The sequence below is a fragment of the Oncorhynchus clarkii genome, chromosome 4 (assembly GCF_045791955.1).
Source record: "Oncorhynchus clarkii lewisi isolate Uvic-CL-2024 chromosome 4, UVic_Ocla_1.0, whole genome shotgun sequence".
NCBI classification, from domain to species: Eukaryota; Metazoa; Chordata; class Actinopteri; order Salmoniformes; family Salmonidae; genus Oncorhynchus; species Oncorhynchus clarkii.
Window position 1 is genome coordinate 28,020,403 of NC_092150.1, and position 144,179 is coordinate 28,164,581.

At 43.0% G+C, this 144,179-nt stretch overlaps 5 protein-coding genes and 3 pseudogenes across 5 annotated transcripts; 3 read left to right on the forward strand and 5 right to left on the reverse strand.

Moving 5' to 3' along the window:
- The first annotated feature begins 3,335 nt into the window (after nt 1–3,335).
- LOC139407646 (collectrin-like) lies at nt 3,336–6,830 on the forward strand. The gene is made up of 6 exons (XM_071151484.1): nt 3,336–3,506; nt 4,167–4,225; nt 4,343–4,428; nt 4,660–4,776; nt 5,208–5,402; nt 5,487–6,830. The coding sequence occupies exons 1-6, from the start codon at nt 3,434–3,436 to the stop codon at nt 5,617–5,619; spliced, it is 663 nt and encodes a 220-aa protein (XP_071007585.1). The 5' UTR covers nt 3,336–3,433; the 3' UTR covers nt 5,620–6,830.
- Nucleotides 6,831–6,929: 99 nt separating this feature from the next.
- Nucleotides 6,930–19,595, forward strand: LOC139407962 (magnesium-dependent phosphatase 1-like; annotated as a pseudogene).
- Nucleotides 19,596–20,502: 907 nt separating this feature from the next.
- On the reverse strand, nt 20,503–43,616 carry LOC139406678 (cadherin-24-like). Its single transcript, XM_071149553.1, has 14 exons — nt 43,475–43,616; nt 36,332–37,166; nt 28,485–28,779; nt 28,243–28,362; nt 27,559–27,726; nt 25,973–26,154; nt 24,978–25,234; nt 24,746–24,882; nt 24,447–24,568; nt 23,980–24,097; nt 23,414–23,722; nt 23,002–23,194; nt 22,445–22,895; nt 20,503–22,340 (listed from the first exon to the last, which is right to left on the reverse strand). Exons 2-14 carry the CDS (start codon nt 36,947–36,949, stop codon nt 21,462–21,464), a joined length of 3,849 nt encoding a protein of 1,282 aa, XP_071005654.1. The 5' UTR covers nt 36,950–37,166; nt 43,475–43,616; the 3' UTR covers nt 20,503–21,461.
- Nucleotides 43,617–49,757: 6,141 nt separating this feature from the next.
- On the reverse strand, nt 49,758–60,470 carry LOC139406679 (proteasome subunit beta type-5-like). The gene is made up of 3 exons (XM_071149554.1): nt 60,219–60,470; nt 58,940–59,246; nt 49,758–50,313 (listed from the first exon to the last, which is right to left on the reverse strand). Exons 1-3 carry the CDS (start codon nt 60,435–60,437, stop codon nt 50,024–50,026), a joined length of 816 nt encoding a protein of 271 aa, XP_071005655.1. The 5' UTR covers nt 60,438–60,470; the 3' UTR covers nt 49,758–50,023.
- A 1,683-nt stretch (nt 60,471–62,153) lies between these two features.
- LOC139407963 (proteasome subunit beta type-11-like) lies at nt 62,154–63,200 on the reverse strand (annotated as a pseudogene).
- Nucleotides 63,201–64,686: 1,486 nt separating this feature from the next.
- Nucleotides 64,687–78,029, forward strand: LOC139407964 (uncharacterized; annotated as a pseudogene).
- A 17,260-nt stretch (nt 78,030–95,289) lies between these two features.
- LOC139407647 (sodium-dependent phosphate transport protein 2B-like) lies at nt 95,290–104,922 on the reverse strand. The gene is made up of 12 exons (XM_071151485.1): nt 104,877–104,922; nt 104,651–104,770; nt 104,353–104,481; nt 103,805–103,948; nt 103,576–103,687; nt 102,696–102,891; nt 102,347–102,442; nt 100,783–100,903; nt 97,484–97,651; nt 97,092–97,208; nt 96,828–96,952; nt 95,290–96,710 (listed from the first exon to the last, which is right to left on the reverse strand). The coding sequence occupies exons 1-12, from the start codon at nt 104,920–104,922 to the stop codon at nt 96,159–96,161; spliced, it is 1,926 nt and encodes a 641-aa protein (XP_071007586.1). The 3' UTR covers nt 95,290–96,158.
- Nucleotides 104,923–119,946: 15,024 nt separating this feature from the next.
- On the reverse strand, nt 119,947–122,766 carry LOC139407648 (proproteinase E-like). Its single transcript, XM_071151486.1, has 8 exons — nt 122,640–122,766; nt 122,357–122,445; nt 122,160–122,257; nt 121,873–122,001; nt 121,565–121,701; nt 120,528–120,670; nt 120,204–120,356; nt 119,947–120,063 (listed from the first exon to the last, which is right to left on the reverse strand). Exons 1-8 carry the CDS (start codon nt 122,680–122,682, stop codon nt 120,046–120,048), a joined length of 810 nt encoding a protein of 269 aa, XP_071007587.1. The 5' UTR covers nt 122,683–122,766; the 3' UTR covers nt 119,947–120,045.
- Nucleotides 122,767–144,179: the final 21,413 nt, after the last annotated feature.

Below are 144,179 nucleotides of genomic sequence, written 5' to 3' on the forward strand. Positions count from 1 at the left end.
CTTTCTCTCTCTCAGAGGACTTGAGCCCTAGGACCATGCCTCAGGACTACCTGACATGATGACTCCTTGCTGTCCCCAGTCCACCTGGCCGTGCTGCTGCTCCAGTTTCAACTGTTCTGCCTTATTATTATTTGACCATGCTGGTCATTTATGAACATTTGAACATCTTGGCCATGTTCTGTTATAATCTCCACACGGCACAGCCAGAAGAGGACTGGCCAACCCACATAGCCTGGTTCCTCTCCAGGTTTCTTCCTAGGTTTTGGCTTTTCTAGGGAGTTTTTCCTAGCCACCGTGCTTCTACACCTGCATTGCTTGCTGTTTGGGGTTTTAGGCTGGGTTTCTGTACAGCACTTTGAGATATCAGCTGATGTACGAAGGGCTATATAAATAAATTTGATTTGATTTGATTTTTATTTGATTCGTGGCCATATTGCTGCAAAGAAACCACTATTAAAGGACACCAATAAAAATAAGAGGCTTGCTTGGGCCAGAAAACACCAGTAATGGACATTAGACCGGTGGAAATCTGTCCTTTGGTCTGATGAGTCCAAATTTTAGATTTTTCGTTCCAACCGCTATGTCTTTGTGAGATGCAGAGTAGGTGAACGGATGATCTCTGCATGTGTTGTTTACACCATGAAGCATGGAGGAGGAGGTGTGATGGTGTGGGGGTGCTTTGCTTGTGACACTGTCAGTGATTTATTTAGAATTCAAGGCACACTTAACCAGCATGGCTACCACAGCATTCTGCAACAATACACCATCCCATCTGGTTTCGCTTAGTGGGACTATCATTTGTTTTTCAACAGGACAATGATCCAACACACCTCCAGGCTGTGTAAGGGCTATTTGACCAAGAAGGAGAGTGGAGTGTGGCATCAGATGACTTGGCCTCCACAATCAACCGACCTCAACCCAATTGAGATGATTTGGGATGAGTTGGACCGCAGAGTGAAGGAAAAGCAGCCAACAAGTGCTCAGCATATGTGGGAATTCCTTAAAGATGGTTGGAAAAGCATTCCAGGTGAAGCTGGTTGAGAGAATGCCAAGAGTGTGCAAAGCTGTCATCAAGGCAAAGGGTGGCTACTTTGAAGAATCTAAAATCTAAAATATATTTTGATATGTTTAACACTTTTTTGGTTACTACATGATTCCATTTGTGTTATTTTATAGTTTTGATGTCTTCAGTATTATTCTACAATGTAGAAAATAGTAAAAATCAAGAAAAACCCTTGAATGAGTAGGTGTTTTCAAACTTTTGACTGCAAAGGGGTTTTAAGTTCCTTTCAGGAATTCTGTCTTATTTACCCTGGTCTCTCCCCCCACACAAGCCTTTAGATGTTGTTACACACTGTGGAGATTGGGCCTTGTTACTCTGTAAACTTGTTATTGTGTGATTGGTCAATGGTGGTTGGTTTTGGGTTGAAGAGTTACACCTTCAGATGTTATAAATGGAATTAAATGCCTTTGTTGTCTCTCTTATCCTCTATCCCATCCATGGAGGAAGGTTGTATGATCAATCTCATTTCCTAGGCCAGAGGCCTAGGCATCTCTTTGTTCATGCGTTGTCTTGTAAGTTAACTTTAGACTCTATATGCTTTGAATAATGCCTTGTAATGCTTGTTAATGCTTGTAACTTAAGCTTTATGCCTTGTATGTGAATTCATTCATTGTACAATATGAATTAAATATCTGCCTTTGATATAGACAATTCTCAGACCAATTCTTGCTAGACAACGTCAACTCATTGCCTATTACTTGCTTGTGTATTTGAATTATCTTTATGGAGGCAGATGAACATTTTAGTAGGCTAATTGCTTAGTCATGAGATATATAGAAATGAATGTAAAAATAATTACAGCATTTCATGATTCAACTAAAAGATGTCCACCATGAAAATATTGTCGCATTTACATTGCGTAATTTATTGACAGTCTCTAATTAGCACCAGAGATAAAACTTTGTCACAGATGCACACCAGCCGCCGGAAGCTAATTGGCGAAAGAAGTTGGCTAGCACTAGCTAGCCTAGACGACTTCAAGACACCAGCATGCTTACTGTTCCAATAGACTTCTAGTTTAGACTTCTGTGGATGCTTGTTAGCACTGGCTCATGAAACTATCTATAACTTCCTTCATACTGGACGCAGAGACATAAAAACGGTATCCACAATAATATTCTGTTGCAGCTAGCGATGTTAATAAAATATTTTTTCTCAAAAAATCCTGCAAAATATTTAACTAAATAAATAAATTGCAGGCCCCCTGCAGTACCCCAGTTTAAAGCTAATTTGTTGTTTGTAGCCGGCAATCAGTAGATCATCAACAAGAAGACCAAGTGTAATGTGTAAACCCATGTTTCTCATGAACAATCAATTATTAAACTAAAAATGGTGTTGACAAAAACCTTCACTGGTGAATAATGTACTACATTTATAGGTAATGTATCCAGGGAAGTGTGAATGCTTAATCAAGACACATTGCCTGAATCGTAAAAGTGTCATGTTACACTAGGTTTACCTTCATGGCACTGTAGAAGAATTCCTAAGACAGATACTGAGGTTGTTTCCTAAATGGTACCCTATGCCCTATAGGGCTCTGATCAAAAGCAGTGCACTATGTAGGGAATATAATGCAATTTGGGACATACACTGACTGACACTATGAAAGTTATTAACTATTAACACCCAGAAGAGAGGCGCTATCTTTCTTGACCTCTCTGTGACCTGTGGTGGAGAGTAAGTCTGAAGGTGTTAGCTCCCCTGGTTAGAAAAGGTAGTACAAATATGTTAATCGTTTCTACAAACTTCCTACTCGTGGTTTGTTAACTAGGATATATTGTTTCATTAATGTCAAATATATTCCTGTGTCTGGCCAAATACCCCTTAAACCCCAACATGGACACAAATTTAAAACAATAGAAGGAAATGATAGGAAGGGGTTGCTACTGGAACTGAAAAGCTACAAGCAAGGCAAACAGAAAGGTGGTGTATATGCTGTACAGCAGGCCCACTGGGTAAACAGAAGCAGACTGGGTCTGTGTGTTTATATTCATGACATCTGCCTCCCTCTCACTCTATCAAACCTCTTCCACTTCTCTGAGGCTTGGACAAACAGTAGCTAGTGCTTTCACTGCTGCCCACACAGCTGCCCACACATTACTGTTGCTGTATTACTCTTCTCTCTGGGCAAGCTAACTGTACTGCTGGGGATGACTATTATAGGGCTGTTCACTTTTTTAAAAGTTTGGCAGGGAGAGTTGTAGCTTGCAGCTGTGTCATCGTTTAACCATTAAACCATAGTGGCCACCCCCTGTTTGATTCCAATTCCGTTGTTGACTTTGTTCTTCTCATTAATGTCTGACCACTGGGACTTTGACTGAACCAGCAGCACAGGAGATTCTGTCTTAGTTGTGTTCTTATCCATAGAGGATGTTGGTGAGGATCCTGGTTCTGCTCTACCTGGCGGGGGCACCAGCCCTAGCACAAACCCTCTGCCAGCTTAGTAAGTTACTCAGATAGATCTAAAGAAGACGCTTATGTCCTCACAATTTCTACTTGTTTTATTGCCTTTGTGTTTGGTTGGTTGCCATTCTTTAGTTTATATTAGTGTCACAAAATGTTATGTTTACAACCTCTTATTGTGTCCCTGAATGTTTCTAGTTCGCCAAATATCTATGGTTTAATGTAGGGAGAGAGAGACTGTGCAATACTTGTCAGCTGATCATAGTTTTCTCCAGGAAGAAGTTCACGTGGATGAGTATGGTTATAATGAGTAATTTCATGATTTAAAGGGTGTTTGATGTTGTTCTGTTGTTTATGCATTGTCATGTACTACATAGAGGTTTCTAGTTCAACAGTGAATGTTTGAGTGGACACACAGTAAATACTGTATGGTTGTACAGATAGTTCTTTATCAGGACGGTTTGAGGAACACTTTGTGAGGGATGTCCTATTTACTGTTGGTTTCATTGTCCTGTTTCTTTTTTTGTTGGACTATTTTTTACCTATCAACCCATGTGATTCAAGCCCACGTGTTTGTGTCCTCTAAAAGAAAGTGTGTTCTTGTACGCTCAATGTTTCATGGTGAATCCAAAGATGATTCAAATGTGTTTAAGACGGGGGTGAGAATCACTCATCAAGATGAGTCTTATTCTGTCTGTAGATGCATCAAATGGCTACAGAGTGCGAATCAGCATCAAAACTGCTTTGGGAAATCAGGCCGTACGTACTATTCTTACAAGTGTTCTCTCACATCATGGGTCCGATAAGAAAAGTTTTAAATACAACATTTAGAACTACATTGTGCTGGGTGATGAAATGTCCTTTTTTTGTCTGCAGTATGAATGGAATGAGAATGAAATGTTCCTTTTCCGAGCAACTATGGCCTTTGCCATGAGGAGGTGCTACAAAACAGAAACTTACAAGTAAGAAAATCTACAGTTCCCTAAACTTGTGCCATATATTAAAACTGAAATCAAAGCACAGTGTTGTACAGCATAATGTTTTTTCACTTCCTGCAAAGATGAATTTCCAGCATTCCGGTGTGCATATTGTATGACTTCTGTTCAAGTCAATAAAAATGTATTCCTGGTGTGTTGGTGTAATGCTGACAACATGGCATTCATGGCATTATGTTGTTTGTGGGACTTTTCCAGTGTCGACAACATTATCGTGTGTAATCAGACTCTGAGGGTGTCCTTCTGGTTTGTGGTGACATCACCAGAAAACTCCACCATGCTTATTCCTAAGGCAGATGTGGAGAAAGCTGTGAGGTAATTTCTTGGTCTACTTTAAAAGGAAAATATCCTGGTATACACCTGTAGATTACTGAACTCTGAAGTAAAAAGGTGAACGTAAACAGCCACCTGAGTATCTGATAGATAAAACAGAAAATAGATATTATGCTTATAATCTGAACCACAAGGCATGTGGTATTTACACAGATTCAGAGACCTGTAAAAGGTGAGATTTACCAATTGGACTTAAAGTAACCCATTCCATGTTTTTTTTATTTTCCAGGCAAGTCAGTTAAGAACAAATTCTTATTTTCAATGACGGCCTAGGAACAGTGGGTTAACTGCCTTGTTCAAGGGCAGAGTGACAGATTTGTACCTTGTCAGGTCGGGGATTTGAACTTGCAACCTTTCTGTTACTAGCCCAACGCTCTAACCACCACGCTACCCTGCCGCCCCATGTCTAATAGCATGTCAAGGCATCGCATCAACAACGCCTTCCTCCTGACAGATAGGACTCTGGAGTTTCTGGGCATCTACCCCACACTGGCAGAGCCAGTCAACCCTGACACCCCTCCCTGGCTCATCGTGTTTGGAGTGGTCATAGGGGCTGTGTTTGCTGGAATCATCGCCCTGCTCGTATCCTCTCTGCTTCAAAAGAGACGGTGAGTCCACCCTTTGACAACACTTCTGTCTCTCTGTTGATAATGCTGTGTTTTGCTATTGAACTGTGGCTCATTCTAACCCAGGAAAGAGAAAGGGATGATGGAGGATGGGCAGGATGAAGAGGACATGCAGGTGAAAGGAGTGGAGAATGGCAACGTCCTGGACGGCATCTACAACAGAGGATTCACAGATGACGATCGCTTCACAAAGCTGTAAAGGCTTCCCCTGTAAAATGCTACCAAGCAAGCACAGGATGGGCCAAGAGACATTAAAAACCATTACAAATAGACTTTTATGCACTGTGTCTACAGTTTAAAACTGCATTTGCTGTTTATTTTGGTTGTGTTTAAAACGATTTTGTGCCCAATAGAAATAAATGGTAAATAATGTATTGTGTCATTTTGGAGTCACTTTTATTGTAAATAAGAATATAATATCTTTTTAAACACTTCTACATTATTGTGGATGCTACCATTTATATTGGGCACAAAATAATATGAAAGACAACTAAAACAAACAGCAAATGCATTCAACAAGTTTGTAAAGTCACAAGCTTGATGTAATCATTGCATGCTAGGAATATGGGACCAAAAACTAAACTTTGGACTATTTTTAATAATACACATACGTATAGGTGAATTTGTCCCAATACTTTTGGTCCCCTAAAATGGGGGCGACTATGTACAAAAAGTGCTGTAATTTCTAAACGGATCACCCAAAAGTGATGTAAATACCCACAAATTAAAGCTGACATTCTGCACTTTAACCTCATAGTTATTGTATCATTTAAAATCCAAAGTGCTGGAGTAAAGAGCCAAAACAACCACACATGTGTCACTGTCCCAATACCTTTGGAGCTCACTGTAAGTTAAAAAAAACTGCTTTTGAGATAGGCTATAGCGAACACAACACCTTTCAGTTCTGTTTTATCCATGGCTTTAGTTAAGCATTTCTGCAAACCGAGTAGGTGGCATCTGGTCAACAATTTTAATGTATATTTCAAAATAATGGTCAAATAATAGAATCCCTTAATAAACAGTGATCTTGTTCATTTAGAAATCACGAGTACTTCTTATCAATCACAAATCTGAAAATAATGAAAACGTAGCAACAGAGAGGCACAAATATATCCGAGAGGGAGGAGAACCACCATGATAATTGATTTACATGTAACTAAGAAATTATTGATGTAATGTCTTCGCTAGCTCCAGCATCTAGTTAAGCGTTAACCACCTATTGAAGTTGTTTACTGCTTTGTTTTGCACAATGTGATCAAATGAAGAAGAACACCAGAACAGATGGGTTTAAATGTCGAATATGTACATTTCCAGTCATTGTTTTAAAGAGCACCCATTTTGATTTTATATTGTTTGTTATGAAAATCTATTGTGTGAATCAGAGGAAATACAAATAAACTGTCATTTAGATATGTCTCTTCCTTGGCTATTGCGGAATCTCTCTTTTAACCTCTCTAGTCTGTTGAGTCATTAAGGACTACCTCTTTATTCAGCTACAGCACATGGAGAATGATTAAAGGCAAAGGGGGATACCTCGTCCGTTGTAAAACGGAATGCCTTCAACTGAAATGTGTCTTCCAAAAGTTAACTCAACCCCTCTGAATCAGAGAGGTGCTGGGGGCTGCCATAAATCGACATCCACGTCTTCGGTGCCCGGGGAACAGTGGGTTAACTGCCTTGCTCAGTGGCAGAACCACAGATTTTTACCTTGTCATGGACACACGATGGAACACAGAAACACATTCAGTCAGTGGCTGCAATTACACATGCATATGTGGTATATGAGGTGTCAAATGTAACACGATTTGAATTTTACACGCTGTTCTAAACCAGTTCCTCAGCAATAATTAAATGGCTAAATGGGTGGCTCTTATCTTCCTTAATTAAATATCTCTGATGGGTAGGTCTTCTACCAGTTCCAGCTCTGGGTCCTTTTATTTATTTTGATCAAATGTAGCATCAGCATCAGCAACTCTAATGCAGCTGGCAACAAACTCAAGTGTGCTGTTCAAGTACCTTTGATCCCTCACCAGAAAGGACAACATGTTACAAAGGGAAAGCTTCTGTGATGAATTGATTTGAGAACACCAAAACAACCACATTAGAAAGCGACAGTGTAAGCTAGCTAGTCCTACAATTTTGATGATTCAATACATTTGAGGATCGTTATTAGCGTTTGACTAATATATAATTGAAAATGTAACTTCTTAACTCAGGAAATAGCTAACAATAGCTTTGTTGTTTTTGACCTGGGTAAATTGAAAAGCTAGCTGACTAGATATATACTGTATCTAACTGTAGCTAGCTAGCTAACATTAGATAGCCACGTAGCTAACTAGCTATGTTCGTTAAAGAGAAAGAACACTGACAAATATCATACCTAGCTAAAACCAGAGCAGAAAAAGAAGACTGTCACAGCTAAAGTAGTGTCTAGCTAACTGTCATGTGTTTCGGTCTGTTTCTGTACCCTTCATCCTCCATCTCATCTGCTTTGTTTTTGTTTTCTCCCTATCTCAGATTATACTCTTTGGCCCTTCTGGGTAGATACCCATGTGGACCCACCACTTCAAAGGCAATGTGTGAGTTTCCTGATCAAAAATCGTGAAATTGATTGATGAGTTGCAAGCTAGTGATGGCTTTAGGCTATGTTCTTCTCTAAATCCTCTCCAATTCTTACACAAATTACATTTCAGCCATGTCTTTTCAGATTTATAATAATATCACGTCTTTCCCTACAGGGGAGTGGTGTTGGATGCAAGAGGAGAGAAAATCTAACTGTCCCAAGAAACAATGGACATACTCACTTCTCTACATGACCAGGGGATCCAGTTTGGAGTGGCATCACGGTTAGTTCACACAGGGATCAACTGCATGCTATTTTATTTTATAATCTGATTAAATATCTATGTAAAACTTGTTTAGACAATGGCAATTTATGTTATTAGCCTCCAGATGGGCAATTCTTTGAAATTATTTAAATGTTCCTTCTATTCCCCAGCACAGGGGAGGTGGATGGAGCCAATCAGCTGTTGTCTCTCTTCAATTTCAACCAATTTCAACCAATACATATCCTTCAAGGAAATATACCCATGGTCAAAAGTCCCTTACTTCAAAAAGTACGCATCTAAATGTGAGATTATACGACCACTGCCACCGGTCCTGAACGATTCTTCTGTCTTCAACACAAATACTGTTAGTTGGAGAATGGAAGTGTGTGTTTGTGTGTTTCAAATCAAATCACATTTTATTAGGCACATTCTTCATAATCAACAGGTGTAGACTAACAGTGAAATCCTTACTTACGGCAATGCAGAGAGAGAGAAAATAGAGAAAAGTCATAACACGTCATAATAAAAGTAATAATAAATACCCAATGAGTAACAATAACGTGGCCATATAGACACAGGGTACTAGTACCGGGTCGATGTGCAGGGGTACATGGTAACTGAGGTAGATATGTACATAGAACTATGAATAAAGGCAACAGGATAGATAATAAACAGTAGCAGCAGGGTATGTGATGAGTCAAGAGTTAGTGCAGAAAGGTTGACTATCTGGTCAATGCAGATAGTCCGGTTAGCTATTTGGTTAACTATTTAGCTAACTATTTAGCAGTCTTATGGCTTGGGGGTAGAAGCTGCTCAAGGTCTTGTTGGTTCCAGACTTGGTGCATCGGTACTGCTTGCCGTACGGTAGCAGAGAGAACCGCCTATGACTTGGGTGGCTGGAGACTTTGACCATTTTTAAGGCCTTCCTCTGACATTGCCTAGCATACAGGTCCTGGGTGGCAGGGTGCTCGACTCCAGTGATGTACGCATTACCCTCCATAGGGCCTTGAGGTCAGATGCCAAGCAGTTGCCATACCAAGCGGTGATGCAGCCAGACAAGATGCTCTCAATGGTGCAGCTGTAAAACGTTTTGAGGATCTGAGGACCCAATGCCAATTACTTTCAGCCTCCTGAGGGGGAAGAGGCGTTGTCGTGCCCTCTTCACGACTGTGTTGGTGTGTGTGGACCATGATAGATCCTTAGTGATGTGGACACCAAGGAACTTGAAGCTCTCGACCCGCTCCACTACCGCCCTGTCAATGTGAATGGGCTGTGCTTTTCCCTCTGTTTCCTGTAGTCCACGATCATCTCCTTTGTCTTGCTGACGTTGAGGGAGAGGTTGTTGTCCTGGCACCACACTACCAGGTATCTTACCTCCTCCCTATATGCTGTCTTATCATCGTCGGTGGTCAGGCCTACCACCGCCGTGTCGTCAGCAAACTTGATGTTGTTGGAGTCGTGGGGGCAACGCAGTCGTGGGTGAACAGGGAGTACAGGAAGGGACTAAGCACGCACCCCTGAGGGGTCCCTGTGTTGAGGGTCAGCGTGGCTGATATGTTGTTGCCTACCCTCACCACTTGGAGGCGGCTCGTCAGGAAGTCCAGGATCCAGTTGCAGAGGGAGATGTTCAGTCCCAGGATCCTTAGGTTAGTGATGAGCTTAGATGGTACTAGGGTGTTGAATGCTGAGCTCTCGTCAATGAACAACATTCTCATATATGTGTTACCTTGGTGTTCTTGGGCACAGGGACTATGGTGGTCAGCTTAAAACATGTAGGTATAACAGACTGGGTCAGGGAGAGGTTGAAAAATGGCAGTGTAGACACTTGCCATTGGTCAGTGCATGCTCTGACTATGCCGCCTGGTAATCCGTCTGTTCTTGTGAATGTTGACCTGTTTAAAAGGTCTTACTCACATCGACTCTATTATCATGCTTGCTTCAAAGCTGCCGTACAAAGCAATTAGCTCGTCTGGTAGGCTCAGGTTACTGGTAAGCTCACAGCTGGGTTTCCCTTTGTAATCTGTGATAGTTTGCAAGCCCTGCCACATCCGAGGAGCATCAGAGCCAGGGTAGTAGGATTCGTTTTTAGTCCTGTATTTTTTGCTTTGCCTGTTTGATGGCTCGTCGGAGGTCGTAGTGGGAGGATAGAGTTACGGTCAGATTTGCCAAATGGAGGGCGAAAGAGCTTTGTAACCGTTTGTGTGTGTGGAGTAAATGTGATCTAGAGTTTAGTCTCCTCTAGTTGCACATGTGACATGCTTGCAGAAATGAGGTAAAAACCAATTTCAGTTTCCTTGCAGTAAAATCACCGGCCACTAGGAGCCCCTCCTCTGGAAGAGCATGTTATTGTTTTGTTTGTGTCCTTATGTTCTATACAGTTTGTTGAGTGCTGTCTTAGTGCCAGCAACAATTTGTGGTGATAAATAGATATATAATATAGATGAAAACTCTCTTGTGAAATACACTGAACAAAAATATAAAGGCAACATGTAAAGTGTTGGTCCCATGTTTCAGCTAAAATAAAATATCCCAGAAATTGTCCATACTGCACAAAAAGCATATTTCTCAAATTTTGTGCACACATTTGTTTACACCCCTCTTAGTGAGCATTTTTCCTTCACTAAGATAATCCACCTGACAGGTGTGGCATATCAAGAAGCTAATTAAACAGCATGATCATTACACAGGTGCACTTTGAGCTGGGGACAATAAAACACCACTAAAATGTGCAGTTTTGTCACACAACACAATGTCACAGATGTCTCAAGTTGAGGTAGCATGCAATTGGCATGTTGACTGCAGGAATGTCCACCAGAGCTGTTGCCAGATAATTTAATGTTCATTTCTCTACCATAAGCTGCCTCCAACATAATTTAAAATAATTTGGCAGTATGTCCAACTGGCAGACCAGTATGATGTCATGTGGGCGAGCGGTTTGCTAATGTCAACGTTGTGAACAGAGTGCCACATGATGGCGGTGGGGTTATGGTATGGGCAGGAATAAGCTACAGACAACGAACACAATTGCATTTTATCTATGGCAATTTGAATTCACAGAGATACCGTGATGAGATCCTGAGGCCCATTGTCGTGCCTGTCATCTGCCGCGATCAACTCATGTTTTAGCATGATAATGCACAGCCCCATGTCGCAAGGATCTATACACAATTTCTGGAAGCTAAAAATGTCCCAGTTCTTCCATGGTCTGCATACTCACCAAACATGTCACCCATTGAGCATGTTTGGGATGTTCTGGATCAACGTTTATGACAGCATGTTCCAGTTTCAAACGATATCCAACAACTTCATACAGCCATTGAAGAGGAGTGGGACAACATTCCATAGCCCACAATCAACAGCCTGATCCACACTTTGCGAAGGAGATGTGGGGTGGTCACATCAGATACTGACTGGTTTTCTGATCCACACCCTTACATTTTTTAAAAGGTATCTGTGACCAATAGATGCATATCTCCATTCCCAGTCATGTGAAATCCAAAGATTAGGGACTAATTAATGTATTTAAATTGACTGATTTCCTTATATGAACTGTAACTCACTAAAATCTTTAACATTTTGTCATTTATATTTTTGTCCAGTATATTATGGTCTACAGCTTATCGTGACGGAATCTAACTAATGCGAGCAGAACCATGAGACTTCCTTATTAGATATCGAGCACTAGCTGAAAGACATACCCCTCCCCCCCCTAACCTTACCCGACGCTGCCGTACGGTCTTGACGATGCATAGAAACAGGATCAGAGAAACAGGATATTACAGTTCAGGTCCCATTGATAGAATAGTCTCAAACAGAGCTTGTCCAATTTGTTCTCCAGTGATTATACTGTACGTTCGCCAATAGAACGGAGGATAGAGGCAGATTATTTATACGCCAACATATTTTCGATAGGGTGCCCACACGCTGGCCTCTCTTGCGCCGCCTTTTCCGAGTCTCGAGGTTTAGTTCCTGGTCCGGGGTGTGCAGTATTTCCTGTGTCACCGACTCAAGAAGAAATCTTCATTCAAATCGAGGTTAGTGACAACTGTCCAGAAGCGGTTTTGGGTCATAGGAAACGATGGCAGAAACTTTATGTACAAAAAAAAGTTAGGATTAACGCAAAAAAAACCCACACACAATAGCAGAAACGGCAGCTACCCTTTTCGGCGACATTCTTTCATGTTTGTGTTTATGCTTGGGTAACTGGTCGTCAAAGTGTGTTTGTAGTGGAACTCACTGTCATTGTGTCTTTGTTCAGGCTCCAGGCAGACAGTGGATTCAAGTTTCAGTGAGATGACTTTCTTTGATGCTGAACATAGGAACATCAAAGACGTCATTCGACTAGGTGCTTTACACCTACATAAAGTATATAATCTCAAACCAATTTATAACTTCATGAAGTCCACTCTAACTTCCAAAGTCATTCAAATACATACACAACAGAGAAAAGATATCGATGATTTCAAAATTATTCTATACCATGAGAGTGTCATGACATCTGTTTTGGAGTATAGCAACTTAGCAACTGTTTCGAACTGGCTCGTAGCTTTTAACAAAAAGGGAGACAACGTGGAGATATATTTTTATTAAATAGTCAACAAAACTCAGCAAAAAAAAGAAACGTCCTCTCAAAATTAACAGTTAGTGTCTGGTGTGGCCACCAGCTGCATTAAGTACTGCAGTACATCTCCTCCTCATTGACGGCACCAGATTTGCCAGTTCTTGCTGTGAGATATTACCCCACTCTTCCACCAAGGCACCTGCAAGTTCCCGTACATTTCTGGGGGGGAATGGCCCTAGCCCTCACCCTCCGATACAACAGGTCCCAGACGTGCTCAATGGGATTGAGATCTGGGCTCTTCTCTGGCCAAGGTAGAACACTGACATTCCTGTCTTGCAGGAAATCACGCACAGAACAAGCAGAATGGCTGATGGATTGCGATGCTTGAGGGTAATGTCAGGAAGAGGACCACATGAGGGAGGATAATGTCTTCCCTGTAACACACAGCATTGAGATTGCCTGCAATGACAACAAGCTCAGTCCGATGATGCTGTGACACACCGCCCCAGACCATGACGGACCCTCCACCTCCAAATCGATCCCGCTCCAGAGTACAGGCCTCGGTCTAACGTTCATTCCTTCGACGATTAATGAGAATCCGACCATCACCCCTAGTGAGACACTTTTTGCCAGTCCTGTTTGGTCCAGTGACGGTGGGTTTGTGCCCATAGACAACGTTGTTTCCGGTGATGTCTGGTGAGGACCTGCCTTACAACAGGCCTACAAGCCCTCAGTCCAGCCTCTCTCAGTCTATTGCGGACAGTTTGAGCATTGATGGAGGGATTGTGCGTTCCTGGTGTAACTCGGGCAGCTGTTGTTGCCGTCCTGTACCTGTCCCGCAGGTGTGATGTACCAATCCTGTGCAGGTGTTGTTACACATGGTCTGCCACTGCGAGGATGATCAGCTGTCCGTCCTATCTCCCTGTAGCGCTGTCTTAGGCGTCTCACAGTACGGACATTGCAATTTATTGCCCTGGCCACATCTACTTAGTTCTGCAAAGCCACTTTTGTGAGTCAAAACATACTCATCTGCCAAAATCGCAGCTTCAGAGACAGTCTTCACTTTTCGGTCGCTAATGTACGTGGCTATTCGATCAGGGATTGTGTCCTTAAATTGCTCTAGCATAATCAGATCACACAGCCCCTGGAAAGTCGTAACCGCAGAGGCAGAACACCAGCGATTCATCTGTGAAGATAACTTTTGCACAAACTCAATATGACTCTGTTTGTCATCCCTTTTTAAAGTTCTAAATCATTCACGGTAGCCTCAGGAACCAATTCGTAAATCTGTAGCACAGCCATTTTAACCTCAGCATAGCTGAGACTGTCGGCTACACCAAGAGCTGAATATGCTTCCTGCGCTTTACCAGTCAACACACACTGCAACATTAAAGTGAGATCAGAATTAGGCCAACTCCTAGCGTAAGCAACACACTCAAAAAACGAAAATAAGTCTTAGTGTCCTCCTCATTACATTTTGTCAACAGCTGTAAGTTTCCAACAATATCATATGTGTCCGGGGCACGAACGAGCGACCCCTAGCTAAATCAGGGTCACCTTCCCTAAGCAAACTCTCCCCCAAGAGCTTTCCTTCTCTAACCAATTCTAGCCACTCTTGTTGCAGCTTGATTTTAGCACGCTCCAAATCCTGTTTAAATTTCTTTTCATGCTTAACACAATCAGCATGCTCCAAATCCTGTTTAAGTTCCAATTCCTTTCCATGCTTAACACGATCATGCTCTAGCTGTAACAGCTGAAAAAGACTACTAGGCTAACAGATGGAGCGGCCAATGTAGCGAAATGGGGAGATGGCTGGGGAGGTGGCGATTCCTCAGCAGAGTCTGCCCCAGTGATACCTACGAGTATGCCAATCTCCATCAGATTGGCCTTCAATATCCATCTAACATAATTGTTTTGATGTATATCACTAATTTCACTAATTTCTAACAGTTCCTCTGATGGAACGCGAATGAACTTGTCTACATTAGACGCCATAGTCAAATCAAATCAAATTTTATTTGTCACATACACATGGTTAGCAGATGTTAATGCGAGTGTAGCGAAATGCTTGTGCTTCTAGTTCCGACAATGCAGTAATAACAAGTAATCTAACTAACAATTCCAAAACTACTGTCTTGTACACAGTGTAAGGGGATAAAGAATATGTACATAAGGATATATGAATGAGTGATGGTACAGAGCAGCATAGGCAAGATACAGTAGATGGTATCGGGTACAGTATGTACAAATGAGATGAGTATGTAAACAAAGTGGCATAGTATAGTATAAAGTGGCTAGTGATACATGTATTACATAAGGATACCGTCGATGATATAGAGTACAGTATATACGTATGCATATGAGATGAATAATGTAGGGTAAGTAACATTTATATAAGGTAGCATTGTTTAAAGTGGCTAGTGATATATTTACATCATTTCCCATCAATTCCCATTATTAAAGTGGCTGGAGTTGAGTCAGTGTCAGTGTGTTGGCAGCAGCCACTCAGTGTTAGTGGTGGCTGTTTAACAGTCTGATGGCCTTGAGATAGAAGCTGTTTTTCAGTCTCTCGGTCCCAGCTTTGATGCACCTGTACTGACCTCGCCTTCTGGATGATAGCGGGGTGAACAGGCAGTGGCTCGGGTGGTTGATGTCCTTGATGATCTTTATGGCCTTCCTGTGACATCGGGTGGTGTAGGTGTCCTGGAGGGCAGGTAGTTTGCCCCCGGTGATGCGTTGTGCAGACCTCACTACCCTCTGGAGAGCCTTACGGTTGAGGGCGGTGCAGTTGCCATACCAGGCGGTGATACAGCCCGCCAGGATGCTCTCGATTGTGCATCTGTAGAAGTTTGTGAGTGCTTTTGGTGACAAGCCGAATTTCTTCAGCCTCCTGAGGTTGAAGAGGCGCTGCTGCGCCTTCTTCACGATGCTGTCTGTGTGAGTGGACCAATTCAGTTTGTCTGTGATGTGTATGCCGAGGAACTTAAAACTTGCTACCCTCTCCACTACTGTTCCATCGATGTGGATAGGGGGGTGTTCCCTCTGCTGTTTCCTGAAGTCCACAATCATCTCCTTAGTTTTGTTGACGTTGAGTGTGAGGTTGTTTTCCTGACACCACACTCCGAGGGCCCTCACCTCCTCCCTGTAGGCCGTCTCATCGTTGTTGGTAATCAAGCCTACCACTGTTGTGTCGTCCGCAAACTTGATGATTGAGTTGGAGGCGTGCGTGGCCACGCAGTCGTGGGTGAACAGGGAGTACAGGAGAGGGCTCAGAACGCAACCTTGTGGGGCCCCAGTGTTGAGGATCAGCGGGGAGGAGATGTTGTTGCCTACCCTCACCACCTGGGGGCGGCCCGTCAGGAAGTCCAGTACCCAGTTGCACAGGGCGGGGTCGAGACCCAGGGTCTCGAGCTTGATGACGAGCTTGGAGGGTACTATGGTGTTGAATGCCGAGCTGTAGTCGATGAACAGCATTCTCACATAGGTATTCCTCTTGTCCAGATGGGTTAGGGCAGTGTGCAGTGTGGTTGAGATTGCATCGTCTGTGGACCTATTTGGGCGGTAAGCAAATTGGAGTGGGTCTAGGGTGTCAGGTAGGGTGGAGGTGATATGGTCCTTGACTAGTCTCTCAAAGCACTTCATGATGACGGATGTGAGTGCTACGGGGCGGTAGTCATTTAGCTCAGTTACCTTAGCTTTCTTGGGAACAGGAACAATGGTGGCCCTCTTGAAGCATGTGGGAACAGCAGACTGGTATAGGGATTGATTGAATATGTCCGTAAACACACCGGCCAGCTGGTCTGCGCATGCTCTGAGGGCGCGGCTGGGGATGCCATCTGGGCCTGCAGCCTTGCGAGGGTTAACACGTTTAAATGTCTTACTCACCTCGGCTGCAGTGAAGGAGAGACCGCATGTTTTCGTTGCAGGCCGTGTCAGTGGCACTGTATTGTCCTCAAAGCGGGCAAAAAAGTTATTTAGTCTGCCTGGGAGCAAGACATCCTGGTCCGTGACTGGGCTGGGTTTCTTCCTGTAGTCCGTGATTGACTGTAGACCCTGCCACATGCCTCTTGTGTCTGAGCCGTTGAATTGAGATTCTACTTTGTCTCTGTACTGGCGCTTAGCTTGTTTGATAGCCTTGCGGAGGGAATAGCTGCACTGTTTGTATTCGGTCATGTTACCAGACACCTTGCCCTGATTAAAAGCAGTGGTTCGCGCTTTCAGTTTCACACGAATGCTGCCATCAATCCACGGTTTCTGGTTAGGGAATGTTTTAATCGTTGCTATGGGAACGACATCTTCAACGCACGTTCTAATGAACTCGCACACCGAATCAGCGTATTCGTCAATGTTGTTATCTGACGCAATACGAAACATCTCCCAGTCCACGTGATGGAAGCAGTCTTGGAGTGTGGAGTCAGCTTGGTCGGACCAGCGTTGGACAGACCTCAGCGTGGGAGCCTCTTGTTTTAGTTTCTGTCTGTAGGCAGGGATCAACAAAATGGAGTCGTGGTCAGCTTTTCCGAAAGGGGGGCGGGGCAGGGCCTTATATGCGTCGCGGAAGTTAGAGTAACAATGGTCCAAGGTCTTTCCTCCCCTGGTTGCGCAATCGATATGCTGATAAAATTTGGGGAGTCTTGTTTTCAGATTAGCCTTGTTAAAATCCCCAGCTACAATGAATGCAGCCTCCGGATAAGTTGTTTCCAGTTTGCAGAGAGTTAAATAAAGTTCGTTCAGAGCCATCGATGTGTCTGCTTGGGGGGGGATATATACGGCTGTGATTATAATCGAAGAGAATTCTCTTGGTAGATAATGCGGTCTACATTTGATTGTGAGGAATTCTAAATCAGGTGAACAGAAGGATTTGAGTTCCTGTATGTTTCTTTCATCGCACCATGTCACGTTAGTCATAAGGCATACGCCCCCGCCCCTCTTTTTACCAGAAAGATGTTTTTTCCTGTCTGCGCGATGCGTGGAGAAACCTGTTGGCTGCACCGCTTCGGATAGCGTCTCTCCAGTAAGCCACGTTTCCGTGAAGCAAAGAACGTTACAGTCTCTGATGTCCCTCTGGAATGCTACCCTTGCTCGGATTTCATCAACCTTGTTGTCAAGAGACTGGACATTGGCAAGAAGAATGCTAGGGAGTGGTGCGCGCTGTGCCCGTCTCCGGAGTCTGACCAGAAGACCGCCTCGTTTCCCTCTCTTTCGGAGTCGTTTTTTTGGGTCGCTGCATAGGATCCACTCCGTTGTCCTGTTTGTAAGGCAGAACACAGGATCCGCGTCGCGAAAAACATATTCTTGGTCGTACTGATGGTGAGTTGATGCTGATCTTATATTCAGTAGTTCTTCTCGACTGTATGTAATGAAACCTAAGATGACCTGGGGTACTAATGTAAGAAATAACACGTAAAAAAACAAAAAACTGCATAGTTTCCTAGGAACGCGAAGCGAGGCGGCCATCTCTGTCGGCGCCGGAAGTCACAAGTAACTGCAAAAAAAAATGTTGCTCTGCCCCTCTGCTGAGCACACCAGACCAAACCACAACAAGAGAAGCACCAATCAAACTGGGCACCACAGGAGAGAGATGAGCTATATCAGGAGCTTCTCCAAATCCTACAATAACGCAACCCTAGTCTTGGTGCGGATTTGCGAGGCCCTCCGTATTCCAAAATGGAACATGTCGCTAAGCCTAACAGGGGAAAAGACAGGCTATAGCTCCGGGTCGCAAATAGCACTACTCTACCCAAATCTCCCACTGAGGTACACAGGGGATTGAACTGACCTTCTCGGACCGATGTCCCAACAGCGAGTAGAGCAAGAGCCTCTCCGATGCAGCATACAACCAACTATCCACCGCAGTGGCAAGTTTACCAAACAAACAAAGGCAACCAACCCTGGGCCTACCAAACAGCGCAACTCAAAGAAAGTTCTAACAAGAGATGCAAACAAAGCACCTCCAGTGTTTATCAAACAGTGACTTCACGTTTTCTCCCCAAAAAAATACTAATATCAGTTAGCCTAACGACACTAGTAGTAATCCTACTTACATACTTTCCAAGCCTGTTTGATGACATCATCGGACAACCAAAATCACCTCGAAGGCACTATTCTGTACACTTATAAGACTAGGCAGTGAATATCAACCAAAGCGCATCCCAATTAGCATTAACCCAATTAGCATTAACCCATAATGCAACAAAATACTAAACGCCAAAATGTTTAGCATCCAATCTTATGATCCCGGACGAGCCCCCACTTGTTACACACCGGCTCGAAGCCCATAACAAAGAGGGAGACAAACATTTTAATTAAATAAAGTAAACTATATCCAAGTAATAATGGAATGTGTAGTCAGTAGTGTGAGTGGATGCATGCACAGATGGTGATAATGAGGCGTGTTGAGAGATGCCAAAACAAATGAACATAAAGAAGCCTCAAAATGCCACAACCAAAAATAACAGTGTGTCTGCATGAAGAGAGCCTCCTCAATGTATGGGGGAAAGGTGTATTTATCCCTGGGACACACCTGGGCCCAGGTGTGTCCCATTTCGCTGACGACCCTCCCGGCTCCGCCCACCAACAAGAACAAAGAGAAAGAATTTGGCAGACAGAGTGGGAGGGTCGTCACACAAGTATGTTGCATAAACCGTTCACTCCCAAAGGAGATAACAAGACGAGTAACTTTACTTTAATTTACCCTCAGGTGTGCAGTGTGTTCTGGTTCCTAAAAGAGTGACTATGAGACTAGTGGTTGAAGAGATTCTACAGTTCTCCCAGGGTGCAAAATGAGTACTTGAGGACAGAGTTGACGCATTGATGCAATACATAGACTTGACCTCTGTGGGCAGTGTTGCACTGCCACAAACCTAAATATCAGCACTTCACTGTTTTCAACATTACTACACATTTTATGTGTATAACCAACATAATGTTGGATCAGATTGGCCAGAGCCATGCAATATATGTGTTTTATACTGTATAAAACACAACTGTACAGTCATGGTAATCACTTCCCTCATATTTTGTCATTAGTTTGGTATTGATGTAAATACTCAACTCGTCCTTTCTTTCATTTACTGTTAGGACCATTCTCTAATTGGGCCCTAGACTTTTCACTCACAGTTTTCTTTTATTCCTCTTCTTCGTTGCCATCTCTGTTCTTCTTGTAAGCCCCGGGTCAATCTCCACACCTCATTTTTCACCCCAGAGAGCTATAGATTGTTTGTCAAATTTCTCAAGTTCAAATCGAATTCTCATTAAGATAGTTGGTTGATTAAGATTTAATTTCCCTTGGTTAGCCTGGTGGGACGAACAAACAGCAGTTTGGCCAAGGCCCCAGGTCTCGGCTAAATGTAGTCATCACACATTAATCGAAAAATTCTAAAAGCAATTCGTTTTTGCAATAGTAGTACAAATGAGCCGTACAGTGTTCTCAATCTCAATATCTTTTGGGGGAAATATTGACTGGTGGTCATATGAATCATTCTTTAGTTAAATTATGAATAGTAGAGTAAAACAGTACGATTGCGTGCGTAAACTTACCCAATTCCATGTCAGTGTTTAAAGAACGAGCAAGATTGTGCAGTTCGACGGATTGCAAAGATGAAATGAGTAATAGATCGGTCAATAAACAGGTTTATGGCTGAATTATCTAGGACAACTATCATGTGGGAAATAACGTGGCACAACAGACATCTTCTTTAACACCAACCATTTAATCACTACAAATGATGAAATAATGACAGTGTTTCTCAGAAAGGGACACTTTCGTGGTCTGTGTGAAATCCTACACCCAATAATCACCACATTGCAGAGGATGATATTTACAGTGTGCACATAATCATGTCGCTATAGTAGGAAACATATTCAACTTTCTACAAGGCTTCTTTCTTCAAAGACGTATTATGTCTAGTCAGTGTGCAAATTGCATAGTGTTTCATAGAACCTATTACTGTGATTATAATTACTGGGACAATACATAGCCTGGGTGTCAAAGTCTATGCAATTCTGAAGAGCTCTCTCCTGATTGTGAAATAATATCATCACCTGAACAGCTTTCATTTGACTGGATGTAATGTGTACAGATTCACCCTTATTAGCTCTATAAGTCTGTGTCTGTGTGTATGCAAGTGTAGAAGTGTGGAATTGGTATGCTTTTTAGAATTAGTTCAATTCAGTTATCCATGTTTAAATGTCGCCTTTGGGAACAACAGTGTTCTGAGTGAGAGTGCACCTAATTAACTATCAACATTAAAAATCACAATTCCCTTTAATTTTTCATGAGGCCTATTTTCCAACAATGCAGCTTTCAGGGCTGGGAATCAATATTTCAGAATGTGCATTTTTCATAACTTCAGTGTAGAAAGCCTAGGTGCATTATTCATATCAGTTACAAGGAAAGTCTAAAAGTGACATTTTTGATATACTGTTTAATAAACACAAGGGTGAGTTTATGAGATGTGCTGATGGATCCTCCGACATGTCTCAGCTATGCTGCATAGCCAACAAGCAGGAAGTTTAGTCATTGAACAGAACAGAACAATTTTCTCTCTGAAGTCGTGCATAACACCCCCCTATTGCTTTTAAATTGCATCTGTTGGAGTGTTTCTCTCTCCTCTCCAAACTCATATTCAGTCTCTTTGATTAGCAGGTTCTCTAAAAATCCCACCTTGAGACCTCTTTCTCTTCAACAACACTCTCTGTTTTGTTCATCTCGTTGACATCGAAACTCTGGCTTCTATCTTCTGCCCATGTCGTCTCCTCCACTGAACTTCTCTCACACTCCTTTTCTTGTTCCCTCTCTTCGATTATCTTCACTAGCCTATGGAACTTCTGGTCCAACTCATCTACTGCTTCCCTCCCTCTCTCCTCCTCCTTCTCGCCCTCGCTTTCCAGTGAGCTCAGTGACCCGGCCTGGGAGTCCCCCCCCTCAAACTCATAGGTTTGCAGTGAGTCGTAGGGTGGCTGGGATAGGTCAGTCACCTGGTCCAAACGGTGCTTCAGGAAGTCCTCCATCCTCAAAGGCAGGGAGGGGTTACAGTTAGCCCCACCCTTTGCCCCTGCCCTGTTAGACACCAGTTCCCGGGCACAGCCCCACCCCCTGCCGTATCCCAGCATGCCTCCAGAGAGGCTCCTACCAAGCACGTACATGTTCAGGAATTCTGCACTGCCTGGATACAAAGTAGTCCCAGTCACAGGTATCCCTCCACTGCCCTGGTTTAGTGAACCCACAATGCTGTATGTTGACTCCCCCAGTGTGTTAGTGTGGGTGTGACTGCTATTTACTTGGCCAACACCAACAGTGTCTTCATTCTTCTCTGAGCTGGGGAGAGTAGAGGAATCTGTGTCTGTGTCATCTACTGCAGAGCTGGAAGCTACAGTGGTGGTGGTGGTCTGTGAGGGAGAGGACTCTGTCTTGTTCTCCTGCTGCTCTGAGGAAGAGATGCTACTGCTGTGACTCTGGGAGCATGAGCCATTTGGGATAGAGTAGGTCAGAACCAGTGCTTCATCTGTCAGTACAGACTCAGGCTGTGTCTGGGGAGGAAATACACAATGATTTTATGAGGAATTATAAATACTTCTGAGGGAGATAATAACAACATTATTACACCCATTATATATGAAAGTGAATATCTGACCCTGATTGGTCCCTGGTCCGGATGCAGCTGCTGTTGCTGGTTGTCAGTGTTGGTCTCCCTGCCTCCCTCTCTCTCTGTGGGTCTGCTGCCAGCCATCATGCTCTCTGGTCCTTCTCTGCCGGGGAACCGTGGCTCAGCAGGATTGAGATGAACCGTTCCAGGCTCTAGCAGATCAAATGTGCCCTGGTTCTGGATGACTAGGGAATTATTAACATTACCCATCTGATGGCCAGGAAGCTCATAGGTTTCCATCAGTTTGGCCAGCTGCAGACCCGACTGGAATGGAGTGGGCCCCTCGGGAAGGTCTCTGAGGACAGGCAGGGTGTGGATGCTGTAGCAGAGGTGTCCGTACACAGGGGTTGAGCCTGGATGCCTGGGGTCCAAAGCAGAGTGTGGGGTCCGGCTCCAGCTGTACGTCCTAGCCCTGGCCTGATTCTGCTGGGTGTACCATCTGGGCGAAGAGATGAGCATAAGGCAGAGGAACACACATGCACGCAAGTACACACAACCAGACACATGCCCTCACACACACTACACAAACCAACGTCACAGCTCACATGTTCCTGCTGTCCTGCATGCGCTGTACTCTGTGCATGCTCTGGAGCGCGGTGATGTCAAAGGCAGCAGTGTCTGCCTCCCCTCCCCCTTCGTCATCATAGGTAATGATGTTCTCCCTCACATCATCCTCCTCAAATGGGGAGTGGGAGTCTCGCTTCTGATGCCGCAGAGACAGAGACAGAGTACACACCACTAGGGAGGCAGGGAGAGAGAGAGGGAGAGAGGGAGAGAGAGAGGGAGAGAGGTACATGATCGTAAATACCACACACTGCCATTTCATGGGATACAGATCTTCAGATAGAAGGACAGACAACGAATAGACAGACAGACATACAGTATAGTGCAAACAGTACAAACAGGCATGTACTATACATTGATTTGACAGTAGTCCTACTACACAGAGAGTCTTACCCAGTAGGGTGGTGACACAGGCCAGCAGGGCCAGCAAGGTGACCATACTGAAGATGAGTGATGGAGAGGCGGAGGGCAGGGGCAGACATACTGTCTGTCTCTCCCAGCCCCTGTCCCTCTGCCTGCCCCTCTCCTCGGCCTGCATGCCTCCTCTCAGACATGGACATACGGTCACGGTGACCGTCCCGGTGTTGGTGAGGCCGGATGCCCCATCCCGCAGCACGATGGGCACGTACAGGGTGAGGAGGGAGGAGGAGAAGCCAGCGAGAGGCTGCAGGGCCGACTGGAGCACCAGTCTCGCTGTGGCACCTGGGGTTAAATGAGACAGTAACACCAGAAACACAAGCCAGTCGTCAGGTCACTGGTACAGGAATGCCATTCTCCAGTTGCAATTAATATTAGAAGTTCGACAGGCTATACAGGCTATACTATGAGATGTAGGCACACTGTCATCAAGCATGTCAAAAAAAGAATCCCGTTGCAGAATTTCTGATTTGACATGCATTAGGCAGAGGGCTGAGGAGGGTGACAGTTTGACACGGAGGTTGAATATTGCTAGAGGGCACCTCCAATCTCCCTGATGGTGAGGTTTAGAGCAGAACTGGACTCTGGAGGGATGCTGAAGTGGACTGTGGCGTCCTGTCCTCCCTGGTCCCTATCCACTGCCCGCAGTACCTGAACGACCTGGGAGATAGAGCAGAGAGAGGAGGACTTCTATTGGACCTCACAGTCACAGAACTGAGCCAATGGCATTGAAGAAAAAGAACTCAGCCAATGGCATTAGAGAAAAAGAACTCAGCCAATGGCAGGCTAGAGAAACAGGACACAGTGATCTGACATCAGTTCCAATTTAATAAGAATTAGACATTAAAAGGAATAGGAAATCTTCAAAGACTTCTAAAGAGAATTGTCCTCTAAAGAGTGGAGTAAAAAAATTGCATTATGGTTATCAGCATGCGGGGCAATAGATAGATAGACTGATAAAGTGCAGTGTCAGAGTTACGTACTGTAGGTAAGTGTTAGCAGCACTGACCTGTCCAGGGGTACTGGAGTCACACACAGACGTTGTGTACTGCCTGTCCAACTCTGGTGCATTATCATTCTGGTCCAGTGTCTCTATGGCAACCACAACTCTGGTCACAAGGTTAGGATTGTCTGGAACAGGGAAGGAGTGCCTGGTGAGTTCAACATCAACTTCATTACAGCTTTTCACAGCTCTCACCCCAGGGCTACAATGAGTGATATGGGGGGAAAACATGACTGTACTAAGCCAGAGTGCGTGTATTTCCTGGGGGCGGCTGAAGCTGAGAGGAGAAGGGGGGAGCCTCATACCTCTCTGTGTGGCGATGACAGTGATATTATGCCACTGCTCGCGCTCCCGGTCCAACTCCATCACCGTGGTGATAAGGCCGCTGTCAGATGCTATACGGAACAGAGCCTCAGGGTCAGACTGAGGGTCAATAGAGTACCTGAGAGAGTGACGGGGGTGGGGGGAGAAAATGTGAGTGAGTGAAGGACAGATTGACTGACTGACGGACGGACTGACTGGCTGAGTGTAGGCTACCTGATGTTGGAGCTTTGTCCTGTGTCTGGGTCCACAGCAGATACCCGACCCACGCTGCAGACAGGAGGACAGTTCTCAGGCACATCTAGACGGTAACGTGACCGGGAGAAGCGTGGGGGCTCGTCTGCGTTGAGGACCATGACCCGTACGTTCGCCCGGTCCTTAAAGGGACCCTTCCGTAGGAACCGTGCGTCCACTATGGGATTCATAACCTCCACTGAGAACGAGTAGGAACCGCACCTCTCATAGTCGAGCAGCTGAGGAGAGAAATACAGTACAACCAATTAGATTTGGCTTATGTCCTTCCCTATAACCAGTTTTGTCTACTAATTCTCTCTTTCTCCTTTGCTCGAACACTCTTCTTCTTTTCATCGTGCCCCTTCCCCTACCCTTGTTCCATAATTCATTTGCTCCCATGTTGATTCATCATTCCCACATTCTATCTCATACTCTCACCCTCATCTCACACACTTTGTTAAATGGAGCTTGCGATGCCCCATGTACTCAACACCACACAGAGGAAAACACAGGCTCACAACCTATTTTCTGGTTGGCGATTTCCAATTCAACTGCTAGATGGAATCTTCCATTTTTCAAATAGCTGTGCATAAATTCCAGGGTATTTGGATCTCTTTTTTTGTCTATTTCCAAGCAAACCAAGGTGAGATATGTTATGTTTAAGTTAATTAAGTGTGTGACATTGCCTGCAATCACACAACAGGATTGCTAGGAAGAATGACTGAGGAAAAAAACGTTAAAATACTGTTTCCAGACCAAATACTGTTTCCAGACCAAATACTGTTATCAGACCTGATTGTTGCTGACTGAAGTCTCTGCAGGCAACACTGTCCTGCTGTTTTCTATGTCTTTCACTGAATTAACTTCCTGGTTAGAGTAGCTTGGAGGAGCAATGCTTAGTTTAGCCTCTCATTTTACACCATTGTGGATGTTTTTTGACTTGAGTCTGATTAAGAGCTATATAACTTATTGCTCACCTTGTTTAACACAATGACAGCCTCTTGGTCTCTTCCGGTGATGTTAAATGTGTCCCCCTCCTCTCCGTCCAGGATGGTATATTCCAGCATGGCATTCTCTCCCAGATCAGCATCTGTGGCCGAGAGGCGACCCACCTCCACCCCTGGTGCTGCCAGCTCAGAGATAGAGAACGACCAGGCACCTACAGCGAGGGAGAGAGAACGAGAGAAAGAGAGAGAGAGAGCAAAAGAGAAAGAGAGAGCGAGCGAGAGAAAGAGAGAGAGAACGAGAGAGAGCGAAAGAGAGAGAGAGAGACCACACAGATGAGTGACAGGGCATAGACATACCATTTAGATTCTAAAATGAGAGTAGTCATTCCAGTAGTCCTCAGGGAAAATGTTTACAGTAATGATGAAAACCAAAAGACAAACTTCTCTCCGAGTGTCCTGTATCCAAGGAAACGGCAGCCAAAGTGCAGTAGTCTGTGACAGGGTTTGGCAGTTGCCTGGCTCTCAGCGATGAGTCTGCCTGTCTCTCTTTGATTCTACACAGTAAGTGACTAACTGTGGTATTCCTACCATGGTCTCCCTCTAAACAGTATGGAAAGGACACACCTTCATCTAATGACACTTGTTAATAATTCAAAGCTTTGCGAATTCAACACACACGTCTCTATCTCCACAGATGAAACCAATACGTTTGTTTAGACTGACTCTGCATTAGTGTCAGATAGAGAATCATGAACATGCCCACAGTGAGCTACAGTAGGACAGCTATAGTGCCCAATAAATACTGTGCATTTGGAATTATGAAATTGCTTGCGAAAGAGAGCGAGCGGGGGGGGGGGGGGTGAAGTCAAGAAAGAGAGGAAGGGGAGAGTGTGACAGAGAGAGAAGGACATATATTACAGAGGAATGTATTGTATGACTGAGAATGTTACATTCTGTAGTGATTCTACTGTCTGTTGGAGCAGAAACAACTGGCAGGCAGATAAAATATGAATAGAATAGAATGCTGAAGCGCTTGGATAAGAAAAGACTTCATGATCTCTCACTGTTTTTCAGGAGGAGCTTCGTGTTGAGAAATCTCATAATATGTTATCAACTCAGATGGTGATGGAGATGACGGTGAGGAGGAGGAAGAAGAGATAAGCAGCTCATTCATGGGATTGAATCATTAGTTTGCAATGAGGAAACACGAGCCATATGCACACATCAAGGAACACTCCATAAAATGGCTTCAAAATCCACTATAAGCACAGCGCTGCTGTGTGACAATCCTGGCAGAGAAGATCCTAAAGGTGCTGTTAGTAGCAGCGAGAGATCAGTGCACCATCACAAGTGCCACATTGCAAGGCATTTCATCACTCTAATCATACACATACACACAAAATCAGACAAGCACACATGCAAAATCAAACACACAAGATCACACACACGCACACGCAAAATCACGCGCAGACACACACAGAAACACGCACACAGAGAGAGAGAGAATACAGAAATATGTCCTAAGAATGTTTCAGCTGGAGTTATAGAAGTTGAAAGCCATAACCGCAATAGCATGACAATGGCCAATAACAAAACCATAACTGTAATGTTCTCACTCTTTCTGAAGTGAGGGGGGTTGTCGTTGACGTCACTCAGCCTCACAGTGACTGTGGTCGTCCCTGACATCCCCCCCAGGTGCCCCCCCATGTCTTTGGCCTCAAGGACGACCAGATAGGTGTCCTGACTCTCCCTGTCCATGTCAGTTACAGCAGTACGCAGGACACCTGGCAGAGAGGACGATGAGAGGACAGTAAATAAGCACATGATGCATTACATTACATCACAGCTGAAGGGACAAGCAGACCTAAATGCTGTAGTGGGATGAGTCACCTGCTTTAATGTCACATATAGCTATGTCACAAGCCTTTATGTCAGGGGTAGGCGACAAGATTCAACCCCGGGCTGTTTTTGTCGGAGCGGATGTTTGGGGGAGCCAGAACATAATTATAATATTTTTAGACTACAAATTGAACACAACTAAGCCCAAAAGGAGATTGTATTTACATTAAGACATGATTACATATCTCTCTTTTTTTATTAGAACACATTTTGGACCGCAGGCTACCTGTTGCTGACCCCTGCTTTATGTAGAGTACACAGAATACACACAGACCACAGAAGTTACACCATGTGATATTTTTACACATCAAAGGGGCATACTGTAGTGTCAGTTCATCAGCATGGCTACCATATGGTTAACATGTAGCTTGATAAGAGTCTGCATTGCAGGCCCACCAGACCTGTCTGAGGATCCACAGAGAAATACTGCTGGCCCTGGGTCACAGCATACACCAGCCTGGCACTGTTACCATACGTAGGGTCGTCTGCATCCGTGGCTGTCACCTGGATTATGGATGTACCTGTTAGAGAGAGATGGATTGGTGAGACTTCAGGAATGACTAATAAGCCCTTGAGGCAGCTTGTCTAGACTGTAATGTAAATCACAGATCAAGACTGAAGCTCTGTCTGTCACATGTAATACCTATATTGGCCATCTCGGGCACGGTGGTGCTGTATGGCTCGTTCTGGAAGACAGGAGGGTTGTCATTGATGTCCTGCACTCTGATGATGAACATGGACGAGGGTTCGAGGGCGTGGCCCGTCTGGCGGTCGGTTACTGTGGCGATGAGGCGGTACTGGTCCTTCTCTTCTCGGTCCAGGGACTTGGTGACGTGGATGTTGCCCGTGTTCCCATCGATGACAAACACAGACCCCACCCCCTCTCCTTCTAAGATGTACTTGGTACGCCCATCACCTCGGTCCATATCTGTGTGCAGCTGCAGGAGATATATGTGTATAGAGAGAGAAGTATAAAGTCATAAAATATCTATGGATTCTGCATTGAGCCTTGCCTAATGAGTGGCTTCAGTTCTCTATGATCCTTTCTCTAAAAAGAGGGTTTACAGTTGAACTTATGCTTTGATGTTTGACATATTGTGTCCAAGCCACCACTGACTCAGAAAATGCATCCCTCATTAGCATAATTGATCATCTACCTAAACAATAGTTTGTGAAATCAGCGGTTGAATCAAGTCCAAGATGTGGTGTTCAGTCAGTGTGAATTGAATGGCACCAGGTGTGAAGGGGACAGAGGGGGCCAGAATGTGTACTGATGCGTACAGCTAATTAACTCATTGGACCAAATAGGCCACCGGGGGATTGTTAGGGGGTGAGAGCACATGACTGTGGACAGTGGCCCCCAAATGTCGCTCTGTCTGTCTTCTGTTTTGTCCATCTGTCTGTTTTCGTTCCCTCTCTGAATCCATCTGTTTGCCTGTCTATGTATCTCTACCTTTGTCTTTCTGTCACCCTCTCTCTATCAATTCAATTCAAGGGGCATTATTGGCATGGGAAATGTGTTTACATTGCCAAAGCAAGTGGCAATAGAAAATAAACAAAATTGAAATTAAAAATTAACATTTCAAAATGTCATATTACAGTGGGGCAAAAAAGTATTTAGTCAGCCACCAATTGTGGAAGTTCTCCCACTTAAAAAGATGAGAGAGGCCTGTAATTTCCATCATAGGTACACTTTAACTATGACAGACAAAATGAGAGAAAAAAAATCCAGAAAATCACATTGTAGGATTTTAAATGAATTTATTTGCAAATTATGGTGGAAAATAAGTATTTGGTCAATAACAAAAGTTTATCTTAATACTTTGTTATATACCTTTTGTTGGCAATGACAGAGGTCAAAAGTTTTCTGTAAGTCTTCACAAGGTTTTCACACACTGTTGCTGGTATTTTGGCCCATTCCTCCATGAAGATCTCCTATAGAGCAGTAATGTTTTGGGGCTGTTGCTGGGCAACACGGACTTTCAACTCCCTCCAAAGATTTTCTATGGGGGTTGCGATCTGGAGACTGGCTAGGCCACTCCAGGACCTTGAAATGCTTCTTACAAAGCCACTCCCGGGCGGTGTGTTTGGGATCATTGTCATGCTGAAAGACCCAGCTACGTTTCATCTTCAATGCCCTTGCTGATGGAAGGAGGTTTTCACTCAAAATCTCACGATACATGGCCCCATTCATTCTTTCCTTTACACGGATCAGTCGTCCTGGTCCCTTTTCAGAAAAACAGCCCCAAAGCATGATGTTTCCACCCCCATGCTTCACAATAGGTATGGTGTTCTTGGATGCAACTCAGCATTCTTTGTCCTCCAAACACGAAGAGTTGAGTTTTTACCAAAAAGTTCTATTTTGGTTTCATCTGACCATATGACATTCTCCCAATCTTCTTCTGGATCATCTAAATGCTCTCTAGCAAACTTCAGACGGGCCTGGACATGTACTGGCTTAAGCAGGGGGACACATCTGGCACTGCAGGATTTGAGTCCCTGGCGGCGTACTGTGTTACTGATGGTAGGCTTTGTCACTTTGGTCCCAGCTCTCTGCAGGTCATTCACTAGGTCCCCCCGTGTGGTTCTGGGATTTTTGCTCACCGTTCTTGTGATCATTTTGACCCCACGGGGTGAGATCTTGCGTGGAGCCCCAGATCGAGGGAGATTATCAGTGGTCTTGTATGTCTTCCATTTCCTAATAATTGCTCCCACAGTTGATTTCTTCAAACCAAGCTGCTTACCTATTGCAGATTCAGTCTTCCCAGACTGGTGCAGGTCTACAATTTTGTTTCTGGTGTCCTTTGACAGCTCTATGGTCTTGGCCATAGTGGAGTTTGGAGTGTGACTGTTTGAGGTTGTGGACAGGTGTCTTTTATACTGATAACAAGTTCAAACAGGTGCCATTAATACAGTTAACAAGTGGAGGACAGAGGAGCCTCTTAAAAAAAGAAGTTACAGGTCTGTGAGAGCCAGAAATCTTGCTCGTTTGTAGGTGACCAAATACTTATTTTCCACCATAATTTGCAAATAAATTCATTAAAAATCATGCAATGTGTTTTTCTGGATTTTTTTTCTAATTTTGTCTGTCATAGTTGAAGTGTACCTATGATGAAAATTACAGGCCTCTCTCATCTTTTTAAGTGGGAGAACTTGCACAATTGGTGGCTGACTAAATACTTTTTTGCCCCACTCTTAGGCCACACAACATTCCTGTGTCCTCTCAATATGGAGAACCAACCTCAGAACATTGAACATGCAATAAAGGGACTTTGGAACAATGGTTTCTGTCAGCCACAATGGTCGTCATGACGATAGATGGAATATGAAAATGTATGTCATTTTTGTTTTGTTATTAAAGGTTAATAGATGATGTTATTACGAAAACATTGTAACATTAAGAGTTTTCCTAGTATATGTTTAATGTTTATACATTGTATGTTGTGTGGAAAATGTCCAAATCAAAGAGAATGTTTTGGTAAAGATGAAATGTAAAGTTAGTTGTCTAAAATTGGATTTGAGTAAAATGCCTTGCCCTTAACTTGGTACGCCCAGAGAATTGCCCTAAAGGCGGTTACGCCCACGTCTGACCCGAGGTTATAAAACCTGTGAGTGAAGAATTAACAGATGAGACTAAGTGACCCAAGCTGCAGTCGAGGTCTAAAAAGTCAACAAACCCAAAATGCAACACAAGTTTGAAGACAAATAAATATTTTTCTACCCAAGCTACAGATGAGTAGCTGTGTCTAAGCGGGTGAATTCAAGTCGAACCACCTAGCCTCCACTCCCAATCGAATCGTGGTATCTACACGGTTTCATTCCTACGCTGTGAGCTCTGAGCTACAGAGCGGTCTGTCCTCAGAAGAGCCCTTCCAGAGCGAGGGCGAGGGAACAGACTCCTAAGCCAAAAGGACACTGACATCGTGAGGACGACCAGAGAGTTGCATCGGAGAAGTGCGTCATAGAGCAGCCTGAATGGTCCACGCGGAGAATCCACAGAGACCTTCCCCACGTAATTACATCATTATATTCTGACCCATAAGAGCGGCAGTTTGGGGCAAGGCTAGGGTTAGAATAAGCATAGCTGACAAATTCACCCAAATGTATATTTCTCTCGTGTACTTTCTTTTTTTTCTCTCTCTTTTAAATCCCCATTTTGGCCCGTTATACTAAGTTCTAAACAATAGCCTAGAATATGTTTTTGTGTATGTATGTATCTTTTATCATCATTTTAGCTTTCTAGTAAATAAATACTCAACTAAAATTGGTGTGGTAGGAACTCATTGGTGAGACCCGGGTCCGTGCAGATTCCCGGATTATGCGTCGTTCCGAACGAGACTGTAATTAGCGGCTGTTGTAAAATCGATATTCTGATATTCTTTGAGTTAATCTGGGAAATAGAAACTCAATAAAACAAATTTTCCCATGGTGCCCCAGGTTAATGAGTTAATAATTGGTTGATTCAGTTAATCACGCAATTAGAATCCTTTAATAATTAGATGAGCAACAGTCGTCACATTAACTAATACAACGTCACGACATCACTGAGTTTGTACATAGTCAAAGCTTCCCTTAAGTTTGGGTCAGTCACAGTGGTCAGGTATTCTGCCACTGTGTACTCTCTGTTTAGGGCCAAATAGCATTATAGTTTGCTCTGTTTTTTTGTAAATTCTTTCCAATGTGTCAAGTAATTATCATGATTTGTTTGAGTCTAATTGTGTTGCTATCCTGGGGCTCTGTGTCTGTTTGTGTTTGTGAACAGAGCCCCAGGACCAGCTTGCTTAGGGGACTCTTCTCCACGTTCATCTCTCTGTAGGTGACGGCTTTGTTAGGTGGTTGTAGAATTGAACGGCTCTTTTCTGGATTTTGATAATTAGCGGGTATCGGATTAATTCTCCTCTGCATGGTCTCATTTTGATGTTTGTCCCATTTAGTGAATTCTTGGTTGGTGAGCAGACCCCAGACCTCACAACCATAAAGGGCAATGAGTTCTATAACTGATTCAAGTATTTTTTGCCAGATCCTAATTGGTATATCAAATTTTATGTTCCTTTTGATGGCATAGAAGGCCCTTCTTGCCTTGTCTCTCAGATCGGTCACAGCTTTGTGGAAGTTACCTATGGTGCTGATGTTAAGGCCGAGGTATGTATAGTTTTTTGTGTGCTCTAGGGCAACGGTGTCTAGATGGAGTTTGTTTTTGTGTTCCTGGCGACTGGACCTTTTTTGGAACACCATTATTTTTGTCATCGCTGAAGATCTAGGTGCAGAAGATCTAAGTGCTGCTGTAGGCCCTCCTTGGTTGGGGACCGAAGCACCAGATCATCAGCAAATAGTAGACCTTTGACTTCATATTCTAGTTGGGTGAGGCTGGGTGCCCTCGCCAATTCGTTGATATATATGTTGAAGAGCGCGGGGCTTAAGCTGCTTCCCTGTCTCACCCCAAGGCCTTGTGGAAAGAAATGTGTGTTTTTTGATAATTTTAAGCGCACACTTATTGTTTGTGTACATGGATTTTATAATGCTGTATGTTTTTCCCCCAACACCGCTTTCCATCATTTTGTGTCAAAACTTTTTTGAAATCAAAAAGCATGAGAAGACTTTGCCTTTGTTTTGGTTTGTTTGTCAATTAGGGTGTGCAGGGTGAATACGTGGTCTGTCATAAGGTATTTTGGTAAAAAGCCAATTTGACATTTGCTCAGTACATTGTTTTCACTGTGGAAATGCACAAGTCTGCTGTTAATGATAACGCAAGGTTGCTGTTGACGCATATTATTGTTATTCTTATCTCTTCGTTTTTTGGGGGGTGGGGCATTTTTCTTAAAACTACATTGTTGGTTAAGGGCTTGTAAGTAAGCATTTCACTGTAAGGTGAAATACCTGTTGTATTTGGCACATGTGATAAATACAATTTGATTTGATATCCCACGGTAGTTATTGGGGTGAAATTTGTCTCCCCTTCTGAGAATGCACCTCTGACAGTCCATCTGCCCATCTGTTTCTCTCTTTCTGTCTGTCTACCTGTCTCTGTGTGTCTGCCCATTTTACTTTGCAGTAAAGAGTGCTAGCTTGTTCAGTATTTAATAGCAGTAGGGGGATATTACAGGGAGCTTGGTGGGTAAAAGGCCAGACACACAGAAATAGAAAGCTAAAGAGATTACTCAGCCTTCATCACACAAGGAAGGCTTTCTGACCAGGAACCTTCACATCTTGCTCCACTTAAGGCACTTCTGCACATGCTCATAATCCACTAGGCTTACTCACATCCCATCCTTTCCTGCCCTTCGCTGCAGACCCTCCATCTTAGACCAACACAATCTCTGTCTAATGAACCACAACTGATTATTTTAACTATAGTAAGTAGCATGGGTTGTTTGATATTTGCTGAGCAATATTACTGCAGGTTTTCACATCAATTAAGGTCTGTATATATACTGTAGGTTCTTTCATATGGAAACAGCTTTGTGGTCTCTGTGGTTATTATATTTTTCACATGAGAATTACGCACAAGCCAAGCCATGGGCAAGGAAAATTGTTAATATTATTATGTGACATAAGCCTGGAGAGAGCAAGCATAAGAATGTATTATGGACCCTAGGCCTTTAATCACATAGCTGTGCATTTATTCTAGCCAAGAATACCAAAATGGTGCATAAAAACATTGGTATACATGTCAACTGTAATTCATAAACCCTGGGTGTATACAGCCAAGTGTGTCTGTGTGCAACTGTGATATGTGTGTTAGAGAGAGAGAGTCAGTGTGTGTGTATGTGTGTAGTTGAGCGTGCAGTTAGGGATTAAAGAAACACACGATAACAGACAGTAAGAAATGCTATATATTCTTCCTCCTTAAATCTGCTTTGATTCGGATCCCATACATCACCACGAGAGACATCTTTGTCAGTCTCCTTCCCTATCTTACTCTCCTAACACCCTTCCCTCCTAGCCCCCACACCGTCTCTCACCAACCCCTACCATACTAGTCTCAATCTAATTGCTAGCTCAGTTCTGCTGTGCATCAGTCGCCATGGAAAAAAATGTTCCTCTGTGGGGTTGAAACTTAACCAATCCATAAAAACATGTATTTTTTTGTTGTTGAAATGATCTCTGATAGAATTCCCAGACGGCTACTTTCCCCATGCAGTTGTCTCTCTCCCCCACTCTCTTTCATCTCAATGTTCTCTTCTCCTTGCTCTTACAGTGTGGCAGGGATCTTCAGTCCATCTTCACCTTGGTGATTTTCTCTCCCAGTAAAATTCTCATTCATTGCCATGATGTATCTTACCCCCCCGCTCACCGTTTCTAGCAAACGGTCTTTCAAACGGCATAGCACACACACTCTACACATGTATGTGAATCTGGGCATTGATGTATGTATGATCTTATCAAACTCATAGCCCTAACGAGCTGGAACATGTTTGACATAACATCCAAGCAACATCCTAGCCATCTCAAGCCCTGAATCAGACTTGCGCACTTACTACAACAACAAGAAAGAGTGTCTCCACCGACCACACTGACATCCCTCCCTGACTGTATCAATAACAGGCAGAGAGGAAGATGAAACATTTACGATGTGAACACAGTGTTGGTTGGGGAGGCTCCAAACTGTGGTGTCACAATAAAGTACGCTGCCTGCTACTGTGAGTTGGCAGAGTTCCCTGTAAGCGTCACAGCTAATATAATCCACACACACACTAAAGCTGCCAACAGATGCATTAGCAGCCCAACACTTTGCCTGTGAAGTGCTACAAGTAACTTCCACAGATCTAGATGTTTCAGGTGTGCTCTGATTTAAAACCTCCAATCATCTCATCATCACACTGGCTGAACACTGACTTCCTGTCAGCTCTGTGGTGTTGTTGGTGTGGTGCGACCTACCATACTTATTGGCTAACCTTAATGAAGTAAAGTATGTCAACTGACTAGTAGTGTACTGAAGTGGTTCCCAAACTGTGGGGTGTGCGAAGGACCACCCCGCCCCCCTTACTCCTGGAAATTGTAGTAAATTGTAGTAAGCAGTTTTCCTTGTCATGTCAGTCATTGCAGGCCTTAGAGAGATAATTTCCCAATCAACTAGCCCGTGTCAGCTAATGCTTTTTAGCTCGGTTTTTTAGCCCATAGATTTTGTTGTAATGTTTGGGTCAATCAAACATCACATGAACACACATACATTAATTTAAGACATGGCAAAATGTGTAGAATTGTAGGAAATAAGCTTTAATCTGCAAAATTGTCTCTCTGCCAACAAGAGGGGTGTGAACAGTGTGTGTCATAAACAGTGCTTGTGCCTATAGAAATAGACGTGGGGGGTGCCGGATGTTCACCATGAATGCTAGAAGGGGGGCTTGAGTGAAAAAGTTTGGGAACACCTGGTGTGCTATATCCTCAGGCTGTTGTTCTAGGAATTTACCAAAGATACATTTATGGATATTTCTGATAACACTGAAATCATACTGTACTTTAATGACATTGGTTGTGAATAGGTCTTACCCGTCCGATGAGCACTGGCTCTGGTCCTCTGTACTCCTCAATGACAAAGAACTGGTTCCACTGCCAGCTCCGCTTAGGACGAGAGCGAGACCCCACCCCTGTTAGAGTTAACCCCTCCCCCTGAGAGACAAAGCCCCACCCAGAGATACTCTCTGGGAGAACTCTGAACTCTGGATGCGAGACAGTCTGGAGTTTCACATGATGCTTGGGGTCTCCATTGGCCTCTGCCTCCATGGAATGCTGGGCCTCAAGTGACTGAGTGTGAACATCCCCATTATCCACATGGTCACTCTTGGATGTAATTACATTCCATATCTTTCCAGGAGTCAAAGTGGTTTGAAGGGTAAAGTCTGGAGTTTGAGTTGATATCTGTACTATTTCATCCACGCCATTCTTTTCTTTGTCTGTTAATCCAGGAGTCAGTGGGATGTGGGTTGTCATAAGGACCTCAGCATTCTGACCATGATTCACCAGAGAGTTTTCTGCAGCCCTCAGTTCAATTAGGTCTTCCTGGCTGTTCTGAGCTGTAATCGGTAAACTAACAGTTAGTGAACTACATCCTGGCTGCTCCTCCCACATACAAACCAAAACAAGAAGAAGCACCGTTGGGGTGGTCATAGTGGAGGTGGTGTGTTAGTCAACTCTATTCAGAGATGTTTTGATCCTCTCCTTGGATTCTGTTTGTCTTCTCCCCACATTGTGATTTCCTTTGCTATCCGCAGGGTCAGTCTTTATTCTGGTTTACTTTTCACTCTCACACTAACTCATTCCCGTTCTGCTGTACACATGATGCAGGACTCCCTCCCACGGCCGCAGCAGAGCGGAGCTGGATTACCTGAGTAGAGAGATAATTAGAGTAATCTTAGCTGTTTTAATTAAAAGGAGAGCAAACAGCTCCGAGGTGCAGGAGGCATGAAGACATGCAGAGATGTTGACACTATTCTCATTAACTCCTCAAGACCTGAGGAGAACTGGCTGCCATTTTACAACTACACTTTGTGGGGAATATATTGCAATAGTCTGTACTGTCTGCACTGTGTTTTTGCATACAGTCTATGTGGAGATTTGTCCATCTTTTAGTGTTTAGTGAATTTGAAGGATTAGACACCACAGTCATCAGCTTATAGAACACAAGAGGCTATGTTCAGTCTGTTGTAAAATGTCAGCATACAAATACCTATTATCTATTTATAACATAATAAAACATTACAAGGGCTCATAGATTCTCGTAACTAGTAACAAAGCATTACATATTTTGGTTTAAAGCGTCACTGAATACTCATTGACAGAATGGGGCACATGAGACTATTGTGTTAGGTTATGAGCTCATTATAATGCATGTAAAGGAGATTTGTCTCTGGAGGCTGAGTTTGGGCCTGAAGGGCAGAGGGTGGGGCACAGCTCCACTACTTTACTGTGTCAGACACAATTGCCACTCCATCAGATGATTGATGTCGTCCTAAAGATGGCCTCCTCATGCCTCAATGCCAAGTAGTGGAAGAAGTCCCCCTTCAAAGATTAATTGGACTCATACATATTTTAATCAATTTCTGTCATCATTTCCCAAAAGTTTAACGATCCGAGTTTCGTTAGTATTAGAGTCAGACCCCGGCCATCGATCTTGCAGGCTTTGTGCAATGAAGGCTGTCACCAACTTAAGACTGAAAATGTGTAATAAATATCTATCTCTCTCTCTCTCTCTCTCTCTCTTTGTGTGTGTATGAATTCGTCACTGTCACTCTTTACATTTCCCTCTCTCTCATTTAACACACACTCATATACAATCGTACATATTTATTTCTGTCTGTAAGAACAGAATGGCTGCCAACCTACAATCCCTGACTTGGCATGCCCAAATCCTATGTTTATATTGAATAGCCTTATCTGAGCTCCATTTTACTGTGTAATTAAAACATCTGCAATTGTATTACAAAACCATTCATTTAGATGCACATGAGGGCCTAAGTTAAAACACTATTAACCCAAAATGACTGTGTAATATTTATCAGAATGTTTAATTTATTAAATGTTTTTATGTTTACGACAGGAACAGAATCCTCATTCATTCCCATTCAGCAATTGCCCTAGTTTCTTAACGCTTGATAACAAAGAACTAATTTGAGCTATATATTCGACTTTGTTCTACCCCTCCCTTCCACATGAATTCTTTCGCCGAAGAGAAAAATTAACTGTTTAAAAGGAATAATGCTCTTTTTTTGTATTTTGCACACATTAATGCCACTTCATCAATATTAATGCCAGATGTGCACTCAGTCTCTCTGAGCCGATGTGTCTGTTCCCTCATCTTTAAACCATCCCATATACTGTATCTCCACTAAAGCTTTTACAGCCATTCCCTTTCTTCTGTATAATGCTGCATCTTTGAATCCATTAATAGTACTTCCTGGCCCATTTTAAAACAGTTAGCTTTAGTGTTGTTCATATTGCTCTCATGTCTACTGCTCCACAATTACAGAAAAAACATGTCATTTAATATTATTTTTCAGCATTTGAGATGTAAGTGTTAGTGAGAAACATGTGTGAGGGGATTGCTGGAAAGAGATATAGAGTGATAGAGATAGATAGGCAATGAAAGACTGAGGGCGAATTTACTGTTGCTGGCTCGGAGGGGGATGATGAGTGTCACACAGGCCTAAATTGCAAATCGCTGTTTCAGTCTCACTTCACTCTGTGTCTCGCTTCACTGCAAGAAAGCTGTTTCATTTTTATTAAAAATAGACTGTGCATGTCAAGCCTTTACATATATAGAGAGAGAGGGGGGGGGGGGGGTAGAGAGAGAGATACAGAGAGAGAGAGAGAGAGAGATACAGAGAGAGGGGGAGGAGTGGGAGGGAGGGGAAAAGAGAGAGGGAGCGAGGGGGAGATAGAGGAAGAAGAGAAGAGAGTATGTGATGAAGGGAGAGCTTGGCTGGCTTAAGCAACGAAGACAGGCAGAGATTCTGCTCCACCCGTGCGTCTCCCTGACATTCTCTTCTTCCTTCCATTCATCTTAATGTTTTAAGACTGCTCTGCCTCTCTCTCTCTCTCTCTACCACCTTCTCTCATTCTCTCTGTGTGTAGACAGTCCTCCCATTCTGTCCAAACCAAACTGATGAGGCCTCACTGTGACTGTACTCAGCACATCACTCATCTTGCTATTGTCAACATCTGACATTCAGACAGTCAGTCAAAGCTTAAGTGGTATGACAACCTCCCAATCAAAGTGCTGTGTTGTGGCAGACGTGTGCTCGCTCTAACAATGTGTTAGTGTTTATGACTCAGCTGTACATTCACTTGACAAATTAATGAGTTCAACAAAGACTCCGGTGAATGGGGACTATCTATACTGGCCGTGTGTGTGTGTGTGTATTATGTGCTGAGTGGAAATGACTAATAATGATCTTCTCTTCTCCTTTTTGATGTCCAAAGTCAAAGTGTTGTTGACGTGCAAATGTGGTACATGGTGTCTTATTCTAAGGGTCTGTTATTTCTCTCCCTACTTCCTCTCCTCTTGTGCCACACACACGCACACTCTTCAAAGCTGTTCATTAGCATACTGTAGATAGGCCTACACTGAACAGCCTGGAGCACAACCTTGTCTTGTTAGAGAATTCTGGAGCTGTGACCCCTCTGACGCATGTTAATGTGATTTACACACTTGGTCTAACTATAATAATGAATGCAACGCTAACAATTCCGAGCTACTGGCGACGCGGAGGCGAGCTCATCATTTTCATTACGCGAGCGCAAATCCGTGCGGAACCAGCGCGGTCTGCAGGTGAGCGTTTTTTGCGCGCGCTCCACAACGCACGAGTCCAGGAAGGACAACAAGCTCTCACAGTCTCATGTTAAAATTAGACATTTATCCATGTTTCTCAAACGTTTAATTTCGAAGTTGTTCCAAACCTCAAATTTCCAAGTATTTAAGGTTAAGTTTATCCATTAACTTCAAAATCTTAAGGTTAGGCATTAACTCTGAATGGTTAAGGTAAGGGTTAAGGTTTGGGATAGGCTTATAAGAAAAATATCTTGCACCAGATGCTTACGCCCATCCACCATCTCCAAGTGCCACTAAGGCACTGTTGGCCGGTTTCCACTTCATCTGATGATGTCCTCAGACATGGATGGACATCTGTACTAAGCAAAAATATAAAACGCAACATGCAACAATTTCTAAGATTTTGCTAAGTTACAATTAGGGCTGTTACAGTGACCATATAACCGCCACACTGGCAGTCACGAGTCATGACCACAGTCAAATTCCATGTGACCATTTAGTCACGGTAACTAGGCGGTAACTGGTAGTTATTAGTAGCCTACCAAACTTGCAGGACAGTCGCTAATGGTCTTGTACTCAGCGCTCTCTAATCACTATGATATCAACGCAAATGCAATCAAAAATCAAATCAAACACTTCACGAGAGCCCTGGCATTCAGAGCTTGAGCGGGAAAGGATCACCTGTTGCTCAGTGACAGACAGCTCCTCATAGCTGATTGATGCATGGAATTAAATAAGTGTTCCTATGAACCCATGTTGCGCAACATTTCTACAGACTATGATATATGCAATTGCATGAGAAAACAGAGTTTTGATGGCCTCTATTAAAAAGAGGATCCAATCAGATTTCTATACGCTAGGCCTATTATATTTATTTCTCATCTTTCCTAATATTAAGCACATTGCTTCTCTTTACAACTAGAGTAGCCTGCCTGGCTGGCATGAAAATTAACCGTGGGAAAAGCGTCCTCCATTCGCTATTCAAGTGCATACGGATTACAATGCTTTCCTCCCCCTGCACCTGTTCCAACAGATAATAATGGCCCATTCTAAATCCAAACTAATTTCACACATATATTATTTAGTGTATGTAGTCTGATTGGAGTCAGAATACTATCACTTGTGAATGATGCCCAGAATGTGCAGCCTGTGCAAGAAACAGAGCAGAGCGCATGCCTTTTATGCAACTTTTCTTCAAATTATTATTATGTATTAGAAAATCAAAACATATAGCCTAACGTTGGTATCACAACTAAAGTTGCATTAATAACTCTAAATGAAGCATATAGGAGGACCTGTTTCTTTGTTCGCCACTGAACACAGAATAGCCGCGTGTGCGCAATCCTTCAAATCATTTGGGTAAACTATCCTTTCTATTTTATTCAGCTGTTCCATTTTATTGTTCTCACTGTAAAACAATATAAAATAATGCCACGGGAATTATAAACTATTCTTGCCTGTTAAATGAACTAGTATAGCCCACAGCTATATGGCATAGACAGATTAGGGCCTAACATAATGACAACTCAGAGTATGCTATTCTGTTCTTCTGAAATAGACTACATTTTCTTCATATCATGTTTCTTTAGACCGGCCTAAAATAAATCATTGACGTATTGTGATGGTGTAGGCTATATTAAAAGTATTTATTAGACGTTTTTATAATGTAGACGCTCCATAGGTGCGCCATAGGCTATGCGTGGAAGCTGGAGATGCTAAATGTGTTTGTTAATTAACAGTCAAATACCGTGAGATCGGCAGTTATTTGCATGACAAAATGTCATGACCGCCACAGCCCTAATTACAGCTCATATAAGGAAATCAGTCAATTGAAATAAATAAATTAGGCCCTAATCTATGGATTTCACATGACTGGGCAGGGGCGCAGCCATCGGTGGGGCTGGGAGGGCATAAACCCACCCACTTAGGAGCCAGGCCCACCCAATGGGGAGCCAGGGCCATCCAATCAGAATGAGTTTTCCCCATAAAAGGGGCTTCATTACAGAGAGAAATACTCCTTAGCACCCCGCCCCTCAGACAATCCCGCAGGTGAAGAAGCCAGATGTGGAGGTCCTGGGCTGGCTTGGTTATACGTGGTCTGCGGTTGTGAGGCCAGTTGGACGTACTGCCAAATTCTTTAAAACGCTGTTGGAGGTGGCTTATATTAGAGAAATAAACATTTAATTCTCTGGCAAAAGCTCTGGTGGACATTCCTGCAGTCATCATGACAATTGCACAAAATTTGAGACATCTGTGGCATTGTGTTGTGTGACAGAACTGCACATTTGAGTGGCCTTTTATTGTCTCCAGCACAAGGTGCACCTGTGTAATGATCATGCTGTTTAATCAACTTCTTGATATGCCATATGTCAGATGGATGGATTGATTATCTTGACAACGGCTAAAATGCTCACGAACAGGGATGTAAACAAATATGTGCACAACACTTGAGAGAAATAAGCTTTTTGTGTGTATGGAACATTTCTGGGATCTTTTATTTCAGCTCACGAAACATGGGGCGGCGGGGTAGCCTAGTGGTTAGAGCGTTGGACTAGTAACCGAAAGTTTGCAAGTTCATATCCCGAGCTGACAAGGTACAAAAACCCACTGTTCCTAGGCCGTCATTGAAAATAAGAATTTGTTCTTAACTGACTTGCCTAGTTAAATAAAGGTAAAATAAATAAATGGGACCAACAGTTTATTTTTTTTTGTTCAGCGTAATAGTGACTTGTCTGGGTAGGAAGGGAAGCTGACTATCACATTAAAACAGTCGTTACTAGTTACCACAGTCCACCTATTTCCACAATTTATCTTCTTAAAATCTGGTTTTAAACCTAACCACAGTGCTAACCTTATGCCTAACCCTAAGCTTAATTAGGACCAAAAAGCATTTTATTTGTTTCATTAATGTTTACGATATTTGTGGTTGTGGAAACCCATAGGTACCATATGTCAAATCTCCGCGCTTAGTTTAGTCAACCAGAACATCCGCAGTTTGGTCCCTTCCAACGGATCTCCTGAATAACTCTGTATTATGTCTACATTATTATGTCTGCTAAAACAGCTGACATCTGAAGACAAACATTCGTTTGCACATTGTATTTGACATAGGCGCGCGCGCCACACAATTTTGTTTTTTTGTCAGATTCACCACCATGGAACATGTATCGACACTGGAAGAAATATTTATTCGCATACATAAGACTGTCAACAGCAGCTATAATAAATTGAATAACTGATACCCCATTTATTCCGTAAAATGCATCGGCTACAGTGAAAGTAAGCTACAAATAAATCAGAATCCCATTATGAAAAAGAAAACGTTTTGTCCCGATGCATTTTTCTCATGCGAATTTCAATCTTACCTTTTAATACAGATATAATTGGGTAGCTCCTTCGTCTGCCAGCGATTTAAGTAAACGCGCTGAATGAAATACAACTAGATTCCAAAGTGGGGAAGCCGGTGTTCTTCACTGGGTGCCTTTAAGCGCGCGCTCTCACTCTGGTGCTCGTGAGACTGTTCCAGTAAATGACATATCACTCCCCCTCTATCCTCACAGACCCCTATCCTTCTCGCGCGGCTGACAGTTTGATTCTCGTTTTGGGGGATATTGTAGGCTACTATTTTTTCAGCCTTCATGCCACAATGTAATTGTGGGCATGTTTGCTTTGCATCCTGTGAATGCGTATCCTATTCTTGTACTTTCTCATCCTAACGCCTGTGATCCAGTATATATTATCACTGCAGTCCAGTGGTTGCATGCATCAGCCAAACGTAAACAATGTGGTCTTTTTTTTTGTCATGGGAAAGTTAAATAGTTTTAGAGCCAGGAAAATAGTCTGTCAGCTTGCAGCCTTGCACTCTTAAATAAGAATGCTCAGCAGTAGTCCTCTCCCCATCAGTTACTCTTCAATTGTCTCTTCAATAGCTGTTGAAAGAGGGACAAAAGAATATGCTGAGTTGAGTAAAACTGAATACATATATTAGGCCTATACTAATGTGGTAGTAAACCATGACATGTGTACACAGGGGGAAAAACTGTTTTAGCAAGACTGCACAATTTCCCAAGTGCATGGAACCCCTGGTGGCTGTAATTGTTATGTCTGGTCTGTGTACTGAACCTTACTTTTCCTGGTACATTAATTCAGCCTTGAAAAAGGGAGAGTTGCACTATGGCTGTTTTCACAGAATTAAAATAAATATACACTGCTGTTCAAAAGTTTACCGTCATTTAGAAATGTCCTTGTTTAAAAAAATGAATTTTTGTCCATTAAAATAACATACTAACTGCTAGCTTGCCTGCCCGGTCTGCTAACTGCTAGCCCTTGCTAACTGCTTGCTTGCTAACCCGGTCTGCTAACTGCTAGCTTGCCTGCCCGGTCTGCTAACTGCTAGCCCTTGCTAACTGCTAGCTTGCCCTGGTCTACTAACTGCTAGCCCATGCTAACTGCTTGCTTGCTAACCCGGGCCTGCTAACTGCTAGCTTGCCCTGGTCTACTAGCTGCTAGCTTGTTTAGCTCCGGCCTACTAACTGTTAGCTTGTTAGCCTGCTAACTGTTTGAATCGGCGTGTCCCCAGCCAGCCCAACAACTCACTGGACCCCCATGTGTTCACTTGGCCACGCATGCCTCTCTCTAATATCAATATTCCTTGTCCATTACTGTCCTGGTTAGTAATGGTACTGTCCTGGTTAGTGATTACTGTCTTATTTCACTGTAGAGCCTCTAGCCCTGCTCAATATGCCTTAACCAACCATGTTGTTCCTCCTTCTACATATGCGATGACATCACCTGGTTTAAACATATCTAGAGACTATATCTCTCTTCATTACTCAATGCCTAGGTTTACCTCCAATGTACTCACATCCTACCTTACCTTTGTCTGTACACTATGCCTTGAATCTATGCTATCGTGCCCAGAAACCTGCTCCTTTTACTCTCTGTTCTGAACGTGCTAGACGGCCAGTTCGTATAGTCTTTAGCCGTACCCTTATCCTACTTTTCCTCTGTTGATGTAGAGGTTAATCCAGGTCCTGCAGTGCCTAGCTCCACTCCCACCCCTCAGGTGCTCTCATTTGTTGACTTCTGTAAACGTAAAAGCCTTGGTTTCATGCATGTTAACATTAGAAGCCTACTCCCCAAGTTTGTTTTACTCACTGCTTTAGCACACTCTGCCAACCCAGATGTCTTAGCCGTGTCTGAATCCTGAAATCTCCTTTGCTAACTATAACGTTTTCCGCCAAGATAGAACTGCCAAAGGGAGCGGTGTTGCAATCTACTGCAAAGATAGAAAGTAATACAGAACTCTGTACCCAAACAATTTGAGCTTCTACTTCTAAAAATTCACCTTTCCAGAAACAAGTCTCTCACTGTTGCCGCTTGCTATAAACCTCCCTCTGGCTCCAGCTGTGCCTTCGATACTATATGTGAACTGATTGCCCCCAATCTATCTTATGAGCTCGTGCTGCTAGGTGATCTAAACTGGGACATGCTTAACACCCCAGCCATCCTACAAACTAAGCTTGATGCCCTCAATCTCACACAAATGATCAATGAACCTACCAGGTACAACCCCAAATTAGTAAACACGGGCACCCTCATAGATGTCATCCTAACTAATTCACCCTCCAAATACACCTCTGCTGTTTTCAATCAAGATCTCTGCGATCACTGCCTCATTGCCTGCATCCGTAATGGATCTGCGACCAAACGACCACCCCTCATCACTGTCAAACGCTCCCTGAAACATTTCTGCGAGCAGGCCTTTCTAATCGACCTGGCCGGGGTATCCTCGAATGACATTGACCTCATCCCGTCAGTAGATGATGCCTGGCTATTCTTTAAAAGTGCCTTCCTCACCATCTTAAATAAGCATGCCCCTCTCAAAAATTGTAGAACTAGGAATAGATATAGTCCTTGGTTCACGCCAGACCTGTCTGCCCTTGACCAGCACAAAAACATCCTGTGGCGTTCTGCATTAGCATCGAATAGCCCCCGTGATATGCAAATTTCAGGGAAGTTAGGAACAAATATACACAGGCAGTTAGAAAGGCCAAGCTTTTTCAAACAGAAATTTGCATCCTGTAGTACTAACACAAAAAAGTTCTGGGACACTGTAAAGTCCATGGAGAATAAGATCACCTCTTCCCAGCTGCCCACTGCTCTGAGGCTAGGAAACATTGTCACCACCGATAAATACACTATGATTGAGAATTTCAAGAAGCATTTCTCTACGGCTGGCCATGTTTTCCACATGGCTACCCCTACCCCTGTCAACTGCCCAGCACCCTCCACAGCAACCCGCCAAAGCCCCCACCATTTCTCCTTTACCCAAATCCAGATAGCCAATGTTCTGAAAGAGCTGCAAAATCTGGACCCCTATAAATCAGCCGGGCTAGACAATCTGGACCATCTCTTTCTAAAATAATCTGCTGAAATTGTTGCAACCCCTATTACTAGCCTGTTCAACCTCTCTTTCGTATCATCTGAGATCCCCAAAGATTGGAAAGCTGCTGCGGTCAACCCCCTCTTCAAAGGGGGTGACACTCTAGACCCAAACTGCTACAGACCTATATCTATCCTACCCTGTCTTTCTAAGGTCTTCGAAAGCCAAGTTAACAAACAGATTACTGACCATTTCGAATCCCACCATACCTTCTCCGCTATGCAATCCAGTTTCAGAGCTGGTCATGGGTGCACCTCAGCCACGCTCAAGGTTCTAAACGACATCATAACCGCCATCGATAAGAGACATTACTATGCAGCCATATTCATCGACCTGGCCAAGGCTTTCGACTCTGTCAATCACAACATTCTTATTGGCAGACTCGACAGCCTTGGTTTCTCAAATGATTGCCTCGCCTGGTTTACCAACTACTTATCTGATAGAGTTCAGTGTGTCAAATCGGAGGGCCTGTTGTCTGGACCTCTGACAGTCTCTATGGGTGTGCCACAGGGTTCAATTCTCGGGCCGAATCTCTTTTCTGCATACATCAATGATGTTGCTCTTGCTGCTGGTGATTCTCTGATCCACCTCTACGCAGACGACACCATTCTGTATACTTCTGGCCCCTCCTTGGACACTGCGTTAACTAACCTCCAGCTGAGCTTCAATGCCATACAACTCTCCTTCCGTGGCCTCCAATTGCTCTTAAACGCAAGTAAAACTAAATGCATGCTTTTCAATCGATCGCTGCCCGCACCTGCTCGCCCGTCCAGCATCACTACTCTGGACGGCTCTGACTTAGAATACGTGGACAACTACAAATACCTGGGTGTCTGGTTAGACTGTAAACTCTCCTTCCAGACTCACATTAAGCATCTCCAATCCAAAATTAAATCTAGAATCGGCTTCCTATATCGCAACAAAGCATCCTTCACTCATGCTGCCAAACATACCCTCGTAAAACTGACCATCCTAACGATCCTCGACTTCGGTGATGTCATCTATAAAATAGCTTCCAACACTCTACTCAACAAACTGGATGCAGTCTATCACAGTGCCATCCATTTTGTCACCAAAGCCCCATACACTACCCACCATTGCGACCTGTAAGCTCTCGTTGGTTGGCCCTCGCTTCATACTCGTCGCCAAACCCACTGGCTACAGGTTGTCTACAAGTCTCTGCTAGGTAAAGCCCCGCCTTATCTCAGCTCACTGGTCACCATAGCAGCACCCACTCGTAGCACGCGCTCCAGCAGGTATATTCAATGGTCACCCCCAAAGCTAATTCCTCCTTTGGTCGTCTTTCCTTCCAGTTCTCTGCTGCCCATGACTGGAACGAATTACAAAAATCTCTGAAGCTGGAGACTCATATCTCCCTCACTAGCTTTAAGCACCAGCTGTCAGAGCAGTTTACTGCACCTGTACTTAGCCTATCTGTAAACAGCCCATATATCTACCTACCTCATCCCCATACTGGTATTTATGTATTTATTTTGCTCCTTTGCACCCCAGTAGCTCTACCTGAACATTCATCTTCTGCCGATCTACCATTCCAGTGTTTAATTGCTATATTGTAATTACTTCGCCACCATGGCCTATTTATTTCCTTAACTTTCCTCATTTGCACTCACTGTATATAGATGTTTTGTTTTCTTTTGTTCTACTGTATTATTGACTGTATGTTTTGTTTACTCCATGTGTAACTCTGTTGTTGTATGTGTCGAATTGCTACGCTTTATCTTGGCCAGGTCGCAGTTGCAAATGAGAACTTGTTCTCAACTAGCCTACCTGGTTAAATAAAGGTGAAATAAAAATAAATAACATAAACATAAAATTGATCAGAAATACAGCTTAGACATTAACGTTGTAAATTACTATTGTAGCTGGAAACATCAGATTTCTTATGGAATACCTACATAGGGGTACAGAGGCCCATTATCAGAAACCATCACTCCTGTGTTCCAATGGCACGTTGTGTTAGCCTTTTAGAAAGATAAACTTGGATTAGCTAATTGATCATTAGAAACCCCTTTTGCAATTATGTTAGCACAGGTGAAAACTGTTGTTCTAATTAAAGGAGCAATAACACTGGCCTTCTTTAGACTAGTTGAGTATCTGGAGCATCAGCATTTGTGGGTTCAATTACAGGCTCAAAATGTTCAGAAACAAATAATTTCTTCTGAAACTCAGTCTTTTCTTGTTCTCAGAAATGAAGGCTATTCCATGTGAGAAATTGTCAAGATACTGAAGATCTCGTACAATGCTGGGTACTACTCCCTTCACAGAACAGCGCAAACTGGCATTAACCAGAATAGAAAGAGTGGGAGGCCCCGTTGCACAACTGACCAAGAGGACAAGTACATTAGTGTCTAGTTTGAGAAACAGAAGCCTCACAAGTCCTCAACTGGCAGCTTCATTAAATAGTACCCGCAAAATACCCGTCTCAACGTCAACAGTGAAGAGACGACTCTGGGATGCTTCACCATCTGGCAGTCCGACGGACGAAACTAGGTTTGGCGGATGCCAGGAGAACGCTACCTGCCCCAATGCATAGTGCCAACTGTAAAGTTTTGGTGGAGGAAGAATAATGGTCTGGGCTTGTTTTCCATGGTTCGTGATAGGCTCTTTAGTTCCAGTGAAGGGAAATCTTAACGCTACAGCATACAATGACATTCTAAACTATTCTGTGCTTCCAACCTTGTGGCAACAGTTTGGGGAAGGCCCTTTCCTGTTTCAGCATGACAATGCCCCCGCGCATAAAGTGAGCTCCATACAGAAATGGTTTGTCGATGTTCGGTGTGGAAGAACTTGACAGGCCTACACGGAGACCTGACCTCAACTCCATCGAAGACCTTTGGGATGAATTGGAACACCGACTACGAGTCAGGCCTAATCGCCCAACATCAGTGCCCGACCTCACTATTGCATGTGGCTGAATGGAACCAAGTCCCTGCAGCAATGTTCCAGCATTTAGTGGAAAGCCTTCCCAGAAGATTGGAGGCTGTTATAGCAGCAAAAGGGGGACCAACTCCATATTAATGCCCATGATTGGAATGAGATATTCGACGAGCAGGTGTCCACATACCTTTGGTCATGTAGTGCATCTCCTTTGCCTTAATCCTTCAAGGCAATAATGGGATCTGTAAATGATTACTGGTCTGTTAAATTCTCTGCTACCAATAAAAAAGCACACATTAGAAAGATGAGAATGAATGAGAACATTTATTGAAAACTTTAGAGCAGTCAAAAGGGAAAAAATATGAGTTAAGTCAGCAAAGCCACTGTTTAACAGAAGGAACACCCCTTTATCCCAGGCACAGTAAGGAACGTGTAGTGACAGCAAGGTTACTTATATTCTATAAAAGGTCATTTTTCAATAGACCAGATACTGTGCCAAGTTTGGATGTGTGTAAACACTTTTCGAAAACTGAATGGTCCCTCTGGCTATCATTCTTTACCCCTACCCCTCCTATGCCTTCTCTGCCTGGTACTGTTGGTGCAGCATTAAGACATCGGACTGGGACACCCTGTTCCAGCCCTCACTGTGTACGTGGTACAGGTTGACCTGTCCTCCACTGTAAGCGTCGCGGTAAGTGGCCTGGTAGATGGCCCTGCAACCCAGATCACAGGCCTCCTCCACAGTCAGGTCCTTCTGCTTCAGACCGCTGTCCACGATGCCATACGCGTACATGGAGCCAGAGCCCACAGCAAACAGGTCCCCGCAGACACGGTTCCCCTCAGAGTCCACGTAGTAGAGGCCTGGAAGGCGTTAGAAGGTGAAATGTTAACCCTTTACTACTACATCGGTGCCCTCAGGCAACAGAAAAACGTTTTGCCCCTCACACCCCTCCATATATTTTTGCTTGTATTCCTACACATGACAATAATGTCTGTACTAGAGGTCGACCGATTAATTAGGGCCGATTTCAAGATTTCATAACAATCGGTAATCTGTATTTTTGGACACCCATTTGCCGATTTGTTTTTTTTACACCTTTATTTAACTAGGCAAGTCAGTTAAGAACACATTCTTATTTTCAATGACGGCCTAGGAACGGTGGGTTAACTGCCTTGTTCAGGGGACAGATTTTTACCTTGTCAGCTTGGGGATTCGTTTTTGCAACCTTCCGGTTACTAGTCCAATGCTCTAACCACCTGCCTTACATTGCACTCCTCGAGGAGCCTGGATGGCACGCTGACTACCTGTTACGCGAGGGCAGCAAGAAGCCAAGGTAAGTTGCTAGCTAGCATTAAACTTATCTTATAAAAAAACAATCAATCTTAACATAATCACTAGTTAACTACACATGGTTGATGATATTACTAGTTTATCTAGCGTGTCTTGCGTTGTATATAAAAATCGATGAAGTGCCTGTTAATTTCTCATTGAATCACAGCCTACTTCGACGAACGGGTGATGATTTAACAAGCGCATTTGCGAAAAAAGCACTATCGTTGCACCAATGTACCTAACCATAAACATCAATGCCTTTTTTAAAAATCAATACACAAGTATATATTTTTAAACCTGCATATTTAGTTAATATTGCCTGCTAACATGAATTTCTTATAACAAGGGGAAATTGTCACTTCTCTTGCGTTCCGTGCAAGCAGTCAGGGTACAGTGGGGCAAAAAAGTATTTAGTCAGCCACCACCAATTGTGCAAGTTCTCCCACTTAAAAAGATGAGAGAGGCCTGTAATTTTCATCATAGGTACACTTCAACTATGACAGACAAAACGAGAGAAAAAATCCAGAAAATCACATTGTAGGATTTTTAATGAATTTATTTGCAAATTATGGTCACCTACAAACAAGCAAGATTTCTGGCTCTCACAGACCTGTAACTTCTTCTTTAAGAGGCTCCTCTGTCCTCCACTCGTTACCTGTATTAATGGCACCTGTTTGAACTTGTTATCAGTATAAAAGACACCTGTCCACAACCTCAAACAGTCACACTCCAAACTCCACTATGGCCAAGACCAAAGAGCTGTCAAAGGACACCAGAAACAAAATTGTAGACCTGCACCAGGCTGGGAAGACTGAATCTGCAATAGGTAAGCAGCTTGGTTTGAAGAAATCATCTGTGGGAGCAATTATTAGGAAATGGAAGACATACAAGACCACTGATAATCTCCCTCGATCTGGGGCTCCATGCAAGATCTGGTGGGGTCAAAATGATCACAAGAACAGTGAGCAAAAATCCCAGAACCACACGGGGGGACCTAGTGAATGACCTGCAGAGAGCTGGGACCAAAGTAACAAAGCCTAGCATCAGTAACACACTACGCCGCCAGGGACTCAAATCCTGCAGTGCCAGACGTGTCCCCCTGCTTAAGCCAGTACATGTCCAGGCCCTTCTGAAGTTTGCTAGAGAGCTTTTGGATGATCCAGAAGAAGATTGGGAGAATGTCATATGGTCAGATGAAACCAAAATAGAACTTTGGTAAAAACTCAACTCGTCGTGTTTGGAGGACAAAGAATGCTGAGTTGCATCCAAGAACACCATACCTACTGTGAAGCATGGGGGTGGAAACATCATGCTTTGGGGCTGTTTTTCTGCAAAGGGACAAGGACGACTGATCCGTGTAAAGGAAAGAATTAATGGGGCCATGTATCGTGAGATTTTGAGTGAAAACCTCCTTCCATCAGCAAGGGCATTGAAGATGAAACGTGGCTGGGTCTTTCAGCATGACAATGATCCCAAACACACCGCCCGGGCAACGAAGGACCAAATACTTATTTTCCTCCATAATTTGCAAATAAATTCATTCAAAAATTCTACAATGTGATTTTTTTTTCTAATTTTGTCTGTCATAGTTGAAGTGTACCTATGATGAAAATTACAGGCCTCTCATCTTTTTAAGTGGGAGAACTTGCACAATTGGTGGCTGACTAAATACTTTTTTGCCCCACTGTATATGCAGCAGTCTGGGCCACCTGGCACATTGCGAACTGTGTGAAGTCCATTTATTCCTAACAAAAGCCGTAATTAATTTGCCAGAATTGTACATAATTATGACATAACATTGAAGGTTGTACAATGTAACAGCAACATTTAGACTTAGGGATGCCATCCGTTAGATAAAATACAGAACGGTTCCGTATTTCACTGAAAGAATAAACATTTTATTTTCTAAATGATAGTTTCCAGATTTGACCATATTAATGACCTAAGGCTTGTATTTCTGTGTTATTATTATGCTATAAATAAGCCTATGATTTGATATTTGATAGAGCAGTCTGATTGAGCGGCAGCAGGCTCGTAAGCATTCATTCAAACAGCACTTTCATGCGTGTTGCCAGCAGCTCTTCGCAATGCTTCAAGTATTGTGCTGTTTATGACTTCAAGCCTATCAACTCCCGAGATTAGGCTGGTGTAACCAATGTGAAATGGCTAGGTAGTTAGCGGGGTGCACGCTAAAAAGCATTTCAAACGTCACTCGCTCTAAGACTTGGAGTAGCTGTTCCCCTTGCCCTGCAAGGCTTTTGTGGAGCGATGGGTAACGATGCTTCGAGGGTGGCTGTTGTCGATGTGTTCCTGGTTCGAGCCCAGGTAGGGGCGAGGAGAGGGACGGAAGCTATACTGTTACACTGGCAATACTAAAGTGCCTATAAGAACATCCAATAGTCAAAGGTATATGAAATACAAATGGTATAGAGATAAATAATCCTATAATTCCTATAATAACTACAACCTAAAACGTCTTACATGGGAATATTCAAGACTCATGTTAAAAGGAACCACCAGCTTTCAAATGTTATCATGTTCTGAGCAAGGAACTTAAACGTTAGCTTTTTTTACATGGCACATATTGCACTTTTACTTTCTTCTCCAACACTTTGTTTTTGCATTATATAAAACAAATTGAACATGTTTCATTATTTATTTGAGACTGAATTGATTTGATCGATGTATTATATTAAGTTAAAATAAAAGTGTCATTCAGTATTGTTGTAATTGTCATTATTACAAATAAATAAATACATATTTTTATTTGTTTTATTTTAAAATCGGCACCGGCTTTTTTTGGTCGTCCAAAAATCATAATCAGTCGACCTCAATACAATGAGGTGCAAAAGTTGGTATGATATCAATTGGGGGAGCGACCTTATTTTAGGAAGCAGAGCGACGTGAGCACAAGGTGTGAGCAAATGGTAAAATACATGCAAAGAATTAAATGTATGACGTGACAAAAAAATATGATATTGTGTATGAACCCCTAAAGAAGCATATTTTGTTTTTATACATATTAAAAACCTATATACACTACCGGTCAAAAGATTTAGAACACATATTTTTACTATTTTCTATATTCTAGAATAATAATAATGACATCAAAACTATGAAATAGCACATTTTTTTTATTTCACCTTTAACCAGGTAAGCTAATTGAGAACAAGTTCTCATTTACAACTGCGACCTGGCCAAGATATTGCAAAGCAGTGCGACAAAAAACAACAACACAGAGTTACACATAGAATGAACAAAAGTACAGTCAATAACAATAGATAAATCAATATACAGTGTGTGCAAATGGAGTAAGGAGGTAAGGCAATAAATAGGCCATGGTAGCGAAGTAATTACAATTTAGCAAATTAACACTGGAGTGATAGATGTTTAGATGAAGATGTGCAAGTAGAAATACTGGTGTGCTAAAGAGAAAAAAAGTAAATAGAAACAATATGGGGATGAGGTAGGTAGTTGGTTGGATGGGCTATGTACAGCTGCAGTGATCGGTTAGCTGCTCAGATAACTGATGCTTAAAGTTAGTGAAGGAGATATAAGTCTCCAACTTCAGTGATTTTTGCAATTCGTTCCAGTCATTGGCAGCATAGAACTGGAAGGAAAGGCGACCAAAGTAGGTGTTGGCTTTGGGGATGACTAGTGAGATATATCTGCTGGAGCGCGTGCTACGGGTGGGTGCTGTTATGGTGACCAGTGAGCTGAGAAAAGGCAGGGCTTTACCTAGCAAAGACTTATAGATGACCTGGAGCCAGTAGGTCTGGCGACGAATATGTAGCGAGGACTAGCCGACGAGAGCATACAGGTCGCAGTGGTGGGTGATATATGGGGCTTGGGTGACAAAACGGATGGCACTGTGATAGACTGCATCCAGTTTATTGAGTAGAGTGTTGGAGGCTATTTGGTAAATGACATCGCCGAAGTCGAGGATCGGTAGGATGGTCAGTTTTACGAGGGTATGTTTGGCAGCGTGAGTGGAGGCTTTGTTGCGAAATAGGAAGCCGATTCTAGATTTAATTTTGGATTGGAGATGCTTAATATGAGTATGGAAGGAGAGTTTAACAGTCTAGCTAGACACCTAGGTATTTGTAGTTGTCCACATAACCGTCCCAAGTAGTGATGCTAGGTCGGGTGGGCGGGTGCGGGCAGCGATCGGTTGAAGAGCATGCATTTAGTTTTATTAGCTTTTAAGAGGAGTTGAGGCCATGGAAGGAGAATTGTATGGCATTGAAGCTTGTTTGGAGGTTTGTTAACAGTGTCCAAATAAGGGCCAGATGTATACAGAATGGTGTCGTCTGCATAGAGGTGGATCAAGGAATCACCAACAGCAAGAGCGACATCATTGATACATACAGAGAAGAGAGTCGGACGATAATTGAACCCTGTGGTACCCCCATAAAGACTGCCAGAAGTCCGGACAACAGGCCCTCCGATTTGACACACTGAACTCTATCTGAGAAGTAGTTGGTGAACCAGGCGATGCAGTCATTTGAGAAACCAAGGCTGTTGAGTCTGCCGATAAGAATACGGTGATTGACAGAGTCGAAAGCCTTGGCCAGGTCTATGAAGACGGCTGCACAGTACTGTATTTTATCGATGGAGCTTATGATATCGTTTAGAACCTTGAGCGAGCTGAGGTGCACCCATGACCAGCTCGGAAACCAGATTGCACAGTGGAGACGGTACGGGGGGATTCAAAATGATCCGTTTGTTAACTTGGCTTTCGAAGACTTTAGAAAAGGCATGGCTGGATGGATATGGGTCTATAACAGTTTGGGTCTAGAGTGTCACACCCTTTGAAGAGGGGGATGACCGTGGCAGCTTTCCAATTTTTAGGAATCTCGGACGATACGAAAGAGAGGTTGAACAGACTAGTAATAGGGGTTGCGACAACGGCAGCGGATAATTTTAGAAAGAGAGTGTCCATATTGTCTAGCCCAGCTGATTTGTACAGGTCCAGGTTTTGCAGCGCTTTCAGAACATCTACTATCTGGATTTGGGTGGAGAAGCTGGGGAGGCTTGGGCAAGTAGCTGCGGGGGGTGCAGAGCTGTTGGCCGGGGTTGGGGTAGCCAGCCTGGGAGCTGGGAGGAGATGCTCTTATTCTCCATGGACTTTACAGTGTTCCAGAACTTTTTGGAGTTAGAGCTACAGGATGCAAATGTATGTTTTAAAAAGCTAACCTTTGCTTTCCTAACTGACTTGATGTATTGGTTCCTGGTTTCTACTTGGAATCATGTAGTAACCAAAAAAAGTGCTCAACAAATCCAAATATATTTTAGATTCTTCAGCCACCCTTGCACACGCTTTGCATTTTGGTTCCAACGGCTGTGTGTGTTATATCACCGGCTGAGCGTCGGTGGCAATTCAACATGTAGAATCACCAGGAAATGAAAAGACAATTTTTTTTAACTTATTTAACTATGCAAGTCAGTTAATTAAGAACACATTCTTATTTACAATGACGGCCTACCAAAGACCTCGTGCGAGGGCTAGGGTTAAAAATAAAAATATAGGACAAAACACATCGCGACGAGAGAGACATGCGGCTGATGTTCTGTGGTCGTTATGGTGTGTCCCGTCTCTTATTGTAGTCTATACTGCACTCCTTAGTCACAACAACTTTAATATGCAGCGTGATAGGGAGGAAAGGCACCTCTCCTTTTTAAGGGAAGGATGTACCATACATTCATAACTCATGGGAAATATGACATTTAGGCTACTGCAATCTTTATGTGGCTCACGTGTGCAATTCAATTGTTGAAAAAAAATTCTACTTTTAGAATGAGGGCCGTACTAGAAAAAAAAATTGCACATTTATCTATAGTGGTTCCTCCTTTAGAAAGTTGTGAGTTTACACCGCGGGACTTAGAGGTACCCAGCATCACAGCTTCATTACTCCAGACCACCACAAGGGAGAGTTAGAGCACTCATTATGCATTTGGGTCCCAAGGTTTTTATATGACCAATCATATCGAGTGGTTCCAATAATGAATTTGATGCGAGCCACCTGTCCCTGGTGGCTTTCTTCAACAAAGATGGCTGACAAAACATTACGGGGGAGCAGATGTAAGTAGTTATAACGTCAAAATGAGTCAAGCTAAAAATGTACAATTGAGAGGAATATGTTAGTTAATGTGCCAACAGTGTGCAACAATGCCTAATTTATAACCATTACAGATACAAAATATATATTTGATGCAATTACGATTTGTTTTCAGTCGATAAAAAAAACAAGTGCCATTTAAGATTAATTAATTGAAACTGTAATATCAACTGGTTATATTATATCTTCAAAAAAGGTAGTAACCTCAGCAGCGTGGCACTTGATTAGAAGCCTATGGCTGTGCAATGGCATAGCCTTGTTAATTTAGCAGACAATTTGCTTTTATTTCCCCAGCCGTTATCACAGTCAAAACACCTATTTTATGGTAAGAAAATATGATGTAATATAACAGAATAGAACAGACGAGTGTGAAGTGATTGGCTTATTGCGTCGGGAACAGTTATTCTCAAAGAGTGATCATTTGGAATGAGGCGCAATTTGGCAAATTGAAAGACATTTTTCAGGGTTACAAACTAAAATCTGTCTTTTCGATATACAGACATTCGATTTACTGTATTATGTTGGTCCTAGGAATTTTAACAATTCTACACTGAATTATGGCCATGACATAGGTTTGGTGAGTAGGCCTAGGTTTAATGATTCTGATGAAAATATGCTCTGTCTTTATCAAACTAATGTTATTGCATATTGTCCGTGTGGAAACTGTCTATGTTGGGGGGGGGGAATGTAGCTTGGGTATCCCATCAGATAGATACATTTTTTTATAGGCCTTTATTTCTGTAGGCGCACACAGCACGTATGTGTAGAGGGAGCGGTCGGAACGCAATTTAGTGAGAGCCAGTGGAAAAGGAATTTAGCGAGCAGAACTTTGTGATGCTTAGCTTGGTTTATTTTTGTTTTGTCCTGCAAATACACATGTAATATGGAACACTAGAGCCAAAACAAATTAACATAGTCTTCAAGACAACATTTCATCACATAGTTTATGGTAATCTCTGATGTAACAGCGATAACACCGTACTAGTATAGCAGCAGGAAGTAAGGGTGCTGCAGCACCCCCCCAAAAATGTTTATCATGCGATTGTCATTCTAAATGTATACAGTAAGAACAAAACCTTGTCCTCAAACATTTACATCAAAAGGTGCAAAGTTATGGTCATAGACAAAACATCCACATCAAATAAAAATAACTACATTGATCAAATAACATGGAAAACAACCCGTTTTTGTGCAGTATTAATTTACCGTCCTTACAAACCACTTAATGTAAATGTACATTACTGTATTGTACATAGGCTGGTCATTAAGGTTAGATACTTGTAGACTTTCCATTACCATGAAGAGAAATAATGCACAATACAGTTATTAAGTGGTTTGTGATGGCTCAGTTGGTAGAGCATGGCGCTTGCAACGCTAGGGTTGTGGGTTCAATTCCCATGGGGGACCAGTGCAAAAAAGTATGAGAATGTATGCACTCACTACTGTAAGTTGCTCTGGATAAGAACATCTACTAAAATGTTAAAAGGAATGAATGGACCATTTCAGTTTACACATAGAAATAAGTTGCTTTTGCAAAGTATTTCAAGAAACTGGAAAACATAAAGTATTTTTATATATCACAAGTATTATCAGATTAACGTTTTGTACAGGAAATTATCAGATTGAAGTTACAAATGCTGGTTAACACAAATTCAAATCAATTCCGTTATAAAAATGATCACAAACGTAGTGCACTGGGCCTTTACTAGTCATATATTAGCGGACTGATAAAGACATCAGCGCCGGTTAAGAAAAAATATTTCTGCATCACACACCCCCACCAACAAATCCCAGCATCCCCACCCCCAAACTACTTCCCGCAGCTACGCGTACTATAAGCTCACTCCACAGCTTCAAATATCTTCACTAGGGTCGCTGAATTGCTAGATTTTTGGCAACGCAACTGGCTAGCACGTGTTTGCAAAGCAGAGAATCACTAGTTCGAGCCCAGTAAGAGGCCAGGGACAGTGAAAGAAGCATTACTGCTAAACTAGCACATTGACACCAGTTATACAGCATCATATCACATCCATACCTGGTCCAGTCTTGTCCCAGCCACACACCATGGTTCCCATGCTGAGGCCCATGCCTTTGTACTGGTACACCATGTTGGCCAGTAGCTTGGAGGCGGCTGCCACAGAGATGCGTTCCTTGTTGCGGAGCTCGTAGACGCGGCACTGGCGGGCCAGCAGGCGCTCCCAGAAGCTGCAGTCAGCAGCCCCTCCAGCCATTGTGCCCAACAGGTAGGGGTTGATCTCTATCACCTTCTTCACTGTCTGGGAGGCGATGTAGGCGCCTGCTGTAGCCCTGGAGTCCACCGCCACGATCACACCATGCTGGAACTGTGGGGAAAAGGACATGGAGGCAGAAGTTAGACAATGGCTAGCCAAGGGGTAATAGCTAGGCCTATATAACCCTAGACTTGATTATTTCCGGTGTCATTGTTTAAAGTTATTTTCAGAATAACTAGCAACCCTTTAAAGCAACCCTTGGGGCGGCAGGGTAGCCTAGTGGTTAGAGCGTTGGACTAGTAACCGGAAGGTTGCAAGCTCCAACCCCAGAGCTGACAAGGTACAAATCTGTCATTCTGCCCCTGAACAGGCAGTTAACCCACTGTTCCTCAGCCATCATTGAAAATAAGAATTTGTTCTTAACTGACTTGCCTAGTTATTAAATAAAGGAAAATGTAAAAAAATGTTAGCTAACTAAGTTTAAACAAGAAGTAGCCTATATGACTAGCTAAAATGACCATTGGCATGAAGCAGTCATTTTTGCCTGTTTATGTGCTCATTTAATGTGTTGTTTATATCTTCAGTTGCCTAATACGTACGCAGGGTTATAGGTAACTGGTAATGTGATTGCGTACACAGTTGACCAGTAAGAGTTAGCACAGGTGAGATGCGCTTGTTATGGAATGCACATCACGTTGGTACGGCAAAGCTTTGTTTTGGAACTATGTATTTAATATTCTGCATTTTTTTTTATACATTAAACCTTTAAACCTAAATGGCTAGCCAACGGGGAATCCATTTGTAACGTTATGTGAGCGCGCGATTAATTGCTCTCAAACAATGGTTACTTATTAGCTAGCATATCGTGCAAACGGGTAAAAGGCGAAGCGAGACATCCCACTCTCTCATTCCTTCTGGTTTATGTACAGTAAACGAACTGAAATAAGCAGACCAGCCGCTAATGCGTTGGTGCCTAAAACCACCCATTAAGCAGACCGGAACTGATGTTTTCTTTTCCAATGGTAAACGGCCCGAGTGGGACATCTTCATTTATCAACCATATTTGGTAGCGAGTACACTTACTTTGAAGGCTAATGTGGTTGTGCCATGAAGGAATTGTATCTTTCTTTCTGGCCCATCTCCGTCAGAGCAGGCGGTTCTCACAGCGAAAGAGAGGTTATCTCCCCCTACAGACTCCAAACCCAACTCTGTTTCATACAAACTACTGGTGAAGCCACGACACTTGCGACCATAGTTTGAAAAGTCTACTGACTCACTCTGCAACACATTAGCAAGAGCCATCTTTAAACTAAGAATGATGAAAATACCACTTCCGTTGTTATCAAAACAGTTTTGCCGGTAAAGGAAATACGTCACAGATTTGCAGTTTTGCACCTCGTTCAGTTTTCTTCGAGATGGTCCTCCAATAGTTCATTATCGACTTCACAATATCGATTACAAAAGTTCACTATGGGCCTATGTAAACATTAGCTTACCTATGATAAAGAAATACCCTTAAAAATGTGATGGTTCACAATGATGCAGTGTTAGATGCATGTCGTTTTTCTATTACTAAAGATCTCTGTCTGGACACAGTGAGATTTACCCATAGTCACTTCAATGGATTCCCCCCACCACCTCCCTTAGTATACTTAAACAAAGAATGCCATCACAATTCTAATGTCACAATAATTTCATAAAAGCAGTGTTGGTTTATAGCAGTTATGTTGCTAAGGACTAATTTTCTAAAGACAAGAAACTTGTCATTCCAAGAACTTCATTTCCAATTTTCACTATGAAGAGGAAAGGTGTGAGTACAACATTCTTGTGGCGATACAGCTTTTTGATGTGTGGTTACTTCACAGACAAGATGGAGTCCATGCACATACAGTAAAATACAGAGAACTGCTAAAGCAAACAAAGATGTCAAAGACAAATATCAGGAAAGTTTCAGAGATTACCTGTCTGCTGCTGACTCTGTTGAGTCTTGGAAGTCTCAACCCTACTACCCCAAGGAACCATGGATGTCCTTTGATGAGCCGGCGTACCCAGCAGAGACGTCCTGGACTTACTTCCCTTGGCAGATAGCGCCTCCTTCACCCCACCGCCAGCGCTGAGCCTCCAGCATGCGGAGAGATATGGACAAGGGAGATGAGCCAACCCCAGAGGTGAGCTTCCTTGACAACCTCTATGAGCCTTACCACAGATTTCCCATGTTTTCCTCTATGACAGGGCCCAAAGACAAGTGCCAAGCCTCCACCATGTGTTATGATATGGAGACGGCCTGCTCATCCTCATGCAACCTGAGCCGACCCAAGGGAAATCCTTCAGCTTTACCGCAGACTCCCCATGTTTGTCTCATTGATGAGGGGGAAGGGGGCAGACGCAAGTTTAGGACCAGGATGTGGCCCAACTTCTGCTCTGCAGTCCAGGGACATCTGAGGACCAGGTTGCGGCCCAACTTGATTTCTGCAGTCCAAGGACATCTGAGGACCAGGTTGTGCTTGTGGCCCAACCTTCTTTCTGCAGTCCAAGGACATCTTGCATTCATCAATGACTTCTCAGAAAAATTACTTATCAGGAATAAAATATTTTCTTAACTCTGTCACAGTTCTCCGAGACTGATAAAATCAAGTACTCTAAATCAAGTGCTTCTAGCTAATCTAAAGTCTAAAAAGTGATTTCCTAGGTTACATATTGTGAATAATGTTGTTATTATACTTTCAAGCGGGTCCAAAAGGTTTTTAAAGTAAATTAAAACATGACCTCTGATGTTTATAAAAATGATGAACATTAATGTAGTCTAACATTTCATTTCAGTAATACTCTAAAAGGCTGCAATTATTGGCTCATATACATTTCTTATTTTCTTTCTTCTGCTAAGATTCTCTCTCCTCACACTAGCCTTCTTTATTACCCTAACTACCGATCTCCTCATCCCTTTCCCCCTCTCTGTCCCTCCTCTGTTCTTACCTTCCCTCCTTCTCTCTCCTTCTCTCTGTAATACTCCACACGTCTCTATGTGTGGCGCAGCCTCCCTGGCCAGTGAGAGGAGTTCCTCCACCGCAACCCTCCATCCTGCACACAGTAGGCATAGGGTGAACTGGAACCCACAGAGAACAGCTTTCCCTGCAGCCGTGTCCCGTCACTGCAGACATATTACAGGCTTGGGCCAGAGAGCACCTGCCTACTTCTACCTCCAGCAGACATTTCACTGTACTTGTGCACTTAACATAAATAATGTGAAACTTGAACAGTGCTGCCCACTCATGGCTGGTGAGAGGCACTGCCTCTTATCCTCTCCCTCTGCTTGAGAGATTGGTTCACTTGCAGCTGTCTTTGCCTTATCATCTGTTTCACTCCCCATCATTGATCTTTTCTCCTGACCCATCCACCTCTCTTCCATCACAGCCACACAGAGTGGCCGCCACACACAGCTCAGTGCCCTTAACGGGTGCATCATGTGGGTTAGCAGCTTGGCAGCACCCTCTATGCACAGTCTCCTGGCATAGCGAAGCTGGTAGAGCCGGAGTTCCAGAGTCAGAATCCTTCTCCAGAGGGCACAGTCGGCAGACGTGATGGGGTTTTGTGCAATGTTTGGGTTGATTTGGGCAAACTGTATGGGGCTTTCACTGAGGTATCAATACAAAGATGCAGTGGGCTTCAACTGTAGCTCCACAACAAGTCACTGCTTGTTGTATCTCTGGTTCTCTTCCCAAAATGCAAGAAGGTGTTTTCCTGGTCTTTTCGAAGTGAAGCTGAAAAATTTCATCTGGAGGCAAGAAAAGAGTCCTTGAAACCATACAGATCCTGTAATGCCAGTGAAAAAAATGGGTCTGTTAATATGTAAATAACTTATTTATTGATGATTTATTTCCTCTCCAATGTCAATTATTGATTCTAATGTTTTTAGTATTTGAGAGTCAGTCAAGGTCTGTTTGTCTCTGAGAGTGGGGATGCACCGATTTAAATGTAATAAAAAGTATATTTTTTACATAGTAAATGATCCCTCAGTTATACTGTCTTAACAAGTAGCGCGACATCAATAGCATTACGTTACCTCATTACCGGGATGCATTAAATATGGAGTAAACCACGTCAGTCATCAAAAACTGTGCCTGAACATGATACCTGTCTCATAAATCATATTGGTATGCTGATTGTACTTGTGTTGATTTAGATTTATGAAATTAGATTGTGTCTGTAGTTCAGTCTATCTCCCTATTGATGAGCCATAAACATGCACACCTGTGTTTAAAAAGTAGGCTGCACATTGGCCTGTGTACAGAGGCAGACTATGTGCCTGATGACTCATCCTGAATTTAAATTTGCTGGGTTAGTGCTATCCGGAATCCTTGGGAAATTCCCTTGCCTAAACCCTTAACTTTACCCTAACCCTTACCAAACCCCCTTACTTTAACCATTTGAAATTTCAACTTCAATGAGGTGACTTCCAGGGGAGAACGACTGCCCCGTCATTGAAGCCATGAAGTTCAAGAATGACCGCGGTACTGCAGGCATTGTTTGCAGAAAACAGGATCCCCGTGACAGTGAATGGAAAAATGGCAATATTCGTGTTCAATCTTCATGTAAATAATTGTATATTTTTTAAGACAATCATGGTAGCAATAATTGCTTATATTACAGCAAATGTATGTCCTTGAACTGATTATTTTAAAATGGCACACAGAAGAAGTTATTAGGAAAATTTAGTTGCAGGCTAGATCAGTGCTGCCCCCTCTCATTGAGTAGCTGAAGTTGAAGGCCAACACTGTTCTTCAGGCTGCCATTAGCAACTAAATTATCCTTGTAACCTCTTCTGTGTGCGATTTTAAAGTAGTCGGTTCAAGGACATACATCTGGTGTAATTGAAACAATTATTGGCACCAAGATTGACTTCGAAACATATATTTATTTACACGAAGAATGACCACAAAGATAAAAGTCAAAGTAAAAGCAGGAAGTGTACCTTTCAATCTGTGCTGGGATTTTTGGAGTCAACTCAACTGACATTATAAAAAATACATTCCATTGCATGAGTCCCATCAGTTCGCATAATTTGAATTCACTTTCTACATTACCATGGCAATCCAGCATTAGTTGATAGAAAATTGATTGTATTGTTTCATCACAATGCCAGACAGCCATTGTGAGTTTGCCCATGAGTGTACCAGTCAAATTGCCAGGGTTAGAGCTTCCAAGCCCATTCTTTTCATTTTTATTTCTATGATTAATTCTATAAATATGCAAATGTTGCTCTCTGCCCAGGTGTTCTCTGCAAAAGTAAAAGTCAGGTAGCCTACCTGGCACTGCATATACTACAATAGACTTGCAGAACAGGTGGCACCGTATAACTCCACCTGTCTCACTGAACTGATGAGTAGAGACAAGGCAACAGACAGCTGCATTTGGACCCAAAAAAAATCACATTATTTTAAGTTCAATGAATTCTAACCCCGAATTGATTGTGAATTTAATAACATTCGATTCAGTCCTGGAACAAATTCGGGAAGACAGAATGTCAAAAATTGCATGAAGTGCACTCTTGAAAATGAACATTTTTAAAACTTGTAACCCTTGTGGATATGCTATCACTGTTGTAATTTTGTTCTTGCTGGTAAGAAATACAAATGATTGACTTGAAGAATGCAAACAATTTCTGGGTAGTCTATTTAAATTAGTTGCAAACGTGTGTAAATATTTGGCTAGTGTGTGTATTACAGCTATTCCTATCATTATGCTTACAGGCTACCGCCACAAACCACTTTATTTTCCTCACAACTTACAGTATATCCACAAATGTCACATTAAGCTCCTGATTATTAAGTGTCACTCGTTTAAAATATGATATTTGTTCAACATATGATGTTTAATATGTAGATACCATACTAGGCCCACTATGCTTCTGGCACTGTTCATCAATTTAAATCTGAATGCATATACGTCTTACCAGTGTTAAAAATTCTAACAAAATAGATTATATTCCAGCCACACACTGCTAGTCACTAGTGCCAGAGGCATCTCAGAATGAATCTTACAAACAAGTTATACTAAGTGAGGAAAAGTCCTGAGGCTTTACTCATTATTTCTCTTGATTTGATAAAGGATCATACCCATGCATTATAGTTTGTTATGACAGACCATTCAAGGAGAGGCCTTCTGAACACCAAGCGAGCATATGATGGACATACTCCCAGTCACTATGTGAGTCTTCATCCCACACCACGTCTATGTCCTCACCCCCAGCTGGAGAGAGTACAGTGCTACATGATGATTCCATACAGTTTGACTAGGCCCCAGACATGACAGATGGCTCAGTGGTCCGAGTTAGGTACCAGTGCTCCAGGGCCTATGAGGTGGAAGTGGAGGTGGTGGTCTCCACACAAACCAAGACAGGAGTCCGGGTCTTCAAGATGAGATGGAACACATTCAGAAGCTCACATTCCCTCCAGACATGGCCTACAGAGAGGACTTCTTCATCAGGCACACATTGGACGTCCGTAATGTGATGGTTTGAGGAGCCTGGTTGGACCACCTTGACCAAGGCAATAGAGACAAAGGCATTGGGACCAACAGCACATACCATGGGTCCCTGGTGAGGTCATTCAAGGTGCTCCAGGCAGTACCGCCCTCTAAGAGTCCAGCCAGACTTACCCTGGGTGTCCCTCGTGGATGGCTGATCTGAGGTGGCAGCTGACCAGAGGCAGAGTCCGCCTTTGCCCACATGAGTCCGGTCATGTCTAAATCAACCAATCATGTTTTTGTATATGTGTGTTTCAATTAAACTCACCTGGCTGTCACTTGTACTTTGAACAGTTTAAGGTTCCCATGTGTTATGAATTTCCTACCAGAGGCTCTCATCACACCATCTCACAGCCCACTCTAAGGGACACAAACTCTGCAACTTTCTAACTCCCGCAGTAGGCTCCCCACCCCCTCTGGAGCAAAACAGGCTAGGCTAAAGGTCGTAAACTGGCCCTTCACACCTCTGGTCCTAACCAAACCGATTGTTTGCTAGGAGGTCATGGTTGCCAGGGGCCTAATCACACAGTGGGATCAGCCAATCAAAGGCAGTTATCTTTCTGTCTCCTTCAAGCAGTCACAGAGAGAGCAGCAAGCTTATCTCTATTCTGCACAACAACAGCTGGACTGGTATCTCTGAACTTGTGCGTGCACAAAGTGATTTGTGTGCCATTTGTATATTGTCCTTCGTAGTTTGTTCTTACTATTGTTGTATGCTGCCTTTGTTTATAGCTGTGTTGGAATATGTGCCGGTAGTATGTACATTTTCATACAGTCCTTCCCTTGTTAAAAAAACGTTTCTCTACTTGTGCTATAAGTTGTTGTATTGTGTATAGTGCATTCATTACCTGTTTCTCCTGTTTCAGAACCACTCCCATGCCACTACCTTTCCATGTTCATTTTATCAGTGATGGCTAGAAGGCCGGTGATGTCGACCGCTGAACGCCGCCCGAACAAGGAGAGGGACCGACTTCGGCGGAAGTCGTGACACAGGTTTGGATCTGACTTCACTCTAAATTGTATATTTTATTTACATTTATGACAAACTTCCTTACATTGTCATGGCAGCTGATCATTTGGATAATCTTGTGGACAACAAGCTCTCTGCTTGTGTAATGACAATGTCACCTAGAATGAGTCACAACAACATGAATAGTTATAACCGGTATAATGCTAAATTAATTATACAGTTTTGTGGCCTCTTACACAGTGGGTTCATTTAAAGTTCAACTAAAAAAGTTGGGTGAATTAGCACTTTGAAAATGATGGCATCTGCCATCCAAAGTTTCTGACTCCAATTAACCTCCTTAGGTCAGTTACAGTAGGCTAAGATCTGTGTCTCTTTTCAAGACTGACACCTCATTTCACTTACATTTTTGATTTCACTTAACAGATCAGTTTTCACACAGTTAAAAAAAGAAAAAGTCTTTCATAAACTAACACCCATTTGACCCTTTCTCCCCTTACTAGCTCTTATTTTGCTGATAGCTACTTTATTTAGGAGAAATGTACTTACTATGACTGTGATATGTGGTTGTCCCACCTAGCTAACTTAAGGTGAATGGACTAATTATAAATCAAATCATAATTAATTGGTCGCATACACATATTTAGCAGATGTTACTGAGGGTGTAGCGAAATGCGTGTAAAAAAAAAAAACACAAAAAAAATGGATACTGCAAAGTTGCTAGAAGCAGAGCTGTCATGTCTGTCAGAGTCATCTTCTTTACCAATCACTCTGGATAAGAGCATCTGCTAAATGACTAAAATGTACACATTGAAGTGTACTTTATTGTCTACATGCTTTCAAAGACTTTTTGAAAGATCAGCAAAAAAACATATGTAGAAGATGATACCAGTGGGTGGGTGTGTTTTATGGATGCTTAAGGATGGATGCATAATCTAAGATGTAATCACAGTTTACAATGACACAAATCCATTCAATCTCCTCCCTGAGGCAGCCATGGAACAACAGTGACACAGGAAATGGAATGTGAAAGATCTCATTAATCTCCTTGTCCCCAGGGTAACAGTGTCTATGTGGGTCTATCTGGTGCAGTGGTGTGACAAAAAGATCCTCCATCACGTTGATCAGAACAGTAAATATGACACTCCTCTGATGCAGCTCACTAACCAGGCGAGGCATAGCATGACAGCTTGTTGTGGATTCACCAGATAGGATGTCACTGTGTATTTGTCAGAGTTTTGCTCTCACTTCATACTTGTGATGCTATGCTAGGCTGTGAATGTGATGAAGCTGTCCTTGTGCGATAGGTCGTGGTATGATTGGATATCAACGTGCATTATGGGAGATGTACATTATGTCTTATGATTTAATAAAGGACATGTCATCATGTCTGCTGTTTAGGAGAGATCCTAATTCAGGTGTGTGTGGTGTCTGGGGGGAGATCAGGCATTCAGAGCCCACACATCTCTGACTCTCTGGACATGAATCTGACTAGACTTCTCCATACAAGGCTCTAAGGTACCATACAATTGAATTGAATACACTTTATTAATCCCACAAGGGACACTACAGCAACAACATACAGGATGTATGTGCTCCTAACCAACTATGCTATTTTGTTCGTTTCTTTGCATTGTTGTACCTTATTTTTGAACTTATTTTGTACATAATGTTGCTGCTACCGTCTCTTATGACCGAAAATACTTCTGGACATCAGAACAGCGATTTACTCACCACGAACTGGAAGAAGCTCTTTCCTTTAACAAGTCTGACGAGAAGGATATACTGCTTCCCGGGAACAGGCCCAGATCCACGTCATTTACGTGAAGAATAGACGGAGGAAAAGAGGACGCAGGTTGGGCTGCCTTCGGAGAATCCGTAGGTGAGCGAGTAAACTCCCACTGCCATCTGTTCTACTTGCTAACATGCAATCATTGGAAAATAAAATTGATGACCTACGATTACCATTACCCTACCAACGGGACATTAAAAACTGTAATATCTTATGTTTCACCGAGTCGTGGCTGAACGACGATATGGATAATACAGCGCTGGCGGGATTTTTCCATGCATCGGTGAACAGAGAAGAAGCTACGTCTGGTAAGATGAGGGCTGGGTGTGTGTATCTTTTTGTCAATAACAGCTGGTGCGCGATGTCTAATATTAAAGAAGTCTCGAGGTATTGCTCGCATGAGGTAGAGTACTTTATGATAAGCTGTAGACCACACTATCTACCAAGAGAGCTCTCATCTATATTATTCGTAGCCATCTATTTACCACCACAGACCGATGCTGGCACTAAGACCGCACTCAACCAACTCTATAAGGCCATAAGTAAACAAGAAAATGCTCATCCAGAAGAGGCGCTCCCAGTGGCCGGGGACTTTAATGCAGGCAAACTTAAATCAGTTTTACCACATTTTTACCAGCATGTCACTTGTGCAAACAGAGGGAAAAAAATATTGATACCACCTTTACTCCACACTCAGAGACTCTAGACCACCTTTACTCCCCCGCCCTCCATTTGGCAAATCTCACCATAATTCTATCCTCCTGATTCCTGCTTACAAGCAAAAACTGAAGCAGGAAGTACCAGTGACACGCTCAATACGGAAGTGGTCAGATGACTCGGATGCCATGCTACAGGACTGTTTTGCAAACACAGACTGGAATATGTTCTGGGATTCATCCAATGGCAATGAGGAGTATACCACCTCAGTCATCGGCTTCTTCAATAAGTGCATCGACAACGTCATCCCCACAGTGACCATACGTACATATCCCAACCAGAATCCAAGGATTACAGGCAACATCCGCATCGAGCTAAACGCTAGATCTTCCACATTCAAGGCGTGGGACACTAATCTGGATGCTTATAAGAAATCCTGCTATGCCCTCCGATGAACCATCAAACAAGCAAAGCGTAAATACAGGATTAAGATTGAATCCTACTACACCGGCTCTGATGCTCGTCGGATGTGACAGGGCTTGAAAACTATTACAGACTACAAAGGGAAACCCAAACGCGAGCTGCCCAGTGATGCGAGCCTACCACACGAGCTAAATGCCTTTTATGTTCGCTTCGAGGCAAGCAACACTGAAGCATGCACGAGAGCACCAGCTGTATTGGATGACTGGGTGATAACTCTCTCGATAGCTGATGTGAAGACACTTGCCAGTTGGTCCGCTCATGCTTTGAGTACACATTCTGGTAATCCATCTGGCCCCGCGGCTTTGTGAATGTTGACCTGTTTAAATCAAATGAAATAAATACATGTGATTTGATTTAAATAGGTCAACGTTCACAAAGCCGCTGGCAAGTGTCTTCACTGACATTTTCAACCTCTACCTGACTGAGTCTGTAATACCTAAATGTTTCAAGAAGACCACCATAGTCCCTGTGCCCAAGGAGTGAAGGTAACCTGTGTCGGTAGCCAAGAAGTGCTTTGAAAGGCTGGCCATGGCTCACATCAACAACATCCTCCCAGATACCATAGACCCACTCCAATTTGCATACCACCCCAACAGATCCACAGATGATGCAATCTCTATTGCACTCCACACTGCCCTTTCCCACCTGGACAAAAGGAACACCTACGTGAGAATGCTGTTCATTGACTACAGCTCAACGTTCAGCACCATAGTGCCCTCAAAGCTCATCACTAAGCTAAGGACCCTGGGACTAAACATCTCCCTCTGCAACTGGATCCTGGACTTCCTGGCCAGCTGCCCGCAGGTGGTAAGGGTAGGTTACAACACATCTGCCAGCTTGATCCTCAACACGAGGGCCCCTCAGGGGTGTGTGCTCACTCCCCTTCTGTATTCCCTGTTCACCCATGACTGCATGGCCAGGCACGACTCAAACACCATCATTAAGTTTGCCGACGACACAACAGTGGTAGGCCTAATCACCGACAATGATGAGACAGCCTATAGGGGGGAGGTCAGAGCCCTGGTCATGTGGTGCCAGGATAACAACCTCTCCCTCAATGTAATCAAGACAAAGGAGACTTTTGTGGACTACAGGAAAAGGAGGACTGAGCACGCCCCCATTCTAATCGACGGGACTGTAGTTGATCAGGTTGAGAGCATCAAGATCCTTAGTGTCCACATCACCAACGAACTATCATGGTCCAAACACACCAAGACAGTCGTGAAGAGGGCATGACAAAGCCTATTCCCCCTCAGGAGACTGAAGAGATTTGGCACGGGTCCTCAGATCCTCAAAAGGTTCTACAGCTGCAACATCGAGAGCATCCTGACTGGTTGCATCACTGCCTGGTACGGCAACTGCTCGGCCTCCAACCACAAGGCACTACAGAGGATAATGAGTACAGCCCAGTACATCACTGGGACCAAGTTTCCTGCCGTCCAGGACCTCTATACCAGGCGGTGTCAGAGGAAGGCCATAAAAATTGTCAAAGACTCCAGCCACCCTAGTCATAGACTGTTCTCTCTGCTACCGCACGGCAAGCAGTACCGGAATGCCAAGTTTAGGTCCAAAAGGCTTCTTAACAGCTTGTACCCCCAAGCCACTCTCTAACCTGAACAGCTAATCAATGGCTACCCAGACTATTTGCATTGTCGTCGTCCCCTCCTCAACCGTTGTATTCAGCGCATGTGACAAATAAAACGTGATTTGATTTGACCTAGCAAGATGACTTCACCACAGGTATATTCCCTATAGGCTGCCCATTTCATGCAGGTGCCTTACTCAAACCTACATAACCTGCAGGTAGTTTGACTGCATCTCCAATTTTGGGGGTTTCATGTACAGTATCTACACCACACAGTTACTGCTGCCACTTATAATGAATTAGGCTGAGGTTACGAAAACAGAGTTTTCACCCCGCCACACCCCTCTGGATACTTATTTCTCCAATCTAAGGATCCAAATCACGTTCTGTGTTATTTACACACATTCACATTTCTCTCTTTACTCACCATCTTCTGAACCCTCAACCAATTTCATCGATATGATGATATGGCCTCATGTCTCTGCCTCATATTTATGAACAGCTGCGATTTGAAAGAACCTTCCAAAAATATATATGAAGGCTTCAACCTTCTCTGTCTGTTGTAACGGATATTGCCGTAGCACACACAAAAAAAATGAAGTCTACACATTGCATTGGGGCAAAAAAAATGGTGTTTTGTGTGATGATGTCATCTTTATAGTTATGCTGTCATATAGCCAAGAGTCTGCCTCCAGTTTAGCCAATGTTTGCAATGATATTGAAAAAAGAACATTCAATCGCTATTGTTTTCCTATCCGTGTCTTGCTTGTTTGTTATGCTGTGTAGGCTACATACTGTATAGCTTGCCTAAATAGCTGTATGTAACTCCCCTCCTGAAGAAATTACATGAAATTGCTAGCCAACCTGTTTGTGTCGTGCTTAGGTTTGCAATAGCCTACTGTCACAACAGACAAATAACTAAGTTATTTGAGCCAGACGCCCTCCTGTTTTGGCTACCACCACCACTTTTTTTACCTTTATTTAACTAGGCAAGTCAGTTACGAACAAATTCTTATTTTCAATGACAGCCTAGGACCAGCAGGTTAACTGCCTGTTCAGGGTCAGAATGACAGATTTGTACCTTGTCAGCTCAGGGATTTGAACTTACAACCTTTACGGTTACTAGTCCAACTCTCTAACCACTAGGCTACTAGGCAGGTAATGACCGCACAACAGTCACCTTGTAAGGGCGTTCGTCTGTAGGAGGAAGAGAAGCGGACCAAAGCGCAGCGTGGTGGTTATTCATGTTTTAATAAATCGCTACACATGAACAAACTAACAAAAACAAGAAATGTGAAAACGCAAAACAGTCCTATCCTGTGACACCAAACACAGTGACAGGAACAATCACCCACAAACACACAGTGAAACCCAGGCTACCTAAGTATGATTCTCAATCAGAGACAACTAATGACACCTGCCTCTGATTGAGAACCATACTAGGCCGAAAACATAGAAATGCCCCAAAACATAGAAAAACAAACATAGACTGCCCACCCAACTCACGCCCTGACCATACTAAATAAATACAAAACAACAGAAATAGAGGTCAGAACGTGACAGTACCCCCCCCCAAAGGTGCGGACTCCGGCCGCAAAACCTTGACCTATAGGGGAGGGTCTGGGTGGGCGTCTGTCCGCGGTGGCGGCTCTGGCGCGGGACGCGGACCCCACTTCACCATTGTCTTAGTCCGCCTTATTGTCCGCCTCCCTGGCTTACTCACCATGACCACCCCTCTCAATGACCCCACTGGACAGAGGGGCTGCTCGGGACAGAGGGGCAGCTCGGGACAGAGGTGAAGCAGCTGCTCGGGACAGAGGGGCGATAGCAGCTCGGGACAGAGGGGCGATAGCAGCTCGGGACAGAGGGGCGATAGCAGCTCGGGACAGAGGGGCAGCTGCTCGGGACAGAGGGGCAGCTGCTCGGGACAGAGGGGCAGCTGCTCGGGACAGAGGGGCAGCCGCTCGGGACAGAGGGGCGGCAGCCGCTCGGGACAGAGGGGCGGCAGCTGCTCTGGACAGAGGGGCAGCTGCACTGGCAGGGGGCAGCTGCACTGGCGGCCCCTGGCTTACTGGCGGCACTGGCGGCCCCTGGCTGACTGGCGGCACTGGCGGCCCCTGGCTGACTGGCGGCACTGGCGGCCCCTGGCTGACTGGCGGCACTGGCGGCCCCTGGCTGACTGGCGGCACTGGCGGCCCCTGGCTGACTGGCGGCACTGGCGGCCCCTGGCTGACTGGCGGCACTGGCGGCCCCTGGCTGACGGGCGGCACTGGCGGCCCCTGGCAGACGGGCGGCACTGGCGGCTCCTGGCAGACGGGCGGCACTGGCGGCTCCTGGCAGACGGGCGGCACTGGCGGCTCCTGGCAGACGGGCGGCACTGGCGGCGCTGGGCAGACGGGCGGCGTTGGCGGCGCTGGGCAGACGGGCGGCGTTGGCGGCGCCGGGCAGACGGGAGGCTCAGCTGGTGCTGGGCAGACGGGAAGCTCAGCTGGCGCTGGGCAGACGGGAAGCTCAGCTGGCGCTGGGCAGACGGGAAGCTCCGGCAACGCTGGAGAAGAGGAAGGCCCTGGTAGCGCCGGAGAGGCGGGAGACTCCGGCAGCGGCGCCGGACAGGCGGGAGGCTCCGGCAGCGGCGCCGGACAGGCGGGAGGCTCCGGCAGCGGCGCCGGACAGGCGGGAGGCTCCGGCAGCGGCGCCGGACAGGCGGGAGGCTCCGGCAGCGGCGCCGGACAGGCGGGAGGCTCCGGCAGCGGCGCCGGACAGGCGGGAGGCTCCGGCAGCGGCGCCGGACAGGCGGGAGGCTCCGGCAGCGGCGCCGGACAGGCGGGAGGCTCCGGCAGAGGCGCCGGACAGGCGGGAGGCTCCGGCAGAGGCGCCGGACAGGCGGGAGACTCCGGCAGAGGCGCCGGACAGGCGGGAGACTCCGGCAGAGGCGCCGGACAGGCGGGAGACTCCGGCAGAGGCGCCGGACAGGCGGGAGACTCCGGCAGAGGCGCCGGACAGGCGGGAGACTCCGGCAGAGGCGCCGGACAGGCGGGAGACTCCGGCAGCGCTGGAGAGGAGGAAGGCTCTGGTAGCGCCGGAGAGGCGGGAGACTCCGGCAGCGCTGGAGAGGAGAGAGCCCCTGCAAGGATGGGCCGGAGAGACAGCCTGGTACGGGGAGCTGCCACCGGAGGGCTGGTGCGTGGAGGTGGTGATGGATAGACCGGGCCGTGCAGGCGCACTGGAGCTCTTGAGCACCGAGCCTGCCCAACCTTACCCGGTTGAATGGTCCCGGTCGCCCTGCCAGTGCGGCGAGGTGGAATAGCCCGCACTGGGCTATGCAGGCGAACCGGGGACACCGTGCGCAAGGCTGGTGCCATGTAAGCCGGCCCAAGGAGACGCACTGGAGACCAGATGCGTAGAGCCGGCTTCATGGCACTTGGCTCGATGCCCACTCTAGCCCGGCCGATACGCGGAGCTGGAATGTACCGCACCGGGCTGTGCACCCGCACTGGGGACACCGTGCGCTCCACAGCATAACACGGTGCCTGCCCGGTCTCTCTAGCCCCCCGGTAACCACAGGAAGTTGGCTCAGGTCTCCTACCTGGCGTAGCCATACTCCCTGTTAGCCCCCCCCCAAGAAATTTTTGGGGCTGACTCCCGGGCTTCCTTGCCAACCGTGTTCCCTCATATCGCCGGCTCCTCTCTCCGGCTGCCTCTGCTCTCCTCGCTGCCTCCACCTGTTCCCATGGAAGGCGATCCTTTCCCGCCAGGATCTCCTCCCATGTGTAGCAACCCTTGCCGTCCAACACATCATCCCAAGTCCATTCCTCCTTGTGCCGCTGTTGCCCGTTACCACGCCGCTTGGTCCTGTTGCGGTGGGTGATTCTGTAAGGGCGTTCGTCTGTAGGAGGAAGAGAAGCGGACCAAAGCGCAGCGTGGTGGTTATTCATGTTTTAATAAATCGCTACACATGAACAAACTAACAAAAACAAGAAATGTGAAAACGCAAAACAGTCCTATCCTGTGACACCAAACACAGTGACAGGAACAATCACCCACAAACACACAGTGAAACCCAGGCTACCTAAGTATGATTCTCAATCAGAGACAACTAATGACACCTGCCTCTGATTGAGAACCATACTAGGCCGAAAACATAGAAATGCCCCAAAACATAGAAAAACAAACATAGACTGCCCACCCAACTCACGCCCTGACCATACTAAATAAATACAAAACAACAGAAATAGAGGTCAGAACGTGACACACCTGCTGTTATTGCTACTAATGGCACCTCTATCCTCAGCTGTATGTGTGACCCCTGACCCATGAATGACCTTTTTATGACCTCTGTGTATTTCAGGGTCATATTTACAGTCTGATTGGTGCACTGGGAGGCAACCATTAAGGCCTCATGCATTTGGGCTACAAACACAGACATGGAATTGACAAAGACTGACATGGGGTATGGTTACCACTCCAATGTTGGGGCACAGTCCACTATTGACCAAGGGATGGTATTGGAGCAACAGGTGAGTTTATAGAGAGAAATTAGTGATTTTAGTTATACTGTGTTTGATGAGTATAACGTTAACCACACATTTCTTCTCATTCCAAGCAATCTATAACTCAGCACATTCGTATAAGCAACGAGGACCATCTGAACAGCCTGACTCATGAGACAGGTGACGCCTTTCAGTTTCTCAAACTTCAAGCTGACAGAGGAGACGTTGAATCACAGGTATATCAAAAGACTTATACATAATTTAGCTTTAGTTCTAGACTACAGTAGCTAGAAATGTCTTCTACGTCAAGTTAGGAAAGATCCAAGGGAATACATTTGAAAATGACATAACTCTTCTTTTATGCAGACACATCTAGCAAAGCTTATGTTCTGGGGTGAAAAGGGTGTCTCTAAGGATGGAAGGAATGCAGTTAAGTGGTACGCTAAGAGTGCCATGGAGCTGGAGGATTCTTCAACCATGTATGACTACTCTATCTTATTACTTTAGGCAAGCATCATGTCCTATGCAAGTAGGGGACTTCAAATGGAAAGAACCCAAACCACTCAGAGAAGAATGAGGTAGGACCACAGCTCATTTAAAAAATCAACTTGAGTTTTAATTTGAAAACCTTTGACAGATTTATGAAAGGTCTAATAATCAGTGTGTTTCCTGTACTCCCTGTACTCCTCCCTGTATGGCCACTTGGTCGGGGCGGTGGAGGCAGCCTGGTACCTGTCCACAGGAAACCTGGACAGGGTCTCCCAGGACACAAAGAGGGCTGTGATATTAGTATTTTATCCTCTCAGTGAGTGAAGAGAGCTCCTGTTTGGTCCACTGCACCAAGCTAATTCAAGGACAGGTCTTGGGTATTTGCATATCTAAGAATAAGTGCCATGTCACAGTGTGGCATAGAGAGAGAATGACCCTGCTTATTGTTGAGGCACACATGTCTTATGAATCCCCAGATGAAGCAGTTAGTGTCCCTCACATTTTCTTAGAGTCTAATGAGTAACGAGTTAGTTGATGCCAGAGTAAACCTTTAATCACTGAGGTTATTGTAGGTCATGGTAATAATGATGTAATGATAATGTAATAACAATACTTAGCTGATTTCGATATGTGATGAACCTCCTTAGTGGTTCAATTAGGTTTTTCATGTATCATTTATTATCTGTTCTGTCCTCCAGGACGCTAAAACAGATCTGCGAGCAGAATGGTTACCTGGGATACGTGGTCAAGGAGGCTCTCCAAGCCTACCTCCAGTGCTCCCTGGTGAGAGAAGCAAAATAGACTCTAGAACATCCGTCCAATTTGACTCACATTCATTTGATTTGGCAAATCAAATCACCGATGTTACGGTGTGTGCGTGTGTTCGTGTGTGTGTATGTGCGTGTGTGTGATTATTCTTCCTAAAGGGTTGAGGCTCTGGTGAGGTATGCTCTGGCAGCAGCAACAGGTCTGGTTGTGGCACAGAATAATGTTGCCTACCTATGTGAGGTAAGGAGTCTGGCATTTTAAATCCAATTTTCTTATGCAAAGTTACATCTCTCATAGTATCATCTCTCATATTATTCTAAAATAATTTAGTTCAGATGTAGAGACGCATTCATTTGAGACATACAATGCCTTAACAGAAAGGGACGTGAATGACCATAAGCCATTATGATACCTTCACTTACACCTGAGTTACCACTCTTTGTTAATTGCAGGAAATGAAGGAGAGCTATGACTGTCAATGGATGTATTACAACCATTCCACAGTGAACTATGCCCCACATGACTCTGGTGAGTTTCTGTCTTACAGACTACAATGTCATCACAAAGCCTAGTGGAAAAGCTAGTTTACATAAAGCACCTGTCTCTCTGTTAGCCTGGTCCCATATCTGTTTGGGCTCATGCAAACTCCATTGATGTCATTGGTATGACCAGGGGTGACAAGGAGTTGGCACAGACTGGCACTCAGGCTATCTCTCTGTTTCCAGGTTTCCTGAAGATGGTAGACTACTACTAATCTAGCAGCATGCTTGGAACTGTTGATCAGGCCATATCAGTGTACAACAGATCAGCCCTTGCAGGCAGTTCCCAGGTGACTGTCATTTCCTGTATGCTATGATCAAGCCTCTAGAATTCAGAATTACTCTTATGTAAAAGTAACCATCAGAAGTTGTACAGATCAATACTCATTATTTTTCTCATGAATCCCCAGGGAATATATAAATTGGTGGTTTTGGCAGAGGATGATTTCCCATTGATCATCAGAAACCGATTAAACTCGGTAGTGGGTGTTGCAACCGAGGAAAAGGCGATTTGTAAGCGCTACGCACTTCAGCACTTGGCGGTCCCGTTCTGTGAGCTAGTGTCGCTTACCATTTCGCAGCTAAGCCGTTGTTGCTCCTAGACGTTTAGACTTCACAATAACAGCACTTACAGTTGACTGTGGAAGCTCTAGCAGGGCAGAAATTTGATGAACTGACTTGTTGGAAAGGTGGCATCCTATGACGGTGCGATGCTGAAAGTCACTGAGCTCTTCAGTACGAGGGGGTTGTCAATGTAAATAGTCCGGGTGGCCATTTGATTAATTGTTCAGCAGTCTTATGGCTTGGGGGCAGAAGCTGTTAAGGAGCCTTTTGGTCCTGTACTTGGCGCTCCAGTACCATTTGCCATGCAGTAGTAGAGAGAACAGTCTATGACTTGGGTGACTGGAGTCTTTGGCAATTTTTTGGGCCTTCCTCTGACACCGCCTAGTATATAGGTCCTGGATGGCAGGAAGCTTGGCCCCAGTGATGTACTGGGCCATACGCATTACCCTCTGTTGCGCCTTACAGTCGGATGTCGAGCAGTTACCATACCAGGCAGTGATGAAACCGGTCAGGATGCTCTTGGAGGTGCAGCTTAGAACATTTTGAGGATCTGGGGACACAGGCCAAATATTTTCAGTCTCTCGAAGGGGAAAGGTTTGGTCGTGCCCTCTTCACGACTGTCATGGTGTGTTCGGCCCGCCTTTCCTGTAGTCCACGATCAGCTCCTTTGTCTTGCTCACATTGAGGGAGAGGTTGTTGTCCTGGCACCACACTGCCAGGTCTCTGACCTCCTCCCTTTAGGCTGTCTCATCGTTGTCAGTGATCAAGCCTACCACTGTTGTGTCATCAGCAAACTTAATGATGGTGTTGGAGATGTGTTTGGCCACGCAGTCATGGGTGAACAGGGAGTACAGGAGGGGACTTAGCACGCACTCCTGGGAGGACAGTTCCACTCCGCTAGCGCGTCGTGAAACACCTTCCACGTCATTCATTATTTTCCATAGAACGCATAGTCCCTCGTTGATTATCCCTTACATATCAATGTAATAGTGAATCGTCTTGATGTCCACGTGAAATGATCACATCTCCAGCTCTTATGACCCTGTATGTATGAGTTATCTACATATTTATGCCACAAGGTGGTACTATTGGCTAACTTGATTATCTGTCACAAACTAGTTGTGTTATAGCTAAAGCCTTAAGGTGAATACATCAGAGGAGGCTAGTGAAGGGAGGACGACTCATATTAATGGCTGGAATGGAATCAATGGAACCGTATCAATGACTTGGAAACCATGTGTTTGATATGTTTGATAAAGTCCCATTTATTTCATTCCAGACATTAAAATGAGCCCGTCCTCCGATTTAAAAAGACACTAGCCACCACTGGAATACTGTGCCGTTCTGCTCCTGACATATTTATTTATTGTTATTCATGACTGGTGAATTGATTCTGTGTCGCCAAGTGGACATCCCACCTAGACAACGTAGACATACTGCTGACCGTTCAGTAAAGGACAGGACAGGGACATCCCCTGTCATTCAAGCAGAAGTTAAGTGGACGGTAGGATCAGAATGATCCCATTAGAAGAGAAGACATGTCTAGAACTGTTAGAATGGCCCAGGGTCTACACTCTTAGAAGAATAAGATAATCATTTTTAGTTTCAGGTAGAACTCTTTTGAGTTCCATGTAGAACCCTCTGTGGAAAGGATTATACATGGAAACAAAAATGGTTCTCCTATGGGACAGCCGAAGAACCGTTTTAGGTTCTAGATAGCACCTTTTTTTATAAGAATGTATATTCATTTTATGTATGCTCCATGGCTCCCGAGCGGTGCAGCAGTGTAAGGCACTGCATCTTAGTGCAAGAGACGTCACTACAGTCCCTGGTTCGAGTGTGCAATTGTCCCAGTGCCAGGGTAGGCCATAACTGTAAATAAGAATTTGTTCTTAACTGACTTGCCTAGTTAAATAAACACAGAGTGTTGGACAGAGAGTGCAGGGGACAGCTGACCTGGCTGTCTCAGTGCTCTCTGCACATTATACAACTGAAATGTGTCTTCCACATTTAACCCAAACCCTCTGAATCAGAGAGGTGTGGGAGGCAGCCTTAATCGACATCCACGTCATTGGCGCCCGGGGATCAGTGGGTTAACTATCTTGCTCAGGAAAGAACGACAGACTTGTACTTTGCCATCTCAGGGATTTGATCCAGCAACCTTTTGATTACTGGCCCAACCGCTGCTACCCACCAGACTACCTGCCACCATCCTCCAGCATCTGCTCTGATGGATGTCTTACACAGCATAGGAAATGACAACACAGGAAATACCTGAGGCATGAGATTACTTATAAATAAATGTATATGCTTTATGTTGGGTAGAAGACCTGTAAATATAATTAGAAAAATATTTTGGAGATATCTGACTCATTGTAACTGAAAGTGGGAGTAAATAGACTGATGTGACTGATAGTATGAGTCTGCTGGTTGTTTTGGTTCAGCCATATGTGGCTGATTTTATACATTTTTTAAAGATTGCTTTGCTTTGTGTTTGAGTGAAGAATTGTGTGAGTTGGTATGGTTACATAAGACAGAAGGTTACTTAAGGCAAAAAACCTAATTTTTTAGCTACGTTGCAACTACTTAGCATGTTAGCTAACACTAAACGTAACCCCTAACAGTAACCCCTAGCTAGCCACCTACAGTGCCTTGCGAAAGTATTCGGCCCCCTTGAACTTTGCGACCTTTTGCCACATTTCAGGCTTCAAACATAAAGATATAAAACTGTATTTTTTTGTGAAGAATCAACAACAAGTGGGACACAATCATGAAGTGGAACGACATTTATTGGATATTTCAAACTTTTTTAACAAATCAAAAACTGAAAAATTGGGCGTGCAAAATTATTCAGCCCCTTTACTTTCAGTGCAGCAAACTCTCTCCAGAAGTTCAGTGAGGATCTCTGAATGATCCAATGTTGACCTAAATGACTAATGATGATAAATACAATCCACCTGTGTGTAATCAAGTCTCCGTATAAATGCACCTGCACTGTGATAGTCTCAGAGGCCCGTTAAAAGCGCAGAGAGCATCATGAAGAACAAGGAACACACCAGGCAGGTCCGAGATACTGTTGTGAAGAAGTTTAAAGCCGGATTTGGATACAAAAGATTTCCCAAGCTTTAAACATCCCAAGGAGCACTGTGCAAGCGATAATATTGAAATGGAAGGAGTATCAGACCACTGCAAATCTACCAAGACCTGGCCGTCCCTCTAAACTTTCAGCTCATACAAGGAGAAGACTGATCAGAGATGCAGCCAAGAGGCCCATGATCACTCTGGATGAACTGCAGAGATCTACAGCTGAGGTGGGAGACTCTGTCCATAGGACAACAATCAATCGTATATTGCACAGATCTGGCCTTTATGGAAGAGTGGCAAGAAGAAAGCCATTTCTTAAAGATATCCATAAAAAGTGTTGTTTAAAGTTTGCCACAAGCCACCTGGGAGACACACCAAACATGTGGAAGAAGGTGCTCTGGTCAGATGAAACCAAAATTGAACTTTTTGGCAACAATGCAAAACGTTATGTTTGGCGTAAAAGCAACACAGCTGAACACACCATCCCCACTGTCAAACATGGTGGTGGCAGCATCATGGTTTGGGCCTGCTTTTCTTCAGCAGGGACAGGGAAGATGGTTAAAATTGATGGGAAGATGGATGGAGCCAAATACAGGACCATTCTGAAAGAAAACCTGATGGAGTCTGCAAAAGACCTGAGACTGGGACGGAGATTTGTCTTCCAACAAGACAATGATCCAAAACATAAAGCAAAATCTACAATGGAATGGTTCAAAAATAAACATATCCAGGTGTTAGAATGGCCAAGTCAAAGTCCAGACCTGAATCCAATCGAGAATCTGTGGAAAGAACTGAAAACTGCGCTGAGCTCGAGCTGTTTTGCAAGGAGGAATGGGAAAACATTTCAGTCTCTCGATGTGCAAAACTGATAGAGACATACCCCAAGCGACTTACAGCTGTAATCGCAGCAAAAAGTGGCGCTACAAAGTATTAATTTAAGGGGGCTGAATAATTTTGCACGCCCAATTTTTCAGTTTTTAAATTTGTTAAAAAAGTTTGAAATATCCAATAAATGTCGTTCCACTTCATGATTGTGTCCCACTTGTTGTTGATTCTTCACAAAAAAATAAAGTTTTATATCTTTATGTTTGAAGCCTGAAATGTGGCAAAAGGTCGCAAAGTTCAAGGGGGCCGAATACTTTCGCAAGGCACTGTATATATTTTTTAAAAGCAAGGACATCAAGGACAACTAAAATCATAACAGCAATGCATAACAGCAAAGGAGGACCGAGCACGCCCCCATTCTCATCGATGGGGCTGTAGTGGAGCAGGTCAGAGCTTCAAATTCCTTGGTGTCCGCATCAACAACAAACTAGAATGGTCCAAACACACCAAGACAGTCGTGAAGAGGGCACGACAAAGCCTATTCCCCCTCAGGAAACTAAAAAGATTTGGCATGGGTCCTCAGATCCTCAGAAGGTTCTACATCTGCAACATCACTGCCTGGTACGGCAATTGCTTGGCCTCTGACCGCAAGGCACTACAGAGGGTAGTGCGTACGGCCCAGTACATCACTGGTGCTAAGCTACCAGGACCTCTACACCATGCGGTGTAGAAGGAAGGCCCTAAAAATTGTCAAAGACCCCAGCCACCCCAGTCATAGACTGTTCTCTCTACTATCGCATGGCAAGCGGTACCGGAGTGCCAAGTCTAGGACAAAAAGGCTTCTCAACAGTTTTTACCCTCAAGCCATAAGACTCCTGAACAGGTAATCAAATGGCTCCCCAGACTATTTGCATTATGTGCCCCCCCAACCCCTCTTTTTATGCTGCTGCTGCTCTCTGTTTATCATATATGCATAGTCACTTTAACAATACATTCATGTACATACTACTTCAATTGGGCCGACCAACCAGTGCTCCCGTACATTGGACGGCTGCTAAATTGTAATTATTCTCCTACCTCCTCATGCCTTTTGTACACAATGTATATAGACTCTTTTTTTCTTTTGTTCTACTGTGTTATTGACTTGTTTGTTGTTTACTCCATGTGTAACTCTTTGTTGTTGTCTGTTCACACTGCTATGCTTTATCTTGGCCAGGTCGCAGTTGTAAATGAAAACTTGTTCTCAACTAGCCTGCCTGGTTAAATAAAGGTGAAATAAATAAATTAAATAAAAAATTGGCTAACCAGGCTATCTGCATTGTGTCCCACCCACCACCCGCCAACCCCGCTTTTACGCCACTGCGACTCTCTGTTCATCATATATGCATAGTCACTAACCATATCTACATGTACATACTACCTCAATCAGCCTGACTAACCAGTGTCTGTATGTAGCCTCGCTACTGTACTCCCTGTTCACCCACGACTGCGTGGCCACGCACGCCTCCAACTCAATCATCAAGTTTGCGGACGACACAACAGTGGTAGGCTTGATTACCAACAACGACGAGACGGCCTACAGGGAGGAGCTGAGGGCCCTCGGAGTGTGGTGTCAGGAAAATAACCTCACACTCAACGTCAACAAAACTAAGGAGATGATTGTGGACTTCAGGAAACAGCAGAGGGAACACCCCCCTATCCACATCGATGGAACAGTAGTGGAGAGGGTAGCAAGTTTTAAGTTCCTCGGCATACACATCACAGACAAACTGAATTGGTCCACTAACACAGACAGCATCGTGAAGAAGGCGCAGCAGCGCCTCTTCAACCTCAGGAGGCTGAAGAAATTTGGTTTGTCACCAAAAGCACTCACAAACTTCTACAGATGCACAATCGAGAGCATCCTGGCGGGCTGTATCACCACCTGGTACGGCAACTGCTCCGCCCACAACCGTAAGGCTCTCCAGAGGGTAGTGAGGTCTGCACAACGCATCACCGGGGGCAAACTACCTGCCCTCCAGGACACCTACACCACCCGATGTTACAGGAAGGCCATAAAGATCATCAAGGACATCAACCACCCGAGCCACTGCCTGTTCACCCCACTATCATCCAGAAGGCGAGGTCAGTACAGGTGCATCAAAGCTGGGACCAAGAGACTGAAAAACAGCTTCTATCTCAAGGCCATCAGACTGTTAAACAGCCACCACTAACATTGAGTGGCTGCTGCCAACACACTGACACTGACTCAACTCCAGCCACTTTAATAATGGGAATTGATGGGAAATGATGTAAATATATCACTAGCCACTTTAAACAATGCTACCTTATATAATGTTACTTACCCTACATTATTCATCTCATATGCATACGTATATACTGTACTCTATATCATCGACTGCATCCTTATGTAATACATGTATCACTAGCCACTTTAACTATGCCACTTTGTTTACATACTCACCTCATGTATATACTGTACTCGATACCATCTACTGTATCCTGCCTATGCTGCTCTGTACCATCACTCATTCATATATCCTTATGTACATATTCTTTATCCCCTTACACTGTGTATAAGACAGTGGTTTTGGAATTGTTAGTTAGATTACTTGTTGGTTATTACTGCATTGTCGGAACTAGAAGCACAAGCATTTCGCTACACTCGCATTAACATCTGCTAACCATGTGTATGTGACAAATACAATTTGATTTGATTTGATTTGTATATAGCCTGTCTTTTTACTGTTGTTTTATTTCTTTACATACCTTTTGTTCACCTAATACCTTTTTGCACTATTGGTTAGAGCCTGTAAGTAAGCATTTCACTGTAAGGTCTACCTACACCTGTTGTATTTAGCGCACGTGACAAATAAACTTTGCTTTGATTTGATTTCTCTCTTTCGTTCTTTATTTCGTTCTGTCTCTCGGAGGACCTGAGCCCTAGGACCATGTCTCAGGATTACCTGGCCCGATGACTCCTAGCTGTCCCCAGTCCCCTGCTCCAGTTTCAACTGTTCTGCCTGCGACTATGGAACCCTGACCTGTTCACCGGATGTGCTACCTGTTCCAGACCTGCTGTTTTCAACTCTCTAGAGACAGCAGGAGCGGTAGAGATACTCTGAGTGATCGGCTATGAAAAGCCAGCTGACATTTACTCCTGAGGTGCTGACCTGTTGCACCCTCGACAACCACTGTGATTATTATTATTTGACCCTGCTGGTCACCTATGAACATTTGAACATCTTGGCCATGTTCTGTTATAATCTCCACCTAGCACAGCCAGAAGAGGACTGGCCACCCCTCATAGCCTGGTTCTCTAGGTTTCTTCCTAGGTTCTGGCCTTTCTAGGGAGTTTTTCCTAGCCACCGCGCTTCTACACCTGCATTGCTTGCTGTTTGGGGTTTTAGGCTGGGTTTCTGTACAGCACTTTGAGATATCAGCTGATGTAAGAAGGGCTTTATAAGTACATTTGATTTGATTTGAACAGATTGCGAGTTGAAGATAAATACTATTACTTAGAGTATTAGTATATTAGTAATTGACTGACCCGGTCTCTCCAGATCTCCTAACAGTACTATTTCTAGGGTCAATTTTAGATCAATTCTATGAATTTTCAGCCATTCCTGAACCTGAGACCAGAAACAGACTACCTGAGGGCAATACCAAAAATAAATGTTCTATTTATTCTGTATCCTCACAACAAAATCTGCAGAGTTTCGATGATTTTATGCCCCAAATATTCAATATTTTGTTTGTGGCAAGAATTCTATATAGTACTTTCAGCTGAAAAGCACAAAGTCTTGAATCTTGCGTTGTTTTATATATCAACTCATACACCCTGTACCATGGAATCGGTACATCAAAAAACTCTTCCCAACTATTTTGCAATCTGTATGGCACAGTTGTCAACATCCTGGTCCTCAAATTAAACTGGTATACTTTCCTATTTATGCTATTTTTATTCCTCCACCAGTTTTGATCCTTTATATTGGGCAGACAGACCAGTTCCCTACCTCCTCCCGCTGCCACCTGCCTCCTCCATTTTTGGGGTAGTGCTGTAATCAATTGGTTGTACTCTTGGATTGAGCAACCTTCCCGTACAATTCTGATAACTCCATTGAAGGACATATCTCTGTCATTCCAATTTACAATATAATTTAAGAACAAACTATACTTCTCAAACATCTTTCCCATAAATACAGGTATTTTATCAACCAGCACATTTGAGTTCAGCCATAACATTTGTTGTAATATCTTTTCAGGGGGATGAAATTGAAATTGTAGCCAGCTCTGCAATGCTTGTTTGAAAAAGAGAGATACTTTGAAAAAAGTATCATTTTCAATTAATCGAAAATGAGACATGGCAATCTGCCCAAACAATGGATGAGCTTTTCTTAGTAATCTACTTGAGAACCATTTGGGGTTCAAGTAAAGGTGAAGCTTTTAGATTGAGATTTAGTGCTTTTATATTTAATAATCTCAACCCACCCAATTCATATTCATTATATAGACAGGCACATTTTAGTTGCCTATAGCAACCCCAGATAAAGCTAAATATTTTTTTCTCATCTGATTTGAAAAACGAATCATCAGGAGTAGGCAGCGCCATAAGTAAACGAGTAAACTGAGATATGACTAAGGAGTTAATCAAGGCAATTTTTCCGTAAATAGACAGTTATTTACCTCTCCATGGTTGCAGGATCTTGTCTAGTTTTACAAGTTTTCTATTGAAATTCATTGTGGAGAGATTATTTCTATATTTTGGGATATGAATACCAAGTATGTCTACTTCACCATCAGCCCATTTTAGAGGTAAACTGCAGGGTAATGTAAAAGTTGTATTTTTTAAGGATCCAATATGTAATATTGTACACTTATCATAATTAGGTTTTAGTCCAGAGAGTACAGAAAAGTTATCTACAGTGAGGGAAAAAAGTATTTGATCCCCTGCTGATTTTATACGTTTGCCCACTGACAAATAAATGATCAGTCTATAATTTTAATGGTAGGTTTATTTGAACAGTGAGAGACAGAATAACAACAAAAAAATCCAGAAAAACGCATGTCAAAAATGTTATAAATTGATTGGCATTTTAATCAGAAAGATTTCTGGCTCCCAGGTGTCGAGCTGAGATTAGGAGCACACTCTTAAAGGGAGTGCTCCTAATCTCAGCCTGTTACCTGTATAAAAGACACCTGTCCACAGAAGCAATCAATCAATCAGATTCCAAACTCTCCACCATGGCCAAGACCAAAGAGCTCACCAAGGATGTCAGGGACAAGATTGTAGACCTACACAAGGCTGGTATGGGCTACAAGACCATCGCCAAGCAGCTTGGTGAGAAGGTGACAACGGTTGGTGAGATTATTCGCAAATGGAAGAAACACAAAATAACTGTCAATCTCCCTCGGCCTGGGGCTCCATGCAAAATCTCACCTCGTGGAGTTGCAATGATCATGAGAACGGTGAGGAATCAACCCAGAACTACACGGCAGCTGGCAGCTGGCAGCTGGGACCATAGTCACCAAGAAAACAATTGGTAACACACTACGCCGTGAAGGACTGAAATCCTGCAGCACCCGCACGGTCCCCCAGCTCAAGAAAGCACATATACATGCCCGTCTGAAGTTTGCCAATGAACATCTGAATGATTCAGAGGACAACTGGGTTGTGGTCAGATTAGACCAAAATGGAGCTCTTTTGCTTCAACTCAACTCGTCGTGCTTAGAGGAGGAGGAATGCTGCCTATGACCCCAAGAATACCATCCCCACCGTCAAACATGGAGGTGGAAACATGATGCTTTGGGGGTGTTTTTCTGCTAAGGGGACAGGACAACTTCACTGCATCAAAGGGACAATGGACAGGGCCATGTACCGTCAAATCTTGGGTGAGAACCTCCTTCCCTCAGCCATGGCATTGAAATGGGTCGTGGATGGGTATTCCAGCATGACAATGACCCAAAACACAAGGCCAAGGGAACAAAGGAGTGGCTCAAGACAAAGCACATTAAGGTCATGGAGTGGCCTAGCCAGTCTCCAGACCTTAATCCCATAGAAAATCTGTGGAGGGAGCTGAAGGTTCGAGTTGCCAAACGTCAGCCTCGAAACCTTAATGACTTGGAGAAGATCTGCAAAGAGGAGTGAGACAATATCCCTCCTGAGATGTGTGCAAACCTGGTGGCCAACTACAAGAAACGTCTGACCTCTGTGATTGCCAACAAGGGTTTTGTCACCAAGTACTAAGTCATGTTTTGCAGAGGGGTCAAATACTTATTTCCGTCATTAAAATGCAAATCAATTTAAAACACTTTTGACATGCGTTTTTCTGGATTTTGTTGTTGTTATTCTGTCTCTCACTGTTCAAATAAACCTACCATTTCAAATGATAGACTGATAATTTCTTTGTCAGTGGGCAAATGTACAAAATCAGCAAGGGATCCAAAAATGTTTCCCTCACTGTATATCTTCAATGAGACATTGCAAGGATCTAGCTTGTGGACTTAATATAAAACTTGAGTCATCGGCATACATGGACACCTTTGTTTTTAGGCCTTGGATTCCTAATCCTTTAATGTTGTTATTAGATCTGATTTTAATAGCTAGCATTTTGTTGGCCATAACGAAATAGATATGGTGACAGTGGACACCCTTGTTTAACTCCTCTTGACAATTCAAAACTCTATGAGAAGTAGCCGTTATTTACAATTTTACACCTGGGGTTGCTATACATTATTTTTTACCCATTTCATTAAGGAATTACCGAAATTGAAAAGATCCAGGCATTTATAAATAAAATTCCGGCTTACTTTATCAAATGTCTTTTCAAAATCCATTATAAATACCAGGCCTGGCTTCTTAGATGTTTCATGATGTTCTATTATTTCTAGTAGTTGTCGTATATTATCTCCAATGTATTGTCCATGTAAAAAAACCTGTCTGATCAGGATGAACAATACCTGGTAAAACCATTTTAATTCTGAGTGCTATGCATTTCGCTACTATTTTTGCATCATACATTGAAGTGTAAGGGGCCTCCAGTTTTTTAGATAGACTGGGTCTTTATATTTGCCATCTGGGTTGTTTTAATAATAGAGAAATCAAACCTTCCTGCTGAGTACCTGACAGACTACCATTTCTATAGGCGTAGTTAAAACAATCTAACAATGGAGCTTTTAGTATATCAAAAAAGGCTTGATATACCTCTACCGGTATGCCATCAAGCCCTGGGGTTCTTCCAGACTGATAGGATTTAATAGCCTCAAAAGTTATTCCTCTGTAATTTGGCCTTCGTACTGATCTTTCTGTACATTTGTTAATTTTCCATTTTCTATATTATTTGGAAAGAATTCCTTACCGTAATCTTCATTCAGTGGGAGAGGATGAGAGGGAAAATAATTAGCTTCCTCTTTTAAAATATCATTCGGAGAATCATAGGTGACTCCATCTTCAGTAACGAGTTTCTGCAAATAATATTTGTTACCGTTCCTGTATTGGAGATTCAGGAATAATTTTCTGGATTTTTCTCCATATTCCATCCAGTTTGTTTTATTTTTGTAATAGATTACATTAGATCGTTCTTGAATAAGTTCCTCAAGTTCTTTTTGTTTTTCCTCTAACTTATTTTGTATCTCTGTAGTATTGTTTTATTGATATCTACCTGTACTATTAGTTCATGGATTTCCATTGTTAGTCTTGTCTCTTTAGCCAGAAACTGCTTTTTTAAAATTATTGATGAATATTGAATTAAATGACCTCTGAAGGTACATTTAAAGGTATCCCAAACAATGAGGGGATTTGCTGGACCTATATTATACTGGGAAAATGCAGTTATAAATTATTTGGTCTTAGTTAAAAATAAGTTGTCCTCCAGTAAACTTTGATAAAATGTCAAATATCCCCGTCCATGTGGAAAATCTATAAGAGTTATGTGAATGTCAATTAGATGATGATCCAATCGCATTCTGTCTCCTATTAAAACTATTTTAACCTTTGATGCAAGTGAGAAAGAGACAAGAAATTAGTCAAGAAAACTAGCTTAATTAAGTCTCACCCATGTATATCTCACTAGGTCAGGGGTTTTTTAGTCTCCAAATATCCACTATTTCTAATGTGTTCATAATATTTGTGATTTCCTTAAGGCCACGGTGATGATAGTTTGTAGAGTGATTACCTTTACGGTCCATTGAGGTACTTAACACTGTGTTATAGTCTCCTACCATAATGATTTGATAACTTGTTGCCTGTAAGTTCAATAAATTGGTATAAATGTTTTTGAAGACGTATGTATCATCCTGATTTGGACCATATAGATTAATGAGACAAATCTCTTTTTCGTCCACTTTCATATTCAAAAGGATCTACGATCTATTAACATCATTGAAAAACACATCCTTGCATTTCCATAGCAATTGACGTTTCACATGATCATGAAAGAGACCTTGCATTACTGTAGAGACGGCTTCACTACAGTACAAATGTATTCCATACAATATGTTATTATTCAGCAAATCCTCCAATTCTGCTATCTTTCCCTTGCTTGTTGTAAACATATATCAACTTGTAGACAAATACATAACAAAAGATAGACAAACAATAAACATATTAAATTATAAAACAGTTCTCGACAATAGAGAGAGAGGGAGAGAAGAGAAGAGAAAAGTGAGAAAGAGAGAGAGAGAGAGAGAGAGAGAGAGAGAGAGCGAGAGAGAGAGAAGAGAGCGAGATCAGGTGTGTGTGTGTGTGTGTGTGTATGTATACGTCCGTATGTGTAAGTGAGCATGTAATTGAGTATGTGTGTGTTCATATCCACTTCATAGTGTTCAGATATTTTTACAGTTCCCATACTTTCTTTTTTTCATAACCTGAAGTCCCTGTAGAATTTAGTACAGCCATGGTGTTATGGAGCTGTCTCAGAATAGCTGTCCATCTATAAAGAGTTTGTCCAGAATGAGAAAGGCACGCTTACCCTTCTCCCTTTGTTGCCTTTGTACCGGATACAGTCTCTTACGACGTTCATTTATCTTCCTTGGAAATTTGTAATTGAGCCCGAATTTGGTCCCTTTAAGCTCCCTTCCCCTGCTTTTGATCAGCTCCTTTTGTTGGTAGTGTTCAAATTTTTGAATTTTTCGCCCTCTGGATTATTAGATGCATCCTCAGGAATCCCAGAAAAAAATTGATTTTCACACATGCTACGACTTTGTATGTCTAGTAGCGACTCCTTCATCACCCTGTTTTCCCTGAGTAGACAATCCATGTTGGAATCGTGGATTTTTACCTTGGCTGTGAGTGCCTTGCTTCTTAACACCCGCCTGCCAGCTGCACCAATGTGTCGGAGGAAACACTGTTCACCTGATGACTGAGGTCAGCCTGCAGGTGCCTGGCCTGCCATAAGGAGTCTCTAGAGTACACTGAGACAAATAAAGCACCCCAAGCCAAACCCTCCCCTAACCTGGACGACGCTGGGCCAATTACGGCCTGTTGTTTTACAGCTCAGGATCGAACTGAATCTGTAGTGACGCCTCTAGCACTAAGATGTAGTGCCTTAGACAGCTGTGCCACTTGGGAGTCCCCCAAAGGAGAGCTACTACTAGGGCCCCTCCTAAACGCCTGTCTGTCCAAGGCCGATCATATGGACTGGCTTATGCTGGTTAACTTATGGTGGTGGAAAATATACTCAATTGTCATACTTGAGTAAAAGTAAAAAGTAAATGCTATACATCAAATTCATTTAGCAAACCAGAAGGCACACTCCAACACTCAAGACTTAATTTACAAATGCAGTATTTCTGTTTATTGAGTCCACCAGATCAGAGACAGTAGAGATGACAATGTGTTATATTAATAGGTGTGTGAATTGGACCATATTGCTGTCCTGCCTGAGCATTCGAAATGTAACAAGTACTTTTGGCTGTCAGGGAAAATGCATGAGAGTAAAAAGTACATATTTTCTTTAGGAATGTAGTGGAGTAAAAGTTGTCAAAAATATAAATAGTCAAGTAAAGTGCAGATACCCCAAAAATCTACATAAGTAGTACTTCAACTGTAAAGTCTGGTGGAGGAGGAATATTGGTCTGCAACTTTTTTTCATGGTTCGCGCTAGGCCCCTTTGTTCCAATGATGGGTAATATTAGAGCTACAGCATACAATGACATACTAGACGATTCTGTTCTTCCAACTTTGTGGCAACAGTTTGGGGAAGGCCCTTTCCTGTTTCAGCATGACTATGCCCCTGTGCATAAAGCAAGGTCCATACAGAAATGGTTTGTCGAGATCGGTGTGGAAGAACTTGACTGGTCTGCGCAGATCCCTGACCTCAACCCTATTGAACACCTTTGGGATGAATTGAATTGGAACACCGACTGCGAGCTAGGTCTAATCGCCCAACATCAGTGATCGACTTCACTAATGCTCTTGTGGCTGAATGGAAGCAAGTCCACCCAACAATGTTCTAACATCTAGTGGAAAGCCTTCCCAGAAAAGTGGAGGCTGTTATAGCAGCAAAGGGGTGACCTACTCCATATTAATGCCCATGATTTTGGAATGAGATTATGAAATAGCAGGTGTCCACATACCTTTGGTCATGTATTGTATGTGTGTGAATGAGGCAGATATGATTGTGTTCTGTGAAACAAACTAATGCCCGACCATACTGTGATGAACATGTAGATACAGTACTTCACTGTTGCTCTCTGATTTTCAGATAAGGACATTGTGTTATGGTGACGTTAGAGCTGGTACTATGTTGGGTAATGTATAGGAACTAAACAGCAGTATAATTTCTAGTATTTCTCCCCTCCCCCCAAAATGAAGATGGATATGACGTTGAATCTTGGTACTTCATTGCCAACAAGCACTGTGACCAGAGTAATAAATGTGACATTTTGAATTGCTCTCAACCCTACACCTTGTAATAATATTTGTGTTTAGTCAAACCCTCTTAATATTCCCACGGGCAACCATTGTAACCAGAGATTGAGTTAATGCGTGGTCTAAGCTATGCATTAAACCATAGCCTGTAAACTGTCCTTTCATTAAAAAAATAGTAAATGTGATTGCCAAATTATTTCAAGATTATTGCTATTATTTGAAACAGCTGAGTATTTAACTCTTTATCCAATGTTATCACCAGTGCCAGAACTCTCAGAAATAAAAGTGTCAAAGAGCTCTATTCAGTCCCTATCAGTGTACAGCGTGATTGAAATTTAAAGGCAATGTTCCTGCATTCTCGGACACTGCATTCACGGTAAACGCTGCATATATCCTCAATGGGAAATGACTTTTACATTTCTATCACACAATTTGTAACGGTTAAGCGACTGAATAAAGCCCAAAGTCTCTGTTATCAACTCATTAGATACAGTATCAGCTACCCATTATAACAATTTTCCAATTCTGCAACCTGGTCTCAGAGCATTTGATATTATTCTGTATGTAAATCCGAGACACTCCATTTAGTATGATATGTTATGTTTCGTATGGTACGTATACATTTTTTGGTCTATGAGACCAGTATGGATTATTATGTATTAATTATCTACCCCAAACTAGAAGGCAAAAGCCCACCTGACCTGTTTTTAGCGATAAACACAGTCTGAAATTATAGATTGAATTGGTAACGTGCAAATGGCCTATTTGAGAAAACATAACAATGATAACCTTGTATTTGGTTTTCTGATCTGCTGCCATTTGTAGCAATTGATTTAGTAGTTAACTATAAAGTGCTATCACCATGAGTTACTCATGAAGTGCACCTTGGCTTGAGCACCATAATCAGGACTGGTCTCCCAGGTGAAATATCTATGGGTTAAAGGATGCAGGGCAAAGTCCTGCCCAGGTGGCTACTGTCTAAAAGCACATCAGATACATTTCACATATTACTATCAGTAGTACAGTACCAGTCAAAAGTTTGGACACACCTAATCATTCAGTGGTTCTTCTTTATTATGACTATTTTCTACATTGTAGAAAAAAAGTAGCCTTCTTCAATGTAGCCACCCTTTGCCTTGATGACAGCTTTGCACACTCTTGGCATTCTCTCAACCAGCTTCACCTGGAATACTGTTCCAACAGTCTTGAAGGAGTTCCCACATATGATGAGCACTTGTTGGCTGATTTTCTTTCACTCCAACTCATCTCAAATCATCTCAATTGGGCTGCTGTCAGGTGATTGTGGAGGACAGGTCATCTGATGCAGCACTCTGTAACTCCTTCTTGGTCAAATAGCCCTTACACTGCCTGTAGGTGTGTTGGGTCATTGTCCTGTTGAAAAACAAATGATAGTCCCATTAAGCCCAAACCAGATGGGATGGTGTATTGCTGCCGAATGTTGTGGTAGCCATGCTGGTTGAGTGTGCCTTGAATTATAAATACATCACTGACAGTATCATCCAGCAAAGCACCCCCCACACCATCACACATCTTCCCTCATGCTTCACGGCGGGAACCTCACACGAGGAGATCATCCGTCTCACAAAGAACCAAAAATCTCAAATTTGGACTCATCAGACCAAAGGACAGATTTCCACTGGTCTAAGTCCATTGCTTGTGTTTTTTGGCCCAAGCAAGTCTCTTCTTCTTATTGGTGTCCTTTAGTAGTGGTTTCTTTGCAGCAATTCGACCATGAATGCCTGATTCATGCAGTCTCCTCTGAACAATTGATGTTGAGATGTGTCTGTTGCTTGAACTCCATTAAGCATTTATTTGGGCTGCAATTTCCGAGGCTGGTAACTCTAATGAACTTATCCTCTGCAGCAGAGGTAACTCTGGGTCTTTCTTTCCTGTGGTGGTTGTGATGGTTTATGCAACCGCACTTGAAGAAATGTTAAAGGTTCTTGAAATTATCCTTATTCAATGACCTTCATGTCTCAAAGTAATCATGTCTTAAGTTTTAGGGCCATCTCCTGTACACCACCCCACCTTGTCACAACACAACCGATTGGCTCAAACACATTAAGAAGGAAATAAATTCCACAAAATAACTTTTAACAAGGCACACCTGTTAATTGAAATTCATTCCAGGTGACTACCTCATTGAGCTGGTTGAGAGAAGTGTGCAAAGCTGTTGTCAAGGTAAAGGGTGGCTACTTTGAAGAATCTCAAATATTAACTATATTTTGATTTGTTTAACACTTTTTTGGTTACTACGTGATTCCATATGTGTTATTTAATAGTTTTGATGTCTTCATTATGATTCTACAATGTGGAAAATAGTAAAAGTAAAGAAAAACCTTTGATTGAGTAGGTTTATCCAAACGTTTGATTGGTACTGTATATATTTATACAACCTCCCATAAACTAGCTACAGCAAAAGAGCACAACCCTCCAGGGGAGACCAATCTACTGTACCTTTAGCTTACATTTATGCGTTATCAATAACAGGGCAGCAGGTAACCTAGTGCTTATGAGCGTTGGGCCAGACACCGAAAGTTCTCTGGTTTGAATCCCTGAGCCAACTATAGAAACATCTGTTGATGTGCCCTTGAGTAAGGTACCTAACAGTAATTGCTCTTGTAAGTCGCTGTGGATAAGAGCAGCTGCTAAACGTAATGACCAGGTATTGAGTTGCATCCCCCCCACCCCTTTTGCCCTCGGAGCAACCTCAATTCGTCGGGACATGGACTCTACAAGGTGTCAAAGCGTCCACTAGGGATGCTGGCCCATGTTAACTCCAATGCTTCCCACAGTTGTGCCAAGTTTGCTGGGTGTGCTTTGGGTGGTGGACCATTCTTGCTACCCACGGCAAACTGTTGAGTGTGACTAACATAGTAGCGTTGCAGTTCTTGACACAAACCATTGTGCCTGGCACCTACTAGCATACCCCGTTCAAAGGCATTTGAATATTTTGTCTTTCCCATTCACCCATGTCTCAATTGTCTCAAGGCTTCAAATCCTTCTTTAACCTGTAAACCTCCCCTTCATCTACACTGATTGTAGTGGACTTAACAAGTGATATTAATAAGAGATCATAACTTACACCTGGATTCACCTGGTCAGTCTATGTCATAAACAGCAGGGGGGTAGGGGGTGCAATTCAATATTAGGGAGGTGTTCCTATTGTTTAGTATACTCAGTGTATATGCAGTGGACACTCACGTTTTGGTGATGTTTTCCTACAAGATGTGCAGGCTTACACCACATGATACAGTATCACCGAAACAGAGACTGGTTAACTCCATAAAGCCAAAGCAAACTTGGAGAATTACAAACATGTTACAAATAGGTTATATATGTCTTACAGATAGATATGTTAACTGTGTTAGAGCTGTGTGGCTTTCATAGTTTCCTTGGAGGTCTCTTGCGGCTCATCGTCTCTGGTTAGGACTGGGTTATCATATATCTCCAGACTCTTCTTCCTCTCCTGCAAACCCTTCTCTTCATCGTCAGTACTCTGGCAGCACTTGCAGCAGCAGCAGCAGCGAGCGCCGCAGAAGGCCATGCCTGACGTCACCACACGGTCCCAGGGGGCCATGGAGTGCAGGGGGCGGGGCAGGAAGTCCCAGTCACGCAGCCCGCTGGGCAGGTACTGAGGACAACGTGCCTGCATCAGGTTAACAACGATGATGAAGATGGCGAGGACAACAATGGGTACGGCCACCCCAACCAGGACTTGCCAGCCGGCCAGGGAGAGCCCCAGGATAGTCAGGGGCATGAGGAGGAAGCAGAGTAAGAGGTAGAGCGCTGCGAACCAACGGTACTTTGCTGTGCGGTTCCCCAGGGCTCTGGCCAAGCGGATGGGGATCCGAGTGAAGGGGATGGGGTACCACAGCAGAATCCCCGCTATGTTGAAGAAGAAATGGCACAGTGCAACCTGGAGAGGAGGAGATGCAAACAGGGTGAGTAAGACTTCGATAACACTGATGCATAGAGAGAGTGGACAGAGAGCAATATGAGACTGACATGAAAATAAACAATTACTACAACAAACCTGCAGTGAGTTGGCCAGTGTTTCTCCAGGAGCAGCCATAGCAGCAAGAATAGCAGTGGTAGTTGTGCCGATATTTGAGCCCAATGTCAGAGGATAAGCTCTCTCAAGGCTAATAACACCAATACCTGTTGGGTAATTGGGAGAACGATTACATGATACTGAAATAATACTTGAGTATGTGCTCTCTACATTAGTCAGTAGGTCTGGATGCAATTGGAGACAGCTAAAGGTAAGTGGATAGATAGAAGCTACAAAACTACTCACCAACAAGGGGAGTGATTGCAGAGGTGAAGACAGAGCTGCTCTGGACAATGAAGGTCATTCCTGCTCCGACCATGATGGCAATGTAACCAGTGACCCAGCCAAAGGGGAAAGGGAAGTCTGAACAGACAAGACACAGCAGGTTAAGCATTTGCTTGGCGACCACAGTGAACGTTAGGATTACTTTCAACATCAACATCAAAGTGACTGTATGGATCACAGCATAGTTGTACCTGATCTTGGTCCAGAGCACCTGAGGTGACCTTCAAGCTGCAGCGTGTCTGTACCAGTGTGGCTCATCAAACATCAAGATGTACCACTGCTGACTATCAAACAGGATGGATGTTCTACCAGCATTCTGAGTAGATTGAGAAGATAGCCAAATGTCTGCTCACCTGTGTTGAGCACCTTCTTGATGACCACAGCCACCTGTCCCTTAAGCATGGAGTTGAGCAGCTTGACAATGAGGATGAGGCAGGTACAGAGGATGAGCAGGGATAGGGCCAGCAGAATGAGGCCCACAGCCAGGTCAGGCAGGTTAGCAAAAACAAAGATATGGTTGCCTGCATGGGAAGATGCCAAATATTATTGAAGATTTAAATGGGACAAAGGGGTGATAACAATGAAAGATTAGAGAGAAGGTAATTCAACTTTAGTGAGATTAGAAAGACGGTAATAAATGTAGTGATTTTAGAGAGAAGGTCATACGATTAGTGAGAAGGTAATTTTTCGGTCCTGACATGACTTCCACAGTTTTTATGGAATAGATAGGAAGAATGGTAATCGCACTCCACACTGCCCTTTCTCACCTGGACAAAAGGAACACCTATGTGAGAATGCTGTTCATTGACTACAGCTCAGCGTTCAACACCACAGTGCCCATGAAGCTCATCACTAAGCTAAGGACTCTGGGACTAAACACCTCCCTCTGCAACTCTGCATCCTGACCGGTTGCATCACCGCCTGGTATGGCAACTGCTCTGCATCTACAGAAGGTAGTGTGAAGGCCCAATACATCACTGGGGCCAAGCTTCCTGCCATCCAGAACCTACAGTGCCTTGCGAAAGTATTCGGCCCCCTTGAACTTTGCGACCTTTTGCCACATTTCAGGCTTCAAACATAAAGATATAAAACTGTATTTTTTTGTGAAGAATCAACAACAAGTGGGACACAATCATGAAGTGGAAAGACATTTATTGGATATTTCAAACTTTTTTAACAAATCAAAAAATGAAAAATTGGGCGTGCAAAATTATTCAGCCCCTTTACTTTCAGTGCAGCAAACTCTCTCCAGAAGTTCAGTGAGGATCTCTGAATGATCCAATGTTGACCTAAATGACTAATGATGATAAATACAATCCACCTGTGTGTAATCAAGTCTCCGTATAAATGCACCTGCACTGTGATAGTCTCAGAGGTCCGTTAAAAGCGCAGAGAGCATCATGAAGAACGAGGAACACACCAGGCAGGTCCGAGATACTGTTGTGAAGAAGTTTAAAGCCGGATTTGGATACAAAAAGATTTCCCAAGCTTTAAACATCCCAAGGAGCACTGTGCAAGCGATAATATTGAAATAGAAGGAGTATCAGACCACTGCAAATCTACGAAGACCTGGCCGTCCCTCTAAACTTTCAGCTCATACAAGGAGAAGACTGATCAGAGATGCAGCCAAGAGTCCCATGATCACTCTGGATGAACTGCAGAGATCTACAGCTGAGGTGGGAGACTCTGTCCATAGGACAACAATCAGTCGTATATTGCACAAATCTGGCCTTTATGGAAGAGTGGCAAGAAGAAAGCCATTTCTTAAAGATATCCATAAAAAGTGTTGTTTAAAGTTTGCCACAAGCCACCTGGGAGACACACCAAACATGTAGAAGAAGGTGCTCTGGTCAGATGAAACCAAAATTGAACTTTTTGGCAACAATGCAAAATGTTATGTTTGGCGTAAAAGCAACACAGCTCATCACCCTGAACACACCATCCCCACTGTCAAACATGGTGGTGGCAGCATCATGGTTTGGGCCTGCTTTTCTTCAGCAGGGACAGGGAAGATGGTTAAAATTGATGGGAAGATGGATGGAGCCAAATACAGGACCATTCTGGAAGAACCTGATGGAGTCTGCAAAAGACCTGAGACTGGGACGGAGATTTGTCTTCCAACAAGACAATGATCCAAAACATAAAGCAAAATCTACAATGGAATGGTTCAAAAATAAACATATCCAGGTGTTAGAATGGCCAAGTCAAAGTCCAGACCTGAATCCAATCGAGAATCTGTGGAAAGAACTGAAAACTGCTGTTCACAAATGCTCTCCATCTAACCTCACTGAGCTCGAGCTGTTTTGCAAGGAGGAATGGGAAAAAATTTCAGTCTCTCGATGTGCAAAACTGATAGAGACATACCCCAAGCAACTTACAGCTGTAATCGCAGCAAAAGGTGGCGCTACAAAGTATTAACTTAAGGGGGCTGAATAATTTTGCACGCCCAATTTTTCAGTTTTTGATTTGTTAAAAAAGTTTGAAATATCCAATAAATGTCGTTCCACTTCATGATTGTGTCCCACTTGTTGTTGATTCTTCACAAAAAAATACAGTTTTATATCTTTATGTTTGAAGCCTGAAATGTGGCAAAAGGTCGCAAAGTTCAAGGGGGCCGAATACTTTCGCAAGGCACTGTATATAATAGGCAGTCTCAGAGGAAAGCCCATAAAATTGTTATGGACTGTTATAGACTCTCTGCTAACGCACGGCAAGTGGTACCTGAGCACCATGTCTAGGACCAAGTGGCTCCTCAACAGCTTCTACGCCCAAGCCATAAGACTGCTGAACAATTCATAAAATCGCCACTGGACAATTTACATTGGCACCCCAGCCCCTCCCTTTTGTGCACTGCTGCTACTCACTGTTTGGTTGTTACCTATGCATAGTCATTTCGCCCCCACCTACATGTACAGATTACCTCAACTATCCTGTACTCCCGCACACGGACTCGGTACCCCCTGTATATAGTATCGTTATTGTTATACTTATATTGTTACTTTTTATTATTACTTTTTATTTTAATCTACTTGGTAAATATTTTCTTCTTCTTCAACTGCACTGTTGGTTAGGGGCTTGTAAGTAAGCATTTCATGGTAAAGTCTACAGTTGTTGTATTCGGTGCATGTGAAAAATAAAGTTTGATTTGATTAGTCAACAGGTTTTCCCCCCATAGCTTCTACACTTAGCCCTGACGTGTGGTGACCCAATGTAGGGGGTTACATTACAACAGGATTTGGTCCAAGTCATAATGAGAGCAGTGACCCTTTCCCTTGTTTTGATTGGCTGATTTCAGATCCAAGCGCACAGGTATTAATTTTGATTGGCTGTGTTAGACTTGGGAGCGCTGGCCCGTCATTTGGCCTTGGGCCACTCAGGTGCTTCAGCTGGCCAGGATGAATGGGCCTTTTGAGCAGGTGGAGAGGGTGGGGTAGGGTATTTGAGCAGGCAGAGGGGGTGAGATGAGGATATGTGCCGAGTCACTTTATAGACTGAATGGAAGTCATTGTCCTTGTATCATGTGGTCTTGTCTGGTAGTGGGGGGGGGTTCTCAGGTTTCACAGAATTTTGGTTTAGCGTATCTGGCAATTCAAATTGCTCTGTAGAGACCTTTGTAGGGTCATGGGCTGTTCAGTGATTGTGCTGTACTTACATATCTCTAGATTGATTGTTTCAGTGACATGTATCTGGGTCAATGTCTTGTTGCCTTCCACCCAACAGAGGGCACCGGTCGTGCAATTGGCATCCGAGGGAACTGTTATATTCACAAGAGTCTAAAACAGAAGAGAATAAAAACAAAGATGACGGTCCAGTGACCGCTCTAACAATGAAAATACACCTCCTCAGAGATGGAAGGCAGGCAGGAGCAGGCGCGATCTTGTGAGACCATTCTAGCTTATGAGAGGGCAGTTACGCATGTGAACAACAGACACAACTCCGATATAAAGTCGTTTTTTTTCAAGGTTGCTGAAATGCCGCAGGTGTCCACTTATATCAGTGTATTCGTAACAACCTAACCATTACGAAACGTGTATTTGATCAAATAAGCCTCACGTAGCAAATTAGCAATGACTTTTTCAACCCTCTCTCACTGATCTCCATACAAAAATTCCTTATTTTCATGGACAAATTTTGTAAACCCTCTCGCTTCACCTCTCCCTCTCTGATAAAACACAAGCCAAAACAGATAAAAGGCACAGTAATTATGGCTATCACTAAGTCATTAAAACCTATGGAAACAATGACCTTAATGACATTATGACTAGTAAAGAAGCAGAATTGTATTAAGAAAAGACCACCTTCATGACGACATGATATAGTATCAGTAAGGCACTGGAACTTATAAGTAGAATCACTCTGGCCAAACTTCAAGATCTATCAAACATTAACCCTGAGAAGAGAGCTTAAGAGATAGCACTCTCACGTATATTACAACATTATCTTGTTTTTACTGTCGGAAAACTCGTAAATCATCAATCATCACAAACTTATAAAAATAGCCCCTTGTTTGACTTATCTGATTAGTAATTGCTGGTCATTGGAGGCTGCTGAGGGGAGGACGACTCATAATAATGGCTGGAACCAAGCTAATGGAATGGCATGCATTTGATACCATTCCACTCCAGCCATTACCACGAGCCCGTCCTCCCCAATTAAGGTGCCACCAACCTCCTGTGTTGCTGGTGTGACAGGCAGTGTTAGGGAGTAGTGAACTACATGTAGTTCAACAAATAATTGAATTACATTTTGCAGTAGCTTGGCGGTAGTAGAACTATATTCAAATCTAGGTGTTGTTTTCTGTAGATAATTACTTTATTGCCGTGTAACTGTGTAACTAGCTACTGGAACTTACCACTACTTTTTTTGCTAAAAGAAAATAAAGTGAAGTACGCAATAATTTCCTTTCATTTTCGGCATCAAACCTCTCTAATTCTCACATGAAACATATCTTTGTGTTCAATAGGCTAAATTACACATTCTGTTATTATGACCCCAAAGTGATCTGTCCTGCAATTTGTAGAGATTTACATATAATAATTTGTCAATAAGTCATTTCCAAAGTACATTTACTTCAGCAAACTATATTTTTCATAAGGGTAGCTTTAATGTAGCGTAACTTCTTTCAGTGTGAAGTAATTGGCATCTCGGTAAAGTATATTTTCAGAGTACCTTCCCCAACACTGGTGACAGGGTCATCGTTAATCTAAACATCTTACCGTGATTTTCTCTGTTTTGCACCAGATTTTGATCAAACTCTTGTTTCTGGCTGCTGGGTCGCCGGTGGCAATGTCACTGATTACATTTTTGTCCAGCTAGAGGAAAATAAAGGTTTCAGACTAGTTAAAGATGATTTAAAACCTACTATACTTCTTCATCAACTCAAATGTAATATTAAACAGATGTTTCATAAATGTTTCAGACATGTTTCAGGGTTGTATAGGTACTGTATCTTGCTAGCTATATAAATACATTCTAATAACTTTCACTTCTCATATTGCGTATTTTGCTTTATAAGGTGAAATTAGATTAATCACATGAATTGCGATGGTAAAACGCTGATCCTACCTCTATGATGGCATCGGTGAGAGGGTCGGTGATGACATTGAGCAGGTCAGGGGCGTTGTTTCCCCCCTGGATGTTGAAGGAGTCGATGATGATCTTGGTGAGTTTGTACAGGACACCAGTAGCTGCCTCCAGAGGCAGCAGGATTAGCACAGACAGCCAGTTGAAGAAGTCATGCACTGTGGCACCAGCAAACGCCCTGGAGGAAATAACACTAGGTTACACAGCTCACAATTTACCAAGCTTGATATTTTATTTCCCAGAAATGTTGCTCATTACCAACCAGCAAATTACAGTGTTTCTTTTATGTTGCAAAATTGTGAAGTATACTTCTATCAATTGAGGCTGTTTAGAAACGTCTTGAGCTGACTGACAGTCATTTTGCTATGGCTGTATTCATCAATCGAGCAAGAAGACAATATTTTGAATAATGTAGTCATGTCCATATACAAATTTGATGATATCATAGTAAATTGACCTTCTTTATTACTTTACCCAAAATATCATGACATTAGTGATAGTCAAATTTGTCAAATTTGTGAATGTATAAATCAACATTTTGTCCATTTAAACAGCCTGTGTCCAATCCGCTGTGAAAAGGGTGCTTTTTATTGGTTCTACTGACGTGCTTTGTGTCTGTATCTGACATAAAAAAGTTTGAACTTCCACACAAAATTGCTTTACTTATTTTAGGTTTAAGGAAGTGTGTAGGTCACATTCTTTATCGTACAGCAATAAAATTTATATATTTATAGCTGCTCAATAAGAATCCAATTAAATAAATCATTTAAATATATGATCAGTAACTACCAGTAAATATAATGCCTGAATTCAAGCACCTGTAGTGTTATTAATCTTTAGAAAGTGATTCAGTTAGATGTACCTGCGGAACTCATTTCTGTCCCCTGCCTGCATCATGGCCACAATGGTGTTGGTGACTGAGGTTCCAATGTTGGCTCCCATAATGACTGGCACTGCAGACTGGACCTCCAGCACTATGATAAAGATACAGAGTGTGTGTGTGTGTGTGTGTGTGTGTGTGTGTGTGTGTGTGTGTGTGTGTGTGTGTGTGTGTGTGTGTCATGTGTACTTGTCTGTGTGTGTATACTCACATCCAGAAGACACCATGCTGACCACAATAGAGGAGGACGTGCTAGAACTCTGGACTAACAATGTGACCAGCACTCCAATCACCAGGCCAGCCACAGGGTTGGACAGCACCGCATTGTCCTGGAAGATGTCCCCAGCTGCCTTACCTATGCAGACACAGCTTAAAGGTAAGGCCAAATTCATCATGAAAACGTTCCATAAACACTTTCATATCCATAAACATCCCATATTTAGATATTTTGTTATGGAATGACAGGACAATTGTAATTGAGAATAATAATTAGAGTATCATCAAATTAGTAGAGTTAAAACCTAAGAAGTGACAAATACAGTCGGTCCTTATCAGGACCTGGTTGAAAACAAACATACGCTTTTATACTTGATTTTGACTCTACGCTGATATACTTTATACTTGATTTTGACTCTATATTATATCATATGATTGGATTGGATTACGTGCATCAACAAAGATTCAGTAAGATATGAAACCATAATATTCATTTTGTCAACTCTGACAGAGAGAGAGAGAGAGAGCAGGGTTTAATGTTACCTCCAACTAGCTGGAAAGCAGAGCTCAGGACGTCTAGAGAGCAAACAAACATGTAGAGAAATCCAACCAGCAGAATGAACTTGACACTCGCAGTCAGAACCCGCAAAACCTTCCCTTTGGTATCCAACTCTGTTTCCAAAGAGAGAGATATGAGACTGGATGAGGAACCAGATTTTGGTTGGTGTAGTCACACAGATTCTCACTTAAAACATCTAAATGTTTATCTCAGTGAAGGGTAAAGAAGTGCACTTTGTTAGGAATAGGGTGCCATTTGAGAAACAACCATAATCTATCTCACCTGACCACTTGAGTCCATTGTCCTGCAGTTCAGGGAGGTTCCAGGGGTCATCCTCATACTTGTCCTCTGTAGAAAATGCTGGCAGGACGACTGAGTCTTTGGGTGCCGTATCTGCATCATCTGTGGGATTAGGAGAATTGTGAGTGGATGTTGCCTCTGTGTGTGGTGCTGCCTGGTGATGAGGTGTGGATGTCATAGATAGTAAGGAGTAGCCAAATGTACATACCAAGAGTGGGAGACGAGGTATCTCTGACTTCTGGACGAGGAGCCATTGCCCTACAGCAAATATGATGTACTTTACTTTGAGGTAAACCATGAAGAACATGTACTGTGGCAAACCATCAAAGTATGTCGGAATAAGGCTAAACAGTTTTAACTTGAATTAATCTATTGTTATTAAATAAAAAATAAAAAAAACACAGTCCTTTTTATATTGAATCCTCTATTAAAGAGTTCCTGAAATGTTTATTTGTTCATCCTCCAATGCATAGCCAAGCAATCTTGTGCCTGTCACAAGATGTTACAAAATAGGATAATTTCTCCTTTCAATTATGGTCAATTATTCCATGGGAATAACTCATTGTGATGTTGCTTATCACGTCCACATCGATAACGTCCACAGAGACATACAAATATGACTGTCGGCTAGGGGCCTACTATCCTCAAGAAAACCACAAGAGAAGTGTAATCAGTAAAGCTCTCTAAGTCCTCCTTTTCCAAGGATCAAATTGAGTTCTCTCAAACAACAATAGGCTACAATAGTGGCATACTACTAGGCTAACTAATACAATGAATACCAATTATTCTAATAATAACAAAACGAGTTATTATCATCGTTATCTGGGCAACATTTGACAAAAAAAGAAAGCAGGTAAAAACGGTCAAAAATAGCACCCTTGAGAACAAGCTCGGCCAGTCATTGGCACCAAACTGTGTGTGAAGCTGAGTGTCAACCAAAATAATACGCATTGAGGTTAAGAGCACATACATAGGTAACAATTCCTAACATATCTTTGTTTCTTGTGATTTTGTTTTGTTGCTATATTACTTGAATTGTTCTTGTTTCTAATGTGAAGTATCGAGGGTAGTAATACGCACCTGAAGTGGAGGTGTAGGCTTTTGCAGCAGTCCTTATGAAAAGGGGAATTCACCTGAGCTACCAGGCTACCTGGAGAGGTCCTGCATGCTGCTTATATAGCGCTGGGGCGGGAAAACCTCAACCTGACTGTTCAAAGTCCGTAGCAAAAAGGGCTCTCTGACAGTAAGTGAGCTTACCTTAGCATCCACAGTGAATGTAGGCCAGGCAACATCAAATGATCAGTGTATGACGGAATATTACTACTCTGGCATGGGTTTTTAAAATGTTGTTTTCACTAGGTAAAAAGTAGGCTAATGACTGTCATAAACTGTTTTTTTTTTTGCTGGTTGAGAGTAGCCTCCGTCAATCTCAGGACAGGCCAAAAAGAAAAATAGCAAATTAACTAGGCCTAACCAAATAACCTTGATGATTTCAAAATGTTTTTGTCCTGTCTATTAGAATAAATAAGGCCAGTCCATTAGAATATTTGCACTTTGATTGAGAATAGACTAGGGTCGGCTTATTCAAATAACGGAAATGGTAGAAGTTTTCACAAATGCTTTGCAAATTTAATTCAAACCTTATACAGGTGTAGCCTATCCAGAATTTTTTTTTTTTTTAAATCAGTTGAGGGGGTCAGTTGGCACATTTGTGCGTAATGTTCTCTATTTCTCTTCTCAATGGAGGAAAGCTGCTCTCTGGTGGTAGCTTGTGGAACGTCTATAGGCTACCTAGTGTCCAGTAAGAAGTCTCTGTGGGTTAAGCCAAATCATTAACGACTATTATAGAAAAGAACAACAGTATAATGTGTTGTGCCTAAGATCGACATAGGCCTACTTTATCATGTTTTCAACCACAGGTCCATAGGCAATACACTTTAATATATCATAGATAGGCCTATCATCTAATTAATTTTTGTTATGGCTTAGCTTGTTCATGACTATAAGATAGACACTACTATCATGGTGACACTTATTATGGCTCTGACAGTATGTGACAGTTGAATAACCTGAATCATACAGGAGTGAAGGGTTTAACTGTCATTATCACATGGTTATAACAGTCTAACACAACTGAGGAGACATTATATTCTTACAATACCTCTTTATGGACAAATTGAATATATTATGCCATAGACTATGAATACAAGTTGGCTAATCAAATCTCCCTCTCTCTCTCTCTCTCTCTCTCTCTCTCACTCACTCACTCACTCACTCACTCACTCACTCACTCACTCACTCACTCACTCACTCACTCACTCACTCACTCACTCACTCACTCACTCACTCACTCACACTTACACACACAAACATTTGTTTTCCTATACTTGTGGGGACCAAATAATTGATTCCCATTCAAAATCCTATTTTCCCTAACCCCTAGTCCTTAACCAACCTTAACCCCTAACCCTAAATCTAACCCTAACTCTTATTCTAACCATAATTGTAACCCTAACCCTAACTTCTGAGCCTATAATAGTCCTTGTGGGGATCGGTGAAGTGTTCCCACTTATCTATTGTTCATTGTTTTACCACCAGGATAGTAAAACTAAAACACACACACACACACACACACACACACACACACACACACACACACACACACACACACACACACACACACACACACACACACATATACACACACGTACTCATCCACGCTCACATGCGCACACTTCGACCAATCTACTGTATCTTTATGATACAGATAACACAGCATATTACTTTTGAAAGTAAAGGAACAAATATTATTTTGTGTCTTGGTAAATGATTATACAGGTATCATCATAATTCTTTGTTATTCTTAGAGAGCAATAAAATGATGCCGTAAAAATGGTGTGCCAGCATGTAAACAGGTTCATTGGGTTTGTGGAAAGGGCACCGAACTATCATCTAAGAATTTGCATTTTGATCACCGAAAACCACCCACATGGGACTTAAGACTAGGGATATGAAAAGAGAACTGTAGCTACATTTTCCTGCCTGTTTAATTTAATTAAAATTAAAATAAACAAACACATATCAAATCAACATTCAATATATGTTATTTGATTGACATGTCATTAAGTAGCAGATGGTCCCTTGCATCAATTGTTGATTTTTGATGAAATCTAAGTAAAAATTGGAAAAACATTTGTTTATTACTGTATGTTGCAGAGAGGAAGGCTAGAATGTATTTATGATAAGGTATCCATGTCCTTGTTTGTGCCATCATACACTTAGTATACAAAACATTAACACTTGCTCTTTCCATGACATTCCAGGTGAAAGCTATGATCCCTTATTGATGTCACTTGTTAAATCCACTCCAATCAGTGTAGATGAAGGGGAGGAGACAGGTTAAAGAAGGATGTTTAAGCCTTGAGACAATTAGGACATGGATTGTGTATGTGTGCCATTCAGAGGGTGAATGGGCAAGACAAAATATTTAAGTGCCTTTGAATGGGCTATGGTAGTAGGTCCCAGGCGCAGAGGTTTGTGTCAACGCTGCTGGGTTTTTAACGCTACACAGTTCCCCGTGTTTATCAAGAATGGTCCACCACCCAAAAGACATTCAGCCAACATGACACAAATGTGGGAAGCATTGGAGCCAACATGGGCCAGCATCCTTGTGGAACACTTTCTAAACATTGTAGTGTCCATGCTTTGTAGAGTCCATACAAGTATAGTTCAGTTCAAGGCTACATGCCACACAATTCATTGGTGACTGATTTGTGATTAATGGCTATTGCAATTCCTAGCCACACAACCAGCCAACTCCCAATCAATTGAAAATGCTCAATCAAGGTTATTCCCAGTTGCTTTTGATAATGTTATTTTCTATATATAGTGTTAAATAGTAAAGACAATTGAAAATGTCTTAAATAATGGTATTAACAACTATTTTGACTCTAATAGCAAACATTTTTGGTTGGACAGCATACCGTTATTTGTTTTGATCTGACATCTGAAATTGAATTAGCAAAACACAAGGTCATCTGCTGAAGCTTTTGCTGATGCTCTTGCCCCAAAATATTGCTCTGGCTTGATAAGTAACTTTAACATTTTAATGCTTGACTGTACAGTATCATAAGCAACGGCAACATTTACCTCCAAATCTTAGATTTACGGGGACGAAGCACAACAAATATTGCCTCAGACTTTCTTATCTGTAGTCCGATGACATCATACAGTGGCTAGGACAGTATCTAATGATCTTATCATGATGTCATGGTGATGCCCATTGCCCACTGATGAGAATGTCTTAAATAAATACAGCTTATCACAATAGTTTAATCACTATCTCACAGATTATTACTATTACTCCACAACGCAAATAATACAAACAGATACCGGTATGATAATTGCCCCTGGTAGGTTTGATAGTTTATCTTCCATTACAGGTGATTAGTGTTGCGGTGTTCACCTCCTATATATGCTCCTATGTGGGGAATAATGACCAGATATGCCTAATGTAAGTGTGACAGTTACCTTTGAGCTTGATTCGAATGAGGTTAAAATGACTCAATCAGTAAGACTTTCACTTTGTCAGTATCTTTTTTAAATGTACCTTCTATGTTAAGATCTGGCACCGTCAGACTTATCCCACCCCAGATCCTGTTCTATCAAAAACGATAGTGTTTGAACTTTATTGGTTGCAAATGTATTTTTGACTACATACAAGGTCAAGGATACACCTCTTAGTTTGATTATGACACAATTAAAGCTTTAAAGTGAAGTTGTAAGGACCGACGACAACGGAGATGAGAAGCAGGTAATGACAGAGGTGATTGAGTCCAGGTGAGTCCAATAATCGCTGATGCGCATGACGGAGGGAAGGCAGATGTGTGTGATGATGATGGCAGGAGTGCGGAATGCTGGGGAGCCTGGCGCCCTCAAGCGCCAGGGGGGAAGAGCGGGAGCAGGCATGACACAAGTGGCAAGTTGTATGACTAGGGAGGGATTATTTTGAGGTGCCCTCTCAGTGTCAATCCTCCAGGCAATGTACAGTATTCAAATGTTTGTAGACTGTCCCACGATAAATGTCCTTGCACTTTTCTGAGAATTTCAAGGACCACTTCAAGGACCACTTTAAAAAGAATGTTACACACTCTACATATTGCAACATGTGAAGGGTGAAGGGAGGTTGAGTGTCTGCTACCCTATAATACACACACTTTTACACAGGGTTAATGACGAACAGGTAACATCAAGTACTACAGAAACCTTTCCATGTGAGTGTTTTACAATTCATTCAGTCATTTATTAACCATTGATACTGATGCAATTAGTTTTCTCCATATGACTTAAGGAGTCCCACATTCTGTGGGAGGTACAGCTGAGCTGTGGCATAACCTTTACCCTTCATGGATTGGCCCTCCACCCACGCTCTAATAAAATCTTTATTTGAAAGGATTAAAACTGAGATTACTATATGATAATTTACAATAAAGTGTGCTGAAACGTTACCTTGCTCAACATTTTTGGCATGTAATGGTCTTATGAAATTATATACTCAAAATAGCATTCTATGTGAAATGGTCTTGTTTAATTTCTCCGGTAATGTACTATTATGGAATGGTGGTTAATGATTGCCCAGAGGGCCTTTGAGTTGACACTGCGTAGTTATGTCTGCTGCACTGGCACTGTAGTCCAGGCAGGGTGAGAGAGTTTTCCTCCTTATCACCAGGGGCCACCAAGCCCTATAGTACCCCATTAGTTGTCTATAAAGCCATAAACACTCTCAGCTGCTAGAACTTGTCTCAACTAGTTCACCCTGGGAGGCTGTGGAGAGAAAGGCAGTATCTGCAGTCAAGGTCACCATGAAGGCCTACCACACTGCCTTGGAATGATGGAAAACAATTTAGCCGTATCAGCACGCACAGTCACTCTGTGAACTCGACAGAATTCCTCCCTCTTCATTTACCTTTTCAGGTTTGGGATTAAAGGTCAACTGCCTCTTAGAACCAACTTCTCTGGTTTGAAATGGCCTATGTGGCATGGATTTGAGTCAGAAATTGTGTCAGAATTTGACTACGAAGTGTAAATAGGATAGTTTTGGTCAGTCTTGTAAGTGAGTTCGTCAAGACTTACTGGAGGGTTCGGTATGGATTAAGATGATGCCCACTTCCTTGCCCATTGCCCACTAACAGGAGAGAAGCAGCTGTGCAGATTGCACTCCATCAGCTGCTTGCGCACTATCCAATCATAGCAGCCAGAACCTCCAGACAGTGAGACAGATCTTCACATTATGCTGTGCCTCAGACTTGTCGCTAATGTTATATTAAAATAACCCTTGGCTTTAAGCCCTCTATGGAGTGGAAGCTTGCTGATGTGCTTGATAGTGTCAATCACTCGAGTCTGCCACTTTTTGGGGAAAATGGAGGATGGAGAGGATTAGAGCACACTTGTATACCAACTGCAACTTGTCAATATTCCAAACCCATTCACAAGCATTTGTGTCCCCCTCGACCTGTGAAAAAGGTCACCGAAGCACAAAAACGACACAGAAGCACAAACGTTGCCACTCATCAGACACTTCATGAGCTGATTGTGGCTTGGCTGCGCAATGTGCCTGCTAGCTACTACTTTCTAGCTTCATTGACAAACACAGAGTTGGAACTTCGCTAGCTAGCAAGTGATTTTGGGCACTGATAAACAGTGTGTAAATTTACGATAGTTTGACAGTTTGCAGATGACGAAGTTGTAGACATGTTATTATTCTCAGAAATCAGTCCTGAACGCGCAGCCAGACCTTCCCGGCTAGATAGACTGTATTCAGTGCACTGACTAGTTTTTAATGCACATGTTTTTACTTGAGAAATACTGCACCAAACACCTTAGCTAGATGTACATTTGTGCAACTAAGACCTACTCAGCAAAAACGTCTAAATTAAGGACAGATTTCTTGATTTATCTTAGTTTAATTCTGACTATTTTAAGGAAGTGGCTATTTTGTTACTATGGTGACTCAGGAGGGACAAACAACATAACACTCCCACATTATACCACACCCCCAAGACAACTCTTGTTTGATTTCTGTCATGGCCACTAGCATTTCTTAATGAGCAATCTTAAAAACTTGTCCAAATCAGGAAGTACATCCTCCCTTCAAGGTTTATGAAAAGCCTTATGTACTATATTAATATACTGAATGTGAAGTTGAGCTAACATTCATGTTGTTCATGCACTCTCATTCATGCAGTCTATTGGATGGGCTGTGACAATTTCAAACTGTGGACTGACAGCATCATCCTAAACAGTAGGGAGTCCCCACACGGTGACAGTAGTTTACTAGGTTAACTATTTACACCACTATCACTGTACTTGCCAGTCTCATACGGATTACAGTCCTTAACACTTTTTTGAATCAAAATATTCTGAGAGCAGTGGTGATTTTGGCATGTAAATCTTGGTGGGGCAAAGATATTATAAGAAGTGGGATGCCAGCAAAGCCACTACACAACACAACACTAAACAACACATGAATTGCACTATAACGGTGACAAATGGTGCCCACAAACTGCCATGGTCTACATAAAGCTGTCCCAACAGCAGTCCCAACATCTTACCACTGCTACACATGACTATCGGCGGAGGCTTGTCTGGAAGCAAAACAGTTCATTTAGTCTCATTTACTGCCTTTTAAAAAAACATAGCTGATATGGTTGACTTACTGAAGCAAATGTGGTTTCTAATGACAATTTAGATGTACAAACTATGGCATAAGGGGATGGATGATAAGAGGCCATCTGTAATTTCGATTAAGATATTAATGACGTAGTCAATATAACTATTTTTAATTTTGTTATTTCATCTTTATTTTACCAGGTAGGCCAGTTGAGAACAAATTATTATTTACAACTGCAGCCTGGCCAAGATAAAGCAAAGCAGTGCGACAAAAAAACAATAACACAGAGTTACACATGGGATAAACAAAAGTACAGTCAATAACAATCGAAAAATCTATATACAGTGTGTGCAAATGGCGTAAGAAGGTAAGGCAAAAAATAGGCCATAGTAGCAAAGTAATTACAATTTAGCAAATTAACACTGGAGTGATAAATGTGCAGATGATGATGTGCAAGTAGAAATACTGTGTCACGATCGTTATAATGAGTGGACCAAGGTGCAGCGTGATGGGCGTACATTTTACTTTATTAAATGAACACAGAACAAAAACAACAAAATACCAAATGAAACGTGAGGCTACTGGTGTGCATACAGGCAACTATCTGTAGACAGGATCCCACAACTAACAATGGGGAAATGGCTACCTAAATATGATCCCCAATCAGAGACAACGATAAACAGCTGCCTCTGATTGGGAACCATATAAGGCCACCATAGAAATATAATTCACCAAGATGTCCCACCCTAGTCACTATCATGCCCCAACCAACATAGAGACTAAACAGCTTTCTATGATCAGGGAGTGACATACTGGTGTGCAAAAGAGCAAAAAAGTAAATAAAAACAATATGGGGATGAGGTAGGTAGTTGGATGGGCTCAGATAGCTGATGCTTAAAGTTAGTGAGGTAGATTTAAGTCTCTAACTTCAGTGATTTTTGCAATTCATTCCAGTCATTGGCAGCAGAAAACTGGAAGGAAAGGCGGCCAAAGGAGGAGGAGGTGTTGGCTTTGGGGATGACCAGTGAGATATACCTGCTGGAACGCATGCTTCGGGTGAGTGTTGTTATGGTGACCAGTGAGCTGAGATAAGGCGGCGCTTTACCTAGCTATGACTTATAGATGACCTGGAGCCAGTGGGTCTGGCGACGAATATGTAGAGAGGGCCAGCCGACGAGAGCATACAGGTCGCAGTGGTAGGTGGTATATGTGGCTTTGGTGACAAAACAGATGGCACTGTGATAGACTGCATCCAGTTTGCTGAGTAAAGTGTTGGACGCTATTTTGTAAATGACATCGCCGAAGTCGAGTACCAGTAGGATAGTCAGTTTTACGAGGGTATGTTTGGCAGCGTGAGTGAAGGAGGCTTTGTTACAAAATAGGAAGCAGATTCTAGATTTAATTTTGGATTTGAGATGCTTAATATGAGTCTGGAAGGAGAGTTTACAGTCTAGCCAGACACCTAGGTATTTGTAGTTGTCCACATATTCAGTCAGATCCGTCCAGTGCAGTGATGCTAGTTGGGCGGGCAGCTGCGGTCAGCAATTGGTTGAAGAGCATGCATTTAGTTTTACTAGCATTTAATTGAAGTTCATTTGGAGGTTTGTTAACACAGTGTCCAAAGAAGGATCAGATGTATAGAGAATGGTGTCATCTGCATAGAGGTGAAACAAGAAATCAGCCACAGCAAGAGCAACATCGTTGATATATACAGAGAAAAGAGTCGGCCCGAGAATTGAACCCTGTGGTACCCCCATAGAGACTGCCAGAGGTCTGGACAACAGGCCCTCCAACTTGACACACTGAACTCTATCTGAGAAGTAGTTGGTGAACCAGGCGAGGCAGTCATTTGAGAAACCAAGGCTGTTGAGTCTGCCGATAAGAATCACGATGATTGACAGAGTCGAAAGCCTTGGCAAGGTCGATGAAGACGGCTGATGTCTGCACAGTACTGTCTTTTATCGATGGCGGTTATGATATCGTTTAGTACCTTGAGCGTGGCTGATGTGCACCTGTGACCAGCTCGGAAACCAGATTGCATAGCGGAGAAGGTACGGTGGGATTCGAAATGGTCAGTAATCTGTTTGTTAACTTGGCTTTCGAAGACTTTGGGAAGGCAGGGCAGGATGGATATGGGTCTGTAACATTTTGGGTCTAGAGTGTCAACCCCTTTGAAGATGGGGATGACTGCGGCAGCTTTCCAATCTTTAGGAATCCCGTACGATATGAAAGAGAGGTTGAACAGACTAGTATTAGGGGTTGCAACAATGGCGGCAGATCATTTTAGAAAGAGAGGATGCAAATTGTCTAGCCCAGCTGAGTTGTACGGGTCCAGGTTTTGCAGCTCTTCCAGAATATCTGCTATCTGGATTTGGGTGAAGGAGAAGCTGGGGAGACTTGGGCAAGTAGCTGCAGGGGATGCAGAGCTGTTGGCCGGGGTTGGAGTAGCCAGGAGGAAATCATGGGCAGCCATAGAGAAATGCTTATTGAAAATCTCGATATTGTGGATATATCAGTGGTGACAGTGTTTCCTAGCCTCAGTGCAGTGGGCAGCTGGGAGGAGGTGCTCTTATGCTCCATGGACTTTACAGTGTCCCAGAACGTTTTGCAGTTAGAGCTGCAGGATGAAAAATTCTGTTTGAATAGCTAGCCTTTGCTTTCCTCACTGACAATGTGTATTGGTTCCTGACTTCCCTGAAAAGTTGCATATCATGGGGACTATTCGATGCTAGTGCAGTACGCCACAGGATGTTTTTGTCATGTTGAGTGCAATCAGGTTTTGAGTGAACCAAGGGCTATATCTGTTTTTAGTTCTAGATTTTTTGAAAGCGGCATGCTTATTTAAGATGGTGAGGAAATTATTTTTAAAGAACAACCAGGCATCCTCTACTGATGGCATGAGGTCAATATCCTTCCAGATTACCCGTGCCAGGTCGATTAGAAAGGCCTGTTCGCAGAAGTGTTTAAGGGAGCGTTTGACAGTGATGAGGGGTGGTCGTTTGACTGCGGACCCAGCTGAGATCCTGATTGAAAACAGCAGAGGTGTATTTGGCGGGCAAGATGGTCAGGATAATACTGTATATATGAGGGTGCCCATGTTTATGGATTTAGGGTTGTACCTGGTGGGTTCCTTGATCATTTGTGTGAGATTCAGGGCATCTAGCTTAGATTGTAGCATTTCTTTAGCACTTTTGAAATGTACAGCGACAGAATTCAGAACATGGACCATTCTTACAGTATTCTCCCTATACACCAAGTCAGAACCGTTTGATAAATAAAGGGGGCATATCAACAGACAATGAAAGCTCTTATAAAGTGTTATGATTACATTTCTCCAGAACAGGTTATAGGCTACATGTGCACCACCAAGTCAGAACAGTAAGTGAAATTAAGAGGGGTAGATAGACCAAATTATTTGGGTTAGGCACATAGGCTACTAACAGCTTACTACACAAAATACACTTAGTATTACTTTCTTAGATACAGTATATCTCCCTGGCTTACCAAATCATTTATGCAGCAGCATACAATACATTTTTGGACTCATGTTGTGCTCACTTGAACAGGAAGGTTGCACGGCGGTCCTTTGTGGGCAAATTTTGTCATCAAAGTCTGGGATTCTTTGGATTTATCGTGCTTTCAAGACAACTGGGAACTCTGGGGGAAAAAACAAGGTTGAATCATGATGACGTCATTGATCTTCAGGTTGTAGAAAGAAGCTCAAGTTCCCGACTTACAATTCCGAGTTGGATGACCATTCAAAACGTATTTCCCAGTCGGAGCTAGTTTTTCCCGGAATTCCCAGTTGTCTTGAACTCACTGAAATCAAGTTCCGAGTTAAAAGTTGTTTTAGAGCACCGCACAAAACATGCTTCATTGACAGCATGGCCAATGTTGAATGTTTATCATTTTAAACTTGGAAAAGAGTCCTTTAATCCCAGATTCGGGATCACACAGCGACACCAATGAATAGCAGGCTAGTGATTGCTTTTCAATGCTTACAGTTAGCCTTCCAAACCACTTATTGTTGAATTTGCGATTTCCAACCTGTTGTGTAATGTATATGTCCAATGGCTGATGACTGATACGTTTTATTTATAATTTCTCTTCATTATTTATCTTCATATGACAAGGATTAAAAAAGGATTTGCCAGTAGATTGTCGACTTGATTCATGATGATGACTGCTAGCTAAGATTTTGAAAGTATGATGTTGAAATTTCCGCCTGTCTAATTTCCATTGCTTGTGTTTCTTGTGTTTTACCAAGAAGGAGAGTGATTGCGTGCTGCATCAGATGACCTGGCCTCCACAATCCCCCAACCTCAACCAAACTGAGATGGTTTGGGATGAGTTGGACCGCAGAGTGAAGGAAAAGCAGCCAACAAGTGCTCAGTATATGTGGGAACCTTGCAAAAGCATTCCAGTTGAAGCTGGTTGATAGAATGCCAAGAATGTGCAAAGCTGTCATCAAGGCAAAAGGTGGGTATTTGAAGAATCTCAAATATAAAATATATTTTGATTTGTTTAACAATTTTTGGGGGTTACTCCATGATTCCATATTTCATAGTTTTGATGTCTTCACTAAAAATAAAGAAAAATCTTTGAATGAGTAGGTGTTCTTAAACTTTTGAACGGTAGTGTATATATATATATATATATATATATATGAGGGCAGAACTGGTCTGTACTTTTTGACTAGAGCTGGAGCTGGTGATAGCAGCAGCTGGTGATCACCAGCAGAGGGTGATGAATGACTGGTAAAAACACAAATCAGACTCACTGCAAAACGTTAACATACTATATATTCATATTTCCGAGATGTGGTACATCTGGTATATAGAGGTGACTTTACTTTCTCTCATAACAAAATAACATAATTTAGCCTAGCAAGAGCACAGTATAGCAGTTACAAGTTAGGACTAACATTTCTCCTTGTTTGTCCAGTTAAATCATAGTGTTCTGAGAACAGCCCTGGCATTGTGCAGCCTAGCTCCTTTTGTCCCAGCAGCAGGCTGCATCCCCACAAGGTACAGTATATTACCCCCCCCCCCCCCCCAGCCCAAACTCATCCAGACATCTGCATACACACACAATCCGCAAGCATGGTTGAGGACAGGCTATGAGAAACTCTAGGCATTGCTTCAACCAGCAGAAATTCTCCCCAGATCAATCCCCATAGAGATCCTATTAATTCTATGTCAGTCCCGTTGTGTGTAGACCTATATCCCAACCAGCTGTCACATGACACCTCAGGGCATGTTTAAATTTTCCATCCAATGATAAAATGTTTTCCATGTGGAAGTGGGCGTACTGTACTGTATACTGTTGTAGTTATGTATGTAGCCTATACTTTGGAGTTTATCTCCAGGAAAGTAATGCTAAAAGGTAGTTAGCTTACCACAGAAAAAAAACAATATAGGCTAGCTACTAGGAATATAAATTACTGTAATAGGCCATTGTTATCCCAAATATAATCCTGCATGGAGCTATAGGATCAGGCCATGTAGCATAATAGTGCTGGGAGCACTGCAGGTTGCACAGAGGCAAAGGTTTAATTAAAGTGACATCACCACATCGCGGTTAACGCTTGGTCCTGATCACAGGGTTCTGCCTGAGTAGAAAACTGCTGACTGGAAAACAGAAGGCCTTTTGACGGTAATCGTTTCACACAATTCACATAGGCCTGCACAGCAACGCTTTAGAAAAATGTAATATAATGGCAGAGAAAAAAATTAACGGGAAGGGGTGGGGCCAGGGGGGGTGTATATTTTCCACATCATCCCATGTTTGATCCAACCAGTGGCGAGTCGTAGCAATTTAAAGTCAAGGTTAGCCATCACCACCAATTTATCCACTTCCCCCCACCACTGGCCCCCTCCCATACTCCCCGACTCCGCTCTTTTCCCGCCCGCTCTATGGCAGGGTGCCTACGCTGCCACTTCTCCGGCCTCGGCGGTGATTTATCAGCAATGCTCCCTCGAAGGCGCTCTATATGGACGGCCGCTTGTTTATCTCAGATCACACAGAAAATGAGGAATGAAGCCGTGACCCCTGAAGGGGGGCCAGTCATTCACCACTTCCACTTTTTTATTTAATCTTTATTTAACTAGGCAAGTAGTTAAAAACAAATTCTTATTTACAATGATGGCCTACCCTGACCAAACCCTTACACAGATGACGCTGGGACAATTGTGCTCCTCCCTATGGGACACCCAATCACGGCCAGGTGTGATACAGCCTGGACTCAAACCAGGGTCTGTAGTGACACCTGTAGCACTGAGACGCAATGCCTTAGACCGCTGTGCCACTCGGGAGCCCACTCGGGTCACTTCTCCTCCAGGAATGCAAAAAACACAAATAAAACTCACTCAGACAAAAGTAACGCTGACAGGTTACTGTTTCTTGATACATTCACATTAAAAGTGTGATTGCAAATGTTCATGGAGTGTGAATACGTGCGAATCTCCAGTAAACCTACTGATGAACAGTGCCATAACTAAGCCTGCGTATGAGGACACCGAGGGCCGGACCTCATTTATTGTGGGGTCTCAACTTACTGTTGAGTTAGAAGAGTAGAAAACACAAGGTGCAGTTTCGAAACTTGGTTGTGTATCAGCAGTTTTCCTCTTGTCATATGTCGCTCACTGACAGTCACTCAATTAGCCCATGTCAGTAAAACAATAATTTGATGGGTAAATAGTTAGCCTAGCCAGCTATCTAAACTTGTAGTAGCCAAATCATGGCCGAGTTACCAACAGGGCACACAGGGCATGCGCCCAGGAGCCCTGACCTAATTTTGTTAGCCACTCTTACTCAGATATCATGTTAACATGGCAAAATGTGTAGAATTGCAGGACATCTGTATTTTAAACTGCAAACATCTCTCCCCACCCCATGGCAAATGTGTAGAATTATAGGAAATTCGCTGTAAAACTTTTGTGCAAACTAATTTGTTAACTTTTTCATAGTAAAATATTTTTTCTCCCAACAGATCTATAATTTAATCCCTCTGTACGCATTAAATTATAGTTTTTAATCCTGGTTAATGTGAGTTCATGTGTAGCCGCTAATTGTATAGCTAATAGTAGACTTTAGTAGCTATATCTGTGGTGAGGAATATTTTGGAGGGGGGAAATAGGTCATGTGAAAATAATGATGACCTTGTGGTCACATGCTGTTCCTTGTGGTCACACAACGTTCGTAGATTGACTGAGGTGAATTATGATACAGTAACCAATGTGATAATGCATTTTTTTTAGAGTTGTATGGAAGTGCAGTGAATGGGCTTCAACTTCCTTAACATTTATTAGATGGACCTCAATAAAACTTTGACCCTGGTTATGGCCCTGCTGATGAAGGATTTCGTAATAGGCTACACTCAAATATTGAGGAAGAAAACGTGCAATTTAGACTACTATATCTAAAAGCCTAAGGTAGCAAAATATTAACTAACCCCAGCATGTGACCACAAGGTCATCATTATTTTCACATGACCTATTTCCCCCCTCCAAAATATTCCTCACCACAGATATAGCTACTAAAGTCTACTATTCCTCTACCAACCAGGCTCAGACTCCTGCCCCAATTTATAAAGAACACAGAAGCGGTACAGAATCTGAACCATGGGCATGTGATTTATTGGGCAAAATGTATTCACGGCGTTATTACAAGATGGTCATCTGCCAGCCTCCGAGATACAGTAGGATCCTTAATAGTAAAGCATTGTCTGAGGAGGAGACAGGAAAAACATGTTTTGTGTGTTACAAATCATGTGTAACTTTGCTGTGCGTTACACAGATCTGAGAACAGTGGTTGAGCATGTTATAGGTTAGAGGTCAGAGGGAACTGTATTGTTACATGACTTACATTGCTGAGCCAGTCAGTAAAGGCTGAGATGCGGGTGAAGACGGTTGGTTTCTTCACCTCGTTGCAGACACGAGAGGACACAAAGCTGGTCACGCCCTGGACGTACCACTTACCATCAGCACCCTTACAGTTCAGAGGACCTCCAGAGTCCCCCTGCAGACAGAGATAAGGGCATGGGGGGGGGGGGGGGGGGGGGAGGGATAAGGCGAGAGACAGAAAGTGTTTTACAAACATTGGTTATTATGTCATACAGGTTATGGTGACAGTTATATTACTGTATTATCATATGAATATGATCTCAAGATGTGTTGTTGCCTCACTCACGTTGCATCCTGACACTTCACCCCCTCCAGCACAGATCATGGTGTCCTTCACCACCATTCCCCACCAGTCACTCTGCCTACACACACTGTTCCCCACCACGGGCAGAAGAGCCTGCTGCAGCTTATCAGGCATGGGACCATGGGCTAGAACAGGACAGGGAGGGTACAGTTACACACTATACACTGGAACATAAACACAGGCCTCGGATGTAGGATCTTAACTTGATCACTCTTTTGTGGCTGAGAATAATTTTCCTGCACAGCAGAAAATCCAAACTTGTAGTGTATTTGAGGTTTAAAAAGGCTTCTAAAGTTTGTAAATTCCACTTTAAAATGTCAACACCTACAAAAATATGTCCAATCATTATAATTCACATAATAATTCACATTTACTGTTGCTGCAGGATTATTTTCCTGCTGTAGCAAACTGGCCCAAATTATGACCCTACGTATATCTGTATACAGTACATTATGTCGATGTATCATATTCACAAACAGCCTTATATTGTATATATCCACACCTCATATATCTTAAAGGGATAGTGTGAGATTTTGGCAACTAAACGCTTTTTCTACTTACTCATGGATATCTCTGCATGCAGTTTGAAGGAAGTTGTAGGTATTTTCGTGAGCCATTGCTAACTATCGTCATGTTGTATGATGAGATCTAAAAACGGAATCCATAAATTCATCTGAATCTGGGTAAGTCGCAAAAATCGCAAAAATCTTGCACTATCCTTTTAAAACTGTTGTGTGGCTTAACATAAACAGGCCAATATAGCCTTAAATTAAACTTCACATGCCACAAGCCCACAGTATCCACACAGCCAAACATATTTTTTTTAAAAAACATTTACCAGAGACTTTTATCCAAAGCAACTTACACTAGTGCATTCATATATTTGTCATATGGGTGGTCCCAGCAGCAATCAAACCCACGATCCTGGAGTTGCGAGCACAATGCTCTACCACACAGGACTCTCGCTCTCTCTCTCATCATGTGTAACACAGAGAAGAATGATGTATGTGATATCTTACTGTAGAGGTTTCCCCAGCCAGAGATGAAGCATGCGTCTCCATGAGCAGGGATCTCTCCTGCCTCAGGAAGGCAAGCCAGACCAACGTTCTCATTCATGATGGGAGCCTTGTCCAGTTTCAGCAGGGCAAGATCATTTCTGTGAGAAATTGCAGTTGCGATATCCTATGTTGTTCTTGAAGACATAATGTTGCTATTGGTGGTTGTGGTAATAGTGGCATTAGTTTTAGTTGTGGTAGTGATGGTAATAGTAAGAGCTAGCTGTTGCTGTGTCATCAGCATTGTTTTGGTCTATCAGATGGACACTCACCCAGCGGCGACCATGTTGATGTCCCAGTCGGGATGAACCAGGATACGCAGCACGTCTCTGATCTGCTCAGTTCCCTCCTGTACACTCTGGTCATGCTCTCCCATCACCACGCGGTACACATCTCCAGGCCTGCATGGGGAGAACACGCCAAACATCACAGAGAAACATTAAGTTCTCTTTAATGACATCTATACTTTCCCAATATTCTGCTTCACATTCGTGACCTCAACGACCTCTTTTTACTCACATTCTCTAGTAATACCTCACTCTTCCATTCTGGCACTCACCATACGCAGTGTCCAGCAGTCAAGACCCAGCGAGAGCCAATCAGAGTGCCCCCACAGGTGTGATGCCAACGGCTGCCATGCTTCACCTGCATTGAAATCTAAGGATACAGATGCACAGACAGTAAAACAGTTAAAGACAAACATGATGAATGTATGGTTCAATGGACTTATACAGGGAAGTAATTCACTGTTTTCACCTGCCATGGCCAGCTATGGGCGCGGGCATCCTCTCCATTCACAATCCTGTTGGTGTTGGGCTCGAAGGTGGGAGTACCACAACCATATGCTGAGAAACATGCAGTCCACGGTTAGAAGCATGATATATTTGCACACAGATGTTTTTGTGACAAATGTTTTTGTGACTTTTATCCTACAGTGAAACAAACGTAAATGGACATAAATGGCCATGTCAGAAGGGATGATGATGTGGTTGTTAGCATTATGCTGTCCTTAGTGCTCAGAGGCAAGTGTGTTACTCACCGCAGGCTGCCAGCAGCAGCAGGAATACCAGTCTCTCCAGCATGGTGGCAGTCTGTCAGTAATGTGGAGCGCTGACCCACAGCAGTGAGCTCTTATAGTCCTGTCTGTTTGTCACTGTCAGGCTCAGCTCCAGACACTGTGACCAGCCCAGGCTGTCTGTGGAGCACTTATCATGTCATATTGCCAATATTTGCTGGGAAGAACCTCCTGTTCCCCAGATGCTCACCTGGCACTAACCTGTACTGTACTGTACTGGAGTTACAAACAGAAAAGGCTGACAGGGCAAAGGAGAATGGAAAAAGGGATTTAGGGGGACAGGTCATAGCAGAGAGAGGTTAATGTGAGGGGGACAAACTCTTGTCAAAAAGTTTACACAGTTTACCAGAGGTTGGTAACAGGGATATATACACTGTAACTGGCATATACTGTAGATACCGAGTACTTTACTGTCATTGACCAAGTACAATACAAGAGAAACAATCGTGTAACAACCTTATCTTTCTTTAATAAAAAAAGTGGAATATGTCTAAGTCGGGCCGCGCTCCCGGTGAATCTGGAGCCACCTCTTTACACCTCTCCCAGACAGTATATTTTCCTCCTTGGGGGAATTAGCAGTGTTCTCTAGAGGGGACAGCACACATCCATACATTTCCCCTTTAAAAGAAGCACAGTGAATCCATATTGGACTGAACAGCTAAAAGGTTCTGTTTGTTTTCTCGCTGCGTTATAATAATTCTCCAAGTCAGATATTTTGTTCACTGATATATGGTGCAGACATATGATATAAGAAAGGTGTATTTTCTAATGTACATGTTGTTAGGCACATTAGGCAGGTATAGACGATAGGGAAACATTTGTCAGACTTATGATTGATGATAGCTCCCTTCTGTCTCTCTCTCTCTCTCTCTCTCTCTCTCTCTCTCTCTCTCTCTCTCTCTCTCTCTCTCTCTCTCTCTCTGTGTGTCTGTGTGGGACATGCTACCTGTCTATTCTCCATATATTAGACTGTACATTTGCTCAAGAGTTCCATCTGACTTTCATCAGAAAGTAGCAGTGCTGAAATGACCTTCAGATTTTTTCCCTCTATTAGGGCGACCTTCAGAAATACTTTGTAAATCAAAGCGTCCTAGGAGAGAAACAGTTAGCCGGCTAGCCGGCTAGCCGCAGTAGCTTGTCTGATCGATGTCCACTCGTAATTTAAGACAGAAATAAATTATCTGCCTTCAACCTTCACAGTGTAAGGCCAACTGACCAAGTATATCTGATAAGTTTTTCAGATATGACAGGAATATGCAGTTAGGAGCCCAGAGACTGCATGGGAAATCATTTCAAATGGACAGCTTTGATCCATAAATCAGATAAACTGGTGAATGTCCTGTTTCCTGTTATTTACATGAGGGATATCAGTCATTATTGTAAGGCTAGAACATGGTATAGGGAATAAACTCATTAAGTAATGCGTAAAACAACAGACGTTTGCCCCAGAGAGGAAAGGGGTGATACATCAAATTCTTGTTTAAGAAGGATTGGTAATTATATTTGGCAACAGGGACAAATTCAACCATGGTTATGTGTTTAAGATACATTTTACAGGATTTGGGCCCATATCTTCTAATCATGACTCATAGGCATAAATTCATGTTTATAACTGGATCCTTGGTATCCTTAATGTCCTGTTTCAGGTATGCTGTAATGTACACAGAATATATTTCAACATGATGGATGACTCAATTAAATAAAGTGGTGAATTCAACTTTTTCCACTTAACATCTTCTCCTCCTTACATCAATCCATCACCGTCCGTCTTCAGGAATGCCTTAGCTTACTGCAGATATTTCAGATATAAACACAATCAGCCCCATTTCCCATGAAGGGTTTCATCCTGCCTTTTTTATAGAGACAAATTGATTCATTTGTAGCTTTGCCACCATCCCCTCCATTTGTCTGTGTCTATATCTGTGTATGTCTACAGTAGCTCTCTGATGAGCACCACCAGGCTACGGGTCTGTGTGGATGGAAAAGCAGAGTAAGATGGCAGCACCATCATGACGGCTCCAGTCAGAGTGTGTTATGTCTAGTTGAGGCTTTGTGAATCACACCTGTCAGGCTTGCCAACAGTTTTCCGATCACATTTTTTTTAAAACATTTAATCCCCCCCCCCTCTTCTCGCTCTATTTCTCTCCCCCTCTCCTTCTCTCTCCCCCTCTCCTGTTCCTGGTTATCGAGAGCTCAGAGTTTTGGAAAGTCTGAATTGATCCGTCAGGTTTGGTTCTGTGCAACCTGAGCCCACTCCAGTCGCGGCTCCTCTTCTCTTGACGCCCACTACACTACACTTGCCAAACATGGAACTTATTATTTCTAATTACTACCACCAACGTTGGCTTGAGTTTATCAATGAGTGGATCTGAAATACACTCTTAGAAAAAAAGGTGCCATCTTGAACCTAAGGGTTATTCGGCTGTCCCTATAGAAGAACCATTTGAAGAACCCTTTTTGGTTCCAGGTAGAACCCTTTTGGGTTCCATGAAGTGCCCTTTCTACAGAGGGTGCTACATGGAATCCAAAATGGTTCTACCTGGAACCAAAAAGGGTTCTCCTATGGGAACACCCTTTTGGAACCCTTTTTTTCTAAGAGTGTACTTCAGGAAATCCCAACTGGAGAGCTATCCGCACTAGAGCTAAAACAAACACAGGTTAATTGCCTTATCTTGCCTCAATGCCTTTTTCCCCCTGAAATGTATTTTGTTTTCTTATGTCTTGTTCTGATTGCAGCTCTGTGGTGATGTCATCGGGAGGCAGGCAGAAAAGACTACAAAGAAAGTGGGGAAATGTTGTCTGTCATGGGCTTTCAAGCCAAGTAAACAAGAAATATAAGAAAATAACAAACCCATCATGCCCTCGTTTGATAGTTGGCACGGATACATGAAGGAAAGGAAACACAGACCCAAATAAACACACCCTCCCTCTGGGCCTACAAGTGGGAGCTTCACCTCTACAGTTCGGCTTTCTATACACCTCTCTCAATTCAATTCAATTTAAATTCAAAGTGCTCTCTCTCTCTCTCTCTTTTCTTTTGCCCCCCCTGTGGCTGACAACACAACCACTCCACCCTGCACCTTTCCCAGTTAATGTCCCCCACTGGGCTGGTCTGAAATGGGTGTTTTCACTCATATCTGGCTCCATTTGGGCACCTTGAGGCTCCTGTGGCTACACTTTTCAGCTTGATTAATTGCCCTCCCCTCTCCCCCCTCTATCCCCCTCCTCTCTTTCCTCTCTCCCCTATCTTCTGTGGAGCCTTAACGAAAACCTTGTTGGACAAATTAAAAAACGGTTTAGTCTGGGTCTCTGGCTTGCAAAATGAACCCATAAATACAAAGTGCTTTGGTCATTTAAGACAGAAGCCCTGTGATTATCTCTGCTCTTTTAACTCGCAAATCAAACCTGGGTTTAGCCCCCGGCCCTGAGATGCCAGAAGGTGTTTCAGCTCTACCTACCGGGACAGAGAGAGTGGAAGGAAGAAATTCCCTCGTATACTAACCAATCAAACACAATCTAACCAAGATGACAGAGTCCTTTGTATAAAGACTGAGCAGTTGCAAGTTAGTGACAAACACATCAGAATTTGGCTAGATTCTGCTAAAAGTTGAGAGAGTAGTGTAATTAACAGCGCTGGTTAGTGTTTTTTTTGTCATGAATCTTGTTCTGGAGGCAGATCTGCAGAGTGGTCATAAGAAATCTGCCTTCAGAAAAAATCTTCACCCTAGTGGGTGTGACACCTACTCCCGTTGCCTGCTGCACTGCTGCTTGGATTCCACCTGGCGCTTTTGTTCACTTCCTGCCCTGGCCTGTCTCCCCCTGTCTGGTACAGGTACCCCCGCCACACTCCCCCCTTTTTCCCGAGTTTTCACTCGCCTCCAGCACACAGGCACTGTTGAGACGAGTGACTCTGAACTTACAATGGCTACCCCCAAGTCGTTATATTTTTTTCTTGTGCTTTATGTTATTTGCCTCATGACTCCTGCATGCTTTGTTGATAATAAACTTTCTTATTTACCTAACTGTGGGACAGACTATGTTTGTAACCACACTTGGGACTCTGACTCTCTACTGGTTACATGGACTCTCGGCCTCTTGGCCATCCTATTCTAACCACCTATCGCCGGCTTTGTATTCATGTTACCTGGTGAAATGTCTGTACAACATGATCTTGTTGCCATCTAATGCACATTCAAATGTCATACATTATTACTGCAAAGCTCTCCCTGTCCTCTGCCGTGCCCTTATTATATTACTGGCCCATCTACTGTTGCTAGCCCCAATTCTGATGTGTGCTCTGATATCTGCTTCACTGATTTCTGCTCTCGAAAAAGCCTAGGTTTTCTGCACGTTAATACTGGAAGCTTATTACCTAAAATGGATCAGTTGAAAGTGTGGGTTCACAGCTCCAATACAGATGTGTTGGTCATTACTGAGACGTGGTTAAGAAAGAGTGTTTTGAACACTAATGTTAACCTTCTTGGTTATAACCTTTTTCGGCAAGACAGGTCTTCCAAAGGCGGCGGAGGGGCAATCTTTACCAAGGATCACCTTCAGTGCTCAGTTGTCTCCACCAAGTCTGTCCCCAAACAATTAGATTTCTGGTTTTAAGCATTAAACTTTCAAATAGCTCTTTGTTGAGTGTTGCTGGGTGTTATCATCCTCCATCAGCACCGGCCTGTACACTACCTGCCCTAAGCTCTCTCCTAGCCCCTTACACTAAGTCTGAATTTGTCTTGCTAGGTGGCCTAAAGTGGGACATGCTTAAACCACCTGACCAAGTCCTAAAGCAATGGGACTCCCTAAATCTTTTTTTTTTTTTCCCCTGCCCCGCTACAAAGTTTCTCCCTGCAGGCGGTCACTGAGTCCGAGGTTCTAAAGGAGCTCCTTAAACTCAATGATGTCACCATTGCCCTTGATTCTAAACAATGTTGTGCTGCTATTTCTTTTGACTTGGCCAAAGCTGTTGATACTGTAGACCATTCCATTCTTGTGGGCCAGATAAGAGGTAAGGGTGTCTCAGAGGGGTCTTTGGCCTGGTTTGCTAACTACCTCTCTCAAAGAGTGCAGTGTATAAAGTCAGAACATCTGTTGTCCCAGCCACTGTCTGTCACCAAGGGAGCACCCTAAGGTTCGATCCTAGGCCCCACACTCTTCTCAATTTACATCAACAACATATATCAGGCAGTAGGAAGCTCTCTCATCCATTTATATGCAGATGATACAGTCTTATACTCAGCTGGCCCTTCCCCTGATTTTGTGTTAAATGCTCTACAACAAAGCTTTCTTAGTGTACAACAAGCTTTCTCTGCCCTTAACCATGTTCTGAACACCTCCAAATCTAAGGTAATGTGTGTTTACTACCTCTGAGGGTTTAGAGCTTGAGGTAGTCACCTCATACAAGTACTTGGGAGTATGGCGGTACACTGTCCTTCTCTCAGCACATATCAACGCTGCAGGCTAAAGATAAATCTAGACTTGGTTTCCTCTATCGTAATCCCTCCTCTTTCACCCCAGCTGCCAAACTAACCCTGATTCAGATGACAATCCTACCCATGCTAGATTACGGATTATAGATCGGCAGGTAAAGGTGCTCTCGAGCGGCTAGATGTTCTTTACCATTCAGCCATCAGATTTGCCACCAATGCTCCTTATAGGACACATCACTGCACTCTGTACTCCTCTGTAAACTGGTCATCTCTGTAAACCCTTCACAAGACCCACTGGTTGATGCTTAATTATAAAACCCGCTTAGGCCTCACTCCCCCCTATCTGAGATATCTTCTGCAGCCCTCATCCTCCACATACAACACCCGTTCTGTCAGTCACATTCTGTTAAAGGTCCCCAAAGCACACGCATCCCGGGTAACTCGTCTTTTTAGTTCGCTGCAGCTAGCAACTGGAACGAGCTGCAACAAACACTCAAACTGGACATTTTTATTAATTAATTCAAAAACTCAATCATGGACACTCTTACTGACATTTGTGGCTGTTGTTGTCTCTACCTTCTTCCCCTTTGTGCTGTTGTCTGTGCCCAATAATGTTTGTACCATGTTTTGTGCTGCTACCATGTTGTGCTGCTGCAATGCTGTATTGCTACCACGTTGTTGTCATGTTGTGTTGCTACCATGCTGTGTTGTCATGTCTTCCTGCCATGCTAAGTTGTTGTCTAAGGTCTCTCTTTGTGTGGTGTTGTGGTGTCTCTATTGTCGTGACATGTGTTTTGTCCTATATTTTAATTTTACAAAAAGGGTTTTAAATCTCAGCCCCCTGTCCCCACAGGAGGCCTTTTGCCTTTTGGTAGGCCGTCATTGTAAATAAGAATTTGTTCTTAAGTTCTTAACTGACTTGCCTAGTTAAATAAAGTTTAAATAAAATTAAAAATTAAAAAATGCCCGAGTGTGCAAAGCTGTCATCAAGGCAAAGGGTGGCTACTCTGAATAATCTAAAATAAAATATATATTTTGTTTTGTCTAACAATTGTGTGGTTACTACATGATTCCATACGTTATTTTATAGTTTTGATGTCGTCACTATTATTCTACAATGTAGAAAATTGTAAAAATAAAGAAAAACCCTTGAATTTCACACGCAGGGAAGAAATATGTGACATCTTGAAGTTGATGGTGGGGATGTTGAGCATCGATCTTTTTCTAGGTGACAGTGTATCAGTGTGTGGCCTTGATGGTCCTACAGTGTGACACCAAACCAGAGCAGTAGAGGTGCTGTGTGATCCACGATTGATATGATTCACAGATGGTGTGGTCTGGTGGCTGATGACCGGCTGGTAATATATGACTCTTCTCACATGTTTACCACGACAGACCCATGTAGAAGCTGCATATTGTATAGGTGATGGACAGTCTCTCCGTCCATCGGTCTCTCCATCCACCCTTCCCTTTACTCTGAAACTCCAGTTCTCTCCATCCTATGGAGGACAGAAGTCCTTGAGCGGGACAGTGGTTATAACAATAAAGCAGTCCAAAAGCATGCCTCTCCTTCCTCTCTGTTTTTCTCCTTACCTTTACCATGCGCTCTTTTGCACTATATCCCTGTCTCTGTTTGACTGTATACACATTGGCCAAGAGGAAGAGAAGGACTTAAACATGCTTATTTAACCTCTGTGAATTCAGTTTATATTTAACCAAATTCCAGTGTGCCAAGTGTCTTGAAACCTCACCGCGCAGCACAGCTCAGCTTCGCCTGTGTTTCTTGTCATAATTCCCTTGGTGCTTCTATCCAAAGCCAAATGTAAATATTTGGGGAATACTGTAAAAGCAGCATGGACGTCTGAAACATGTTTCCAGAATGACTCCTCAAACAAAATGGCTGATTGCCGTTCTTTCCTAAATGAAAGCTGCCTTAACAATATTAATACTCCAGCTGTGACTTTGTTGCTCCATCTGTGTATGTGCGTGAGTACATGCCTGTGTGTGTGTATGCGCGTGGGTGCTTCGTGACTGTGCCTGTCTGTATGCAGGACAATTGTGTATTTGTGGAAAGATTCTCCCAGTATGTACATTACCAGTACGTGTTTTTGTGTTGTAGTATTTAAAAAGAGCCCGATTTCAATTTGTCAGTCTCTTAGGCAGCAGTTAACCTAACATAGCAGGCGTAAAAGAAACACCTGAAACTATATCCCTTACATACTGGTCTTGAAGAGAATTTAAAAAACCTGTCGGGGGAGGATCTCTTCTGCACTGTTCAACCAATCCAGTAAATATGGAGTTAAGATGGAATGTCGTCTTGTTAACGTCCAAAAGCGGAAGTTCTCCTTCCATTTCCCCTGAAAACCGGAACATCTGGTTTGACGGGGACTCGGCAGAGGCTATGCAGCGGTTAGAGTGCCATGTGAATGTGTGGAAAAATAAAAAATACAATTCATTCCATTCCCCACCCCCAAGAACCCCCCATGCACCAACAACCAAGAGAAAGAACTAAAGAGAAAAAAGAAAAAGACAGAAGAAAACAGTAAACAACAATGCAAATGAAATATATTTAAAAAATAAACAAACACAAAATAAAATAAAAACAAAGGACATCAAGGACAACTAAAATCAGAACAGCAATGCCAACTATATATGTTTGTGTGCATGTCTGGCACTATTACATGTATGTGTGTGTTCTTGTATGTGTTTATTTGAATGAGAGTGTGTGTATATGCACATGTATAAACACCTGCACGGCATCAGCCTCAGGTAAACCGACATTAGTTGTAAAAACACTTCCCCTCAGTGTTATTCAAACTGACTTTTTATTATGTTTTATTTGTAAATTTTTTAACTTTTATCTTTGACCATCATTCTATCTCTTGCACAGCAACTCCCCTCCCACTTGTCTCCAACGTGTGTGTTTGTGTGTTATGAACTGAACAGATGCGTTCTGGAGAGAGCGAGCGAGAGAGGCTCTTTTTCAGCAGGATATTTGTGCTTCTCCAGTGCATGTGTTAGGTTCATAATGGGGCCATTGAACTGCTCCGGCTCACCTCACACTCTCCCAGTGACACCTGCAACACCCCAGCAAATTGGCAGGCTGTGCCGCTTTAATATGCTGTGCTGTGAAGAGTCCGTAAATCAGCCACAACTGAGCTAATACCACAGCATTAAGACCAGGAAGGGAGAAGCCATCCAGGTCAGGCTGAGGAACACTGCTGTGCTGCTCCAACGGTGATTCATTTAAATGTTTTAGCAAAGTGTCACCACAACGCTTAAAGGAAAACTCCACCCCAAAATAATATTTTGGTATTAGTTTCATTAGTCCATTGTTGATATAGTCCCAAAATGTTTTACATGTCAGCAATCAAGTTTCCAAGATATATAACTTTCAAAATATAGAAATACGGCCGATATGATGCATTCTGCATCATATGATGCTGCGTTTGGCATCATATATCCTACCAGCTGTATTTCTGTATTTGTTTTGGTGATTATTATTGAAAACTTGATTGCTGACATGCAAACATTTTCTGACTATCAATAATGGACTCAAAGCACGTGTACTCAAAGCACGTGTACTCAAATCACGTGTACTCAAATCACGTGTACTCAAAGCACGTGTACTCAAAGCACGTGTACTCAAATCACGTGTACTCAAAGCACGTGTACTCAAAGCACGTGTACTCAAATCATGTGTACTCAAAGCACGTGTACTCAAAGCACGTGTACTCAAATCACGTGTACTCAAATCACGTGTACTCAAAGCACGTGTACTCAAAGCACGTGTACTCAAATCATGTGTACTCAAAGCACGTGTACTCAAAGCACGTGTACTCAAAGCACGTGTACTCAAAGCACGTGTACTCAAAGCATGTGTACTCAAATCATGTGTACTCAAATCATGTGTACTCAAAGCACGTGTACTCAAATCACGTGTACTCAAATCATGTGTACTCAAAGCATGCACGGACCAGCTTGCAAGTGTCTTCACTGATATTTTCAGCCTGTCCCTGACTGAGTCTGCAATACCAATATGTTTCAAACGGACCACCATAGTCCCTGTGCCCAAGTACACTAAGGTAACCTGCCTAAATGTCTACCGCCCTGTGGCACTCACATCGGTAGCCATGAAGTGCTTTGAAAGGCTGGTCATGGCTCACATCAACACCATCATGCCAGAAACCCTAGACCCATTACAATTCGCATACGGCACGGCCCCAACAGATCCACAGATGACGCAATCTCAATCACACTCCACACTGCCCTTTCCCACCTGGACAAAAGAAACACCTATGTGAGAGTGATGTTCATTGACTACAGGTCAGCGTTCAACACCATAGTGCCCTCATAGCTCATCAATAAGCAAAGGACCGTGGGACTAAACACCTCCCTTTGCAACTAGATCCTGGACTTCCTGATGGACCGCACCCCAGGTAGTAAGGGTAGGCAACACATCTTCCACGCTGATCCTCAACACGGGGGCCCCTCAGAGGTGTGTTGTTATTCCCCTCCTGTTCTGCCTGTATACCCACGACTACGTGGCCAAGCACGACTCCAACACCATCATTAAGTTTGCTGATGACACAACAGTGTCAACAGGCCTGATCACCGACAAAACAGCTTATAGGGAGGAGGTCAGAGACCTGGAAGTGTGGTGCCTCTCCCTCAATGTGAGCAAGACAAAGGAACAGATGGTGGACTATATGAAAAGGAGGGCCGAACAGGTCCCCTTTAATATCGACAGGACTGAAGTGGAGAGGGTCGAGAGATTCAAGTTCCTTGGTGTCCACATCACCAACAAACTATCATTGTCCAAACACACCAAGACAGTTGTGAAGAGAGCACGACAAAGATTTGGCATGGGTTTCCAGATCCTCAAAAAATTCTACAGCTGCACCATCAAGATTACCCTGACCGGTTGCATCACCACCTGGTATGGTAACTGCTCGGCATCTGACCGTAAGGTAATACAGAGTGTAGTGCGTACGGCCCAGTACATCACTGGGACCAAGCTTCCTGACATCCAGGACCTACAGTACCAGTCAAATGTTTGGACAAACCTACTCATTCCAGGGTTTTTCCATATTTTTACTATTTTCTACATTGCAGAATAATAGCGAAGACATCAACACTATGAAATAACACAAATGGAATCATGTACTAACCAAAAAAATATATGTCAAAATATATTTTATATTTCAGATTCTTCAAAGTAGCCACCTTTTGCCTTGATTACAGTTTTGCACATTTTTGGCATTCTCTCAACCAGCTTCACCTGGAATGCTTTTCCAACAGTCTTGAAGTAGTTCCCACATATGCAGAGCACTTGTTGGTTGCTTTTCCTTCACTCACTTTTCCATCACTCTTAACCCTATTTCTTGAACTGCATTGTTGGTTAAGAGCTTGTAATTAAGCATTTCATGGTAAGGTCGACACGTGCTGCATTCGACAAATGTGACAAATACAATTTCATTTGATTTAATTTGATTTAACTACAGAGAGAGCAGACCATCCTGGTAATGAGATCCTTTAGGAGGGAAAAAATCCCTAATTTCTATCACTGTGGAATGACAGGGGGGAAACGTGTTGAATGTGAAATGAAAACAGTTTGTTAACCGCAATGTAGAAGTCTGAAACCTTAGCTGAAGATGCAGTCAGTCACACGGCCATCACGTCCAACGTGTTAATGAAAGCAGCACATACTCAGCTCAACCTGGAACCTGAACCTTAAACAAACACATACAAATCACTACTCCGATGTGTCGAACACCGTTTGCACAGAGCCCACTCTCACAGCATACACAGGGAAAGGTCGTTCTCCTGTCTCAGCAGGTAAATACACCTCCATATTTATAGTTTTATGTAAATGTTATATAAACATTGTCACAAATATGTTGACATAAAGTTGGAGCACGCTGAGTGCTTTTCCCTCCTGAAGTTTAGACGAATACATAAAGAGCCTACTGTGCACACACACACACACACACACACACACACACACACACACACACACACACACACACACACACACACACACACACACACACACACACACACAGTACAATGAAAATTAAGCATGATACAAAGCACACATACATACATACATATTACATACATAAACTCAGCAAAAAAGAAACGTCCTCTCACTGTCAACTGCATTTATTTTCAGCAAACTTAACATGTGTAAATATTTGTATGAACATAACAAGATTCATCAACTGAGACATAAACTGAACAAGTTCCACAGACCTGTGACTAACAGAAATTGAATAATGAGTCCCTGAACTAAGAGGGGGTCAAAATCAAAAGTAATAGTCAGTATATGTTGTGGCCACCAGCTGCAATAAGTATTGCAGTGCATCTCCTCCTCATGGACTGCACCAGATTTGCTAGTTCTTGCTGTGAGATGTTACCCCACTCTTCCATCAAGGCACCTGCAAGTTCCCAGACAATTCTGGGGGGAATGGCCCTAGTCTCTCACCCTCCGATCCAACAGGTCCCAGATGTGCTCAAAGGGATTGAGATCCGGGCTCTTCGCTGACCATGGCAGAACACTGACATTTCTGTCTTGCAGGAAATCATTCACAGAATGAGCAGTATGGCTGGTGGCATTGTCATGCTGAAGGGTCATGTCAGGATGAGCCTGTAGGAAGGGTACCACATGAGGGAGGAGGATGTCTTCCCTGTAATGCACAGCATTGAGATTGCCTGCAATTGCAACAAGCTCAGTCCAATGATGCTGTGACACACCGCCCCAGACCATAACGGACCCTCAACCTCCAAATGAATCCCGCTCCAGAGTACAGGCCTCGGTGTAACGCTCATTCCTTCGATGATAAACGCAAATCCGACCATCACCCCTGGTGAGAAAAAACTGCGACTCGTCAGTGAAGAGCACTTTTTGCCAGTCCTGTCTGGTCCAGCGACGGTGGGTTTGTGCCTATAGGCGACATTGTTGCCGGTGATGTCTGGTGAGGGCCTACCTTACCACAGGCCTACAAACCATTAGTGCAGGCTCTCTCAGCCTATTGTGGACAGTCTGAGCACTGATGGAGGGATTGCGTGTTCCTGGTGTAACTCGGGCAGTTGTTGTTGCCATGCTGTACCTGTCCCACAGGTGTGATGTTCGGATGTACCGATCCTGTGCAGGTGTTGTTACACGTGGTCTGCCACTGCGAGGACGATCAGCTGTCCATCCTGTCTCCTTGTAGCGCTGTCTTAGGCGTCTCACAGTACGGACATTGCAATTTATTGCCCTGGCCACATCTGCAGTCCTCATGCCTCCTTGCAGCATGCCTAAGGCACATTCACACAGATGAGCAGGGACCCTGGGCATCTTTCTTTTGGTGTTTTCAGAGTCAGTAGAAAGGTCTCTTTAGTGTCCTATGTTTTCATAACTGTGACCTTAATTGCCTACTGTCTTTAAGCTGTTAGTGTCTTAACGACCTTTCCACAGGTGCATGTTCATTAATTGTTTATGGTTCATTGAACAAGCATGGGAAACAGTGTTTAAACCCTTTACAATGAAGATCTGTGTAGTTATTTGGATTTTTAGAATTGTCTTTGAAAGACAGTGTCCAGAAAAAGGGCTGTTTCTTTTTTTACTGAGTTTACATGCGTTCATACAGGTCCATATGCTGTATTTGTATGGGCATATACAGTACATACAGCTATTGGAATACACTGGCTCTTAGTTCATATATCTTTATTGCCTCTCCCCTACTACTCCACAAACGTCTGGATCTCTCCTGATACCGTCTCATGTTTCCTAGGTGGATTTATTTATATTCTTTAGGAGCATTCGGATCTGTGCATCAGCGGTCAGGAGTGTGGAGCATGCTGATTGTCTAAACACAGTAGAAGGTGTGTGTTAGGAACCATGTGCTAGTGATTTTACCACTCTCCTATGTATACGGCACCGGGATGACAGGCTCAGATGTTTGGACTGCCTGGTGCCGGCACCGCTCATGCCGGACAGGGACTCAGACACGTGATTGGTTGTGATGTGTGTTGATGAAAAGACGTCATGGTGGTCGCTTATTGGCTGCTGTCCCCCTAACCTTCCCTCAGACAGAGGGAACTTAATGGACTCCATGGTTCATTGTTCCAATGGATTTTTATCAGCCATACTTTATCGCCAATATTTTTCTCATACTGGTGCATGTTTATTTTATAGGCCATAGTTGAGGTAATGGTCAACCTATGAGATGTGGTTGTCAGGCTTGCGACTGGTCAGAGCAGGTGCAGATTCCCAGTAGTGAGGACCCCTGGTTCAGGGTGTGTCTGGATGTGTCTGGCCCCTTTCTTCCAGACAGGGATGAAGGTTTCACACAGGACCTTCTGTCCATGGCCATCACTCTGCTAATCTCTATGAAACCAACCTCTCCGGACAGACAGACATTCCACTGGGGTTTGGTCATAGTGGTGGAGTGAGGGAGTAGGGGTTAGGCAGTTCCTTAATATCTTCTAATCCCTGTGGATGTTCCTAAGGGTGTTTGATTAGGGAATGTTACAGTGTAGTTGTGTATTGTAATATGGGAATGATATGACTGAAGTGAATCAACGTTCTCCTGGCGATACACAGATGTTCCGCGTTGGGTTATGAGCCACATCAATCACTGCTCAACGAGCCGAGGAGAAAAGGTGTGAACAGCACGCTCTCCGCTAGCACGGCTTACGTAGCTCTATAACTATTCATCCTCATACCCCACTGCACACCACCAACCTTACACTGAAAACAACAACACCTCCACCCTCCATACACCACACACCATCAGCCTCATGCCCTCGGCACCGTTACACGCCACAAACCTTCATCATCCTCGCATAACACAAACCTGCCATAGTACAGTATGCTAACCATCAATACACTTCATGCATCATCAGCAGCCTGCACCTCAACACAGCCTGTGCTAGAAATCAGTATTAGGTTACTGTAAGGTGTCACCCTGCTTCATGTTCCCTATATAGTTCCAGAAGGTGACACTGTCTCAAAAAGCATTAGGGTTGTTCCATTAGTTCCCCATGTCACTGCATCACAAACTGCTTTGCTGAGAAAATAATTAGACCCAAAAAGAAATGAAAAAGTAACAGTATTGACATGAATGCCTTGTATAACTTGTGATAACTTTGTACTTGTATTTCAACTGTACTCTGATTTATGTTCCCAAGGTTTGCGTGGCCGAATTTGTAACAATTGCCTGGTCTTTGTCGTGGCAGTAGATTTGTCCTTTTAACTCAGCGCCTGAGAAAAAATGGATTTGCACATGTAATAATATGATGTTCATTTAAACCTTGTGTTATTTACTCCATGTTCTGACATTACTACACACCATCCAAATCATAGTAACATAAGGTGTACCTTGTATTTTAGCCAGCAGCATACCACCCTGTATACCACTACTGGTTTGCTTATGAAGTTAAGCAGGGTTGGTCCTGGTCAGCCCCTGGATGGGAGACCAGATGCTGCTGGAAGTGGTGTTGGAAGGCCAGTAGGAGGCACTCTTTCCTCTGGTCTAAAGAAAAATATCCTATTGCCCGAGGGTGGTGACACTGCCCTGTGTAGGGTGCTGTCTTTCAGATGGGATGTTAAATGGGTATCCTGACTCTCTGAGGTCATTAAAAATTCCCATGGCACTTAATGTAAGAGTAGGGTTGTTAACCCTGGTGTCCTGGCTAAATTCCCATTCTGGCCCTCAAACCATCATGGTCACCTAAGATTCCCCAGTTTACATTTGGCTCATTTCTCCCCTGTAACTATTCCCCAGGTTGTGTTCTCAGTCAACTTACCTGGTAAAATAATGGATAAATAAATACTGTTTGTAGGCAGAACATAGCTAATGGCCTGAATGTTTAGACTGAGGTCCAAACGGGTGAGATTTTATTTCTCTTTCTGGGTCTCTGACTGGTCCACAGTGTCTGGATGAGTGGCCATAAAACCATCTCTCAATAAGAGAAGCCCCAGAGGTTCAGTCTCATTAAATCTCCTTCAGAAATAAGTCCCTTTGAGAGGATATATGTTTAAAACCTACTTGCTGGTGCTACAAGCATTGAGGCCTGATTTGTCGGCCGGGACATTTCAGCGATGAATCATTTCGAGATTATTTATGAGAGCAGAGCTCAAACAGAGTTTCAGTATTTCTGTTTTATGGCACCTGCAACCGGAGAAGGCCCCATGTGCAGCCGTCTGCCCTGACCTCTCTGGAGCTAGTGACTACTGTCGATGTATCCTTCTGGGCTGGGTTTGTGGACCAATAGTACTCTGGCACCAGTGTTGTGAGCGTATAAGGATGAGAATAACTCTCCTGAACATGTGTTGAACATTGGGTTCGATGTGAACAGCTCTCTATTGTTGTCGAGGTCCAAAGCATTGTTTAGAGTTATATAGTATTACATGAAGGTGAGAAAGCAGAGGTAACTGTTTGTTGGACCCGTGAAATGCTTCAGTAGCCACCTGCAGATGGCAGTAGTAGGTAACTCACCAGGAGTACATACAGTGGTAATGTGCTGTAGTATTACACTACATTAGAGGATAGTTGGACTTCTTCATATTTTTCTAAGGGGTTACGAAAATTACAGATTTCCTGTTCATACCAAGAGATTACGTGAGTTCAGCAATGGTAGTCTAACAAGGTGAGTCAAACGAGCAAGGTGTGTTGTTTGTGACACTTTAGTGTTGTCCCACAGTATTTTATTGTTAGAGGTGAGGTGATGACACGCCAAACATTGGGTCTATATCCCCATGCATATGGCCCAAATTGAACCCTATTCCCTTTATAGGGCATTCATTTTGATCAGGGCCCATGAGGTTCTGACAAAAGTAGTGCACTATATACAGGTGTAGGATCTTAATTTGAGCCAGTTTGCTACAACAGGAAAATAATCTTGCAGGAACAGGAAATGTGAATTATTTTGTGGATTGTAAATAATGGACATTTTGTTTAGGGGTCGATAGATATTCTCTTAAGGCAAATCAAGTCTGACATTTTAAAGGAAATTACAAACTGTAGATACCTTTTTCAACCTTTAGTACACTACACTACTTTCGGGCGGCAGGGTAGCCGTTTCGGGCGGCAGGGTAGCCGTTTCGGGCGGCAGGGTAGCCTAGTGGTTAGAACTTTGGGCTAGTAACTGAAAGGTTGGAAGACCTAATCCCCAAGCGGACAAGGTAAAAATCTGTCATTCTGCCCCTGAACAGGAAGGCAGTTAACCCACTGTTCCTAGGCTGTCATTGAAAGTAAACATTTGTTCTAAACTGACTTGCCTAGTTAAATAAAGGTACAATATATTTTTTTTATCCTGCTATGCAGGAAAATTCTCAGCAACAAAAGAGTAAGAGAAATCCTACACCTGAAGGTGCCATTTGGGACTGCTTTCAAAGGAGAAAGTGTAGCATATCATAGAGATAAACATGGTAAAATGGCAGACATCGTCTTCAGAAAATAGTAACTGCAGGACAGCTGAGGCACAATATTCCTGAACCGTCTGAAGAACCTTACATTGTGGAGATGCATTTCTTATTCAATAACTGCAGTACACTAGAAAGAATCAATGGGAAACCTAGCCCAGTGAAACTGTAAACCACACAATATGTGTCTGTGGCTGTGACAGGGGAACAACCCTTACTCAAACACTAGACAAGCAAGATGCTTAGAAGCTGAGGAAAGGAGGATAAGAGAAAAGAATGGCGTAACTGATCCATACTCACCGAATGTGTTCTAGTTAAGAGACAAACACACCATCACTTGTGGTGTCTGTTTAAATTAATCAAATCCACAGGGAAAGGTTTTCTTAAGCTTGTTTGTGAGATGTGTAACTTTGTAATTTTACCATTCTGTCAGAAAAGAGCACCTGTTCAACTTAATAAAAAACTGTTTTCCCCTCTCAAGAGGTTAAATAAAAAAAGGACCATAGTAAGTGTCTATTAAGTGCCGAAAAAAGAACCAGGGTTGACTCTAACAGGGTTGACTCTAACAGGGTTGACTCTAACAGGGTTGACTCTAACAGGGTTGACGATTTCATCTTAAATCAGCCTTACATCCCCTTGTGACAGGGGGAAGGGAAGCTTGTTGTGTGTAACATGGGGGGCCAATTAAATGCAAGCTTCACAAAAATTGGTTTTATTGTTCAAACCTTTTGAGCCTGTCTGTCTATTTTTTTAACCTTTATTTAACTAGGCAAGTCAGATAAGAACAAATGCTAACTTACAATGACAGCCTACCCCGGCCTAACACTGGGCCAAATGTGCGCCGGCCTATGATACTCCCGTTCACGGACAGTTGATACAGCCTGGAATTGAACCAGGGTCTGTAAAGATGCCTTTAGCACTGAGATGCAGTGCCTTAAACTGCTGCGCACAAAATATATGAACTGGTATGCTTGACCCACACAGTTTCCCACCACAAAACACCAGAAAATGTCCAAAATGAGTAGAACCATCCCACCTGCTTTTATACTATGATTTGACTATTAGATGTGCAATGTTTCTTTCGATTATAAAAATAAATATATATATATATCTATAATATATTAAAACGAAAGTAATTTTTTGTTTGTTTTTACCTTGAAATGAATCACTAATCACATTAATTAAATAATAATCTTCAGAAATGACTTTGTCAAAGCAACAAAATAACTAGGGCTTTAAACTTGGTTAAAAGCCGAAAAGAGTGGAAAATACAAAAGGTTTGAGGAATGGTGTCGTTCCACGAAGTGCCGTAATTTTAAAAGCCTGTTATATTCAATGAAGTTTATTCCAATATAGACCACATGGAAAATTCAATAAATCCGACTTTTAACATGAGTAAAGACTTACTAAAGTGTCAAAATTCAACGCACCCTCTGTGACTTCCTGAAAGATTTTCAACCACTTGAACCCCAAATGTCTCCAAGTTTCACCATCATTTTAAGGTTAGGAGTCATGTTTGTTCAATCTTCTTCAAACGCTCAGAAAATCACACTGATACTTTCCCCAAATAAGATAAAAGGGCTAAGTGTTATGGACTGATCAAGTTTACTGATTATAGCTGCTGCATGCCAACAGATGTTGATGTAGGGATTTATCAAATACATCTCTAGCTCTTCTGATGGGAAACCAGTCTGTAACATGTTTTTACAACATGGACATACAGAAATATGGCCGTACCAGTTGAATTACTTTCAGATTTCATTGACAGTAAATTCAGAGTAGCCTCCAATTGCTATGACATCACTAAGCAGATCAGTAAATGTCCATCCAAGTGAACATACTCAAATCAAGGTATTGTACCAAACTACGCATTCTGATGACATGATAAATATGGAGTGCAAAACAGGATACAGTATATGGTTGCAGAATAGTCTGTTGGAACAGAAATAGTATACTCCCCCTCATCCCCAGTGTGTGTGCCTGTGCATGTGTGTACCCACGTGTGTGTAACCCATAGCTAAATGACACAGAGGATTGTTTCCAGGAGGTCCTAATGAAACACAGATAGTTTCATCGCAGCGTAAATCTAATAAAGCGAGACAAACAACGTCTCACGGACCTAATCAAACCTGACGACAAGTGACAGGCGAGCATTAGCTGCATTTCACAAAATGTTACTCCTGAGCAGGGCTAAAAGTCACATTTGAAAGGCCCGGGAATCCTTCGTGGAAGCGATTATCTTGTGTGGCCGTTGCACTGCAGGACCCTGACAGAGACACAAGGTCAGAGGTCAACCAGACCATTAGCAGCTTCATTACAAGGCTTCACTTCGCATTTCCATGCCACAGACAGAACAGCACTGTTACCGTGGTAGCAGAAACAGGTACAGCCATATAGGAGGCTCTATAGTGATGCAATCGAAGCACCACCGTAGCTTTATAGAACTGCACTGTCTGCATGTGTGTGTGTGTGTGTGTGTGAGTGTGTGCTTGCGCATGTGTGTGTATACGTGTGTGTTTTTGTGTGCGTTTGCATGTGTTTCTACAGAGCCTTAGCTGATAAGAAGTCTTTCTCACAGCTAAACATACTCCTGACTGAAAGTGTTCATAATCTTCTAAAAGTGATGATAATCTACGAAAAGTAATCATAATCTTCTAAAAGTGATCATAATCTGCTAAATGTGATCATCATCTTCTAAAAGTGATCATAATCTAATAAAAGTAATCATAATCTATTCAAAATGATCATAATCTACTGAAAGTGATCATATTCTGTTAAAAGTAATCATAATCTAATAAAAGTGATCATAATCTACAAAAAGTAATCATAATCTAATAAAAGTGATCATAATCTTCTAAGAGTGATCATAATCTATTAAAAATTATCATCATCTAATAAAAGTAGATCATAATCTAATAAAAGTGATCATAATCTTCTAAGAGTGATCATAATCTATTAAAAATTATCATCATCTAATAAAAGTAGATCATAATCTAATAAAAGTGATCATAATCTACAAAAAGTAATCATAATCTAATAAAAGTGATCATAATCTTCTAAGAGTGATCATAATCTATTAAAAATTATCATCATCTAATAAAAGTAGATCATAATCTAATAAAAGTGATCATAATATATTAAAAGTAATCATAATATATTAAAAGTGATCATAATCTGCTAAAAGTAGATCATAATCTACTAAAAGTGATCATAGTCTACTAAAAGTCATCATAATTTATTCTGAGATTTGTCCCTTTAGAGAAAGGTCTTTGATTATTTGAGTACCCAAGTTGGTTAATATTCATGGCCCAATGGGGGACCGGAGGGATTGTTGCAGTTCAGCCGTCCATTGTTGTTAGGGCATTATCACCACAGTTTCGATCAACAGCTTTACACGCTAACACACACACAATGCACATACAATGGACACACACATGCACATACACATGACGCACCCTGGTAGATGGTGGGGGGTGGCTTGTGAATCTAATAGCCCTTCCTTTGGGGGCTCTTTTAATCGTTGGGTCATCGTCTCCATGGCCAGTGTGTCACAGTCAATAAAGGCACATTAGAGAAGACAGGAGGTGAGAGGTGAGGGGGCCAACACAGGGGGTTAGGACCTCAGTGTGGAGACAATGTAAACCACCCGGCACACCCTTTCTAGAGAGGAAGTCTTCTTCTATCTGGGCTCTGTGGAAGACTGGCTGTCACTGTCGGCCATTGTGTGTCAGGGGAATGACTCATTCTCTTACTCAACCAACAACTTAAAAGGATCCCAGGGAATCAACAGACTGGGGAAAAACCACTTGGGTCTGCTCAAGTGTGTGTGTGTGTGTGTGTGTGTGTGTGTGTGTGTGTGTGTGTGTGTGTGTGTGTGTGTGTGTGTGTGTGTGTGTGCGTGTGCGTGTGTGTGTGTGCGTGCGCATTGTGGCAAAGTAGGCCCTATGTGCAGTAGATTAAGATGTGGCAATTGAATAATGAAATTGCTCATACCCTTAATTCCAATAACCCAGATATCATTTACCTCTGCATGTAATGCTTACAGTAAAAAAAAAAACAAGAGCTGAGTAAAGCAGAAAACAAGCCAAGCAGAGATTTAATTTGGCTCATATTGTAGAGTGCATGATTACATGTTTATTTGATAGAACTTGTTTAAAACATGCTGTCAATTATAGCCATAACATCCTCAGTAACCCAGGGTCTCTCAGAGTTGCGATCAAGCCTTGATAACCCTGTTCTGATCAGTGATTGGTCCCCTAATCATCTCCTAACAGTCAGCCCTAGTGTCTGTAATGTAGACCACCAGGAGAGACCTGATGCCCTTACAGTGACCCCCTCCACCTCGCTGCAATGACATCCAGTCACCCACCATATGGACTGTCCGTCTGTCTGCCCATCCCGTCAAGCCCGCTACATATCTAACAATAATATTCGAATGCTCAGCTAGCTATCTTCTAAAAGGTCATATTCAGTTTAACCCAAAACACTGATCCCTGTAGTAGGCTGTGCTGAGATGCTCCTCCCTCTGTGTGTGAATACTGGTCCCTGATGAACACGCGCAACTCAGATGTGGGCTTTGACCTGATCCTCTCTTTATATAAATCATGTTGGTTTTTTGGGCTCCTGGCTGAGCACGGCTTACCCATTTGCCAAGACAGACCA

What these genes read in the sequence shown, in the direction of transcription:
- LOC139407646 (XM_071151484.1), top strand. Translation starts at nt 3,434, where the DNA reads ATGTTGGTGAGGATCCTGGTTCTGCTCTACCTGGCGGGGGCACCAGCC. An exon ending in ACAAACCCTCTGCCAGCTTA is followed by an intron (nt 3,507 to 4,166) that starts GTAAGTTACTCA and finishes TTCTGTCTGTAG; the next exon opens with ATGCATCAAATGGCTACAGA. An exon ending in GATGTGGAGAAAGCTGTGAG is followed by an intron (nt 4,777 to 5,207) that starts GTAATTTCTTGG and finishes CATGTCTAATAG; the next exon opens with CATGTCAAGGCATCGCATCA.
- LOC139406678 (XM_071149553.1), bottom strand. Translation starts at nt 36,949, where the DNA reads ATGACCACCCCAACGGTGCTTCTTCTTGTTTTGGTTTGTATGTGGGAG. An exon ending in TGTCATCGCCACACAGAGAG is followed by an intron (nt 24,569 to 24,745) that starts GTATGAGGCTCC and finishes TCCCTGTTCCAG; the next exon opens with ACAATCCTAACCTTGTGACC. An exon ending in CACCATCAGGGAGATTGGAG is followed by an intron (nt 23,723 to 23,979) that starts GTGCCCTCTAGC and finishes ATTTAACCCCAG; the next exon opens with GTGCCACAGCGAGACTGGTG.
- LOC139406679 (XM_071149554.1), bottom strand. Translation starts at nt 60,437, where the DNA reads ATGGCTCTTGCTAATGTGTTGCAGAGTGAGTCAGTAGACTTTTCAAAC. An exon ending in CAACCACATTAGCCTTCAAA is followed by an intron (nt 59,247 to 60,218) that starts GTAAGTGTACTC and finishes TTTTCCCCACAG; the next exon opens with TTCCAGCATGGTGTGATCGT. An exon ending in CTGGGACAAGACTGGACCAG is followed by an intron (nt 50,314 to 58,939) that starts GTATGGATGTGA and finishes AACGCCTTCCAG; the next exon opens with GCCTCTACTACGTGGACTCT.
- LOC139407647 (XM_071151485.1), bottom strand. Translation starts at nt 104,922, where the DNA reads ATGGCTCCTCGTCCAGAAGTCAGAGATACCTCGTCTCCCACTCTTG. An exon ending in GACAGAAATGAGTTCCGCAG is followed by an intron (nt 102,892 to 103,575) that starts GTACATCTAACT and finishes TATTTCCTCCAG; the next exon opens with GGCGTTTGCTGGTGCCACAG. An exon ending in CACTGGCCAACTCACTGCAG is followed by an intron (nt 96,711 to 96,827) that starts GTTTGTTGTAGT and finishes CCTCCTCTCCAG; the next exon opens with GTTGCACTGTGCCATTTCTT.
- LOC139407648 (XM_071151486.1), bottom strand. Translation starts at nt 122,682, where the DNA reads ATGCTGGAGAGACTGGTATTCCTGCTGCTGCTGGCAGCCTGCG. An exon ending in TGGCTGGGGAAACCTCTACA is followed by an intron (nt 120,671 to 121,564) that starts GTAAGATATCAC and finishes GTCCTGTTCTAG; the next exon opens with CCCATGGTCCCATGCCTGAT. An exon ending in GTGAAGTGTCAGGATGCAAC is followed by an intron (nt 120,357 to 120,527) that starts GTGAGTGAGGCA and finishes CTCTGTCTGCAG; the next exon opens with GGGGACTCTGGAGGTCCTCT.